This window comes from Convolutriloba macropyga, chromosome 14 (genome assembly GCF_964194025.1).
Source record: "Convolutriloba macropyga chromosome 14, txConMacr16.3, whole genome shotgun sequence".
Classification (NCBI taxonomy): domain Eukaryota; kingdom Metazoa; phylum Xenacoelomorpha; order Acoela; family Convolutidae; genus Convolutriloba; species Convolutriloba macropyga.
Window position 1 is genome coordinate 14,497,132 of NC_134481.1, and position 144,179 is coordinate 14,641,310.

Sequence of the window (144,179 nt, forward strand, 5' to 3'; positions counted from 1 at the left end):
GTGACAATAAGAGTGACCGAAAAAAGGCGGTTGACGACATCTGCCATCCATTCGCTGCTGCAATAATATCAAGGAATTGAGAAAAAAAATATTATATTCGCTTGAACAATTATTCAATTGTTGGATTGATTGGTTGCACAAGAATTGCAATGTTACTATAAATTTTAATTGAACCCTCTTTTTGAGTTTTGAAAAGCGAAATTGGGGTCTAAATAATTTAGAGTATAGTTCTGGGAAGCCTTCGGCAATTCGATCTAAGCCTTAGGTTCTAATTGCCTTAGGCTTCTCAGAACATACTCTAACATATACTTAATCTGATGCTATTTTGATTTTTTTTAAAAATTGAAAAAATGGCATTGAGTGTTTGTCTTAAGTAATGCTTGTTGTTTTTATTTGACTTTGATTACTTTCTTTTCTCTTACTCTCATTGATGGCAGTTATCATCGGCCCTCTATTGAGTTATTGTTTCATTTGTTTAGTCGTTAGAGTTTCAAGAGATTTATTAATGAATACACCAATTTTTTTTTCGAACAATAAGTGATTTTGCGAAAGTTTTCTATCTCTTCCTCATTTGGTGGAAAAATAAGTCAAACACTTTGTTGAGCGGGTTCTAAACATTATGTGCAAACGCACATTACCGAGCCTCTTTTGTTCATTTTCTTGTAAATTCACTCAATACGCTAGATAGCGGTTGCTTTTTTAAATACAACACTATAAAAAATTGCCTCTCTCCACACCTTTGCTTTCTGATGTTATTGAGATATCAAAAAAACAGGAACACTAAAAATGACATGCAAACAAAGTTATAGATGTGGTCGGTCTTCCCCTTACCTAATTCCAACCGTTATTTCGCAAAGTTCTCCAAAGACTCTTGCGAACTTAGTCTTTCTGGAAGGTAAGAGAGAAAAATGATGGGGTATTTTTTTCAAGATAAGCAATTGTCGGAGTGAAACAATTTTTATTTTGTTTTAAATCTTATTGAAACTAAATGCTACCTTTTCTCTGCTGGTGGAACCGAAAAGTTAATTAAACAATTCGATTTCTGATAGGACGTCGTCCTAAGGTTATGCAGTGCCAAATAATGGATGGTTGAGTAATTGGACAATTGGTTGCACGGCAAAATACCCAATGCCATTATACCCAATTTATTCTCTTTGATCTGTTCGTTCGTTAAACTGATTATAAATTAGCACTCGGTACTACAAGCACGTTTTCTCATTATTAAGACCGAAATCTAAAACTATATTTTGTTATGGTGAATTCCTATAAAGTCCCACGGGCCGCTGAGGCATGCTCATGGACCGCGAGGCATGGCCAAATGCACTAACTACATATTATGCTAGATAACCGTTCTTCAAATTTGGGATAAAATATTCGCTATTTTGTCACTTTTGGCATTGGGTATTTTGTCCTGACACCTGACAATTATAAAATAAGAAGCATTTGCCCCGTTGATCAAAATTGAAGAAATTGTTGAGAAATTTTTAAAAAGTCATCATAATTTATCGTTAATCAGAAAATATCTGATAGATTTCGAAAAACGTATGAATGTCAGAAAAGGGAAGAAATTGTAACAAGGCGGCTCGGTTATGTGCGATCGCACATAAAGTTCCCACCCTGCTCATCCACACCACAATTTTGGCATAATTGTCTACCAAATGAGGAACAAAGAAAAACCCAAAAATTCAAGTATTTTTTAAAAAATTGGTGTAGGAACGAAAAGAAAGTCGTCAAAGCAATTAACTGTGGTGGAGTAAAAATGGCGCATTAGATTGAGGAAATGTGCGAATATTAAGAAAGCGAGTCTTGACGAACAGCAAAATCAAACAACAGCAACAACAAAAATTAATTACATCAAAAACTTCATGTCCGTTTTAAAAAACAAAACTTAATAACAAAGTCAAAATACCGTCAGATAAAACTGAAAATAAACAAAATAACTTGTATTTCATCAGAAAAAAAATGGTTATTCACCAGTTCATAATAAAGCTTGGTAACAATTAGACAAAAAAGAAAAGAAACTTTTAAAGTTAGAAAATTCGCTGAACTTTTTAAAAAAAAAAAACAAGTAATTTCAAATTAATGAAAACTGAAAACCATTAGGAATCAACTAAAAAATCCCATAGGTTTACCATTACCAATGCTTCTATACAAGGGAATTAAGAACTCTTGGTATTCAATTTTTTATGCAGTTACAAAAAGAACAACAAGTAGACAACAAACTAAAAATCAATTAAAACTTGCAGGAAAATGCTTTGGAAGCCGTGAAGCCCTAATTTGCCCCCCAAAATATGTTTGATTGCACCTTCGTCGAACAACGATACTGCATTATGTGGCGGCTCATTAATTAAAATAAGCAACAATTAGACAAAAAAGAAAAAAAAATGCAAAATTATGTAAAACTTGTTTTCTTTCGAAAAAAAATTATTTCCAAAGACATGAAAGCCATCAATTACAAAAAGAAAAAGTTGAATAGGTTCGTGCATTCTTCCAAAAGAAGCCCTGGAGACCTGCAATTATCCAGAATATGTCTTACGTCTACAAAAAGAACGTCAAATATGACAAAAATCAAAAATTCATATACTTTGTGAAAAATCCGTGTGGAAGGCAGTAAAGTCATAACAAATTCTCTTAAAACATTAGATTTTCTGACACCAATCCCATTTGACACCTTCCCTTGAAATGTATTATGTGACCTCTCATTAATTAAACTAGGTAAAAATTAGACCAAAAAGAAAAAAGCAAGATTATAAAAATATTGTTTTTATCGAAAAAAAATTATTTCAAAAGACATGAAAGCCATTAATAACAAAATGAAAAAATTGAATAGGTTCGTTTATTCTTCCGAAAGAAGCCTTGGAGACTTGCAATTAACCAGAACATGTCTTACGTCTACAAAAAGACCGCCAAATATGACAAAAATCGAAAATTAATTTACTTTTTTTTGTGAAAAAACCAGTGTCGAAGCCAGTAAATTCATAACGAATTCATTAAAAACATTAGATTTTGCGACACCAGTCATTTTTGACACCTTCTCTTGACAAAAGAAAAGTCATCTTAAACCTTTAATTAACGAGATCAGGTAACAAACAGACAATAAAAGGAACAAAATTGCGAAGTTGAAGTGTTTTTTTTTTATTTTGGAAAATAATTGTTTTCAAAGTCATGAAAGCCATTATCTATTTTCTAATATCAGAACGTCGGCTCAATTACTGTTCCAGGAAAAGCAAATCAAACCTGGTCATTGTACAGGAAATTAAATACGATCAAAATGACCAATCAAAAACGACACTTAAAGACAAAATTAAAAAATTCATTTAAATTCTTCGAGAAAGTATTGTCAAAGCGTTAAAAAACCACAATCTATATTTTTCAGAATTTAAATATTATTACTTGTGCGTTATTTTGAACGCAAAAAATGTGATATATGAACTGACAATAACGTGATAATTTGACGAAATTAGAAAACATGAAAAATGGTCAAATACCAAAAAAATTTTAAAAAAATTTGTGAAATCTAGTAGTATCGAAGCCAGAACACCGTAACTTAAGGCGTAAAACCGGAATAAATACTAAATATGAATTCAGCAGAAAAAGAGGAGCAATCTTTGATTGCTGACACTAAGCTACAAGTTGACCAAAATAAGAGAAAAATGGAGGCAAATTTCAATAAGCCATTTTTTATTTAAAAACCAAATATTTTAAAAGTCAAAACGACCATAAGCTTTCAAGCAATCAATTAGATAAATTAATTTCAAGCTAATTGACCTATGCAAGGACCTATCACTAGTGAGCTTTGATTTGGAATGTTCTGTTATTTAATGAACATAAAAAATATAAATCGAATTTTTTAATAAAAAACCGACTGATGACAATCCGAATTTTTTTTGGATTGTAACGGTCCAAGATTAGTACAGAACTCGTCCTGCTAGTGTTCATTGTCTATTAGGAATATTTAATTTTTGGAATGTCATTGATATGGACATTTTGTTTGTTAAAAAATCAAAAGTAAATGCTGCGTTTTTGATAATCAACGAAAAAAAGTTAGCAAAAAACGGCAAAGTTTTATTTGCAGAGCACTCTCAACAGAAGTTGAAGTGGAATTAGCCCCCTTTTCAGTCTACAAAGATTGCGTTAGTGGTGTCTGTGTTTGCTATTCCTGCAAATTTAATCAGAGTGGACTAAAGAAACTTATTTCGTGGTGTTTTTGATGAAAAAGTCTGATTTTTGTGAAGTTTTTAGCCGGAATTTGTGACAAAAAAATTCAATGAAAACAGCCTACAATGTATTTTGTCTTTAAACCTAAAATCAACAACATTTTATTATAAAATTTTATTAAATTTTATCAAAATTGGCGAAATTTTAGTCAAAAATTCCGAAAAAAGGTGAATGAAATCAACGGAAATCACTCTATTTTCCCGAAAGTTTAAACCTCGATATCTCCCTGTCAAAAACTAAAATCAAAAAATCTTTTCAATTCCATATTCTACGCTGGACAAGTTTTCTATTGATACCAGTCTCAACTCTCTACGATGAATTTATCGATCGGCCAAAATTGACTGAACAAAAAAAAAACCCAGGTGAGTATATAGTTCCTCCCCCCTAAAGAGGGGTCGGAACAATAACTGAAAATATATGCAAAATGATTTCGAATCAATTCAATTGAGGTAAAAATTGCCAGTGAATCAAAACAAATCACACATGTTAAAGAGCGACCGCAAATATGTTCTGTTCTAACCAGAAAAAATAGACGAAATTTATTCTGGAATTTTGAGCTGTTTAATTAACGTGTGAAAATTTTCTCACGTCCAATTTCCTCCCCGATTTCATTTGTATACAAAATATCCAACAACAGGTCTTAGCATGAATTAAACATAATAAAAGCCATAAACGAAAATTCTTTAATTGGTAGTAAAAATCCTTACAAAAAATTACGGGGAAAAAGCACAAACAACTGCAGCTTCGATATCATAGCCGGTAATCAAATAAGGCAAATGACTGATTTCATTGAAATGACATCGTAGAGACGCCAATATATTTGTTTATTTTACAAATCTCCCAAAAAAAGTAAAGTTCCCAACAACACATACTTCCAGGCTTGCAACCTTTCGAATTTTATTTTGCATCACTTTGTCATTTGTTGTGTGACTGCTTATGATAGCAAACCGTTAAATAAATGAAGCAAAATAATTTAAAATTGACAACTGTCGGAAAAATGAGAGATAAATGGAAAAATCGCAGGTACAAGTCTTATTTCTCACTCATTGCACAAATACACTAACTAATTTTTCCATTCAGTTAAAAAAATCCCACTTTTGGAATCAAAAATACAGCAAATACTGCTTAAAAATCAGCTAAAACTCAGGATCAAATCAAAAAACCAAAAAGAGGGCTAGAAAGTGCAGTTTAGCTAAACGAAGCTCCACTTAGCGGTAACTTGGGAGCCTTAAAAGGGGTCTATAACTTTGGAAAAGAAAAAAAAGATGTTCTGATGATTTCTTGAATGTAATTGTACCTCATCTCATATTGAACTTTTCTGGGAAAATTACGATTTTTTTATGTGCTCATTTTTATTTTTGTTGCAAGCGTGCCCTAATTTTATTTCACTTGTTTCAAAAAATGAGAAAGGGGATTGCAGAATGAGTTCCGTTTAGTGTTAGCTACACTTTGAAAATGCTCCGTACATAGTAAAAAGACCCATTTTTAGAGTGTTCGATTATACACTAACCAGCTTTAACCTCCTCCTAAGAAAGCTTAATCCAGTTTAGCCAACTCCTCTGAAACATTTTGGCCAACCTCAGTGCAAGAGTTGGAGTAAATATCCCTTATAAGCAAAGAAGGAATTAAACTTGTCTACTTAAAAATAGAGTTAAGGTAAGTCGTTTTAAATATTGAGGCAACAACCACAACATATAGGGGATAATTGCCAAGAAATTTCGATCCAGGCGCATGATGAAACGTTTGGGGAATGTCAGTAACAAAGTGGGTTCAGGTGTACTGGTTTCTTACTAACCAACACCTCAAAGAATGCGAAAACAAGCAAAAACTCAAAATTAATGGCCACAACAGCAGCACATAACTGATTTTATTCAACCTATGATATACCCATTGGAGCATGATGCTCAAAGTTCTCAAAAAGAGACTGAAATGGATACAAATGAAATCAGAAGCAAATATAATATGAAAGCAAACCAAAAGTCGACAGTTACTCCAGCCGATGATGAACTTTTATCTATGAAAAAAGTACGAATAAGTAAAACTAGTTCCAACAATAGTAGAGAATGACTTGCTGTTCACTGAGACTGAACCGAACGATAAACGATGCGTTTAATGGTGTAAACGGACATCAGAGCAAATAAAAGCTCAAGTTAAACAATTCAGTCAGCAAATGTTAACTGAACTATTTTGGTTTTATTCAATTTGTATAAGAACTGTAAAACCAGTGATAACAAACAGCAATTCACTTGCGACATAATTTTTTGGCACGTTTTACTTGAACAACTTTTCGTCATTTTACTGACTTCTTATTTCGAACAATTTGCTAAAAATTAAAATTTTCCACGAGCTATTTCTCACCGGATAAACTACTGGAAGATTTAATGTTTTTTTTCTGAAAATCCAAAACGAAACTATCAAGGATATTTAAGTCTCAAAAAATTTAGTTATATCAAATAATGTCGCAAAAGGAGCAAAAGCTGGGATGTGAAATATTCAAATTTTAGTTATTAAATGTCAGAAATTTTTCAATTCGAACTTAAAACGTGCAAAACTTTTTTTGATCAATTTGACAAAGCTTTTGCATCCTTAAGTACCAAGTAATTAATATTTTTTAAAAAAATCCGATGACAGCAGTTGCTCCCTAATTAGGGTGTCTTGTCGAACCAATAATTTACTTTGAACTGTTAAGTTCTACAATTTTAGGTTATTCCATTTTTGAAGACGATGAACAGTAAACTTAAATCGCGCAAGTGAAAAGAATGTTCTGAAATTTTCTAGGCTAGCAGCCAAAGCTACCAAGAGGAGATTTTGCATAAAACAAAAAGACAGACTTTTACAAAAATTGCTTGAAAATCAGATCGAGAGCAGTCAAAAACTCAATTGCGCAAGAAAAAATTGTGCTTCAAAACTGCTTGAGAAACAGAATGTTTTAAATTGAACACATTGTAGGGCTAACAAATTCTTCTCCAATTTCTCTGGAGTGAGAAATTAGTTCAGAATGAAGCGCACATCTAGGAATTTAAGAAAATTTGGGCTTAAAGAGAACTTTAATTTTCATTGCCTACCGGTTGCTAAAGTCTGAAATTTGAGGATCCATCTTTTGTCCACAAAAACTCATGTACTCGAATATTTACTAGATACTGGAAAAGTCTAACTTGAAAACTGATCTTTTTTGTGTTCATAGACCCTAGGTTATGTCTGTGTAAACAGACCCCAATTACGGAATGATTTCATTCCAAGATTATAATTTCAATAAACTCCAAGAAATTTCTTTGCGAAATTTATCTCTTATTCATGAACCCTTTTCAGAAAATAACACAGTTTCCGGTACCATTTGTCAAGTCCCATGAACATCTGAACAAAACTGAAACATCTGAAACACAACAATTGGAAAAAATTTCTTTGTTGATTGTTGTTTTTGATATGCAAAAAGTTTTTCATACCTAGAAGCTCTAGTTTAATAGAAAAAAGACAACAAGGGGGTCATGTGAGCCTTCGTTTCCAATTTTCTAAAACTAAATAGAAAACAGTTTAACACAAAACTAAATTTCTTGAATGTTCAGTTAACATGAATGTTCTAGATAATTAATATCACACATATAGGACTTCATCATACGTCACAAATCACTCAAATAACCATGGACCAATTAAGTCAGTGTTTTAGTCAGAAAGGAGTTCACGACATTTTCACTTTCTATCTAGCACCTTTTGAGTTGAAATCTCAACATTTCAAACAAAATCAAATTCATTCACTTAGACGATACTTCCCGGATTTGACAATGTTTAGCAACCATATCTAAGAGTATGAACTTCTCCATCCGAGAAGACAACAACGATTGTATTAAGTACTTAATACTAGCATTTTTTATCGCTTTTCATCGATCTTATTAATCTTAATTCTCTTCATATGACGTCTTAGTAAGAGTACACGTGTAACTCTTATTAAGACGTCATATGAAGAGAAATAAATTTTAAGGTTGGAACAATTACACTAAGCAAGAAAACTAGTGTAAATTGTCCCATTCATGATAACCTATACACTCCCATAATTTCTTAGACACGGTTCAAGAAAGGCTTAAGATGGAAAACGTGTGATCAATTTTAGCATTCAAGACCACGTGTAAACACTTACACAAAAATAAATTAGGCAAAAATAGGGTCCAACAGAACTGCTCTAGGGATAATCGGGAGATTATCGAGTCTGCTTCGTAATACTAAGCAAGGATACATTAACTACAGCTGAGCATGCAAAAGTCCAAACATTTGACCTTGATATAAAGATTGTGGAAATTTTCTATTCCCCAAAAGGAGCCAGCAAAATTCCGTGATAAATCACGTATGAAATAAATTATTTTAGATATTAATATAATTATTAAATTAATCTCAAATGCATACCTTTTCTGTCAGAACGAAAAAAGTCATAAGACAGTGCTTCTGAAAGAGCGAATTCTGACTCGTAATTCTGAACTGAGTTTCAACGTTCTTATCCTTCAACAATCCATATCAAAGTAAAAAAAACACTTGATTATAAAAAGTTGGAATTCCTTTAAGGTTGTAATATCTTTGTTTACGCATAATAGATTATTGAACTGCTCCCTTTTCCTCTCTGTGAACTAAAACGACAACGTTTTCATGAGTTCGAAGTTATTATCTCATCTACTTGCTAATATCGGTCCTTCATTTTAAGTCTTGCCTGCCCAACTTGATGATGAGGTTATGCGGGGGGGGGGGGGGGGGGGTTGTTGTAAGTGATAAAAAACCCTCAGACACCAGAAGTAAAAACCAAAATTTCATGTACGGCTCGCAATAGTGTATGTACTAGATGATAGATTCTGAGAGGAAAACATCCACTCAATTGCAGAGACAGGATTGAAAAGGGAACAGGTCCTGAGACGACATGAGGAAAAGATAGAGGTTTATGCCGAGAATTTACAATATGGATTTAATTTCTATTCTACTCTACGTGACTACAAAGTTAATTAAATTACATCGAATTAAAATTACACCAAAAAAGTGTATTCTACTCACATTCCACAAGTTCAAAATACACCATAACACAAGAAAGTTGTCACATATCACCAAAACATCATCTATAAAATAATGAATATTACCACACAATTTCTATCGTCATCGAGGAGTTATCAAAGCACACTGCCGACTTGTTGAATAACTTTGAGAGGGCGTTAGCAACCGTGTGGTAATTTTTATATCAACTCTCGTTGTGATTACAGAATTTACAGAAGTCAAGCCCCCACTGAAGCAGATTAGACGACTATCTTTTCATATAGCAACAGTGGCCAGAAAAAAAAGTCGAGGAAACGTGAAATTCCAAAGAAGTGTTTCGCTCCTTTTTCAGGTTTTAGTAGTACTCATCAGGCACTAGCAATTTATTTCATCGATAAGCTCTGCCTCTGTTGTTATCGCAAGTTGAGTTGATTAAAAACTATAGAATGAATGCTCACTTCAGACACAGGATGATATACAAAATTAAAAGATCTTGCTCATTTCGTTAAGTTTTAATCTAAATTCTGTGACGTTGATCTTGTTCCTGTTCAATTGACATTGTCCGAGAACCTCTTAAGCATGCACCATAGGAGCCGAGTCGTATATGAGTCCCTCTCGTTCGAACTTGTCCATGGTTGATTTATTTTGACACATGACACAGTCATAGCAACAGAAGACACAGACTGCGTCTTCCAGATTTCCCATCATGCCTCTGTTGGGTCCAATGTTGAACTTGGATCTGATTTGGCTCCTCAAGTAGAGACCCATGCAGAACCGAGCAAGGGAGATCATTCCCAGGGCATAGCAAAGAACCTGAAAGAAGTACATGTTAGAGGACAAATCTAACAGTTCCTGCAACTAAGACGCATGGAATGATTCATTTCCATTGACACACAATTTTGTTGCACAAAAAATCAACAGAATGCACCATTGGTGGGTCTCGTAACACCGTGACAAAAAACGACAAAATAAATCTCGATTGACTACAATTTAGTCAAAAGTCCAGCGGTTGTGCCAATCAGGTCGCAATCAATGATTGATTGGAACGATTTAATTAAAGCACCAAAATCCAGAGCACAGAACCAGGAAAACAGTTGAACTTATAGTCTAGGCATTTTATTTTGAACGCACAAGATACGTCATTTGGTCGAGCATTTGAAAAAAATACCGCAATTGGTGGGCTAACATTTTAAGTTCACTATTCTGCTCAACTAATTCTTCTGCTCAGCTGGTTTTTCGTTTAGTCAATTTCGGCCGACTGATATATGTCACCCAAACATACATGAGCTGTATTATTAAAAAATACCGAGAGCACACTACTGAAGTGGGATTTATCCATTGGGAGACAATTTTGACTTTTTTCTCACGTTTTCAGCGTTTATTTTTTTATCTCTCAAATTTTGCTGAAACATTAAGTTGAAACAAAAGGAACTTAAATCTCACGCTTGTTTCAATAATTAGTCAATAACTGCTTACAATGTTATTCAAAAAACTACCGTCAAATTACGTTATAGAATGATACTATTTAGCACCAAGACATAAAATGAGAAAACTGAGCAAAGCTTTCCTTGCTTTTAATTGGACTTTTGGTAATAAACTGGCACAAATTGAGTTCAGCTGGTTAAAAATGTAAAAAATAATAACATTTAGATCACGCATATCAAAAAATCAAGGACGAAAGAGTCAATTGAAAAGTCAAAAATGGGCAACGACGTTTTGCATAAAAACGCATAAGACAAAAATTAATTAAGTTGCAACTATCTGGGAGAAAAAAATCAATTGTAATTACAGAACACAAAATACAACGTCAAACCAACAAATCCGAGCCCCTGTAGGTTACTGATGAACAAAAAATCTGACAATTATTTTTAAACCAAAACAATAATAGAAAAATTCGAAAGCTGTTTTTCTATCCAAAGTCTGCCGAAAAATAATTTCAATTTGTTGAATCGATAAACGATGTCACTAAACTATTCATTCTGTTGCATATCCTGAGCTCCACTAGGAGAAAGAAATGACCGATAATTCAAAAACAAACATAGCAGGCAGACTGCATGAGAATAGTCGCGATAGCTTTGTAGATCTGCATTCTCAAAAATAATTTAAAAAAAAACAGACCGAAACAGAGCAATTTCTATTTCTAGTTATGGTCCTGGAACGATAAGCGAGAAGACGCCTAATTTCTAAATAACAGCTATTTAGGTCAACCAAGAATCAAGAATGCAAGAGTGAAAATATCACTCGAAGTGAAATAATCAAAACAATGTTCTAGAACAGAAGTTCTCGAAAATTAGTTTGAGAGCAATTAACTACACCAAAAAAGGACTTTCAAGTCATAAAACAACTATTGGTATCTCCGTTAGGTAGAAAGGGGGCAAAAGAACAACAAATGAAGGCAAGATTCAAAAGTTTGCCAAACCTTCCAATAACAAACGGTATCTAACTCAGTTAACGGGATAGCTATAATTTCACGGAAATAAATTGCCGACGCCTGCGCCGCACTAGAAGGTCAATGAGAACTGTTTTTGGGACTATGCGAAAGGAGCACAAGAAAAGCAACAAAAACTGGCAAGACGAAAAATGACAAATACGAGAAGAAATAGTTTAAAAATTATAAAAATTACTGTAACGATCTCAAACCAAAAAATAAATTTATGTAAACCTCATTAGCACCCAATGTTTTGCGTATTTTATGAGACTAAGTTAATAGAAAACCTAAATGAACAATAAAAGTTGGACGAAAACTTTAAAGGCTATAACATTTTCTTAGAACAATTTTTGGTGAAAACATAGAAAGCGTTATATATGAGGTGCAACAAATAATTCGATTAACTTGAGCTGTAGATGAGACCTGCCATTAATTATTAATAAGACAAAAAAATCTATCAATTAAACGCAGAACAAAAATTTGCTTATAAAAACTGAAAAAGTAAAAAAATCTGTGAATTCCAATAAATTATTTAGAACTATTTATGCCTTATTGGCAATCGAGAAGAAATATCATTTCATAATTGAGACTAATAGAGCATGACTAAAAAAACCACTGATATTTTTGAAAATAAATTGTGACAAAGTAGATGAAACATTTAGATACCAATTGAGGCTATTACACTGCTTCTATTACGACTCATAATGTGACAGCGGAAGCAGTTATAAATGCGACTTAGAAACAAGACAACAAAATGAACTACAAAATTCGGCAAAACCAAAAATCGCTGATAATCTATGAAACCATATAGTGTCTTAGACATAAACAAATAACTGCCCTTCGATTAACTCAAAAAAAACTATGCATTATTAGAACACACGTATGCACTCTCAAACCATTAATTAAGTAAATAAAAAAAAGCGGAAAAAAGTAGCGGCACGTGAAAAAGAAATTGCGTTTAGAAACCAAAAATTTGTTCGAACAACAATTTCTCTCTCTACTTTAAAAGCAGCTTGAAATAATCACGCTTAAAACCTACTCCCTGTCTTGCTCCCTATACTACTACAGCGTGGCTAAAATCACTACCCAAATTGACTTCTCATTAATCTCAAAATGTCAAAAAAATTCAGTAATTTTAATTTATTTTAGAGCTAGAGCACAAAATGCAATATCAAAAATTAATCACTTAATTGTTTTGCACGATTTGGGTTCAGCTGCGAGAAAAAGTATAACATTTTAATAATAGGAGCAATGCAAATTTAAACATAGCTGGCAGATTGCCAGAAAATAGCCGCAATAGCTTGGTAGATCTGCAGTCTCAAAAAAAACATTAAAAAAAGACAGACAAAAAACTCGTCTTTTCATTGTAGGCTGATTTGTTATATTTTGATTAAAAATCTGTATAAGTTTTTGCTCCCTCTATTAGCTGCTCTCTAATAACCTTCATTTGACAAACACCCATTTGACCTTATCTCTTTGAATTAAAGTAAATAAAAGTCAATTTCAAAGTGAGGAAGTCATTTTTGTGAGTGAGGTAAGTCAAGTGTGACTAAAAATTTAATCACGCAAATGAACAGAAAAATTCGCTCCACTAAGAGCGAAAAATGACGTCATGCACATACTTCAGTTGAAATTGCATGAACGAATGAACAAAAAGCAGATTTGAAGTGGTTGTGACCTCATATGGTCGAAACAAAAATCGCGACGACGAAATAAAAAACCAAGAGAAAGCCAATAATAGCCCCAGTTATCGCTGTGCGGCTATTAAAAAGTTTTACAAGATGTTTTTTCCGTCCGAATATTGCACATTAGTAGAAAATTTAGATAAGATGTCACATTGTCCACTCAGGAGTTTTTGCACATTAAAGGTTCAATTAGGAGACACCTGTCACAATAACAGAAATTGAAACAATAATGGTAATAACGGAGAATTTAACCGACACAAACTCGCGAAAGGGAAAATTTTGATATTTATTCGTAAATTTCTTTTTAGACATGTGACACACTTGAGATTAAAAATGCATTTTGACCAAAAAAGACCGTAATTCAATTACCTGTAAGAGAAACCAGTCGTTGCCAGAGTGTCGTCGGCGAGGTTCATTCATGGTATTGATGGTCTCCACCTGCTGTTGCATCATATCAGTGTACATGCAATTGACCACTATAGACAACATAATGCACGTCACAGTCACAACTGCCAACCACATTCCCAATTTCTTCAAGTTTGCCTTCCTGGCTGTCAGGTACTGAAACATGAAAACATTAAAAATCAATTCAAAGTCACTGTAAAAAGTACACAGATTCGAAATATCTCATAACATGCAAAACATGTGCAAAACATGGCTAACTTAGACAATCGGCAATTGCCTATTTTAAGGAACATGAGTAACCAAAACTCTGGAAAACCCGTGTATGAGGGCAGCAATCAAACTTGCCAATAGAGACTTAAAAAAACTGTTCATTTTTAAAGTTTTTCAAAGACGCTGGGAAAATAAAGAACGTGTTTTATTCACAACGAAAATTGACCTCCAAGTCATGAAATTAAGACTCATGAGCGGTTTTGTTTTCGGTATATTTAGAGAAGAGTGGAGCTCTAAGAGCACTGAACAGACATAATTCCCTCAGGGTTTATCCCATTTTTGATGACGAAAAATCACATAAAAGTGATCAAAACTTTGTTCAAGAGAACTTAAACAATAAAATTAAACAACTCAAATATATTGGAGGTCAGCAGTAAAAACATTAGAACTTCACGCAAATTTTGGGCGTATTAAATGTATCATTTGATATAAAATAACCTCAACAACACAGGGGCAGAACATCTGTCCACAGCATGTCGGTAGATCCGAGAAGCAAAAGAACATCTCATATGCCCAATATCTCTCCCCAGCCGCCATAGCCGGGGGTGCACTGGGCAGGCAGTATCCGGGGGCCGGAACACATGGCACCGTGGGCCTCTCTGGAATTTTGTCATTCATGGAATTGTAAGCCGGAGGCTGCTGGTTCACAGGGTATCCGGGTGGCCCAGAGGTAGTCGCTGAGTCATAGCTGGGTGGAGCTTGGTGTGCTTCTGCGTGTTTTTCCATAACTTATCTGAAAACAGTTTCACAGATACAAATAGTCTAAAAAAACTTAACAACCGAAGCAACTGAAGAGAGCAGCATTTGTTGAGCTGGCGGGGCTGGTGCATCTGAAGTTGATTTTCAGGATGCTTTTCGTACTTCGGTTGTTTAATTTTTTTTGGGATTTCTAACCCGTTTGAGACTTTAAGGCCATCAGTATTAGGACTGTTCTATGCGGGAATAATTTTTAGGCATATTCTGGAACAAATAACTGTCGCATTTATTCACCAGGTGAAGCCAAAGTACTGCACCAAAAAAGATTACAACTATCCAAAAAAATTCCACCGGAGAAGGCAACCTTCATACAAATGTACACAAATGGTTACATCTTTCAGAAGTTTTGGCCGGAACGACAGAAACAACCACATCTTGTCCAGACGCATTATAAGTTTATTTGATAAACACCAAAGCTATTTGGGTATACAACCTACATGCTAAAAAACTGGTAGCACCTCAGTAATGCATGCACTATGGGTAGACCAGAAGCCGATCAAAAGTCAAACTCCTCGAAAAGCATCCAAGATCAGTCCAACTTCTACGTTCCAATTCGATGTGTAAAAAATAACTGTGCGCAAATTAACAACATCACGCATTAACACCAAATTAACTGTCAGAACCAGCCTGCTTCAGTTTTCGATGCAGCCGTTCTAAATTCGTTCCAACTGGTCATTAAAAAATACTCGATCGCGTTGGTAAATATCAAGAGTCGCTTTCTGCTGACAAATGGTGCAGTCGTAAAATAGACACACACTAACAGCATCGCCCAGGCATACATAACAACTCGAATTATCAGTACAACCGACTGTGTACGACGTTCTAATATACAATCTCAAATATAAAGCTAAAAAGAACCTGACCACTTTCAGAGAACACAGCACAATGATAACCATTTTGATTCCAAACTGTTCAAATTCTGCTAGATAAGTCGGCTTCTCCTTTTCATCGTCATTGTCGTAGTCATAGTCCAGGTCGTCTTGTAACACACCTGCTTCGATCAACACGAAGACTAGAAACCATAAACCGAGGACCATCAAGCCGATTGCACTCGTGATCGCAAAGCTGTCGGATAGTCTGGTCAACCCTGCTTGTTTCGCTACTCGATGCTAAAGCAAAATATAACAACAAGATTTCACAAAGAACCATTTCAGATATTCCTGCAAAATCAGTAAAATAAATTGTAGGACAAATTCTAGGAAATAAAAACAAAGTATAGAAAATTAAAACAGCATGAAATAGCAAAATCAAATCAAGGGAAACAAACGCAGAAAACTTTTTTCTTTTCTCCACTAGTAAAAACAGATTTTTTCTCAACCGGTTAAACCTAGAGAAATTTTCGCGTAATGCTCCCAAGCAACTTCAATTAATCAGCAGCTCAAGTTTTTAAATCAATATTACAGAGCGAAAAACCTCAATGGTCACAGCTAATGTAGAGTTATCAAATAACGGCGCTCTATTGTGTAATACGCAGTGTTCAAGAACAGACAAGAAGCTCAACGATCAAACTGAAAATGTTAAAGACCAATTCAGTTCTTCGCGTCTTCAAAACTTTCGCTGACTGAAAAGAAGGTCTTATAAATGTGAAGACCTCTAATTTGTATGATCAAGCACTGAAGCCGAAAATAAATTTGTAATATTGTATAAGATAACATGCAGAGCATGAGTTTCAACAAAAACAGCGACTCAGGTGAAAGTTACGACTGAAGGTCCAATAAAAAAGATAGCAGTAAAATATTGGAATGGTGAAAACCTGACCGAAAAGACCTGATTATCAACTTTATTACAAAACACAAAGGTTTAATTTGATGTTTAAGCCATCACCCAAAGGAAAAAAAGACGTTCAATAGATAAGCAAAAGAACCGAAAAGACCTAAGAAAAAATTATTTTATGAGAAATAATAAGGCGCAAAGTAACAAAATTCTGAAGAACTGGGAGCCAAAATCGAAATACCTCATTTTTTAAAAATAACACATGAACTCAAAGTTATTAAATAGGTAAAATGAAAATAAGGAAACACGCAAACCGATCAAATTATTCAAACTAAATATCATTAGAAAACATAATAGGTTTAAAAGACGAGCTTAACAAGCTAGCAAAACAAAACACAAAAAATATTACTAGAAAAATTACTAAAAAGCGATGAGACAAAAATAAATAACAAAAGCAGAAAAAATCGAGACCAATACAATCCAAATTTTCTATGATAAATTCTCAAAAGAAGCACCCAAAACATTCGGAAAAATTTCGAGGCTTTCAGCCAAGAGATTCAGTAAAGTAGATTCACCAGAACAGCAAGCAACAAACCAAATTTTAAAAAATATTTTCATATGAGCAGGAATCGGTGCAAAATTACTGAACTAGTTTCATATTCGACCTTTTATTTCAAACGTTAACTTACGGAAAAATAGCCATAAAAACATTGATGTTTGCATGAAAGAAAAACACTTGGGCGCAGAAATTGATGAAACCACATTGGAACAAGAATTCGACGTTTTTATTGTTCCGACCCCTCTTGAGGGGGGGGGGACTATATACTCAAATGGTTTTTTTTGTTCAGACAATTTTGGCCGATCGATATAATAATCGTAGAGAGTTGTGAGTGGTATCACTAGAAAGCCCGTCCAGCGTAGAATACGGAATTGAAAAGATTTTTTCAATTTTCGCTTTTTATAAGGAGTTATCGAAGTTTAAAATATGGTCCAAATTTTCCTCAATTTTGACCAAATTTTGGTCAATTTTGCTAAAAAGTGTTAAAATTGTAAAGTGTAGTGTTATATATTTTATCTCTAATGATAGAGGAAGGTTGTTCAACTTCGATCCGAGTTTTTCGGCTAGAATTTGTGCTAAATTTTTCAAAATTCAGACACCTTAAAACTGCAGCCAGATTCTTCTTAAGCTCAAAAAAGCTAGTTGTACTCCAGCTGGCTTTAAGCGTCTTCTGGAATTATAAACCTGCAATTTTTTTGCCAAATCAAACTCGATAATTATATATTTTGCCTATGTTTGTCTTTTTTTCGTTGTTGTGCGCCATATACCCGTTAGCGGTAGATCTTAATTGCTTCTCCAGGAGGTATAACTCAACCTAGTGAAAGATTTCAGTCTATAGCTGTTTGGTTTAATGACTTTCAAATTAATTTTTTAAGAATTTTTTTCATCTGTCTCCTTTTTGCTCTTATGTTCGTCACCATGTTACTCACTCATTAGAAGTCCCAATTATTTTTGTTGATTCAAACAATTTTTTGCCCTTGGTTATACGTTGTGACTGATTGCTTCGACCATTTAGTTTCATAAAACTTAGTTTCAATTTTTGGATTTCTTTTTGTTGTCATGTCTAAGTAGTCCTTCTATAAGGAAGGCTCGTTGATCATAACATTAAGGTAAAATGATGATTTACAGTTCTTTCAGGTAGCATCATATAATTACAGTGCCTTGAAAAGTGTCATGTCGTAAAATTGTTTGAAGTTTTGACTTCTTTATGTATGTTTTTTGTGGGCTCGTGAATTAGTCTAATTATTAACAGACTCATTTGGCTCGCTGAAATGTTGAACCTTAATCCATCGCTTTTTGTTGTAATTCTACGTCTGCTATGACTTTTGAAAATATTTGTTTTTTAATATATATTTGAATTTTTGAGTTTCGTCTTTTTTTAAATAGTTTTTTGGTCGATTTGTAGATCAGTCCCTGTAAAAACAGGTCACAACCCCTTTCCAGTGAGCTCTAATTTAATCTTTATAACAGTTTTAGCTTCAAACATTTGTTTCTCGGCTTTGTTACCACTGTTACTACAAGATTTCATAAAATGTCAGATTTTTATTTGTACATTTCAAAGTATTTTTGGTTTCTTTTTAATATTTAACAAAAATCGTTGATTTCATTGGCTTTGAAATCTTGCGCAATCAAATTTTGGATAATGACATATCTCAATTGTTCCTATGTAGATATAAATGAACATTTTAGTGGTTTCACTTGATATCTAATGACATCAATAACTGTGAAATTAATTGTTTTCAAAAATGGAAAAGTATTTTTGAGTTTCGCACCTATTTGCTAATTTTTCGACCCGTTAACCAGTAGCATTGGGGACAGGTCCCATATCTTTTCTAATGAATCATAGGTTAAATTGTTTTGTTTTGGTTTTTATCTGATGAGAGTTTGATTTTGTTATGATTTTCTCTTTTACAGACATCGAGTTTTGGTCGTAAATAATGTTTATTGTTTGATTTTTATTATTGTCCTTTCTAGTAGTCCTATTATCAACAACTTCCATCGGCCCTCTAGCGTGGAATTATCGTATTTCCTTTATTGTTCATTGAACGATGTGTTTTTGAAAGTTTTCTATCTCTTCATCATTTGGTAGCCAATTAGGTCAAGAATGTGGATGAGCGGGGTCGGAACATTATTTGCGTACGCACATTACCGAGCCTTCTTGTTACGTTAGAATATCAACAAGAACTAGAAAAATTGAAGATTTTTTTAATCCACCACAAAGATTTGTTCTCATAGCTTTAACATAGCCGACATATAACCGGAAAGCAGAAAATCAAAACACTTATCTGCAAAATAGAAGCCGAGTGCCACAACAAAAAGCGGATGTACGCTGCACACAGTTTCAGCAAATTACTTCCTCAAAATTGAAACAAAAATTGAAGTTCTCTAGATGATTTTTCGCTGACCTTCAAATAACACAACGAGTTATCGCAGGTCGTCATTGTCCATGAGTTACGCAGAGTATGATCGAAATCACGTCAAATAATTCAACTAAAAACATTCAAGTCAAAGAATATCAAATGAATTAGGCGTTGACTTGCTTATTTCGTCCACCGCATTCGAAAACGATACATCAATAATTTAGTTCTTAACTAATAAGTGTCAATGCTAAATTTGGTTTTAATTTCTATCTAGAACCTTGGCCCCTATTATCTTTATGTATATCCAAAATAAGTGGAAGACCATTATTGTACACGAAGCAACCTTAAAAGCTGCCATTTAAATAATAAAAGAGGTCCAAATCTACGGAAAAACTGATAATTAGAACACAAGAGAATCATACTGAGATTCAGTTTAAAACTATCCCCAGAAACTATAAAAGTTTTGATAATTGCGACATAAAAACTTCAGCCTTATTTAAATAACTTAAAGAAATCCAGCTTCTTTAAGTTAAAACCAGATAGATACTTTCTAAGTTAAAACAACTACTGCTAAGTAAAATAGTCGCTATAAAATGAATAGCGCGCATCCAAACCAACTCTAAAGAAGCCAACTGTTATAATTACAATACTATCCTCTTAGAACCGCAATGTGAAACAGCTAAATAGGTACAAGTTATTCGCCTAAAATGAAATGTATCTAAAATAACTAATTTATCAGCCATAATGAGCGTCTAAAAACAGTGCGTAACAGGTGCATTGAATCATCTGTTCAGGTGCATTAGTAATGGAACAAAATGACAGATCTGAGCTTTTGTCTCATTTATGAACAAAACTTCAAGCAGAAGTAAAATTTCAAATTCAAGATGTGGCCACTGACAGCCGAGCTATCATCGTTTTGTGGCTAAAAACAACTTTCTAAATAATTAACTTGCCTAATAGCTCTTAATCCCAAATTTAAGCCTTCAAACAGTCACAACTTCAGAACAAAAAACTTTAAAATTTAGTGAAATTGGTTATTTATAGGTTTGAAAATATTATTTACAACTATCGTAGATTAAAAACGGGGCATAAATTTGATTAAAATGAAAACAATCAACGAAACAAATCAGTGCACACCACAAAGGCCAAGCTAACAGTACCGAACAGCAATATAATTCAATTAGAGCTATTAAGATAAAATCTGGCAAACAATATCCCTTAGTAATATATGGGACACCTTTCTAATCCCTCAATTTTGGTAAGAACGCGAAGGAGGAAAATATTGAAACACTACATTCGTTTAAAAGCATCAATAAACGTGCGTGTGCATGGAATACCTCTTTATCAATCAACATTGAAAATTCACCCGAAACCTGACTGTAGCTACATTTTTCAGCATCCAAACGTAAAAAAACTTTTTAATAAAGCGCCAACTGTATATTATATCTTTAGAAAAGTTAGCCAAATGTAAGTTTTCGAAATGGTTCAGGAGCATTCAGAAATCTCAAATCGTATTAAGATGGAGCCTGAAACAAAACCAAAGCTACCGAAAATCGCTTGAGAAGCAAAAATGTCATGTTGCTCGAAATTCTCCAATTACCTTGCGTACGTACTTCATCGTTGCACCAAAAAATAGTAAACACGATCAAACTTCGCAAAATTTGAACAATTCTGATCACACCTACCTCTGTGTTGCATGGACAAAATAACTGCCTCCAAAATATTTCAGAATCAACTCGACACTCGAACAGTCCGTGCGCCCACTGGTTCCCTCCCTGAGTAGGAGGGCCACGTGAAGACGTCGTCGGTTCAGGAGGTACCTCAACCGCGAGAGAGGGCGGTAGTGGAGACGAGGACGGGTCATTAGGTCTAGATAGAGGTGTTATTGGCTGGAATGTGTCGTAATACGGAGGAGGGGACCTTCCATCTGAACGGTGGCTTTCTCCAATCAGACTAGATTTCAAGAACAAGAATTTTAATTTTTAGACAAAAATAGGAACATAATCGACTAAATAAATCTTACTTTTACACTTCAGAAAATCACATTTAGTTGTACTTCGCGAGATTTTTGTTTTCAGTTTTTTTTTCATTTGCTATGGATATCATATGGCCCATTAAAGTTACAAGCACAAGTCCTGAACTCAAAAACCAGCTCCCACTCACAGAGCAAATTATATTGATTTAAATGCTACTCGTTTGAATTCTACTCAAATCCTACTAGTAGTTGACCCAGAAAAAGCTCAATGTGTTTGACATTTCAAGTCATAGCGTTTTAATAACTAAGTAAAAACCTCTGTGGCGTTTACATTTTATATCACGTCTCGGCGTCAAAAATATCTTAAAAACCTCCCCTGATAATAATGAGACTCATTTTTTGCTATGATTTCGCGAAGAAAGCCACTTGGTTTAGGTACAGTCGTCAGCCCCGTAGCCTCTTCGTAACTCGGCGGCGCAAATTCACGTCCAGTTAAGTCCATCCTCAGCTCTCATCTCACCAACTAACACTAAATGCTTCACTTGCAGTCATCTAAGCTGTGATATCGTGTAACTTAATATGCACACGGAATTAATATTCCTTATCATTCAATCAAATAAAGCTCAACGAATCTGTCGCAACATTCATCTGAAATGCAATAGGTAACCGTAATTCAATATACGGTAACGCTGACAATCCAATTTAACTTCGAATCCAGCTACTCAACACATCCAGCTTTAATCACGTTTTCTCTTCGACGAGTCATCATTTCAGTGGAAAACAATTTTTGTGAAAAAAAACAGTCTATTGTCTGTCATTTTCCCAAACGGTAAAAATTAATAATTGCTACTAAAATGATTTCCGCATAAAAACAGTAGAATATTTGTTTAGGGTAGAACAACCTTAATAATTCCGTTAATTTTCGGTTTTATGCTTTCTGGTTACATGACAATTAATATCCTGTCAAATAAGAGGGGAAAATGTAAAAATAGGAACCTATAAAAAGATATGACTGTACGCTTGACTTATGCCTTCCGATGGAAAACGATAAGGGGCAATTACGTAAACGTATGTATATATCAAGCACATTTAAACAAAAGGCGCAAATGTAAGGACAGGAAACTAAATGCACTGGAATGTACTAAATGTCACAACGATGTTCTCAAAGTAAGACAGAACCAATAGATTGACGGAACAGTTGCTACCAACGTTACACTGACCGTAGTACATATAGATAGTAAGCTTAGAGAGCTTAAAATAATAACAAAAACACTTATTTACCTTATTAACTAGATTAAATGCTCTCCTTTTTTCTCTTTTTCTTGGATCCGTAATGGTGAAACAATTACCGTAATAGTAAACTATTTAAAAAGACGATTCAAGAAAGTCTGTGCGTGGCACAGAAAGTTCAACAACAGTGATTGTTCACAGTGAACGCGGGTTATACGAGGCAATAATTATCAGACAAAAGACTACCAAAATAGATTGTTATAGTTGTAAAAATGGATCTCAAAAAGCATACTCATTTGATAAACAACAAGGTGTCTCATTGATTAGTTGAATCAAGCAACTGTATAGGGTATAACTGTGTGAACATAGAGAAATTCTCCACAAAATTTGCCGATTTAACGCCCAGTCATCTTCTATTTGGAAAAAATGGTAATTATTTTAAACGAAGGGTCGATCTGAATAAGTATATCAATTTATGAACCAAAGCAAAATCGATTTAATTTTAAAGGCAAAAAAATATAAAACATAGCAGGACAAGTCCTGACGTATAATTCAAAGAATTTTCATTGACTAAACCAAATCACTAGACCTAGAACGGACTATGAGTGAATAGGTAAAACCACTTTAAAAAATCAGATGAAATTTTTTTTTAAAAAAAACAGAAAATCAATGTCAAAATGCAGCATGAGAACTGAAAACTACTAAAAGGAAATGGAAATTTAGTTCAAACAAAAAACTAGGCCCAGAATGAAATATGAATGGATTGGAAAAACCATTTAGAAAAAAATCCGATCCAAAAAATCGAAAAAACAGTAAACATACCCGGCAGATTGCCGGAAAATAGCCGCCGTTGATTCCCATAACTCTATTGGGATTGAAAGACAAGAAAACATCAACAAAAATTGGTTTTTGTATAAAAACATTTTTAAGTGCGATTTATTTTGATGTCATTTCGTAATTGAACATACTCCTGTCTCTCAGTGAGAGGCTACAGGGTCTAGTATCAATACCAATAAGCATTATAGATAGTAACTAAAACTTATGAGAACAAAGTTCAAGTACCGGGCATCTAAAAATGGGCTTTATGGGTTTATCCCGTTTCTATTTCTGACTTTGATTTTTATACTGACTCTTATTTTGAATTGGTTTGCTGAGCAGCTGATGTTTAAAAGGACTTTGAACAGAAGGACAGAAGAGTGAAACTAGCCTAGAGAAGTCAAAAAGATTTCACGCAATGTCGAAAAAGCGGCAAAATGGGTAGAGCGAAAAAAAGTTCGACGAAGTAAAAAAAACATAGCCAGTAGAATACCGGAAACGACTCAATTCGTCGTGCAAAATAATCTCTACCCCAACTTGGACAAAATCAGAGTATCCAAAAAACACTAGAAATAAAAATAGTAGACCAATATAACATAAAAAGCGTTAAAATTTTGTCAAATCAGGGGTGTGGGTAGGTGCTGGTGGGGGGTTGGTAGGTGCGTGGGGGGTAGGTAGGTACGAGAGGGTGGGGGGGGGGGGGTAGGTACGTTGGGATTGGGGGTAGGTACGTGGGGGGGGGAGGGTAGGTTTTGGGGGGGGGGGTAGGTAGTTAAATGGGATAAAATTTTCTCAAATTGACCTCTTCACCTTGAGTTACAGACTGTTACCAATTGCTATAAATTACAAACTAAGCATTTGTTAAAGTCCAAAACAGAAGTCGACAATCAAAAACGGAGGTAAAAGCTCGAATAGAAAGAAGTCAAAACAGAAGTCAACAATCAAAAACGGAGGTAAAAGCTCGAATAGAAAGAAGTCAAAAGTCAAGTCATGAACAAACTTGCTTTCTGCTAAGAAAAACATAGCCGGTAGAATACCGAAAACGACTCGAATCGTTGTGCAAAATAATCATAATCTCTACCCTAAATCAGAAAATCGAAAAAAAAACACTATAAATAACAAAAATAGTAGACCAAAATAACAAAAAGCGTTAAAATTTTTTTCAGTTCAGGGGTGTGGATAGGTGGTGGTGGTGGGGGTTGGTAGGTGGTGGTGTAGGTAGGTGGGGTGAGGGTAGGTACGTTGCCGAGGGGGGGGGGGGTGGGTAGGTAGGTACGAGGGGGGGGGGGGTAGGTACGCGGGGGGTAGTTTTTTTTTGGGGGGGGGTAGGTAATTAAATGGGATCAAATTTTTTCAACTCTTCACCTTGAATTAGTGCCCTTCCAAAAGTGCCCTTCTTAGCCCTTCTTTCGCAAAAGTGCCCTTCTTAGCTTTCCACAATGCAAAGAGTGCAATGACCTTTAAATATAAAAAGGGCTACTTGTTATGTATATTCCACCACAGAAAGAGGTCAATTAAAAGCAATTTTTGAGCAAATTTTTTCGAGAATGAGCTATAACTAACTATATTGAACAGATTTTGCATAAAAATAGCCTGTTCATAAAGGTCAGTTTTTTAGAATTGCATTCAGCGTCCTGTATTGAGTTGTTTGGTTATACCATCTCGCCATTTTCTACACCGACTTTTTTAATACATTTTCCACACTACACTAACTTTCCATTATACATTTTGTTCATATAGTGCAAAGGAAATCTAGTCAATTTTATACTGTTTAATATAGGTTCAATCGCAAACACTCGAGTAGATAATTTTAAAAACACACAAGAATTTCAGACTTTTGTGATCAAATCTGAATAATCAAAAATTGAAGATACTTGCCTAGTTAAAACATTTCGACTTTTAATTCTTTTACTATATAAATAACTAAACCACTTCCAGTTTCGGAAAATTTCATATAATACCACATGTTCTACGGTATAGCCAGCGTACAAAAAATTGCTCATCTACTTCAATCAGAAGATGAATCATCAAAACTAGAGAACTGCAAATTAAATGCTGGCTCAAAACTTTAAAAATAATTCAACACAAAACAGCTTAAGGTAGGATAAATTGCTTTCGAATGGCAGGTGGAGCAATTTAATTCGGGGGACTGTAACGAGATCATTTTTTATGGCTGCAAAAATTCCGACCAAGGAGGGGTTCGAACCCCAGACCTCCGACATAATAAACTAAAGCGTTATACACTCCGCTATCACGGCCTTCTGATCCTTTATCTTACAATCGTTTTTGTTTTAGCAACCGACTCACTTTCTGAATAAGAGCAATTTGGTTCCAGCAAAAAACCAAGTGAGAAAAAAACTCGAAAACTACCATCCAAAGAACGTTCTGGAACAAAAAACGGTCAAGCAGAAAAGTTTCCATGAAAAACATGCTAAATTTCTAGCAACACCAAACTTCGACAGTCAATGAAGCATAAAATCTTAAATGTGCTAACAAACAAAAAAAATCTGGAAACAATCAATTATAATTTAAAATAAGCATTAGCACTATACGTCCCTAGATTGCACATACTATGCAAAAACCAAGCAAAAAACTAAATAACAAAGTAAAAAGGAGTACAAATGAGAAATCTGGCCAAAATCAGAATCGTTGTAGAAACCAGTGGCGTAAGAGCATAACTATGTACTAAATGCTTTAACGACAGCATACAAAATAATTTTAGGAGCTTAAGCTTCTAAACTGACCAAAAATAGGCCGCACTTGACGGCCAATGAGATCTGTTAATAACACTAAGCAACAAGATCACAAGAAAAAAAAGAGAACAAATCAAAATATTTTGTAAAGCAATATAGTGTCAAAATTATAAAAAAAACCATGGCATTGTGCTCAAGGCATAGAGTAAACTCGATTATGCCTTATTCGCCAATGTCAACCGATGAGACCTGTCATCAAGGAAACGAAGTTACGAGTCAACAAAATGAACGAAAATTGAAAAGTTCGGTGCCATTTTGCAAAACAGTTAGTGACAAAGAAATAAACCTTCAGCGCTCAACTGGAACAAATTCAACTGACTTTGCTTCAGAAGCAACCGATAGGCCATATCATTAAGGAGACTTAAGTTCTAAGACAAAAGGAACAAGAATTACGGACAAAAGAACAGCTAATATTTTTTCTTGAAAAGAATTAGTCTCAAAGCCGTAACGACCATTAGCTAAGACCCAGAACCGTTCATTTTTCTCATTTATGCCTCACTAGCAATCAATAGAAGTTGTCCAAAAGCGTCTGTAAGGAGAGATAAAAAATGGTGATAAAAACAACAAAGGGAAAACTTAGAAGTTGGCTAATATTTTTTGAAAACAAATAGTCTCAAAGTCATTAAAACCACTAGCTATAAACTCAAAATATTGATAAGATACACCTATTCCCTTTAGTGAACATATGACAACTCTCATCAATGGAAGAGAATTTTGAGACATTAAAAAGACGGGCCAGAAACAAAATACAATTAATATTTTGTTACAACAAATAGTGCCAGTCATATAGTCATTTTGCAAAACAGTTAGTGACAAAGAAAAAGACCTTCAGCGTTGAACTGGAACACATACTTTGACTGACTTTTTCTTCACTAGCAACCGCTAGGCCGTGTGACAAATGAGACAAAGTGCTAAGACATGAACAAGAATTAAGTCATTAAAACCACTAGCTAAAAACTCAAAATATTGATAAGATACACCTATTCCCTTTAGTGAACATGACAACTCTCATCAATGGAAGTGAATTTTGAGATATTAAAAAAACAGGCCAGAAACAAAATATAATTAAAATTTTGTTACAACAAATAGTGCCAGTCATATAGTCATTTTGCAAAACAGTTAGTGACAAAGAAAAAGACCTTCAGCGTTGAACTGGAACATATACTTTGACTGACTTTTTCTTCGCTAGCAACCGCTAGGCCGTGTGACAAATGAGACAAAGTGCTAAGACAAAATGAACAAGAATTAAGGACAAAACAACAAACAGCTGATTTTTTTTTAAAACAATTAGTCTCAAAGGCGTAACAGCCATTAGCTAAGACCTAGAATTGTTCGATTTTGTCATTTATGCCTCACGAGCAATCAATGAAATCTGTCCAAAAGCGGCTGTGATGAGAGAAAAATTTGGATGAAACAACAAAAATATTAAAATAATAAAAGTGAAAACTTAGAAGTTGGCTAATATTTTTTGAAAACAAATAGTTTCAAAGTAAAATAACAAATAGCTATAAAATCAAACTATTAATTAGATAACCCTATTCCCCTTATTGAACAGATGACAACTGTCACCAATGGTAGTAAATTTTGAGACATTAAAAATACAGGCCAGAACCAAAATGCAATTAATATTTTGTTAGAACAAATAGTGCCAAAGTCATATAGTCATTCTGCAAAACAGTTAATGACAAAGAAATAGACCTTCAGCGATGAACTGGAACACAAACTTTGACTGACTTTTGCTTCACAAGCAACCGCTAAGCCGTGCGACAAATGAGACTAAGTGCTAAGACAAAATGAACAAGAATTACGGACAAAACAACAAACTAATATTTTTTAAAATCAAATAGTCTCAAAACCGGAACAACCATTAGCTAAGACGTAAAACCGTTTGTTTTTGTCATTTATGACTCAATAGCAATAAAAAAGCTGCCAAAAAGCAGCTGTAAGCAAATTTTAAGACATTAAAAAATACAGGCCAGAATCAAATGCAATTAATATTTTAATACAAAAAATAGTGCCAAAGTCATAACAAGATTTTACTGTCCACTGAGGGACTCAGTTCAATCAAGTACAAATGGAGAACATGGGAAAGTTTAGCATTCAAAAGAAAAACACTGAAAAGAGCCGTCAAATTACCGCTCGTGTAGAAATATTCATCTCAAAAATCGAACATTTAATCAACCAACAATTTCGAACTCCACCTCAAAGGCAGGTTGAAAGCAATCACGCTTCAAATCTACTCAATTTTTACTACTGCAGCGTGATTGAAGTCACCACTTTAGTTTGGCTTATCCATAATATGCAAAAGCTGAAAAAAAGTTAACAATCTTTAAAAAAAAATGACAGCGGACCAATAAAGTAAAAATCCTTTGGATTGTAAGAAAACCAAGAGATGGCCGAAAATAGCCACAGCTATCACTTTGCTGCTATAAACATCAGAAGCAATTTCTATCAAAACAGCGAGGGATATCGACTACCTGGGGATGATGAAACAAAGGGGACTAAAAATGGTGTTATTTTAGCTTAGTACACACCACCACAAAGACTACAAAGATTTAAAAACTAACTTCGGCGCCTTTTTGTAGTTTTTTTTGTAGTTTTGCTGTTTAAAACAGCAAAAGTTATACTAATCTAATTCGCTCAGCTAGTAATCTGTACTCGCAGTTCTAATACTAAAAGATCTAGGGCAAAATAACCAATCGAAAATTTGAAGATATAGCTTTTTAATTAACAAGGAAAACAGAGCAGCAGTCAATTATGGCAAACAGCGCATATCTTGTAATTCCAGCCAACAACGGCCACCCAGCATTACTTCAACAGTTAGAAACACATTACCACAGAAGCCATAAAACCCCTACACATTGTTCAAAATGTCAAACTCTATGAAAAACGTCCTTAGCTAATGATGGAAATATTGGAACAAACATTCAATACAGTAGAAACCTCATCTAGATGGCCACAGCAGTACCTGTTAGTGAAAAATAAAATTTGGAAAAATAAAATTTGAAATGCCGGTTCAAAATTGAACTGTTGACTGCAGGATGACGAGAAGAAAATTGCACATCCTCTTGAAGGAACTTGAGTCTAGCACATTTTTGGAACCGCAACAGTTCTAAGCCGCATACGTTTAACTAGGGAGCTGGATGTCTGTATCCTCGTTAAATTAAAAATTCGGGAACAAAACTACATCATACTTGCTATTTTCTGAATTTAGCCGAAGAAATGTCGTTAGTTGATGAAGGTCTCTCAGTTCAGGGTAATTGACGTTAAAATTCGGATATGAAGCAAGTCAAACTTCAGAAAGTATAATGCTCTGACAAAACCCGTAGAAAGATCTAAAGGCTATTAACACTTTTACACTTCATATAAACCTAACAATCTAGTTCAGAAATCAATGAGGAACTATTTTGAAATTTAATACGCATCTTCTGATTAGGAAATCTGTGAACATTCCTTAAAAATGCTTGGCTCTACTTTGATATCCTGTATCAAATTATCTCAGTTTTCTTCCAGTCTTAGCCAGAAACAAAGAGAAAAAAGCGAGTTGAGCTGCAATTTATTTGATGAACAGTTATTTTTAACAAAACACTTTGAAAACTAGTTACTATAGAATAAGCTGCCGCGATCGCTTCCCTCCTCACGTTTTTGTACGAAAAAGCTTAAATTATACAAAAATTGCAAAATTGATATAAAACTAAACAATTTGTGATCAAATTAAGAATCGTTTGTAAATCATATTCAATAAATTTCATCAAGCAGTTACAAAAAGGTTAAATAGAGTTTCTGGAACAAAAAAACTTGCTAATCTTGCTCCATAACTTGTGAGTAAAAAGCACGCTCTCTTTGTTGCTGGTCCATTGTTGACTTCTCTTGACAAATCGTGCAATCATAACACAACACAACACTGATGGCATCTTCAATCGCAGTCGATATTACCGAATCCTTCAGACCAATTCTGTGAACTTTTCTAATATGCTGTCGAAGATAGAATCCCAGAAACACTCTGATTATCTTCAGAACACAGAAAACTAATGATAGAATTACAAGTCCGAACATTTCGAAATGAGTTGTCATTTTTCTGAAGTTCACATCGGGATCAAATTCGTAATCATCGTAATCGTCTTCGCTTTCGCCATCTTTCCACCAATCGCGACTGTCATAGACATCATCAGAACTGCTGTTTTCTAAATTGGGCAAATTTGCCTCAATGATGACGAATACGAGAAACGCAACAGCGATCAAAGTTCCGCCCACGATGCTTGTAACTGCCAGCCCATCCGCTACACGTCGCACATTTGCCTGTTTTGCCACTCGGTACTAAAAGAGTCAGTCATTATTATAACTGTTCATCTTAGCAATAACTGAGCAATAACTTTTGAAACAAACCTCAATAAAAAGTTAGTTCGGGGTCATAATTTTGACGAATAAAGGATACAAAAGTTTTCCTAATTCAAGAACGCTTGGAAAAGAAAACAAAAAGAGTTAAGAACTTCTAGCATCCAATTTGTTAACTTTGTTTTTCATGTTTTGAGGATTTGCAACATTTACTTGACGATGTTTTAAATACATTTATAGTTTAGATACAAGCAACGGTTTTAAAAATGTTTATTATCGGAGTCAATTGGTTCATTTTCATAAAGTTTTTGATTTATAACAAGAATTAGCAAAAGATATAATTTATTATTGGTTTGAAAACGTTTAACCTCCTGTTAAAAAGTGCTCAACTCACCTCCATAATACAAGGACAGCAAAACTGGCCAAAACAGGCCTCGGATGGTCCACTAAAGCACTCTAACAGGCCATGTGACCATTGGTTGTCTTTATTTTGGCCACTCCGGATCAGTGCATCACTCTGGGCCAATGATACTGCAGTCGTGTTCTGAGGAGCACTGTAGGGCACGGCACTTGACGAAGCAGTTTCTTACGCAATCTTCCGATAGATCATGATTCTCAATATTTACCTATTTTATCCATCATGCATTTTAAAAATTTCAAAATAAAAACAAAACAGTGGAGAGAATAGATTGCTTTCTTAATTAAATGAAAAATTTTGTGTGACAAAGTACTGAGATCAGCATTTACTTGTTAGCAAATCCGCTTGCAAAATTATGTACCGAGAATTCTATTAAAATGAAAACGCAAAATTGCTCCCATTTTCTGTGTTTAGCTCAGACTTTTTGGGGTTAGCTTCGGACTGTCATTTTTATGAGACACATAAGCTCTATAAGGATAAAGCCCTAATAGGGCTTTTCAAAATTAGGATCTTTTCCCTTTTTCGCCCTCATCTTAGTGGGCGCATATTATTTGCACCCCCCTCAATGCACGTGCAATATTTTTTACATAATGACTTACTATATAATGGCACGTGCTCTGTAACTGGGGGGGGGGGGGGGGGGGCGCATAACGTACTGGGGGCACAAACGGAAAAGATCCCAAAATTAATATTCAGAATCAAAAACTCAAGACTCTAATGATCAAGAATTAGGGCATATATGTTTGGCACTACTTAGATGCACAATATTGACCTTCAATAAGTAAATGTTCATAAAAGTTCTATGAGTGAGTTCAGAAGTCATTTTTTGAGTGAGGTAAGTCATTGAAAGTCAATTCCAAGAAGTCAGGGTAAGACGATACAAAAATCGGTTAGACGAAGTAAAAAAAATAGCAGGACAAGTTCTGACGCACAATTCAAAAAGTTTTCATTGACTAAACAAAAAACTAGACCTAGAACGTACTATGAGTGACTTGGGAAAACTATTTCTAAAAAAATCAGATCAAAAAATTAAAAAAAAAAAACAGAAAATCAATGTAAAAATGCCGCATTTGAACAAAAAATCATTAGCGAGAAATGGAAATTTGGTTCAAACAAAAAACTAGGTCTAGAAATAACTACGAATGGATTGGGAAAATCACTTGGAAAAAAATCGAAAAAACAGTAAGAAATCAAAGTGAAATTGCCGCATCTGAACAAAAAACCACTACCGAGAAAGCGAATTTTTGTTCAAACACCGTTTTCCCACTCTACTATAAAATTAGAGCGAAAAACATTCACGCCGCAAAACCACTCGCTTTTTCGCTCCACTTCCTGTTTCGGCGTGACCAAAATCACTACTCCAATTTGACTTCAAAAATCATGAAAATGTGTGAACAGATCTTAAAAAAAATATAGCCGGAAGAATTCCGGAACCGACTCGAAGGAGAAAACTGCCCATACTTTTGACTACACAACTAAAACAACTATTGTGAACCCGGAACCTCCACAAACGCCATAAAGTATTTAAGGAAGAATAGAAACGGTATTCAAAATCAAACTGAGTAAAAAAACTAGAACTTAATGAGTTTTTTTGTACAAGGAATCATAAAGCCGAGTAAAATTCCTTTATAATTAGGGAAATGGAAAGCTCGCAAAACAATGGGCAAATCATAATAGGCTAAGAAACTTGTCTAAGACTAAGAAAATAGAGAAACCGCAAAAAAAAAAAGAAAAATGGTTTAAAATTTCTCAATTTTTCTGTCAATTTTCCGAAGAAAAGAATGATTTATACCAATAAAAATTTAGTCAATTAGCAGCTGAATATTCCTTGAGTAACAAGCTTCTATTCAAATCCCATTTAAAGCATTAATACAAAAAAAAACATGCAAAAAATCATTCAACTTCGTCTAAAAATCAGCAAAACTGATCAAAACCCTCCAAATTAGCATTAAACTCAGAATTAACTACTTGAAATCTTCAATTCCTATTAAAACAAGCCTAAAACTAATACAATATCATAATCAAACTTTATAACCATCAAAAGTTGCAAAAAACTGCTTTTAAAAGCCGCACGTGAACAAACAAATTTCGCTCGCTGAGAGAAAAATTTTTCACACATCAATTTCTCGCTCTCTCAAAAACAGCGGTATGAACAAAAACCACTCTCTTTTCGCTCCGCTCTTAACTTTTGTTCAGCCCCAAAATCACTCTAAATTTTTCCACGCGTTTCATTTCCCGCTTCAAAAATCACTCCAATAAAATTGATTTAAAAAAGGACTTCTCCAATACTCCTCTTCGAGTCGTAAAAAAGACCCAATACAAATCAAATTCTTTGAATTGTAAAAAAAAAATTAGGAGCGCTATAATAGCCGCCTGGAATTGAGGACGCGGCTATTAATTAATAATCATTAATGTACGCAAATTAGGCCTCGGACCATGATATGCGAATGCTATTGAGCATCCCAGTTATTCCTAGCAAGGCTATTGTAATAAATATCTTAAGCAACAGTTTAACGGGTATCCCTAGCTTGAAGCATCAAAATCAGATTTCAGCCGCGGAAAATTGCGATATACCTGGTACTCCGAAAGATATCGTAGGTGTTCGTTTGAAATCACTGAACTTGTACTGAGCAGTGTTATCTGTTTGCGTTGATATCTTTTTCGCTCCGTTTTCTTCATTCTCATCTGTTCTCGTGACTGGACAGTAACCCGTCGCTTCATCGTAACTTGGGGGAGCATAGCCTGTACTGTCTTCCACCATTGCCAACCAATTTAACGCTTTTTCTTTGTAAGCACAGAATTGCTCAAGATATGTCTCAAAAACAGAAAACTGCAAAAAAATTTACAAAAACTGAACGCCTAAGAAAGAACCTTTATCTTTAAAAAACAGGCAAACTATGAACAGAAGCATGGTATAAGAGGCAGTTGAACCCTATGAAACCTCAAATTTCAATTTGATTACAATTTAACGCTTCTTCAAATATTTAAATATTTTCTAAATAAGTCCATTTTCTAAATTAAAATAGTACAAAACAAAAATGAACACACCGCGCAGATCATCGGAAAATATCCGCCGTTGATTCACATGATCCCGATCATCATTGGAATAATTTAAAAAAATGGACTGTTTTCTTACAAACAAAATGAAAAAATACGTGTTATATTGACGAATTTTTCAATTTGGTACGCAGGGTTTACCACGATTCCTAATAATGAGAATACTAATTATTATTGCGGCTGGAAACCAAAACTAATTAAAACAAAGTTTAAGTAACTGGCATCTAAAAGTGGGCTTCGTGGGATTCAGTTTCTATTATTGATTTCGTTCTTCGAAATCAACTCCATTCAATTCAGATTAGTTTGTCAATTAACTGCACTTTAAATGCACATCAGGCAGAATGAGCGAATACTTTACCTAACGATGTTAGAGAAACATAGAAGGAGAAGTCTTGAAAAACTATCTAAAGGACTGCACAAAATATTTTAAAAAACTGATAATTAGCTGATAGTTAGCAAAACATATAACCGCAGATACACATAAACCAAAAACAGAAAACTGCAAAAAAATTTACAAAAACTGAACGCCTAAGAAAGAACCTTTATCTTTAAAAAACAGGCAAACTATGAACAGAAGCATGATATAAGAGGCAGTTGAACCCTATGACACCTCAAATTTCAATTTGATTACAATTTAACGCTTCTTTAAATATTTTCTAAATAAGTCCAATTTCTAAATTAAAATAGTACAAAACAAAAATGAACACACCGCACAGATCATCGGAAAAAATCCGCCGTTGATTCACATGATCCCGATCAGCATTGGAATAATTAAAAAAATGGACTGTTTTCTTAAAAACAAAATGAAAAAATACGTGTTATATTGACGGAATTTTTCAATTTGGTACGTAGGGTTTATCACGATTCCTAATAATGTGAATACTAATTAGTATTGCGGCTGAAAACCAAAACTAATTAAAACAAAGTTTACGTAACTGGCATCTAAAAGTGGGCTTCGTGGGATTCAGTTTATTATTGATTTAGTTCTTCGAAATTAACTCCATTCAATTCAGATTAGCTTGCCAATTAACTGCACTTTAAATGCACATCAGGCAGAATGAGCGAAGACTTTACCTAACGATGTTAGAGAAACATAGAAGGAGAAGTCTTGAAAAACTATCTAAAGAACTACATAAAATATTAAAAAAAACTGATAATTAGCTGATAGTTAGCAAAACATATAACCGCACATACAAATAAACTAAAAATTTAAATCAAAACCAGTAGTGTCCATACTGTTCATGAAGCATCCTGTTCATATTAAGTGTCCTTAGAAAAAGGCCATAAAGAACTTCAATAAGAAGGACGTTTAAAATTTTGTCACACTTCGAACGCATCAAAGTTATTATAACACGCCGATATATTTAAAAGCTCAAACATATCAAACTACTCACTATAAGAAAGCATATGCTAACTTTTATGTCAACAACTGAGGGACAAACTGAAAAAACAAAAAGCGCAAGTAAGATTTAAAAAACCCTTTTGTAACCTGCTAAATTAGGTGAGAGAAGAGTTTATAGCAGACCCTCACTCAATGACGTATTTAGTAATGTCAAATTTGTTAATACAGATTTGTTCCTTCTGTAGTGACAAAACTCAGAACAGTCAATCCTACGCTGATATATGAAATCCGATGAGGCTTGAGACTTGTAAATACAGTAACAAGGGCAAAAGACAAACAGTAAAAATCAAAGTAGCGAGAACCAATAATTTCTAACTCATTAAATATGCTTATTCTACAAAAATGAATAACTTTTCCAATTAAGCCTAAATATGAAGGTAATTAGGACTGTGGATAACAAGGTTAAAAGACAAGACAATAACAAGGGGGCAAACCCAAAACACCCAAGTGTGTCAGCTAAAAATGAAACCTATAAAAAGAGTCAATTATACATCGTTAGAAAGCCGGTGAGATGTGTTGTCAACTATACTAAATTCAAATATAAAATGCAACAAATACGCGGCAAATAAATTCACTGAAGATTCTTATAAAAATAGAGTCCAAGTTATCTATGTCTCATCAATGAGCCAAACAGTTCTGCTATTAATAGGAATAAGGTTCAAGACCGCAAAACCAACACCAAAAAGACAAAAAAAAAACGAAACAATTTGATGACGGTCATTGAAGCACAAAAGATCCAATTATGCATCATTAGGTAGACCAGCCATTATTTAAACTAAGCAACGAGGCATCCAAAACTCAAACACAAACTAAAAATTTTTTTTTAAAAAAATGTCAGTAATAAAAAGTATAAGCTCTCATCTAAAACACCTAAAAGATTAATTTATGCCTCATTACAAAGCCAATACGTCCTGTCATCAATAGAAAATTGTCTCTGAAGCGCAAAATTGCTTTAAAAAACATAGACGAATGCAAAAATTTGTGCCTTCACTTTAAATGAGTTTTCTGCCTTAAAATACTCTTTTCGCACTCTGTACTACTAAAAATAATTAGCAAATCAAAAAGAGGAGAAGTATTCCCTTTTAAGAAACAACTATGTACGAAACTGGCCACACTAACTGACGTCACTCAAACTTAAAAAAAAATGAAAAGAAATCCAACGGCATGCTAATAGAAAAAAAAATCCAAAATGAAATTACCAATTTTTTTGGGAAAAACATCAAACAAGCACTGTTCGAGAATCAACCTAGCGCACATTATTACAGCGAAAAGAGTACAGCGATAGACAAATCATTCAAGGGAGACATAAAATGTGACATTGTCATAGACTACCAGGCGTATATATGTCAACGTTATTGTACCAAAAATTAGAAATTTTTATGACAAAATGAAAATATTGGAAATATAGCTTGCATGCAAAAAACGCTTCCTCAAAACGTGCACAGAAAAAACGTTGATCACATAAGAAAAGAGTTGTTCAGAAAATTAAACACAACGAGAAACTGAAAATCTAGCGCATACGATTTTGCAAATCACTCACATTCCTCAAATCTGCTGCTGTAAGAGTCTAACTCCATGAAGGTATCAAGAAAATAAATTAGTTAAAATCAATTAAATAAAAGGAAACTAGCAAAAATTAGCAAAACTATTAACTAACTAAAAAGAACCACGAAGTTTTGAATTCAAGCATTAAAATTATGAATGTCGAAAGATTGCAATAAAGAGATAAATTTCTAAAATTGTAAAAATAAGAAAACTAGATAAATTCAGTAAATAAAATCGGTCTTTTTCTCATTTTTTCTGAAGTTAAAACCTTCAAAACTAATAAACCTGCATCAGAAATATCAGCTAGACGTATCCACTGCTTTTAAACATATTGAGACAGATAAAAAAGAAGTATTAGTCAAAAAACAATATAAAAGCGTCAAAATAGCACCTTGGATATCTATATTGTTGCTTAGTGGGACAAACTTGCTAAAACGAATTATTGAAATATGAAAACTGCTGAAAATTCGCGCCACTCACTTAAAAACATAATATGAACAGAAAACCGCTGTGCTTTCCTTTCTTTTCAAATTGTTTACTATTTTGAACACTTTTTCACGTAATGCGCTTGCTGTTTCAAATACACTCCCAGCAAAATTATTGATCAAAAAGACATTCCAGCAATACTCCTATTTTCGTCGTACGAAAAGAGCGCCACGTAACAATCCAAATCCTCTGGACTGTAGAAATGGCGCCGTGGAAGATGACGCGATTATTGTTCCGACCCTCTTGAGGGGGGAGGAACTATATACTCAACTGGGATTTTTTTTTGTTCCGTGAATTTTCGCCGCTCGATATATTCATCGTAGAGAGTTGAGACTGGTATCATTAGAAAGCTCATCCAGCGTAGAATATGGAATTAAAAAGATTTTTTTAATTTTCGATTTCTAGAGAGTTATCGAGGTTTAAAGTTCTGAGAAAAGAAGAGTGAATTCACGTTGTTTTTATTCACATTTTCCGGAATTTTTGCCTAAATTTTCGTCAATTTTGCTAAAATTTGTTATAATTTTTAAGAATAGTGTCGTTGATTTTAATTTTGAAGACGAACAAGAATTGTTGATTGTTTTGATTTAATTTTTTTGGTCAAAAAATCTGGATAAACATTTCAAAATTTAGACTTTTTCATCAAAAACAGCACGAAATAAGCTAATTTAGTCCACTTTGATTAAATTTGCCGACAGTACATCCCCAAACAACACTCGAAAAATCTTTCTAGACTCAAAGGGGGGCTATTTCTACTTCAGAGTCCGCTGAGAGTGCACTGTAGTTAAAACCTTGCCGTTTTTTGCCAACTTTACTCGTTGATTATCAAAAATGCAGAATTTATTTTGAGTTTTCAACTACCAAATTATCTATATCTACAACATTCGAAAAATCAGTTATTCCTAAGGGACAATAAGTATTATTAGGGCTTGTTTTTGGCCATTCTAGGACTGTTACAATCCAAAAAAAATCGGGTTTTAATCAGTCGGTCTTTTTTTTTAAATAAAAAAGACTTTTTTTTAATAATAAAAAACAGAACATATCAAATCAAAGCTCAGGAGTGATAGGTCCAACCGATTTGCTTGTTAAGAAGCTCCAAGCTAATGCATTAAGTTTTTTAATTGAAAAATTATGGTCGTTTCTTTTTTTAAAAATAATTGACCTTTCAATAAATAATGGCTTAATTAACTTTTTCTCTACTTTTTTTCTTAATTTGTACAACTTCCAGCTTAATGTCAGCAAAAAAACGACCGCTTCTTCTTTCTACTTATTAAACATTTATTCTCAGTTGCAGTTTTAAGCCTGAAATTATTGTTTTCTGGCTTTGATACCACAAGATTTCAGATTTTTTTTGTTTTGATATTTGCCAGTTTTTCACGTTTTCTAATTTTGTCACATTATCACATTTTTGACGGTTCTCATGTCACCTCATTAGCATTCAGAATAAGGCACAATTGAACATATTAAAATTCTGAAAGATATACATCGTTTTAACGGCCTCGACGCCTGTTTCTTGAAGAAATCAATTGAATTTTTTAATTTTGTCTCTAACTGTCATTTATACTTTGTCATTTCGGTCGTATGAATTTTCCTGTATAGTGATAGCTTTCATTGGCTTTTCATAGAAAAGTAGAAGAACCGATATTCTGATATTAGTAGATAGCTGATGGCTTTCATGACGATCAAAACAATCGTTTTCCAAAATTTAAAAAAACTTAACTTCGCAATTTTTTTCAACTTCGCAATTTTGTTCTTTTTATGTTTCTTTTTGTTACCTAATCTCGTTAGTTAACTACAGGTCAAATATAACATTATGGGTGTCAAAGGAATAAGAGGGATTGGTGTCCCAAAATCTTTTAAAGAATTTGTTATGACCTTACTGGCTTCGACACCGGTTTTTCACAAAAAAAAGTAAACTAATGTGATTTTTGTCATATTTGACGTTCTTTTTGTAGATGCAAGAAATATTCTGGATAATTACAGGTCTCGAGGGCTTTTTTTGAATAAACGACCCTATTTAAATAGCTCTTTTTGTTATTAATGCCTTTCATGACATTAAATGTAATTTTGTTTCGAAAAAAAAATTACATACTTTAGCACTTCGCTTTTTTGTCTGCTTGTTACCTAGTCTTACTAATGAATAGCCACGTACTAAATTATAGCTGTTTGAAGAAGGCGCAATCAAATGTATTTTGAGTGCCAAAAATTGGCTTGACGGTTTTGACAGCGTTTTCTGGCAAGTTTCAATTGAAATTTTGTTTGTTCTTTGTTGTTTTTTTTAGCCGCTTTAAAAAATGAATAAGGACAGGTCCTAATGCCCTTCTATAGAAGTAGTGGAATTCGTAAATTTGTGGTAATATTAATTGATTCCTAATGGTATTTATTACTTTGAAGTTAACTGTTTCAAAAAAATAAGTTAATTTTTTTACTTTACTGTTTTTGTTCTTTCTTGTATAATTGCTACCAAACCTTTTTATGGACTGGTCGCATATGTTTTCTGGGGATTTATAAGTTATTTTTGTTTAGTTTTGGGTTTATCTGACGGTATGTTGATTTTGTTATTAAATTTAGTTTTTAAGAGGGACATAAATTTTTTGATGTAATTAATGTTTGTTGTTGTTGTTGTTTGATTTTGCTTTTCGTCTAGACTCGCTTTCTTAATATTGACATATTACAGCAATCTAATGCATCAACTTTTACTCCACTGAGTTATTTGCTTCGGAGGCTATCTTATCGTTGATACAGAATTTTTTGAAAAAGACTTGGGCTTTTTTGGGAATCGCAAAAAATAATTTTTGGGTTCTTCTATCTGTTCCTCATTTGGTAGACAATTATGCCAAATTTGTGGATGGGCGGGGTCGGAACCTTATGTGCCATCGCACATTACCGAGCCGCCTTGTTAATTAATCAGTAATCAAAAATGGGTCAAACATAAATTACCAATGAGCAATTCGGTGTTTCAGTTTATCTTAAACAGGAAGCAGCTATGATTTCGAAAAGCAAGACGTAACTGAAACCTTTTCTGAAGTAAATACGAAAATTACAGAACACGGAATGAACAATTTAAACATAACAAAGATCAGAAACTATAACATTAATCTAAAGAACAACGCAAACACTCGAGGCAATCTTAACATAAATAACTTCAGTTAAAACGGTTTAAGACTGCTTAAACTTTGCGACTGTAAATACATGAAAACGCCGCGACAAACAAAATTGGCCCCGCAACTATTTATTCCAATTTGTCAGCCGAAATAACTCTGTTCACTTTCAATTTTACAATGGATAGGTGAAAATTCACCGACTACAATATCCTAAGCGAAGGCGGATAATTTAATCCTACTTGGCCAGACAATAAACCCGTTTCGTGACGTTTGCAATGAAACTTCTGTTTTTATATATCGCTACTTAATTGAATAAAGGAGTAGGTTTAAATTGGTATCAAAACCTATAAACTTTGATAGCTAGTGCGTTCATTTAAAAGCTATGTTAAAATCTCGTCTACTTCTAGTAGTATAAACATAGCCGACAAGTGCTCGGAACATTGCTTGAATAAAGACCTCTCAAAATTCAAATTCCAAAAAACGGAAAATGCACGGGAATCTGCGTAGAGACAAAAAGATTTTCACTTATCTTATTCCAGATTTGGAATCTGACTTAATCCGGGATTTCCCTTCAGCAAAAGGGCGCAACTATACCTGACGCATGCAATTAAGTCTGGTACAAGAGCCGTTTCATCTGTACATTATGTCTCAAAAAAGCTTAAGTTACTTTCAGAGACCTCAGACGTCACATTGAGATAAAGTAGGAAACAAATGAGCAAAGTACACAGCAATATCAATTAGCAGAAAATATAGTTATGCAAAAATCTTAACTTGATATTCTAAAAAGAACTAAACGCTGCGATTACATCAATTGCATAACTTAATCACACTGTTACCGCCGTGATTAGACTACGAATATTATAAACTCGTAGTCTGATGATGACGAAGCAGATTTCGTAGTGTTAATTGGACTTTAACGCGTTGCTCAACTGGTAAGTTTTTCAACTTTTGTTATCTCAACGAGAGTTGATTAAATAGGATGCCATTACCGCCATCGACAGGAGTAAGAAACCGGAAAACAGTAAAGGTGACGGTAGTCAATAGCGACAAAATTGGATCACTAATATTTGAGCCAGTTCAAAAAGCTTCCAGGAAAAAACTGACGGATACTTCTGACTTAAACAATCTTGAGCTACTTTTCATTGCTGTTACTGTTGTCCACACAAGCTTAAATCTCTCAATATTAAAAATGAGTTCTGAAAAATTCCGATTTTTTTCCTCTACAGTAAAAGACCAAAAGGACTAATATGACTGCTACAAGCGTCATTTGACAGTTTGCATCAAGAATCAAAATTCATCGAGTTTACAAGTAATTTTGCAGATACAAGTCATGAATGGTTCAAATGTACATTTAAAAGTGACGTAAGTAAACTGCCGAAGTAAAAAAAGACGCCCAAACACAATATCAGTTGCAGAGCAGTGCGAACATTTCTGCTCACATTTTAAAAAAAATACAAAAGGGCTCATTAAAAAAGGAAAAACCTCAAAAAAAAGATTGTTACGGTAAAGCGACCAATAATATTCAAGGCCAATAATTATAAAATAACTGGAACAATTAAATACCATATGCGTATTAAGTACTGCAAGAGAGAAATAAGCAGAGAGCAAAAACTTGCCAGACGCAAAGTTATCAAATACAAAACTTAAACCAACACCGAATTACTCCAAAATTTCAAAAATGCACTACATTAACTATTTCTTAAATAAGAGTCAATGCACCAAAAACAAAGTTCGGCGGGGTGAACAAAAAACATAACCCCGTATTGTCAGACGAATTGCTCGCGAACGACAGCTGAGAGGTTGACGTCGTCGCTAGCTAGCTACGGTTTAGTGAGGTTAGCTTTAGCTTAATTGAAGAGGTGTGAGTGGAAGATAACAGTGGGTGGTGTACCGTGGATAGAGGTAGGGTAGGTGGTGCACTGTGGGAGAAGGGGGTGGTGCACCGTGAGGGGGCGGTGGGAGGGTGTCGTAGGTCAACCTCTTAAAAATGCCCTCCACACAAAAAATATAAGTCTCCAAAACAGTTTCTGTGAATCGTATATTTTGAGATTAGTGAGCTGAAAGGATCTAGAGAACAAAATGCCAGCAGCGCGCTACCTTTTTTTCCCGTTTTTGAGGACGAAAAGTCAAACGGATCAGACGAAAAATCGCATAAAAGACTAATATGATTGCTACAATCGTCGTTTGCGAGTTTGAATCAAGAATAAAAAATCATCGAGTTTAGAAGTAATTTCGCAGAGACAAGTCATGAATGTACATTTAAAAATGACGTAAGTCAACTGCCGAAGTAGACACAAAATCAGTTGCAGATCAGAGCCAAACAAAATTTCTGTGCACATTTCTAAAAATTTATGAAAACAGCATATTAAAAAACCAGAAAACACTCAAAGATTGTTACGGTAAAGCGTCAAAATATTCAAGTCCAATAATTATAAAATACCTGTTGGCGGCGCAGTGAACATCAAAAATAATAACCGAATAATGTCAGGCGAATTGCTCTCGAATGACAAGCGAGAGGTTAGCGTCGTCAGTAGCTAGCTACGGTTTAGTGAGGTTAGCTTTAGCTCAATTGAAGGGGTGTGAGGTGGAGACAGCGGGGAGGGGGGTGTACCGAGGGGCAGGTGGTGGTGCAACGTGGAGGTGGGGGTGGGGTGCACTCTGGGGGAGCGGGTAGTGCACCGTGGGGGGTGGTGGGGTCAACCTATTACTCTTAGAAAGGCCTTAGACATCATAAATAAAAGTCTCCAAAACAGTTTCTGTGAATCGCATGTTTTGAGACGAGACAAGTGAGCTGAAAAGATCTAGAGAACTTAAAACCCCCAGTGTGCTACCTTCTTTTCCCATTTTCAGGGACGAAAAGTCAAACCGGTCAGACGAGAAATCGGTCAATTGAAAAATTGCATAAAACACTAAAAGGACTAATATGATTGCTGCAAGCGTCGTTTGAGTTTGCATCAAGAATCAAAAATCATTGAGTTTAGAAGTAATTTCACAGAGACCAGTCATGAACGGATCAATTGTTCCTTTAAAAATGACGTAAGTCAGCTGCCGAGGTAGAGAAAAGAAGTACAAACCAAATCAGTTGCAGAGCAATGCAAACAAAATTTCTGCACACATTTTAAAAAATTTACGAAAACGGCATATTCAAAAAAACCAGAGAATCCTCAAAAACTATTGTTATGGCAAAGCATCCAATAATATTCAAGGCCACTAATTATAAAATAACTGGAACAATTAAGTAACATATGCGTACTAAGATTTGAGATCTGTCAATGAACAAAAGACTGAAAGGAAAACAAACGCATTGGTTATTTCGAGAGCGGTTCACATGAATTTGTTGCTTTCAGTTGAGGAAAAATCAGTACTTCAGAAATTTTTGGATTCCACGAATTACAATTCCAGCTTTAAATAATCTCAGAAGATAAAGAACAACTTCTAAAAGCGAAAAAGCAGAGTAAATTTCGCAAGACGCAATATAATGAAAAACAAAACTTAAACCAACACCGAAATACTCGGAAATTTGAAAAGGCATGACAATTAACTATTTCTTAAATAAGGTTCAATGCACCAAAAACAAAGGACGGCGCGGTGAACAACAAAAAACATAACCGAGCAATGTCAGGCGAATTACACGCGAACAACCGGCGAGAAGTTGGCTTCTTCAGTAGCTAGCTACGGTTTAGTGAGGCTATCTTTAGCTTAATTGAAGGGGTGTGGGGTGAGCGCGGCGGCTGGGGGTGCACCGTGGGGCTGCTCTGTGGGGAGAGGGGTGGTGCACCGTGGGGGTAGGGGTCAACCTCTTAGAAATGCTTCACATTATAAATAGAAGTCTCCAAAACAGTTTCTGTGAATCGCATACTTTGGGACTAGTGACCTTAAAGGCTCTAGAGAATTCAAAGCTCCCAGGGCGCTTCCTATTTATCCCGTTTTTGAGGACGAAAAGTCAAAAGGCCCAGACAAAAAATCGCACAAAGTCCAAAAGGACTAATATGATTGCTACAAGCGTCGTTGGAGAGCAATTAAAAACGATCTGACAAGGTTGTAGGAAAAATTGCACAAAAATACGAATGGGACAAAAAAATGACACAAACTTTAAGAATTTTAGAATTATTTGAAGTGATTAGAAAACTGATCCATCAATTGAAGTAAGTGAACTTCAAATTTTCCAATAGTTTTTTTTTCAACAATTTTGGATTAATAACTCAACATTTTTCGTACAACTGATTCCAAAACTTTTTGATAATTGTTGATAAATAATTTAATGTTACGGGAGAAAACCTCTCGGCAATAATAGTGTTTACTTCATTGCTATTAGCAACATTTTTACAGAATTGATTGCAGCTCGCTGATGGTACTCATAACTACTAAGAGATGTCGTCAAAAACCGCTGCTCACAGCTAGATTACAGGCATTTATTACCAAATTCGCAAAATAACATTTAGCAGGAACTTCTTTCGAAAACGATACAGTCATGAGATCGCAAAAACGTTTGATAAAAACTACCACTCGGTTAGAACTAAGAGTTGATTTCTAAACAGCGAAAATAACCCTTGTGGTAATATTTATTATCGACCACTCAAATGAAATTGAGCACCACAGGTACAGCAGACGCACTTTAGCTTTTAGTTTTCGCAGTAAAAAAACAGCTGACAGCAGTGACAACCAATTAGCGACAAATTAATTTTAACTGCTTGAAGTTATGAATGAGCAGAAAACATCACAAAATTAGCTCACACAAAAAACAGCTAAACAAAAAAAGTTCGACGCTCGTTTTAGATCTATAGCTAAGCAAAGGTAAGTTTTTGTAACCAATAATTGTGAAGTAATCAGTTACTGCCCAACACAAACAAGTAGGACGGTTTTATAGTAAAAAAAAACAGCAAAAAATGGAAGGAAAAAATTGAACAACTATACCGAATACTTTAGTTTTAACAAGTTTTAATAAACAAACGGTTACAAACTGATAGCACTTTATGTCAGAGAAAACAGTAAAATCTTACAGAAATTCCTATTTTAACTTTTTGTTACACACTTTTAGTGGGGGATGAACTATATGCTCAACTGAGTTATTTCGTTCTGTCAACTTTGACCGATCAATATATTTATCATACAGAGTTGTGACTGGTATCACTAGAAAACTTCTCAAATGTAGAATATAGAATTAAAGACTTTTTCAAAATAAATCGTCTTTAGCTAGCAGTTATCTGGGTTTAGAATTTTTGAGAATATTTGAAGTTTCACACAAAAATTCTGCTAAAACTTGTTACTATTTTCTGAATTCAAGTGTTTTGGTAGCCGGGACTCGATAAACAACCTATTATTGGTCTCGTAGTAGTTCTACAAATTTTCGGTTCTTAGAGCAATTTTTTTTAAGTGCAGCCATCTGACTTGCGTTTTTGCGTTTTTCTCTCGCTACTGGTGGCTAATGATGCATAGGTACTGCTGTCCAAATTGGCTTGTGGGGAAACTATTTACCATTCACACTGTTGGTTTTATTAAAATTTTTATCTCAATTTTGAACATTTTTCGTTCTTTATGTTGTACTGTTACTGAGCCTGATGACTGACAGTTTCAATGAATTTCTAACAAGGTCAAAAATAACCTATATATTGTTTTCAGTTAATCGTTTCCACAGTTTATGGCAAAAATTACTTCTAATCAATTTCTTTTAACAAAATTTTGTGCATTTTTTTTTACTATAAATGTTGTTTTCTCTGTAATTTTTATCACCGCGTTGATGAAAAAAAATTGATTGACATAGAGTCAAAGAAGATTTCTAAATGTCCTGGTATTTAATTTCATTAACTAAAGTCTTAAAAAAGAAAAAATAAGAAATATCTAAATTTTGATTTTAGTTCAACTTAATCGACGCTATTGACATGTTGGTACGTTGACATACAACTGAAGTTATTCGATTTCATCACATTGTGAACACTTTTTGACAATAATTGCTGTTTTCCTGCTCTTTTATCACTTACGTTGATTTTATAAGGAGGCAAAAGTGAAACTTCTGAATATATCAAATTGATGGCTAATGTTTTACAAACGTTAATTAAAAAAAACGAAAAATTGTTCTCTCAATTTTGGTTTACTTTATCGAGTTTTAAACTATCCTGGTTAACAACAAATCCTAGTTGCGTCTTGCTAAAACACATCTGAATTATTTCAGAGGTTTAATTATTCTATTGGTTTGTTTGATTTCTGAATGAATAATGAATTTATGGTGCTTTGCCCATAAACTGTTGTTTTTGTTGAAATGTCACTTGATCTCAAAATTAACAAGTCTAATCAGCCTGCCGATGCAGTTTCATTCCAATTTTTGACAATAATTGCTTTTATCCTGCTCTTTTATCACTTACGTTGATTGATGGCAAGTCCAATAGATAATATATGGAGGCAAAAGTGAAACTTCTGAATATATGCATTTAATGGCTAATGTTTTACAAACGTTAATTTAAAAAACGAAAAATTAATCCCTCAATTTTGGTTTACTTTATCGAGTTTTAAACTATCCTAGTTAACAACAAATCTTAGTTACGTCTTGCTAAAATACATCAGAATTGTTCTAGAGGTTTTTTTATTCTATTGGTTTGTTTGATTTCTGAATAATGAATTTATGGTGCTTTGCCCATAAACTGTTGTTTTTGTTGACTTGTCACTTGATCTCAAAATTAACAAGTCTAATCAGCCTGCCGATGCAGTTTCTTTCAAATTATACAGTGACTCAAGCTGTTAGTTTATTTACTGACCGAAACGCAACATGTTTTTGAAGTTATATTTTAAAGAAACTCGCCTTAAATTTACGGTTATTCATACGGTGCATTGGTGTTTGTCTTGTCACTTTGCCGCTTCTTTGAAATTTGAATTGAGTTTTGCAGTTTTCAAATATAAACATTAATTGATAGGAAGTGACTTCCAATATAATTTCGTGTTTTTTAAATTTTAGACAAACTTACAAACTTGGATCAAAAGATCTTTTAATGGTCTTTCTTTATTGTCGTGTTTTTCGAAAAAGCACGCTTTGAATTTAAGTTCTGATTTGTTTTACAAACTTTGGCGACATTTGTTTCTTGCGCAAATTACTTGCCCCTTTTATTAGACAGCTAGCGTAGCCTATTAAAATTTGATCTGATTTAGCATTCTCAAGTTAGAATGATGAGTGAGTGCAGAGGTCAATTTATTGACTTTTGCATTCATTTATAGGTCTATATCGAACTTTAAATCTAATCGAAATTAAACAAGCCGCTCAAGTTGGATAGTAAATTTAAAAGACACTAATTAAGAGGCACTAATTAAAAGACAATCTAATTCCATTTTGTTTAACTTAGTTAAACGGGATAGAGTGATTTCTGTAGCTCAAACTCTGTTGTTTGGTGAAAACTAATCGGTTACTTGATAAAATCTTTTTCTTTCTGCGGGGTTGCAACATCATGTGCCAATGCGCGTTAGCGAGCCTCCTTCCAATATAAACATACCCGGCAGATACATTGCCGGAAAATAGCCGCCGTTGATTCCAATAAGCATGATTGGGATTGAAAGAATAGATATTGAAAAAAAAATTTGTACAAAAACATTTTTTAAATACGATTTATTTTGATGGCATTTCGTAGTTGAACATACTTCTGTTTCTTAGAGAGAGTCTACAGGGGCTACTATCAATACCAATAAGCATCAGAGATGGTACCTAAGACTTATAGGAACGACGTTCAAATAGCGGGCATCTAAAATTGGTCTTTATGGGTTTATCCCCTTTCTATTTCTGACTTCAATTTGTTATACTGACTCTGTTCATTTTGAATTGCTTTCCAGAGCAACTGATGTTCAAAATCACTTTTAGCAGAACGAGAGAAGAGAGAAACTAGCCTAGAGAAGTCAAAAAGATTTAATGCAAAATGTTGAAAAGCGGCAAAATGAGGTAAAGCGAAACATTTTTTTGTTCGACGAAGTAAAAAAACATAGCAGGACAAGTCCTGACGTACAATTCAAAGAATTTTCATTGACTAAACAGAAAACTCGACCTAAAACGGACTATGAATGGATTGGGAAAACCATTTAGAACAAAATCCAATCCAAAAAATGAAAAAACATAGCTGGCAGATTGTCGGAATAGCTGCGAAAGAATAGACCTGCGTGCCATATAATAGAGATAGAAACAGATAGATCTAAATTGAAAAAAAAAATTGACGCCGCTCAAAAAACTGTGGTAAAAAACATTCAGCGATAAATTAATAAAGCTTGTTAAAATTCATTCCACAGAAGCCTCTTATTAGGGACCTTTACTGCACAAATGAGTTCCTTTGACCTAAAACAAATTCAATTTAAACTTAAGTTTTAAAGTGCAAAAGTCATTTTATTGAGTGAGCTAAGTCACGTATGATCGAAATCTAATCACACAAATCACATAAAAACTTTTGCTAAAGCGAGTGAGAAATGACGTCACGCGCGCAAATGCCGTTAGTGAGAGGAAGTCATTCAGAAAATTTGACTTTTTCGGTTTTGCTGTGTGAACAAATGTAAAACGAAAAAAGAGCGTCAGACGACGAAACAAAAACATAGCCGGTAGAAAACCGGAAACGACTCGAATCGTCGTGAATTATAATCTCTACCCTAACTTGGACAAAATCAGAATATCGAAAAAAAACACTAGAAATAACAAAAACAGTAGACCAATCTAAAAAGCGTTAAAATATTTTCAGTTCAGGGGGATGGGTAGGTAGGTGGGGGGGGGGGGGGGGTAGGTACGAGGGGGGTAGGTAGATGGTGAAATGGGATCAAATTTTCTCGAAATGACCTCTTTACCTTGAATTACAGACTCTTACCAATTGCTATACATTACAAACCAAGCTATTGTGAAAGTCCAATGTTCGAAAACAGAAGTCAACAATCAAAAACGGAGGTAAAAGCTCGAATAGAAAGAAGTCAAAATTGATGTCATGAACAAACTTGCTTTCTGCTAAAAAAAAAACCTGTAGAATATCAATACTCCTCTTCGAGTCGTAAAAAAAACCAAGAGCACTGCAGTATAGCTTCGCTCAGCTTACAGCTTCGCAGCTATAAACAGTAAAATTTAAAGTGAAATTGCCGCATGTGAACAGAAAACTACTAGCAAGGAAGCAAATTTTTGTTCAAACACTTTTCTCACTCTACTTTAAAACTAGAGCAAAAAAATTCACGCCGCAAAACCACTCGCTTCTTCGCTCCACTTCCTGTTTCGGCGTGACCAAAATCACTACTCAAATTTGACTTCAAAAATCATGAAAATGTGTGAACAGATCTTAAAAAAAAGACAGCGCCCCAATACAATTCAAATACTTTGAATTGTAAAAAAAAATAGGAGCGCTATAATAGCCGGCTGAGAAGATGAGGGCGGCTATTAAACAGTGCAATTCAAAAATAAACTGAATTTCTCTGTCTACTTCAAACCAAGTTCACGCGTCTTTATAGGTCACGGCATGGTTCAAAATAGGTAGATAAAAACTAAGTGATATAAATAAATTCTTTGAAAGCGATGATTAACAGAATTCAAGATTATTAAATTACCAATGGCACTGTTCAAATTCGCACTCCGAAAATAAATTCAACTTCTAACATTCATCTTCAAAACTGGAATTGTTGATTGTTTTCATTACTCTTCATTTAACACATGAATGCAATCGCTTTCTTCGGAAATGAATCACACGAGAGATAAGAGAAAAAGAAAGAAGGCAATTAGTTTACTTTAAGGCAAGGTTGAGTGTCTGGTTTTAATTAGAATCAAAGACTTAAATGAACTGTTTTCCTCTTCCCCCAATTTCAATAAAACAACTATAATGAGTTGACTGACCTCTGAATTGGTTAAAAAGAACCATTATAAATGCTAAAGATGTGTTCGTTTGTTCACACAGGCTATGAAAACAGAAGGTTTATTCACGTGCGGGGGATTGAGAGAACAGAAATTATTGCCGGGATTCCGAAATTTGATCTTGAAAATTTAGCCGAAATAGTTAATTTCCTTTCTGCCAGAAAAAATAAAATAATCACCTAGCATTTACCTCATAAGATCAAACTTCAAATAAACAAATTTAAATAATTATAGATCATGTAATGCATTTACCAGTGCATTCAATGCACTAAAACATAGGATTAATTTATTTGCATTTTGAAAATTCTAACCAAGTCGTGACATAAAGGAATAAGAGTTAGCATGTCCAGAGATGATCTGATTCTTAGAAGAGATAAAGGCTAGCAATCCAGATCTATGACCATCTATGAATTGTCATATCGGCATAAACTGTTGCCATGCTCCCTATACAATTTGAAATGGTTCAAAGACTAAGTTTATGCGCGATTTCTTCCACACCATACCCCCGTCCATTACGTTATTCTTACGGGGATATAATGGGAATGGGAATGATGGGGGGGGGGGGGGGGGGTATAATGGGAATTTCCTACCCAAGATTTCTTGATGAAAGTGGGAATGATTCCCGAGAAAAAGTAATATTCACTGAAATTTTCACATCTTTTTTAGGCTTTTGTGTTAAATAGAACATTAATTGCATTTCTGAAGTATTCAACTAATGCTGCAGAAACTTGTCTGCCTCTTTGGCGTAGCGATAATTGCAACATCCGGATCTTTTCCGTTTGTGCCCCCCCCCCCAGCTTAGTGGGTGCATATTATAAAAACCCTGATCCAGAAAATGTTCTTTTAAGATACGAGATGAATAGTTGTTAACTTAGGGAACAAGGAAACGGGATATACCAATGTGTTGTACCAAATGAAATCGGAAGCAACTATTATGAACCGCTGTATTAGTAGCCGACACTATTAATTCAACTTCTAGATACGTTTAGGATGTTACTCTACTCGTCCACACTGAAATCGCCCGAGTTACTGGAAGAGGCTTTGGATTCAACCTCTGGAATTGATCCGGCGGAAGCATTGGAGTTGTACCTGAACACATCAAACATGAAACAACTCGAACTATCATGCACAATTTACTGCTGAGCCCGAGGGAGATGTAGCGCTCAAAATGCACAATGTTAATACTAGGGTATGTCAGAACAAAAAACCGATTACGCTAAAATTAAGTTCTTAATACTTATAAAAACTTGATGTGACGCGTCTAAAGTCACTCAATTTTGATTGGAAAAAAATATGGGATCTATAGTTTCGGCCGAACAAGCTTAGCGCGCATTTTTAATTTTTACGTCTCCCAAACGCACTTGCTATTTTTTACATAGCAACGTGCTATATAAAACAATTTGGATCTATTCTGTTCGCCTCTCCAGTGTTTTTGCCCCCCTCCAAGTTGCAAATTAGGTATTGCTATTGGATTAGCACATTAGGTATATATATTGCACGTGCGCCTTGCTGGGGGGAGGGGGGGGGGGGGCTAAAAGTTATATGTTCACCACACTGGGGGCCGAAAAAGAATAGAGTTCAATTAGTAATGAGTGGTGTAAAGAGCAAAGGGGGCATACTAGAAAAGATAACTGTGATGCAAAACTATTTGACTCGCTCCAGAACTAACAAGATGCCGATTCTTATGACGCCTTACTCAAGACAGTCAAGTTAATTATCCATCACTTATGATATGCTTCAAACTATTCACAAGAAACTTAACAGATCTATTAGATTAAATATGGCGAATCCTCCTTTTAAAAGGGAGAACGATAAGCTTAATGCTAATATTAATTAGCAGCATACTCAAGGAACTTAGATAATTTTATTTCAAGCAATCTCATTAGATTCAAGCAATATGGCGAGTTCAGCTTCTATATTGGAGGACAAGAAGCTTAATACAAAATCTAATTAGCAACAATCTAAGGAACTTTGATAGCTTAATGTACGTAGTCTTTAAACACATAACTGAGATTTATTAGATTAGATAAATATGGTGAATCCTCCTTTTAAATTTGAAAACAATAAGCTTAGTGCTAATATCAATTAGCAGCATACTCAAGGAACTTGGATAATCTTATTTCACGAGAAAGGTTGTATAATGCCTATTTTTTTCCAATTGTCAAAAAGTGTTCTACTTTGGTCCGCAATTTCATTAGATTCAAAGAATATGGCTAGTTCAGCTTCTATATTGGAGGACAAAAGGCTTAATACAAAGACCAGTTAACAATATACGGAACTTTGATAGCTTTATGTGCGTAGTCTTTAAACTTTAAGCTTTAGAGCACTGGTTTTATTGGTTTAATCAAGGTTTTGATTTCACCTTTTGACCTTGAAAGTATTTGAGTTAATTTGCAGAATCAATACTAAATTCCATTCATTTGAACCAGAGAGTGAGTTAACTCAGAAATCAAACGTGAAACATGTAAAACGAAAAAAAGTAAACAAAAAACGAATTTAAATAAAGGAGGGCGCCTAAATAATAGCCGTTGAGAGGCTTACGGAGGCTATCAATTCAATCGAGCGGAGAACATTCTAGAACGCTAGAATAAAGCCGTAGGTTAACATTGTTCAAATCAGAAATAAACATTCAATTTAGTGTTCTCAAGAATTAGTTGAGCGAAGAAAGCAACTGCTTTTCGCAAATCGGACAAGGTTTCAAAGTTATCAAATTTTGACTATCTAACCTCTGAGACTTGATTTTTGTTGCACAACAAGCGATCTAGAAACAAATGGTTAGGCAAAAATGCTGCATAAAGATACATACCCGACTACAATGATGCTTCAAACTTTGTTCGAGGTCAATTAATCAATAAAATGAAGTTCTCAACATACTATATAATTTTAAAGCTTTAGGTCCCAAAACGTCCAATTGTATTTAATTTGTTTCATAACTTTGACTTTTGTGAGCATTAACTAGAGAATCGAACAATGTTGCCTGTTGAGAGGGGTCCGAATTATATGTATCGACCCGCTATTCCTTTCAAGGGACGGGCTTTCAATTGCAATCCCGAAAAATTGTATATAATACAGAAAAAAAAAATTGGGGAACCTAAGAACTGCGATTTGCATCTATAATTAATAGAAAAATCGCATACTTAAAGACTAGGCTCCAACAGAATTGCTCAGCAACTTATTGACCTCATTTTAGCAGTTTATCCAGTTTCTTTACGCAAAAAGTGATGAAAAATCGTAGCTCGTACAAAAATCCGACAAAAGATAAACGAATAAAAAAATTGCTACAAACTTTGTATGTAACTTTGTAAATAATCACTCCAATTATAAACAAGCACATAGTCCGCAGACGAAGAGCAATCGTTTACGGGAAAAAACACCTGGGAAATTTTGGGTTATATTTTCAGTAGTCAGTGGGATACCTGCAATATAAGACTTTCAAAACTTAAAGTTATCTTTTCGCTTTCATAACTGATGGTCAGTCAGGTGAAACAACCTTAACATTGTTTAAATATGCAAATGTCAGATGCTGAATTCTCCAAGAAAGCGCCCTTGAAAGAAATTTTATTCCGCAATTTCTTGAATAAGGAATGTTACTGTACAAGAAAAAGCACGGACAGATAACGAGACCAATAAAACTACTTCACTTCAATGCTTATTTATTAATAGTCGATTCGGTTAAGATGTCACAAACCGAGAAGCACAACAAGTATAGCGTTAACGATGCTGTTTCATGTTGACGATATTTATTCCCTCTCTACAAATCTGATCCACTGAATGGCGAGGGGAAACTTGCCTGTTATTGGAGGAATCTGTGTTGTTGTTTGGGTTGTTGGATGAACTGCCGCTGCTGTGCGTCATGTAACTGGAGAAGTGTGGGAGAGATGAGATGGAGGAAGAGGGAGATGATGACATTTGGAAGGATGGAACGACTGCGATCGAAGATCTACTGCAACACACACAAACACAAAACATAACGATGATATTTAATAGCTTAATATACATTGCTTAAAACTTTTCATTCAATTTTTTTTCTTCAAATAAACTGTTTTAATATGAGACCGTTTTCCTGTCCTGATACTTGATTGAAAATAAAGAAAACAAAAAGATTCCATTTCATACCTCCAAAAATACGTTGTTCAGATGCGAAATTCAAACAAACAGAAGACGAGGTCTGTTCCGTACGTACCCCCTTATAATCGACTTTTAAAAAACGTTGTAAACATTTCAACTGCATTTAGGGTCCATTAAATGCAAAGTGCTGCACATTTCAATGCTCAAACTTACTGAGTTTAAATTTTGAAAAAAAGCGCACTTCAAACGAGTAAGTTGTTAGAGTACTACACAAATTTACCGCTTAGTTCAGATACAGTCCCCGGACAGAATTTGAGTTCGCACCCTGAATTAAAATTCAATACGTGAAGATAGAGGTCATTTTGTGAGTTGAGATTAAATAATTATGATCAGAATAAAACACACAACTGACCGAAAAAGCACATAACGTACAGAAAGCGCCCTTATACTCAACCTTAGAGCAACTTATACTCAACCTTAGAGCAATTGAAGTGGTATGAAATCGACTGAATACAAATGGATTGAGACGACGATAGGGCAACACTGGTACAAAGAACTACGTACACCTCAAGAATTGTTAAGAAGCACAACAAATCAAATAAAAAAATTTGAGTTCTTATAAGTTCTCTAGTTTTGCGGAAAATGATGGGACTAATTCAGAGACAACACGAAGAGTTGAAGAAACTGCGCCATGTCATGTTCAGAGCTATATCCGAGAACAAATTAACAACAACACAAACGTCATTCACAAAATAGATGAAGGAGTGGTTGGGCTTGAAAAATACTTCAGGAAACTATGCCTTATCTTCTCTAACCTGAACGACTGATCTTCTCTAACCATTGACAAGCATAATCTACCTATTCAACGAAATCTTTCAAATTAATTTCAACCCTTCTCGATTTGCAGCATGTCATCCTTTAAGGCAAAATCCTGGCGCTCCGGTGATAATAAAGTTCATCTATCATGCAGATCGAGACATAATTTGGAGATCTTGGCATAAAGGAGTCACTAATTTGCTTAATAAACCGGTACCGTTGAAGAATGTCAGGCGCCTCGAGATCGAGAACTGCGAAGCGAAGCTAAACAATTAGGTCTACTATCTTTTACGCAAAGACAAGATGTTTACGCATATAATCAATATCTGCCGAATAAAGATGCTGTAAAAGTGACATCCAGTTATGAGCTTAAAGAAGTTTTCCTTACAGAACCAATATCCTCCCATTCTCTTGCGAAGACCAGTTATTAACGAATCTATAAATGCGAAGACTATTGAAACACCTAAACAAATGCCACTGCTCTTCCGAAAGCCGACAACGGCCGTATCGCAGTATTAAACGGAAGCGACTACAATTGTCTCCTCTAGATGAAAATGACGATCCGGCCCCACTAGTTAAGAGTCTTATAACCGCTTTAGTTCCTGCTCTTGTAAAAGCCTTAAAAGACAATAATGGGGCTACTGAAATCAATGATGATGCTAATGATAAATATCAAAATGTTCGGAGTAACGAAACTGAATAAAATGTCTTGCCATTATGATGAAAAACTGATAATGAATATGAACGTTCGATAGCTGAAAAGAACCTGGACAGTCTAGAAGCACTTGTATTAGTTCTTGAGTCTCCTCCAGCTATAATTTGTATAACTGAAACTTGGTTAAATGAAAATGGCGACCCGAAAACTTTCCTAATACACGGTGATAAGAAATAACAAAAAGTCGTACTACTAGAGGCGGTGGCGTATTGATACCAATTCGTGATGACTACGACCTCATAAAAACTTTTCACACACCAATCGATGGACCATTATCCTCTGAAAATGGCAAAAAAGTGATATCTTTAAAATCTACAACCCCCCGAGAACTAATAAAACGGAGTTCATTGAATAAGTGATCATCTGAGCAAAAACAAATCCCTTATATTAGAGTGCGATGACACAGATGCAGCCTTTTATAATTTCGGTTATCCCTTTCTTGAGATAACTGATATCCAAGCCTGAAGTTATCCAAGCCCCGAAAAGGTACTGTAATGAGATCAAAAACCTTTGGCATGAAAAAATGCAGCTCAGTGTAATTTCAAACAAACACGGAAGAGGTACATCTGAAAGAGCTTCAAAGGTTAAGACAAAAAAAGTGAAAATCCGGCAAAGAGATCTAAATAAAGAGTTTTACGCCAATAACTTCAAAGCATGTATAGGACACTCAAGATGAACGTATAAGCTCTTAAATGATCTTTCTGGAAAAGTTGTTCCAGCAAAGTACTATTTTATCCTCTCCAGGTGAGAAGAACCCTTGTACTGAAAAAACAGCCGAAGCTTTCAACGATTACTTTGCAAACATTGGCAAAAACATCAAAATTACCCGTGGCCCCTATAAAACCTATTTCAACTATAAACCATTCCAAGGTGCTCACATAAAGCCAGTGATGATGAAGTTATGAAAGTAATAAAAGATATGGATAATAAATCATCACCAGGAGTGGACAGTACAGGTAATAGCCTTGTGAAGATAACTTCCGATGAAACAGTTCCCTATTTAACACAATTGATCAATCTCTCTTTTGATCATGGTGTGTTTCCCAAATTGTTGGCCAGAGGGAATATTATTCCTCTGCAAATGGAAAAAGGAAATAAAACCGATGAAAATAATTGTAGGCCCATTTCAATACTATCAATATAGAGTAAAATATTTGAACGTATTAAGTTTAACAGGGTCTATGTTTACTTCGAAGAGCTCTTATTATTTACCAGTCAGCAGTTCGGTTTCAGGCAAAACATAGTACCATTGATGCATTGGTAGTATCCACTGCAAAAATTCGGAAAAATAGAAATATTGCCCTTGTAACATTTTTCCTCGACCTTCTCAAAGCTTTTGATACGATAGATCAAGATACTGCATAAATATAAAAGCAATGGTGTCGTAGACAAATGCTACAGCTGGTTATAGTCATATTTAGTCCAGGGACATAACAAAATTATGTATACGACATACCAAAATAATGTACGATGGACATAAAATGATGTATACGGCTGTACATCATTTTCTATTTTACTAAAAATTTCATATGCTTCAGAAAATATTTTAAAATTCATTTCCGTAAACGTTTTGATCACTAAGACGACATATTCGTGAAGAAGAAAATACTAATTGTGTATGAACTACAAATTAATGAGCTCATGAAGTTTGTTTTAAGATGGTATGTTAATTAACAGGAAAATTTCCAGGAAAAAGCAATTCGACGAAAAATGGACATTCTTTTCTTCCTTTCGTATCTTACGATTAAATACAGTGACCCGCAAAAAAAGAGAAAGTTGGAGATTTGAAAGAATTATGTCATTCACAATGTTGAGCGCGCATGAAATGACGTCAAGCGAAAATAAACACTGCAAAAATTTCAGAAATTAAATGACAATGTCCAAAAAATAACAGTTCAAACTAATAAATTTGCATTAAAATTGACCTTTTGATCCACAACAAAGTCGGAATGAAAAAGCAGAAGCCTAAATAAGCCAAGGTTAAATAAAGGGCGAAATTAAGTGAGCTAAAGTCGGGGTAACGAAAATATTGAAAACACTAAGCAACGAATTGCCAGAAAACATTAAGTTGATTCAATGAAAGTGAGTTGAGTTTTATGTGGAAAAAAAATTTGCGGATGAACATAAAGCTCATTGAAATGAACATGAAACAGAACTCGATCAAACCACTTGCGTCTACAACATGCACGACATCAGCAAAATGTTGATTTAACGAAAGCTCTAAGAAAAGGCCGTAAAAAATGGACATAATAGAACCAGTCGAAAATGTTGGATTCTACCCAAAAAACTGCAGATAAGTTTTTGATCTGCAGATAGTTATCGAAAACAGATATGTTTGGGTCAGAGAAAATGAAAAGCAAAAAAAATTGAAATGGTTATCATATTGTGAAATATATCTCTAAATTGGATCTCCAAAGCAGTAAGCCTCAACAGACATGGTGAGATCTTTGCTTCCCAAAAACAAACCCCATGATAGAGAAGCCACAAAATTTGTTACCTGTTGAGAAAGGAAACAAACTATTAAAATCAAACTCACTTACTTCAAAAAATAATGACAAACTCCAGAAATGAATTGCAGTTGCGAAATATTCTGGATAATATCACTTAGCACAGGATATAGGCAGAAAACTCAATAGACAAAATATCAAAATTAGGTATTTTCTAAATAGAATAAGAGAAAACAACCAAGTTGATGTTAAAACAAAACCGACTAAAGTCAAAATTATTGCTCTCAATCTATTCAGAGGCTCGATTCTATTGCTTCGTACTTGAGTTTCGTGTCAAGAGGGCTGTGTACAGGTGGGGTTCAGAAGGCCGTCAAATGAGTTCAAGTTGCAAATGAGGGCAAATTACATCAAACAAAATACCAAACAGGCCACACAACAATTTTGCATGAAAAGACACGCACTTCGTTTGAGGAAAACTAAAACGATAAACTACAGATCATTCAGCAATAAGAAAAACGAACTGTAGTCAATAAAATTCCAATAAACTATAAAGTTAAACAATAATTAGAGAGATTGCTGATAAAAATATATAACCAGCAAATGAGTAAACATAGCCTGCTGCAGATTTCCAAAAACAGGTGCGAAACAGACTTACGTTATGTATAATATAAACAGCAATAGATACAGAAATGAGTTGATGCAGTTGCGCCCGTTTTAAAGACTCAAACACAACTGACTAGCGTCGGGCGAATTGCTCTCAAACGACTGGCGCGCCGTTGGCTTCGTCAGTAGCTAGCCATGGTTCAGTGAGGCTAGCTTTAGCTTAATTGAACCGTCGTGAGGTGAGTGCAGCGGGGGGGGGGGTGTTGGTGGGTGGTGCAAAAGTGGGGGGGGGGGCAACCCAAACGGTGGGAAGGGATCTTTGGCTGCATGAGGCCCTTGCAGCCTGAACGCTGTGAAGGGGTGGGGGAGCTGGTGGTATGGAGGCGTGGGTTCAATTTCTAAGAACCGCCCTTCACACCATAAGTATAAGTCTCCAAAACAGTTTCTGTGAAACTCATACTTTGAGATTAGTGAGGTAAAAGGCTCTAAGAACACCTATGCACACTGGGCGCTACAAGTTATCCCGTTTTTGAGGACGAAAAGTCAAATGGGTCAAACGAAAAATTGGTTATCCCGTTTTTGAGGACGAACATTCAAATGGGTCAGACAAAAAATTGGTCAGGCAGAAAAATTGCAAAAAAGACCAAAAGCACTAATATAATTGCTACAAACTGGGAAAAGAAGTAACTTATTGAAATATTGTTAAAATTCGTAATATAAATATCTTCAGAAACCTTTCATTGTCTCAAGAGAGTATCCAGTATCCCTATTTGAAGCCTTAAATAGTTTCACTGGCTCAAGGATTCATAAACAAAATAATTCTCCGAAAGTTTGAAAAAAAATGACCAAAAAATTGCTGAAAATTGAGTCATTAAAAGTATTGATAACCATTCCATTAACTCTAAACTATGCAGTAAACTATTATCAGACACTAGAGGAGGTTTCTTTTGAAACTGGAGAAACCTAAAAACTGACAAAAATTGTCAAAAATCTTGAAAAATTGCAAGTTTTATCAAAATTGGATAACCATTCCATTAACTCTAAAAACTCTTGGCCATTAATGATCGTTAAACTCATAATAGGTCAAAAAAATTTTAAAGAAAATTGCAAATTTTGAAATCTTGCAAAATATGATATTAATATCTTCAGAAACATTTCATTGTCTCAAGAGACTATCCAGTATCCCTATTTTAAGCTTTAAATAGTTTCAATGGCTCAAACATCCATAAACTTGGAACAAAAATATTCCGAAAATTTGGAAAAAAATTAAACTCTATCAAAACTTGCTAAAACTCGAGTCACTATAATATTGATAACCGCTCCATTATTTGTAAACTATGCAGCAGCTTATTATCAAACCTTGGAGAGGGTCTCTGACTCCCTGGAGCCAGAAATAAAAATAAAAAAAAATCAAAAATATTAAAGCAACTTGAAAAAATTGGAAAAAATCGCTGATATTCGTGATATTAAAATCTTGAAGAACAATCCATTAATTCTAGAAATTATGCAGTAACCTACAATCCAAACACTAGAGGAGATTCCCTGACAGTTGAGGTTGGAGAAACCTCAATGACAAAAAATTGCGAAACAAGAAAAAATTTGCTAAAATTTGTAAAATTAAAAAATTGGAAACAAATCCATGGCCTATAGAAATTTTCCAGTAACTTACTATCAAATCCTTACGGAGGTTTTCTTACCCCTAAGGCTGAAAATAACCTGAATAGTGACAAATGTCAAAACAATGGAAATAAATGCACTTTTGTAAAACAAAATGCAACAATTCGTGATTTTAAAATCTTAAAAAACATTTCATCACAAGAAACTATACAATAACCTAATGTCAAACACTAGAGGAGATTCCTTGGCTCTTGTGGGTGGAAACGCCTAAAAAAATGCTCAACATTTTCAAAACTTAAAAAAATTGCTAAAATTTGCGATATTAAGAAGTTCAAATTTATTCCATGGCCAATAAAAATTTTTCAGTAACTTATTATCAAACAATAAGGAGGTTTTCTGGCCCCAGGGTCTAAAAAGACTTGAATAATGGCAAAAAATGTAAAAAAAAACCGGCAAGTTTTGTTTTAAAAAATGCTGAAATTCTTGATGTTAAAACCATTCAATTACCACTAGAAACCATGCAGTGACCTATCAAACCCCAGAGGAGATTCCTTGCCACCTAGGGCTGAAAAAACTCAAACTGTCAAAAGATTTTCAAAAATTGAAAAAAATTGTTAAATCAGCACAAATTTGCATGTGTTTTTGTTTTGATTACAAAAACATGTAGCTCTTAAAGTGGTCATAAAAACTATGTATGTTTTGCAAAAGACCTTCGTCAACTTCAAGCAGCCTCAATTTTAGACTGATTGAACACAAAAGTCGAAAAATGACGAAAAAACATAAAATCGCAACATTTTCGGCTCAAAAACTCATAAAAAAGAGTTTTAACCTTAAACTACGGCCTTCCCAGTACCTTCACCACACTGAGCACTTGAAGGAATACTAAACGCAGCTAAGGGCCTCTGATGAAACTTAATGCCCGCTGGGCGCTACCTGTTTATCCCGTTCTTAAGGACGAAAAGTCAAATGGGTCAAACGAAAAATCGGTCAAGCAAAAAATCGCATAAAAAGACCAACAGGACTAATATAATTGCTACAGACTTCGTTTGAGAGCAATTAAACGTTTTCAAACTAAAAACATCTTTTCAAAGAAATCATATTCAATATTTTATATTGGTCACCATGCTTTATTTTTAACAATGAACATAACCGACTAAACGTCGGAAGAATTGCTCTTGAACGACTAGTGGGAGCTCTAATCAATTGCAGCCTGCTTCAGTCGGGGGGGGGGGGGGGGGGAGGAGGGGTAGCCTAAATGGGACTAAGAAGTTCTATAGTGGGCTTCAAATAACCATATTAGAGGTTAACATATACCACTATTAAGATTTAAAGTAAAAAAAATGACACCAGTTTCGGCGCACTTTTTATTTGACTTTTAGTATTAAATTGCCGCCAATTGAGTTCAGCTGCTTGAAATTGTGATTGAGAGAGAATTTTAGATCACGCGAAATGCAAAAAGTCAAGGGCACAAAAGTCACTCGAAAAGTCAAAACCGTCAAGCGAAAATTTTGCATAAAAAAAAGACACACACGTTTACAATAATTGCTATGAACTGCGTTCAAGAGCAATTAATCACTATATGGGAGTCCTATATTTACTTCAGAGGTGTTAGAAGGATCTCAAGTGACCTCAATAAAGTTAGAAGCCAGCCATTTAGAGAGCGGTGAACGTTATGATAAAAACTTCATACAGTTCATCTCAACGCCAATTAGTTTAATACATGATATCGCGAACACAAATGTAACCAAAGAGATGTGAAACGTGAAATAGCAGCATTAAAAGATCGACATTGCTCTTTTGAACTTTGCTGCCTAAAAAATGTAAAACGAAAAATAGCGTCAGGCGACAAAACAAAAACGAAGCTCACTGCAATCTAGCTACGCTCAGGTTCGCAGCTATAAAAAATTATATTAATCTTTATAATTAATGCAAAATGCCTAAATTTTCCAAGGCGCAGCACATGGATTCAAAGTAAACCAATTGGACTTGCACATGTTCACAATACAGTCATACGTTTAACAGTTGACGACGTTAACTTTTCCTCGGTTCGCAAAAAATCACCTCAGCTTTCCCTATCGAAGCTATTACCAAACAATTTAGAGATTGTTTATAACAAACTCTGTCAATAAAAATGTGCGAGGAATAAAAATAGCTTTGCGCGAGTTTTAATAAACGATTATATAACAGTACTTGAGTATTTTGGGCGGCAGAGACTTCAAATATGACAGACGTCGAAAATTGAAAGCAGTCGTGCGCGACCGGTATCGTAGATAGCTAATTTTTTTTCGGAACTCAACTGGGCGTTTTTCATTTAAAAAATCGAACTACATATAAACATACACTGACTGAGGCCAGATGAATTGCTCTCGAACGACAGGCGCGCGGCAATTAAATTTAGGAGTGTAGCTTAGAATTTTTATGGATGCATGAAATCGGACCTCATAGGGGTTCGCACCAGAGACATCCAGGACAGCAGTCAGACTTCTTAACCAGTCAGCTACAACGGCTTTGCGAAGTCCACCACTAGCAATCCCTTATATAGTAGCAAAAAACTTCATCTCCGAATGAAAGCAAATGAAATCACTCAAAATGAAGAATAGAAGCGTGAAAATGTCACACTAGAAGCCAAAGAATATTCTAGATCAAAAGCACAAAAACGTCTGGCGAAAACTTTGCATAAGAAACGTTTACAATATTTGCTTCAATTTTTGTTCGAAAGCAATTAACGAGGATTTACGAAGGTTTAACCAAACAGTTTATGGATGCGAAATAACGCAGACTGCAAAAATAACGAGTTATGTTACAGCTATATGAAATCAGACGTTAACCGATTACAGCTCCACATAAACCTCCCGCTATTAATAATTGCTTGAAACTTAACATTGTTAAAAATGTTAAGAATGAGTTGTAAAAATACTAACAAGGCAAATAAAAGATAGACAGACTTTATTTTAGGTCGCCAAAAAGTAAACCAAGTCAGCTGCAGCAAACGCCAGACACGGTTAAACAAGAGCGAGAGTGAAGCTCAATTGAAAATAAGCATATCTAAGATATTACTCACACGCGGTCACATTTTATTGAAATCTAAAATTTACCACAAATCCAACTGACTCTATATGGCATTTCCTATTATAGCCACTCGGTTTTATATTGGGGAAACAAAATCGTACCAACCTCAAATTTGGCATAAATGGACACTGAAATTCGTATGTTTACCAATTTGCTCAGGCAATAATATAAGCCGATTACCGTCGGAGGAATTGCACTTGAACGGCAGGCAAGGGGGTTAAATCCGCAGCTAGCTCAAGTTATCCATTGGTTTGGGGAGGAGTGGGGAGGGGAGTGGAGCTGAATGAATAGGAGGGAGGAGGGGGGGGGGGGGGGGGGGGGTTCAAGCCTACCAAATTTAGTGGACCGTACACTTAGCGATTACTAAGGCTCTCCAAAGCTGGATAGGAGACTCACTGACTTCGCGTTTTACCAGTTTATCCCTTCTCTATTTCTAGAGAGCGAAAGAAAATTCCAGACCAAAAATGGTCAAGCAAAAACTTTACAATAAATAAAGGCACATTTTTGTACGATAATAGCTGAAAAATTCGTTCAAGGGAAATTGAAACGGCAAATGTCCGACAACGCAACACTCAATCTATATAACATAAAGCTATTTGCATCACTTCGAAAACAGTTTGAAAGTGGCCAATTTATTAATGTTCCAACCTCGTAAAGTGAGGGAAGGAACTCTAATGGTAGCCTGGCTTTTTATTGACAGAAACATTCATTGCAGATACAAAAATGCTATCAATTGAAAGCCTTAGCAGCGTAGAAATTTTTGGCAAAAAAGGTTATTTGTATTTGTTTTTGCTAAAACTGATTTGAAGTATCTAATACAAAGTGTGGTCTTCAGCCGGAAATTAGGGAAAAACCCTAACGCAAATTAATTCAAACTCTGATCGAATCAAAACATAGGCCTCAAATTGCTGCGGAAAAGACTAGTACAGTCATTAAACATAGATGGCAACAGAAACAGATTTGAGTTAACGATGCAAATGAAAATGAACCAATTTCTTTTATACTTCCTTTCCCCAACCTACATCAATTTGCATATTTTGTTCGACCATTTTAACTCACTTGGCACAAATAAATTCGTATAAAAATTGATTAATTTGCTACTCTAGTTTGAAAATTGCAGAAAAATATAATGTTCAACTGAATTTGTCTTGGCATGCAAGACTTACGCCAAAGGCAGCATTCTACAGAACTGATTTTGAAAAAAAAATCGCTGAGATTTTCCACAAAATAAAAAACACATTGCATTTCAACGCGTGAACAATGTCTTAGCATTGTAAATTTTTATGTAAAGGTATTTTTATACATTATAGGGGTTATATAATAGGGTTAATGACTTAATGACCAGGCTTTATATTTTGATTTTGACAGTATTCACCACATTGCTTAATTGAATGCGTGAAAGAATTTAAAATCCATTCAGTTCAAACTGTGAGCGAAGTAAGTCAGAAGTCAACCTTAAAACGAAAAACGTTATAAAAAGGCAAAGAGAATTAAAAAAGGAGAGCGCCTAAATAATAGCCGTTGTGAGGCTGACGGCGGCTTCTAATGAGTAGCATTTTTTAAAAACTTTAAATAGAAGTTGAAATTTGCTCTCATTTTTCGCTTAACGTTTCTTGTAAAAAATCAAAAAGCAATATTATTCTGTTTAATTTACTGAAAATTTCACTGTTCAAAACCTTAGAAAAACGACTCCCCTGTTTCTATTTTTTGAAATGAATTTTTATTTTTCCTGCTTTTTTTGAATTCATGCTGTTAATAAAAAGTCAAAATTGCTTGAAAACACTAGCAACGCTGTGTTCAACACTGATTTTCAACAAATTTCTCTGTGAATTTTGCGGTTTTGCTGCTGGTTTACCTTGTCCTTAGTTGCTCTTAGCTTGTGTTTAGTATCAACGTTATCTTCAATTGAGTAGAGGTCGAAAGCAATGTATAACTGGAAATTTGGAACTAGCTGTTTGCAAGAACAGATGCATGAGCCTCCTCATTTCTCTATGGTTAAACTACACAGTAGTATCAGAATAGCTAAGCTATGCAAAAACAATTGCAGCAGAAAAAGCTTTTGATGAATTAAATTCAACTCTTCGATCTTTTCAATTCCTTGCCACCTACCATTTTTTAGACCTCAAAAACTTTCTCCACAATGATGAAACAAGTTCATGAAGGCAAAGAAAGTTCGTTACAAGAGAGCTTTTTATAATATCAACAGATTTTATAAATTTACTTGACAATTTCTAAAAGGGGCAAATTTTAAATTTTTACCTCATCATTGATGCACTATTGAGCGTTGCCTTCTTGTGGAAGGCGGCGCAGAACTTGTTCAGCTCTTTCATCCACTCCTGTTTGTCCACAGATCCAGTGGCTTTGATAAACATCACAACGTCATTAGCTTTGTTGGCCAAGGGACACTTGTGCATCTGAAGTTTCTCTTCGCTCCAGTTGTCTTTGTGGTACTTCTTGTTGCAATGTTTGCACTCGATCACAGCCACACTCGCAGATCGAAGAGTGAATGTCTGGCTCTTGAAGGGTTTCTGGCACGCATCGCACGTAAGGTTACCAATATTTCCAGTGAAATCACGCATCTGATGGTACGCCCATTCCAAGATAACATCCGGGTCCTTTTTCCTGACAATTCCCTCATTCTGGCTAAACACGATCTGGAATATTTTGGATTCAACGTCTTCCTTCTTTTCACGGAACAGTTCGCTAGCTTGCGCTTGTCGCACATAAATAAGGCGAGTCAAGTCTATAATTTGAGTAGCATTTTTACGCATGTTTCGGTCTTCGGCAGTTTTATAGAACAGCAACTGTTTTGCTTCCAAAACCGCCCACTGTTCCACAAATTTCTGAGTCTTCTTACTCGCTTGACTCTTTTTGTCTTGTAGTAAGTTCATAATATGACTTTGCTGGATTTCCAGTTTTCCCTCGCGGCGGATTTCCTCAATCAAGGAAACAGTATCGTTCACACCAGATTGTAGAATGTTCGATACCGAAATCACGGAACCCGATCGTTTACCTCCGGACTCCAATGTTCGAACCGTTTCTGTCAACTTATGAGCATTTGCCTTCAGCTCCTGGTTTTCACGGATCTGCGCTTCGTACGCATCTTTCAGCACGTCAATTTCGTGCCTTGTATGAGAAATCTCAGTTTCGTATTTCTTCACATTTCGTTTGTAGTTGTCCAGCTCCATTTCCAGTTTCTTTTTCTCGCGTATGACAACAGCGACGTTCTCTTTAGCTTTGTCTGAATGCGGGACGGCCGGGGTTAATTTATCGGGGTCCCCGTCACCTTTCGTTGGGTCCTTATTGACATAATTTGAGAAGTGCTCTATCAACCGTTTCCTTTCCTCCAACAACCTCCCGTTATCTCCCTGCAAAGTTTTGATTTTCTCATTTAGCTGTTGAATCTCTTCGTTGAGGGCTTTGATTTTACTGTTCAAATCAGTTTTCTCACTTTTTCCGTTTTCGACCAAGTTTCTCAATTCTGCCACCTCTTCCGTTTTCTTGTCAAGTTTGAACTTAGCTTTATTAAGCTCTTCCTCTTGCGAAATTTTCTCCAAGTGCAGTTTCTGTGTTAATTCCAGCAAATCGGCCTCTAATTTTGTATTGGCTTCTTGGCTCTCGGTCAATTTGGCTTCTAAACTCTTCACCAACTCTTCTTTCGCTTGTAGTTTCTCAAGAAGATCATCCTTTTCCTTCTCAACTTCGGCGTTATCGTCTTTAAGGTCTTCAATTTTGTTGCTCAAAAGCGTCATTTTCATATGCAATGATTCACATTCATCGTTCGTTTCCTTGACCGATTGTCGCGAGGAATCCAATTCCTGTTCCAATCTGATTTTTTCAGCTTCCCAGAATTTTTTGCTCTCTTTCAGGGCTAGAATTTCTTTACCCAAGTTTGTCTCTTTTGTTTTCAGGGTCTCAATTTCACCAATTTTGCGTTTGAGTTCCACGTTGATTTTACTCTTTTCTAACTTCATTTCGCTCAAAGTCGTGTTCAGATTGTCTATAGTTTGTTCGTTCTCAGAGGCTTTGGCTTTCAAGCCCGTGATCAGTTGAGCATTCGAATCTAAATCGTACTTCGCTTTGTACAGCTCTTGTTCTGTGATTCGTAGTTTTTCCGAAATCAACCGCTTTGATTCCAGATCTTGCGAAATCTGTTTCTTCAAACTGTTGATTTCGTCGTTTTCTTCCTGAATTGTCGTGTTTTTGGCGTTTTCATTCAATCCTTCGATTTCTACCGACAATTCGAGAATCTTCTCTTTAGACTGTTCATGCATGACTCGAAGTTGTTCATAAGTCCATTTGAGCTCGGAGAGTTCTGAAGTTTTTTCGGCTAAGTTAGTTTTCACATCTGATTCGGCTTTGGTCAGCGCGTCCAGTTGATCTTTCTGCAACTTGATTTTATCTTCCAATGAGTTCACTTTGGCTTGACAAGAACTCAACTCGATGTAGACAGTATCGAACTCCTTTTGCCTATTTTGCAAGTCGTTAATCAGGTTTTTGTTTTCGTCACATTCTCGTTCCCACCTAACTTGGACATCTTTCAATCGTTTCTCAGTTTCGCCCATTTTACGAGCTATCTCTCCATTTTTGTTTTTCTCAGCCATTAATGACTCGGACAATCCCTGCTTTTCCTCTTCAAGCTGTGTCAATTTATCACCCGTTGCGTTTTTCAGCTTTTTATTCTCATTTCTCAACGAATCCAGTTCAGTTTTGCTAGCTGCATTTTCAGCCGTAGCTTTGTGCAAATTTGTCGATACGTCTTCGAACTTCTTAATGTAGCTCGTATTCTCGACTTCAATCTTGGCCAGTTTGCGCTTGAGGTCATTGTTCTCAGTTTCGACCTTAGAGCGACTCATCTCTGCTTTGTTGTAGCTGTTCTGATACTTCTCCGAGTTCTTGGTGGCTTCGTCCAACTGTTTCTGCAAACTGATGACCGTTTCGGAGCTCCCACTTCCTATAATACATTCACAGACTATCTCGCAGATTGCAAAAACCCGACCACTCACATTAAATATAACTTAAGGGGCTAAAATTTTGGGGAGACGCAAGTTTTCGTCTTAACATGAGGCAAGAAATTTGTGAACTCAATCCAACAGTTCGTAAAGGCAACTCTTGCATTTTTTAAGTTACAGAAAGAGAGAACACCAGAGCGCTTGTTTAATTTGATCAACTATAAGTTTCATTCAAGGTGTTTCAAGATAGATTACAAAATTGAGAGAAAATTCGGCAAGTCTGTTGAGTGCCATTATGTGACCCATTTCGTTTAGTTTGTTGGCGTCGCAAAAACTATGTGCAAAAATATCAACGTGCACAAGGGGTAGATGTTTTGAATCACTTATTGATGAGAGAGGGCTTAATAGATCTAAATTCTTGGTTTAAATTGAGGTACATTACCTGAAGTGAGTCTGGCGTACACCTCTGGGCAGTATGAGAACCCTATGAATGGCAGCTGTTCCGCACTAAACTGATTCTTCTGATGAATGTCGATGGAACTGAATTTGTTACTGTTGTCATCCTGTCCCTCGTACTTGAAGTGCTTCGTGTCCGTTATAGAGTCTATTTTGGGGTCAAAAGGTGCCGGGTACGTGTGAATGTTCTCCCAGGTCCACAGTTTCTTGTTGAAGAAGGAGTGAGCCTTCAGCTCTCTAGCACCGTTGTGTCCTAACCTTTTGGTCCTGTCCGCTATTAGACACTTCTCAATGAGATCCATGATTTCGGGTGATGATGGCTCTGTAAAACATACGCAATTGGTTACAAAATTAGCACCACTTAACTAAACTTTTTCAACATCGCTCTTGTTAATTCTCTTCTTTCAACATTATCGAACTCTTTTAAAACTGGCTCCAATACAACGTCGTTCATATCAGTCCATTGGCATAATACTCTTCAGCCAATTTACACAGAGAAATTCAGATCACGAGAGAAATACAAATTGAGCTTGATTGAAACCCGGAAAGCAATATATAGCATTATGCAATGTTTGATACACTAAATATAAACCCGATGAGGTCTCGAGTAACAAAAAGCTTTCTCTCTACGTGACGTGAGAGTTCGGATTTCCTTGTTTAGTCCATAGAATTTAAACCATTGGGCATGGGGTCAAAACGCGAGTGGTTGTGTGTATGTGTCATGTTGAGGTGAAACAACGTTTGATAGACTACAATGCACAATGAACTCGAGCGTGCAAGGAAAACTACGTGATCATCAACGTAACAGCACACACACTCTGATATACGAATGGGATCGACCAAAATTAGCAAGCTGCCCTCACATGACAACAAACACATTACAAAAATGTTGCATAAGTTAAAGATACTTTGCCTAAATAACAAAAAAAATGGCAGAATTAAACTTCATATAGATTTTTAGCAAATTCAGAGAAGATGCCGTACACGTAGATGAAAACGATTGAAAAAGAATTAGAAGAACTAAAAAATTGCCATACGTTCCGCATCTTCAATCAGTACCGCTACACAAAAGCTTTGACTCTATAATGCGGCTAACATTTCATTTCCTTAAAAAGCACGAAAGGGATAAAAGATCAAAACTGGCAGACTGACAAAACGAACGAGCTCTTGACAAAACGAGTCCCAGACAAAACAGTCCCAAAAAAAGCAGACAAAAGAGTCCCAGACAAAATAGTCCAAACTAAACAGAGTTAAACATATGCACACCAATTAACACAGGAACCACTTAAGTTATTCATATAATTGCAATTCATTGAACAAATATTAAGCTGATTACAACATAGTTTTAGCCAAAATATGTTTTTTGAAACAACTTTTCGGTGTAATCCTCGTTCATATCAATTAAAAACAAAGCATTCAGAAAATTAACTCTATGGTTGTTAATTGTTTCTAGATTACTTTTTACAATTATTTCGATATTTATTCGGGACTATTTTGTCTGGGACTGTTTTGTCTGTTTTCGTGGACTATTTTGTCTGGGACTTTTTTGTCTGGGAATATTTTGCAATTTGGGACTACTTTGTTTGGGACTGTTTTGTCTGGGACTGTTTTGTCCGGACACGGATAATCTCACTTCAGTCAGAAAAGTACAAACGAGAAAAACTTCTACCGCGAAAAACCACCCGAAGTAAACCGTTTTCTATTGAATGAAGATAGTACTCAAAATAACTGCCCTGATGAACGAATAGTGAGTTAACAAAACAATCAGCAAACTGCTGGAATTGAAAACTGTCCCCTTAGAGTGACAATGCTCCTTCTGGGCGGTCTTGCCAGAACGATGCACATACAGAGAGGTTACCGCAACAGCAGCAACTTATGGAACATAACCGACTAACCTCAGGCGAATCGCTCTCAAACGACTGGTGAGCGGTTGGATTTGTCAGTAGCTATCTACGGTTTAGGAAGGCTAGCTTTAGCTTAACTTAAGGGGCGGAAGCGCACGCGGATAAGAGGGAGCAGGAGGAGGTTACTCCTCAGTTCACACAATTAGATTGTCTCTTAAACAGTTTTGGTTAATCGCATGCTTAGAGACCAGTGAGCCGTAAGGCTCTAATAGTACTCAATGCCCGCTGGTCGCTACCTGTGTATCCAGTTTTGAGGACGAAAAGTCAAATGGGTCAGACAAAAAATCGGTCAAGCGAAAAATTGCATGAAAGACCACGGGACTAATATAATTGCTACAAAATTTGTTTGAGAGCAATTAATCACCACTTAGAATTTTCTAGACAGGTGTCACACGTTTTGATCTCGCACGACGGGCGCTCAATATCATCTTAATTTTAAAATTAAATAAAATTTAAAATTAAGAACCACCCTTCACAACATAAAATTGTCTTTAAAAACAGTTAGGGTCAGTCGCATACTTAGAGTAGCAAGGTATAAGACTCTAAGAGAGCTGCTCGGCCGCTTAATGCCTTCCGGACTTTACCTGTATATCCAGTTTTCGAGGACGAAAAGTTGAAAGAGCCAGACCAAAAATAGTTCAAGCGAAAAGTCGCATAAAAAGAACAGAGGACTAATATAATTGCTACAATCTTTTGAGAGCAATTAATAAGATCAGACCGAATTATTACTCTATATTTAGATCTATTTAAAATCCCAATTGAAAATTTCCAACGAAAAGAAGAAACGTCAAAAATCTGTAGGTATATTCGAAAAATATTCCTGTCATGGATAGGAACAACAAAACATAGACAAGATAGTCAAAAATGGTCAAATCGAAGAAGCAGGAAAGTTAAAAATAGAAAGGATGGTATTTGAGTTTGGATTCAAATCCAAACGAGAACTGTGTATTAGATAGCGTCGACGTCTCGAATAGTCACTTCACTTAATCGATGCACACAAAATTTCTTGAACATGAAAGAAAGAGTGAAAAGGTTATAAGAATAGCCGAAATTTGAGAGCCCGAGATCAAGTGGTGTAAAAGTGTTTATCCAAGCAATTTCTGAGATAATAGACAGAATCTAGCACCGGTTTAATAGCAGTTATTGCACAAGCGAAGCAAATAAAAACGTTTCCAAAATATCTAAGATACTCAGGTACCTTTTGACTTAGAGTTACGGGGAGAAAACCTAGCCAGGAAAATAAAACAATTCAACTAATGGAATTCAACGCCAGCTCCCCCAGTAAATTTGAATACCCGCGCAATAGATCAACGTTAAACACTGTCATGAATAGACAAACATATACGACTAACGCCGGACGAATTGCTTTCAAACGACTGGCGAGGGATTGCCTTTGGCTGGATTGGGTTGCAAGCTTAGGCCTAAGGAACCTATCATTCCTGTGTGAGGTAGGCAGGAAAAATGGAGAGGTGACAGACCTATTAACTCCCTCCATACCATAAATATCTGCCTTCTCGGAAGCTTCAGTGAGCCATACCGTAAGAGCCTACTGAAGCTCTAAAAAATCTGTCGAGGGACTTAATTGCATAGGTCTTTACCATTGTCGCCCGTTTTTTACGACGAAATGGCAAATTGTCAGACGAAAATTCGATTAGCGAAAAGTCGTACAAAAATATCAACAGGAAACGATTAATTGCTACAAAATTCGGGAGTAATTAACTAACTAATTGCAAAAGAGGCACTCTAAATAAGATGTCCCTTTGCTCCAGTTTGAGCCAGCCTAAACTAGGGGACGACTGTTAATACTAATCAAACTTCACAACAGGTGTCAAGCACAAAGTAAAAGCCATCAGTATCCAAATGTGATTTTCCCGTCGTTGGCTTCGAAGAACAAAAAATAGCTCTTGTTCAAACCCACTTGAGTCGGGGAGCCACTTGAGAGTAAAAGGAGTTCAGTCAATTTTAGCCGATCGATATATTCATCGTAGCGGGTTGTGAGGTGTATCATTAGAAAGCCCGTTCAGCGTAGAATATATAATTTAATTTTTTTATATTGTATTTTTTCACGGAGCTATCGAGGTTTGGAGTTTTTCGAGGTTAGTTTCGAGGTTTTCGTTGTTTTTGTTCATATTTTCCGTATTTGAGCATTTTTTGCTGAAAAATATAAATTGGTGACAATAATGTTTGGTTTGCCTCTAAAGATAGTAGTGTTGGATTTTTTGAGCCCAATTTTGAGCCGAGCTAATTATTCTGCGAAAGTTTTCACAATTCAGCCTTCCTTTAACAGTGTTCTTCAATTAAAATTTTGCCCGTTTTTTGATAAATTGAATCGATAAATATGAAAAATGCGTAAATTATTTTAGATATATTGACATTTTTGTCTCATTACCCATATCCACAATATTCACAACAATTATGTGCTCCTAATGGACGAACAGCTATAGCAAGGCTGGTTTTGTAAATTTGACCTAGTTGTTGTTTTTATAGTCCAAAAATAATTTAGAAAATTCAGTCGTGGCTTTGCATTCTTTGCTTTATTTAAGTTGATTACAGAACAAAACAATTCAAATCAAGAGTTACTTATGACATGTCCCATTGGCTTCCTCTGGAGGTTCAAGAAAACTAATTTTTAGTCGAAAGCTTATGGTCGTTTGGACTTTTAAAAACACTTGTTTGAAAGAACAATGGATTATTGAGCTTTGCTACATTTTTAAATCTTTGTTTTTAGCTTAAACTTTTAGCTGACAGTCAGCAAAAACAGGTCGCATCGTCTTACAAAATTTAATGTTAATTGCGGTTTTACATTTTAAGTAATGTCTTTTCGGCTTCGATATTACGAGTTTTCACAAAAAATTTGAAATTTCTGGACATCTTCCAACCTTATTGACAGGTCAGATATCACAATGTTGGTGTTTAAAAAGAAGGCACAATTTAAAACATACCCGGCAGATTGCCGGAAAATAGCCGCCGTTGATTCAAATAAGCATGATTGGGATTGAACGAATAGAATATATTGAAAAAAAAAGATTTTTGTACAAAAATATTTTTTAAGTCCGATTTATTTTGATGGCATTTCGTAGTTGAACATACTTCTGTTTCTTAGAGAGAGGCTACAGGGGCTACTATCAACACCAAAAAGCATTAGAGGTGGTAACTAAAACTTATAGGAACGACGTTCAAATAGCGGGCATCTAAAATTGGGCTTTATGGGTTTATCCCGTTTCTATTTCTGACTTCAATTTTTTATACCAACTCTGTTCATTTTGAATTTCTTTGCTTAGCAACCGATGTTCAAATTCACTTTTAGCAGAATGAGAGAAGAGAGAAACTAGCCTAGAGAAGTCAAAAAGATTTCACGCAAAATGTTGAAAAAGCGGCAAAATGGTAAAGCGAAAAAAAGTTTGACGAAGTAAAAAAAAATACGAGCGCAATAATAGCCGGCTGGGAAGATGAGGGCGGCAATTAAATATCAATTTTTTCAATGAAAAGATTAAGGTTTCAACGGCTTTCATGCCGCTTTCTCAAAAACTAATTGAATTTTTATTTCTCGTCTGTACTCGGCTTTGTTTTGTGGACCTACGACATATTCTGGAAGATGACAGGTGCCAATGTCTTCATATGGAGTTTTGAAAATTTTTTTTAAAGATTTCAGGTGATATGCAAAGGTTTTTTTTATTTGTTTTTAAATATATAAACGTATAGTTTAAATTTGCAGTTTTTGTTCTTCTCTGCCCACTTGTCTCCGAGTACTTGTTGCTGGTCACATGTCTTTTCTTGAATTTTTGAAAGTTTTCTAACTATTCCTGATTTGGTAGACAATTAAGTCGAAATGTGGATGAGCGGGGTCGAAGAATAGGTGCAAACGCACATAACCGAGACTCCTTGTCTTTTGCCTTACTATATGCAGACGAGGGACTCATCCGGACCAGCTAAACCTCAACCAATTACGCTTTACATTTGGATTTGTTAAATTTAAAGTTTTAAAATTTTTCAAGAAAAGAATTTGATCTCTACGGTATCCTACCTACTGCTGTCCTCACATGCCATAATTTCCATTCTACACTAACAGTGGTGGAACTTATTTAGGTTAGTAAACGGGAAAACAAGTTAATTTCTGACAAGACGTGATTTTTTCACCTGCAAATCTTTTCTTCGCTGAACACAAAAATCAAGCCATTATCATTATCTCAATATTGCACCGTTTTGACAGAAACCTGTACACAAAACGGTTCCAAAAAGGATTAATTTGCACAGATTTCCTAAGAGGGAAACTGAGCTTATTTTATACAATTTTTTAAAATAGCCCCATATCAAAGTTTTGTAAAAATAAAAATATTCTCCTTGCTATGATAATACTGATACCCTTTTGGGGGATGTCCCTATCACAATTGATTAATTCATATGTTTAAGGAGGTGGTTCGACCAGAGGATACATGTCCAATTTCATAATTCAATTCCTACCATAGTCCTCCTCGTCAGATGGGAAGTCAATTTTGTCGACGTGGTTGTTGATCCTAGAGTATGTCTTGACCAAAGTGTCATCGTAGAATGGCGTGTCCTGGTACTTCATCTCGAATATCACCACTCCCAACGACCACCAGTCACACTCTTGTCCGTATACACTCCGACTGGAGGACTGACTTTTCAATACCTGGAGAAAAAGGAATAGCAACATTAATAACCAATTTTGTGATTCGTCAAATCATTTCAAGGTTATTATTATTATTGTTGCTAAAAAAGCGTTAATCTTTTTGAAGGCTATCATTGCCCAGAAGCGATAACCAAAAAAACTGACATTTGAAAAGCTAATGATTCTTTTTAGGATATTTGTGGAACCAAAAAGGGCAACCACATAAGTGAAAATGACCAGTAGAAGGAATTGACCATTCAAACTTCTAGCAAACTAGATGCCTTCACCAAACACGTACCGTCCCAAACCCTAGTCTTCGAAACAACCTATACTAAATCAACGAAACTTACTAGCTCTCAAGATTATGAAAAAATTCTCGAGGCCACACAGAATTCAACTTACAAGTTAAATTTAACCTTCTTTAACTTTTTAGGCCCTGCCTCCTGTGCCGAATTAGGCGATTACCCGAGCATCCCTCTAACCCCTCGAAGGTTAATCAGGATGCTCATCGTTATTATATCTGAATGGACCCCCTTTTTGGTTTTCGAAAGTATCGGGACATGTAAAAAGTCGGAACACGTATGAAGTTCCTATTTTTCGCTACTATTGCAATTCTCTTCTAAAGTATACCAAAATAAATTGAACAGACACCTGGATTGCAACATCGAGATGAGTTAGCGTGGGTGAGCGACGCGTGCAAATCATACAAGCGACAAATCACAAAAACGACCACAGGACTAATATAATTGCTACAAATTTCGTTTGAGAGCAATTAAACATACCCGACAGATTGCGGAAAAAGCAACCATTCCCTCCCATAATCCCGATTAGGATTGAACGAAAAAATATATATTGATTGTAGTACAAAAATGTTTCTAAAATGTGAACTATTTCGATTTAATTTTGCAATTGGAAACTCCTGTTTCTTAATAAGATGCATTGACTAGTATCAATAGCAAAAGGATTCGAGATGGTAACTAAGACTTATAAGAACGAAGTAAAAGTATTGGGCATCTAAAATGGTGCTTTATTGTGTTATCCCGTCCCTGAAAGATACGGACTCAGTAGACTCTACATGTTTCTAAAATGTGAACTATTTCGATTTAATTTTGCAATTGGAAAACTCCTGTTTCTTAATAAGATGCATTGACTAGTATCAATAGCAAAAGGATTCGAGATGGTAACTAAGACATATAAGAACGAAGTAAAAGTATTGGGCATCTAAAATGGTGCTTTATTGTGTTATCCCGTCCCTGAAAGATACGGACTCAGTAGACTCTACACTGTCTTGCTGAGCAACTGCTCTTTAAAAACACTTAGGGCACAAAGAAGTGAAACTAGCACAAAAGCCGGAAAAATTTCAGGCTTAATGTTGAAGAAGCTGAACTAAGGCAAAGCAGAACGAAACTTTGTTCGATGAACTAAAACAAAACAAGAAAAAATAAAAAAAGTTAAAAAGCTATCATATCCAGCTGAAAAGATGAGGCCATCAAAGAAGACCGAAATTTCTCCTTTTTTATTAATTGCTGAGATTTTATATTTTGATTGAGAATCGGTACAACTTATTGCTGCTTCTATTAGCTTCCCAAATAACCTTCAATTAGAGTGACACACTCAGTTGACCTTATTTCCTTGAAAGCTTGAACTAAAGTAAAGAAAAGTAATTCTAATAAAAGTGAGGGTGACGTGTGACCAAAATCGTAATTACGCGAATGAACAAAACAAAAACAAACTCGATCCGCGAAGAGTGGTCACGGACGCGATTCAGTCTAAATTGCAGAAATGGATAAACTAAAAGCAGATTTAAAGAGATAGTGACGTCATATGGTCGTAACAGAAATTTTGACGGCAAAAACAGCAGGACAAATCCTGAATTACAACTCAAATATTTTTCATTGACTAAACAAAAAAGCTAGACCCAGAAATGGCTATGATTGTATTTGGAAAACCATTTAGAAAAAAACCATCAGAAACCTCGATAATAGTTTTAAAAATACAAGACAAATTGTATGGGAATAAAACCACTGTCGAGAAAAACAATCAATATTTTTAAAGTAAATTCCTGCTTCAGCGTGACTGAATTGGATTTCTCAAACTCCGAAACTACTCAAATTTGACTTCAGACATCATAAAAATGTGTGAATAGATCTTGAAAAAGAGCGCCCCAATACAATTCAAATTCTAGGAATTGTAAACAAAAACAAAGAGAAGGCATTATTAGGCCTAGCTATCGCTTTGCGGACATTTCACATAACCGACTAACGTCGAACTAATTCCTTTCAAACCACTGCCAATGAGTTGGCTTTCATATCCGTCAGCTTGAGCACAGGGATGAAAGCCTATCTGCGTGCGGGGACATGAAAAAGCGCGAGAGAAAATCGTACCTCTGGTGAAATGTAGTCAGGAGTTCCGACAGCTGTGCTGCATCGAATGAGTCCATCAGGGTCCAATCTGATCGCAGTTCCAAAGTCAGTCACTTTCAGATGACCTATCAACAACATTACTCTATTATACCAGTATCTCTCATAACGACTAATTCGATCTACAAAAATGCTGTTCATATTAATATTCTGAGATCAAACCAAACCATCAACTAATCGTGAATTTTTTCTCGTTAATTAATAACTATAGTAAAAAAGGAACTGTAATAAAACTAAAATTCAATTCAAAGGGATTAGCTGAAAGAAACATTTGCCCAAATAATCAGCATATTTGTGATTGCAGCTATATGCACCCAAAAAAAGATCAATTTCTGAAAACATCACTCAATGTTTCCTTTTCTCAGTGAACAAAACATTTTGATAACTTCAGGTTGATACATAATTCTTGTTTTCGCATTGATAATGGTTTTTTACGGCCAAATAAGAGGTGGGGCTATCCATTAGCCATTTTAATATGCGCTTCTAATGGTGCAAAAATACCATCTTAGAGGTTCAGATTCCAACTGGTAACAGTCCCAAATGGAAACGGTTTTAATTTCTTTTTCTAGTTATTAGCTGTATACCTTTGGAATTAATGAGACAATTGTCTGGCTTGATGTCTCTATGGGCGAAACCCATGTTGTGTAATGCCTCAATGGCCAGAATCATCTCAGCAGTGTAGAATCGGATCAGGTTCTCGTCAATTGACAGTTCCTCGTTATCCAGGATACCACTGAGCAGATTGCCTCCTGGCATGTAGTCCATCACCATGTACAGGTACTTTGTATCCTACAGACAAAAACATTGACTTTCAAACCGGGATTTTGATATCGTTAGTTGACATGAGAGTCACTAATTATCACAGAAACATCCCAGACATAGGTTGAAAAAAGGGTTATCTATACTCATTCTATGTTCATGGAAAAAAACTTATCAAGTACCTGGTGTTGATTACTTAATTTCATACCTTGAACAAAATTGGTACGTCCAAGACTCCTCTGATTTGATTTGAATTAAAAAAAACGATTCGTGCAAATTCAAAACCATTGGCAGCTTATAAACACTATCATACGCGAACAATGCATCGCCTATAAACCGTATATGGTGCACCTAAAATATCGACATCAATGAAATTATCGCAGTATTTTCTGATGCCTGGGTTCGAACCCACTCTTGTCACATGTGCTAGGTTCTATAATCGTGGTGTAGAATTTTTCGGAAATAGAACCATTCGGTCGAATGCCTTTTTGTATTCACATTTTTGGAGGTTTTATAAACAGCCGATAAAAACAATACAAGTATGGCATCTAAGAAACCATATCCGGTGCTTTTTTGCTTGAAGTTGTCAGCGACTTTATCATCGATGATTAGAAGTTTGGTGATATGGTACCTGAAATGCCCAGTGACACTTGACGATCCAGTCACTTCTGGCAAATGCCATGATGAACCTCTCCTCCCAGAAACTACTCATGCCCTCTGGTCTAGTCAACATTTCACTCTTCAAGATACATTTCATCGCATACACGTTCTCACTTGCATTATGCCTCACCAACTTCACCTACAAATAAAAAAAGAAGTATTAGGAAGTTTCAACTTGAAGCAGTGTTAAACTTTGTAGATGAAAACTTAAGCGCACTCAAAAACTAGATAACGTTTTATAATGCCTATGCGATTGGTAGAAATGCAAAGTGCAGCAACTCCTTGACTAAGTTTTATTCAAGAATTGAGAAATCTTCGTCAATGCCGCTTTTGGAACTCAGAGAGATCGATAAATCCCGTATGAAGCTGTACATCCATCATAAGATTCAATATCTCAAATACTCGAATAAGTAACAAAAAACGATTGCTTTTGCTATTTTAATTTTAGCTTTTCTTCTAACTCTACAATTATTTCTGATTTTACAGCAATTGTTACGTAATAAGGATTGCGGGTCGACGAGTATGAAAATCAAAACCAGCGGAGGAACTTGAGATCTTTCTCAAACGCGAGTTAGAACAGCGGATTGAAGATCAAACAACATCCGACTTTTTCACTTTCAATGACATCAATTGTTTGGTTATGCAACTTTTCTGATCACAGAACAACAGGCGGGTCTGTTCACATCAACGCATAGCAACGACTTTTTGTTAGAGGAAGAGGATGCGAGCTCGGAATATCCATATTTCCCATAACAACCTAATCTGGTTTCAGCTACGCTCGAAAGTTCTCAAATTTTAACCATTAGTTCGGAAAGCATGCACTTAGTTAACTAGCAGATTGCCAGAGGTTAGCCGCAACAGCTTCCTATATCTGCAGTCTAAAAAGATAAAAGAAACAGACCAAATAGAAACTTTATTAAATGACGAGATGTTAAATTTTGATAAATGAATCTGTCTTTATTATTGCTTCTTTTAACTGCTTTCAGATAACCTTCAATTAGAGTGACATACACTCAATTGACTTTATCACTTTGAATTAGAGAAAAGGAAAGTCAATTTCAGAGCGAGGAAGTCATTTTTGTGAGTGTGGTAAGTCACTTGTGATCAAAAACTTCATCACGCGAGTGAACAAAAAAACTCGCTCCATTAAGAGTGAGAAATGACATCACGCACGCAATTCAGTTGAAATTGCATGAACGAATGAACAAAAAGCATATTTGAAGTGGTTGTGACGTCATATGGTCGTAACAAAAATCTTCACGACGAAAGAAAAACCAAGAGAAGGCCAATGACAGCCTCGGCTATCGCTTTGCGGCTATTAAAAACAAACTTAAATAGAGGAGAACGCCTAATAACCGTTGAGAGGCTTACGGCAATTAACTCAATCGAGCGATGAACATTTTAGAACGATGCAATATATCCTTACGATTACATACACCATTCTAGTCATAAATAAACATTCAACTATCAAGTTGTGTTTTCAAGAAACAGTTGCTGGAAGAAAGCAACTGTTTTTCGCAAGAAATCGGACAAGGAATTAACTCTAACAAATTTTTTCTATCTAACTTTTGAGACTTGATTGTTGCTGCACAACAAACGGTCTAGAGACAAATGGTCACGAAAAAATATTACATAAGATAAATACAGGACTTCAATAATTCCCTAAAATTTTGTTCGGGGACATCTAATCAATAAAATGAAGTTCTCAACATACCGTATAATTACAATGATTTCTTCAAATTATGCTTCATTCAAATTCTTGAATAATGCTTCAAACTATCTTTATTCTGTTTCATAACTTTGCCTTTTGTGCGCATTATTAGCTAGAGAAACGAACAAAGCTGGCTGTTGAGAGGGGTCCAAATTTTAAGTTTCAAACCCATCCTCCTCTCGTTGGACGGATTTTCTTGCATTACGAATATCTTTTGTTTGCCCGCAAAAATGCTTGAAATTATTGAGGAACAGAAATATGACGAGCGAAATGGTTGACAATTGCGATCCCAACACAAAATACAGAACAAAAAATTGCAAACCTAAAAACTGCACTTTGCATCATGAGTAAACAGAAAAATCCCAAAAGACCCAGCGACCACTTCGCGGCTATTTAAAAGAAAAACATTTCAATTCCTAGATCAGTTCTGACTGCGATATATTTATAAATATAACCAGCTAGCGTCGGGTGAATTGCTCTCAAACGGCCGGCGAGCGGTTGGCATCGGTAATCACCATCTCCAGCTGGGGCTTAGGGATTTTTAGCTATGGGGAGGGGCGCACATACTTAGAGGCTAGTAAGTCTTAAGGCTCTAAGAGAGCTGCTTAGCCACTTAATGCCCTCCGGTTTAAACCTGTTTATCTAGTTTTTGTGGACGAAAAGCCAAAAGGGTGATAAAAATTGGTCGAGCAAAAAATTGCATGAAAAGACCACAGGACTGATTTAATTGCTACAAACTTCTTTTGAGAGCAATTGATTGCGCAAGTGGCAATTGTGGACAAGCAACATCAGATACGCCAGCAATCATGTTAATTCAATTTAAAATATGAAACAATTTGAAAAAAAAAACGTATTACTACAAATTAACCTTTAATCAATATTTAGGGAATAATGTCGGTTTTATTCAAAACTTCTTTTTCGAGATCTTTCAGTAACTATGGTACATTATTCCGATCACTGATTGCAACCTTGAAAATCAATTGTTCAAAAAGTCTGCAAATAAAGAATATCTGAGCGCTCTTCTTACTGTCATTGATGCACGACATGGGAAAAAAGCCAGATATTGCAGGTGGAAAAGTATGTAAATTTAGATTTAAGTCTCTTACTGATTCTATCTTTCTTTTCAAAACATTCTCGGATAGGCCAATTGAGTAGTTTTTGAATTTTAGCAGGCCTTTTTAATAGGTGAGTCGAGCAGAATAATTCACACGGCTAAGTAACAAAGCGGTTAATAAAGTTTTCACAAGGCACATTGGAAAGTAATATTGAAGCTCGTAATTAGTTTCTTTTTAACATGTCATTTTACTAAGAACATTTTCTGTCTCCTATAAGGTGAGGTGCATTTCCCACGAGTAGGGCATCTACAAAACCATATACGATTAGTAGATAAAACAGGGAAACCAGCCACCAGCAAAATTTGTTCCTTTTCTCCTAACGCTAATCGCGCACGTCGAATGGAACAAATTTTACTGCTGGCTGGTTTCCCTGTTTTATCTACTACTGTATATTCACTCTATATTCACTTCTTATACAATTAAAAACTATCCTTTCTTGTCTCACTTAGTGCAAACCACTAGTACAGAGTTAAGCTGGTAATTAACCATTATCAGACGGATAGTTCGGGTTCTATCCCCACCGACTCCGGTGGACGTATCCCAGTACTAGTATAAAACTAACAAGCACGTAAAACCAACTTGCGAAAATGAACTTGAATAAAAAAGAAAACTTGAACAAAAAATGAAAATATTAAAATAATTAAAATTTTCTTATATTCCCTTAATCAATATTTAACCAATCTAAAACTAAAACTTCCTGTCTCACTTGGCGTAGTGGTTAAATCATCGAGTCTAGTTAAGTTGCTTTAGCAAACGGAAGGTTTGGGGTTCCTTCCTCACTGACTCCAGTGAACGTCCCCCGATAGGCGATGCCGCCTTTCAGGATTTTGATGAAAAAAAAACTATGAAACTAAGTGAGATAAAAAAACAAAAAAAGAAAACCAAATTCACAGTTCTTAAAAAGGATGATCCCTGCTGTGAGATTGTATATGGGACACACTGTGATGGATATACAGTCAAAAACACTGAGATCGGTGGAAACACAGTGATAAGTGTTTTTTTTCCAATGTAACTTGCGAAAATTGGTGACGCCTCTGCGGGGATCGGTGTAAGGACCTTCAATCTTGGTCCCCCAACCGCTTCACGGATAACTTGTACACAAAACCGGCTTAACTCTAAACTTTAATGTTAAATCTTTCAGCATATTCCTTGAATCTATCTTTGGTGAGTGTATATCTATATCTATGTAAATAAATACATAATCTACACTTAAAATTTTTAAATCTAAATCCACTGATGTGTTGATTTTCTTTACACATAATACAAGTTATATATAGAATAGGATCATTATAATGTATATTCATATGATTAATATAATCTCTATTCTTAAAGTAACCTTTACAGATATAACATCCAAATAAACTATCTAAACATTTATCACAACATTTTCTCCATGATTTATATTTACAATCACTACATTTTACTGATGTAGACATTTTCAATTTGTATGTTTTCAAAAATGAAATTTTTGTCTATAAAAATAAAGATGTCTAAAGTAGAAAACGTAAACTTTTGTTATATTTGTGATTTGGCCTTTGAAACAAGGAAACAATTTGCCAAACATAATTTAAGTGATGAACACTTAAATATGGCAAGAAAAGAGTATGAGGATGAAGTGGAAGATCCGCAAAGCGGCTTCTCCGATGAAATCTTGGAGAGGGTGTATAATCCGGATGAAGATGACTATGTTCACAAACCCAAAGATAATACTAAGGATATTATTAGAACTGAATCTAAAACTAAAACTAAACCTAAAACCGTAGACAACATCTACACCAGAATTAAGTATGAATGTAAAGAATGTCATGAAGAATTTAGGAATAAAATAGCTCTAACTACTCATTCATATAGTCATAATCGCAAGTATTTAGAAAACACTGAATACTTTGATATAAATTCTAGCCAGAACATGAAAGAATTTTATATTACTGATAAAGCTGGAAATTACATTGAAGATATAGATGAAGCCATTAATAACTCATTAGAAGGAATTAAAAACTGTTACCAGTATAGAAAAGTTAAGAGTTTTAAATATAAGATTACAGTCGAGTGTGATTATAAGAAGAGAACCAAAGTAGAAGTTAAAATTACAAAAATATTCTTCAATACTGACTATATTAATAATAACGCAATTTATGAAAATGGACACTTCACTCAATGGCTAAACTTCGAAAAGGAAATATATGAAGGTTATGGTTATGATTTCGAGTTTCTTGGAATAAGAAGTATTCAGTTGAACATTGAACCAACTAAAGCATCTATTGGTACCCATATAGATTTACCAGCTGATCTCAAAAACTCTAAATCGATATTGAATAAACGAAGTTATAAATACAATTGCTTGCAACTAACTATTACTGCTTGGCTATATCCTGCCACGCACCATACAACTCGAGAAAGTAAATATGTAGATAAACTTATTGAGCCAAGACAAAAACATGAAGATGACTTCGGATATATATTAAGAATACAGAAATTATATAATATTAATATTTGGTTATACACACCTTGTGGTGGGGGTTAAGTAGAATTGTTTAAACCAGTGGATGACTTTAATAAAGATAGAAAAGATGTAAGAATACTAGTTTGGAGTAATGGACAAATAGAACACTGTGCTCTAATTAAAAACATAGAAACCTTGTTAGATCGACCAAATAGAATGAATCACAAATTCTATTACTGTGATAGATGTACATATTGGTTTGATTCAAAAATTAAATATGACAAACATGAATGCAGCAACTCATTCAAACCAGAGATTGTTTGTCCTAAGAAAAAACATATTACTTTTATAAATGAACACAAACGTCAGAATATAAAAAATACTATAACTGCCGATATAGAATGTTGCATTGTTGAAGTCTCAACTAATGATTGTAAATATGTAATAGCTGAACATATTCCAATAGCTGTGGGTTACACCTGGCAAAGTAGCTTCAAGCACTACTTTGGTCTTGATTGTATCAAAAGATTTGCTAGAGATCTATTAGAGATAGAAACAGAAAATAATTTCAAACACAATGAAAAGATGATATTCACAGAAGAAGATAAATTATACCATGAAACTAATAACACTTGTCATATCTGCAGCAAAACATGTATTAATCCGCGAAGCGGTTACACCGATAAAGTAAGAGATCATTGTCATGAAACTGGTAAATATAGAGGACCAGCATGTAAGATATGTAATCTGAGGTATAAACAACAAAACTTCATTCCTGTAATATTCCATAATGGCTCTGGCTATGACTTCAACTTACTATACAGTGAACTCTTCAAACAGAATAATGATAAAAGAAAAGTAGATAACATACCACTAGCTGCTGGTAAGTCTAAGATGTTTAGCATTGGTTGTCTCAAATTCTTAGATAGTTATAACTTCTTAGCTATGCCTCTAGATCAAATGGCAAAGATATACGGATGTAAAACTAAAACATTATATCCATATGAATACTTTGGTTTAGATCACTTGGGCACCATGACGAAGTCGTATGACAGCGAAGCTGCCAATGGTAGCAAAGCTACCTACCAAGAAGTTATAGGTAATTTGAAAATAGAAGACTTCAAATCCTCACTACATAATAAATTACCAACACAAGAAGAAGTAGATAACTTTAATAATGAAAACAGTCATAAAACTGGTAAAGATCTAACTATAGAGTATTTACAGAATGATGTTGAAATATTAGACTATTGCATGAATGAATATGTTAAATTAACCATGAAAGAATTCAAGCTCAATCCACTACATTACGTTAGTCTCCCAGGTTATAGTTTTGATTGTTGGTTAATGTCAAGTGGTGTTACACTAGATACATTGCAAGATAAACAAATGTTAGATGATTTTGTTGGAGCAAAGAGAGGTGGTATATGTGGAATAATGGGTGATAGATATATTAATAATCGGCGAAGGTCCATATGGTACATAGACGCAAACAACCTATATGGTTATGCAATGATGCAAAAGTTACCTTATAAGGATTTTGAGTTTATTACTACTACTACTCTAGATCCGCCAAGCGGGTTCCTCGATGTAATATTGAATACTCCAAATGATAGTGATCATGGTTATTATATAGTTTGTGATATTGATTATACTAATGAATGTAAAGAGAGAACAGAGCAACTAGCACTAATGCCTAATAAGAGAAAGATAAATGATAATGAATTAGGTTACAAGGAAAGAGATGGGAGCGAAGCAAGATCCGCGAAGCAGTTACACCGATCAGAGAAATTAATCTTAGACCAAAACAACAAAACAGAATATATGGTTCATTATAGGATGTTAAAGTTCTATGTTAAGATGGGAGTAAAAGTAACAAAAATACATAGAGTAATTAAATTTAAACAAGACTACATATGTAGAGATTATATACAAAACAATACTAACAAAAGAGCAACAGCTAAAACTGAAGCAGAAAAGGATGTAAGGAAATTAATGAATAACTCACTATATGGAAGAATGTGTATGAATCCTCTGCATTTCTTTCAAAGCAAGTTCTTGCATGATGAAGAAAAAATAATGAAAAGTGTAAGTAAACCAACATTTAAGAATATAACTAGATATAGAGATTATAGCCAAATAGAATATATAAAGAAAAAATAGAATATAGCTCACCTGTATATGTGGGAGTAACAATACTCGAACTAAGCAAATTACACATGTATGATGTATTCTATAATATTCTACAACCATCCCTCAAAGATCTAACACCTCACTATATGGATACAGACAGTTTTGTATTAAGTTATAGTGAAGGTAAAGTTAGTGATGAGCATATGGATCTATCCAATCTCGAAAAACCAATCAAGACAAATAATAAAGTCCCCGGCAAGTTTAAGCACGAGCTTGGGAGTCGGATTATTGAGGAATTTATAGTCTTAACACCTAAGACTTATAGTTTGGTTACCCACGGGCAGAGCCCGTTTAAAGATAGCCCAAAGAATACTAAAGAAAAAGGAATAAAGAAGCATGATAATGCTAAACATGAAGAGTATTATGATGCATTAATGAATAATATACAGAGAACAGTAGATGAATGTAGAATACAAAAAGTTGGTAATAACATGACAACAACAAAAACAACTAAGATTAGTTTAAATATATTTGATGATAAAAGATTTTATGTAAATAACATTAAAAACTATCCTCACGATGAGAATCTATATCTATTCAAAAGAGATCTAGTAAAAAAAATCTGTGCAGCAGATTTAAATTTAAACAAAGACCTACTTATCTGTGAAACAGCTTCGCTGATAAATAATATTAAAGAGCTAACCATTAATGATGATAGAAAGTTAATCCTCGCTGCAATTACACTATATAATGATTTATTATAATTATAAAAAATGACTAAACTAGATAAACTTATAGAATTGAACAATCTAGAAAAACAAAACAGAAGAATTAGATTAGACGATAAATTAAAACAACAAGAGTATTATGGTGAAATAGAAGAGTTATTTGATCCTTTAACTAAAACACTAAATGCAAACAGTAAAACGTGGCTAGCCCACAATGAACAGAATCTAGCATTAAGTGAACAAACATTAAGAGCAATAGATTGGCAAAATCAAGAGTTGGATAAACAAACTAAGATGATTAGTGAAACTGCTTCGCAGATTGGTGAAACTGCTTCGCAGATCGAGCAAGTTGGTTCCCAGTTTAATGAAGCTTTAATGAAGTCCAATGGCAAAGCTGTAGAGGAAGCTCGAGAACTTTAAAGTTTAAAGTTAACGTTAAAGTTTAAAGTTAAAGTTCGGAAATTTAGATATTGGTGAATTTGAAATGAATGGTGTTAAACTAATTTACCAAGAAAATTCATTTATAGTTAAGGATAATATATATGAGTTGTCAGATGAATTTATAAACTTTCTTACTAACCCTAATATAAAACATGGTGAAATCGAGGAAGATGAAAACAAAATAAAAAGGTTTTTAAAGGATATTAGATATGATTTAGGAAAAGGGGATAAGAAAAGTGCTAGATATGGAACAATAAAACGTATAATGGGGGCAAAAGATGATGTATATGGTAGGGGACTAAATAGCAACCCAAATAATTTAATAGAAAGACTAGAATTATTAATACTAGAAACAAAAGCTGGTCATGATGGATTATATGACGAAATGCTAGATATATCTAAGCAACTATTATCTATGAATATTATTAATCAAGAACAACTAGATAATTTTGTTTTTAACTATGGTAAATGAATAATGATGGAACAACAACAACTCCTAGCTAAAGAAGTATTTAGTCTTCAAATAACAAAGTTTAGAAGAGAAAGAATAATACCATTATATAAAGATGAAACATGGTCAGCTGATTTAATTGATAAGTCATCTTTAAGTAAATACAATAATAATTATAAGCTTATATTAACAGTTATAGATATATTCACAAAATATGCATGGGCTATTCCATTAAAGAATAAATCTGGTTTATCTATAACTAATGGCTTTAAATTAGTATTAGGCGGAAATCCACAAGGAGGCTCTCAACCTAGAAAACCAGAAAAGTTATGGGTAGATAGAGGTAGTGAGTTTTACAATAAAACATTTAAATCTTTACTTAAAGAATATGGAACCGGCAAAGCCGCTTCAGGGATAGAACTATATTCTACTTATAGTGATTTAAAAGCTGTGTTTATAGAGAGATTCAATAGAACATTATTACACATAATAAATAAACCTATGTTCATCAATGGTGATGGTAATTGGGTAAATATATTAAATGATGCAGTCTTAACATATAACAATAACATTCATTCAACAATTAATATGACACCAGTTGATGCTTCTAATAATCCTGATAAGGTTAAATACACTTTTAATTTTAAGAATATTAAGCCAAAATTTAAAGTTGGTGATTATGTTAGAAACGCAGATAAACGTAATATCTTCTCTAAGGGTTACACTTCTAATTGGAATAGAGAACTGTTTAAAGTTAATGAAGTTCTAAAAACACAACCACCAACATATAAGATAGAAGATATTAATGGAGAGATAATAGAAGGTAAATATTATGAACAGGAACTATTGAAATCTGAGTTTGATTTTGAATCTAATAATAAAGTTTTGGAATCATTAAATATATTTCTTAAAATAAATAATGACAAGAAACAGATTCAATCAGGCTAAAAATCAATCAGGGAACTCACTTCTCGGATTAACATCAACAAACAACCTAACACTAAGTAAGGCTCGTGGGTTATTCCTAGAAGATAATGATAATATTGACATGAAGTATACCTATAAAATTACAAATGTACAACCTCCGTTAGATGAAAAGGATGTGGTTAATAAAGAGTATTGTGACAATAACTTATTATCCTCTTCTAATAAAATAGAAATTTTAAGTAGAAACATAACTGAACTAAGAAAAGGTGATTTTGATAAAGTTACAACTAAAACATTACAACTAAATGAAACACAAGTTAATGAAAATCTAATTAAAGAATTCATTAAATCAGCAAATGAAGTCACAAATGTTGTTAACTTTTGTAATAAAGTTGCTGCTGATACTATCTCTAAATATAATCAATTAAAACAAGAGATTGATAATAATAAGTTTAATCAGAATGTTACCAACATACATTTAGATGATATGTTTACTAATGGTCTAAGGGAAATGAAAGAATACAATAAATCTCTTAGAGGTGTTATAGTAATATATATAATTTCTATACTTTTACGAAGTAAGTTACTTGATAATAAAGAGAAAGACAGACTTGAGATGCATTATGGATTTAAACAAGATATAACGAAAAAAATAGAAAGTTTTTTCACTAATGAAAATGACCAATCTACGAAGTAGTTTCACTGATCCAACAGCACCGAGTGAGAGCTTACTGTATCCAGATTTATCATCAGTATCGGAACGGTTGATGCGGGAAGCTGCTGCTGTCAATGAACAGCAGATAAATGAAAAGATTCAAGCTAATAATAAATTTAACAATAATATTAACATTATAAAAGATATTAGAAATTATTATGAAACTGAAACTAATAATTATAAAAAGAAGTTAAGCAGATATAAAAATTATATTAACGTAGCTGAGATAACAGAAATACTATTATCATCAATTGCAACAACAGCAACAACAACATCAGTTGCATTAACAGGTATAGGATTACCTTATTCTATACCCACAGCTTTTGCTACAGCAACTGTTTGTGGTTCATTATCAAAAACAATTAATACTAAAATAAGAAATAAAATTATAAAGTATTCACAAATGTATATTCTAGCTAAACAGTTTAGTGATAAATTTAATAAACTATATACTAAATCAATGAATGATAATAAAATAGATAATGATGAATATAATGAATTAGTCAAGGTAAATGAGGATTATAAGAAGAACAAGAAAAATAAATTAAGTGTTTTTTTAAACTAAAGTTATTAGTTTTTAGTAATAACAATGTCTTTAGTAATAATAATATTAGTATAAATATATACCGATAATCATAATCATAAACATAAACATAAATATAATCATAATCAAATAATTATCTTTTCTTTGTACCTAAGTATAAACCTCTTCCTTTTTGTACTACCTTTATACCTTCACCAGTAGTTGCAAATTTAATTAAATCAGGTGTGGCTGATAAAGCAGCTCTAGGGTTTCTAGATGCCGCTGCAGTTCCTATTTTACTTGCAATCTCTAATGCTCTTATTGGATTATTAGCAACTTTCTTTCCAAAGTTAACTGTAGCTCTACCAACACTTTTAAAGAAATCTTTCAATCCCTCTGCTTCTATTGTTGCATCAGATACTGTCATTGATTTATTCCTTCCACATTTAGTGCAGGATCCTCTTAACATTTTAGTACCTTTTGGTGTAATAGCTCCTCTTATGTTATTAGTGCCACTATAATGTCTGCCACCAACACAATATGAATTGGTTTTGAACTTATTTAAAAGACTCATTTCTATATATAAAAAATAATGGAAGTTAAAAAGTATAATCCTTTTGTTGTTATGAATAAGTCTACGGGTTTCACCCGCGAGCGAAGCTCGAAGACTAAGCCTAGGACAAAGCCTAAGACTGAGTCTAAGCCTACGGGCTCTGCCCGCGAGCGAAGCTCGAAGACTAAACTTGAAGCCAGAGGTTTGTCTCTAGAGAATAAAAAGAAACTAGATACTATTTATGCTAAAGGTTTTGTTAAGACTAGTAGGAAATAATGATAAGGACTTTAATTATAATTATATCTATGATATGATAAGCCTCTGGCTATCTGCGAAGCAGTTTCACTGATTAGTCTCTACGAGACTATATCAACCATCTTATTACCATCACTACTAACACTAATAACCTTTCTAGTTAATACTAATGCATGACATATAACATCGGCAACTGCAGCACTAAATTTAAAATTAAGTTGTATTGGTTGTGGACCTTAATGATCAGTTTGATATCTAGTATCAAATACATATATTCTATAACTACTTTTGAATGTTCTATGATTTATATACGGTTTTATATTATATGGTAGCCCATTATAATTTTTATTAAAGCTAACAATCTCTTTAAAAGCCTCATTATAATTATTGGTACCATAATTAATATTCATTCTATCTTCAGGATCAAACTCACTACCAATCTTACAATAACATTCAGTAACATTCATTATATGAAATGTACTTGCATCATGAGTTTGTTCATTAACATTATTATTTTCAAAACCAACTATTATATATTGTGGTCTTTCCATACCACTTTCCATACCTAAATCAAACAAGAAGTTAGTAGCATTAGGTACGTTCTTATAAAATGTCTTTCTTTCATAATAACTGAAGTCTATATTATTCTTTTTATTTAATCCTTTCTGTACAATAATTCTATTGTCATTACTAGGATCAATACTAGGCACACACCATGATATATCTCTAATTTCTATATTACCATCATTAGCTACTGCATCAGCACCAGCATTAATTCTATATAGAGCTCTATCATTATTATTTCTTTTTAATATTAGTTTAAATCCTAAACCATATATAATCTTTTTTAAATCATTCACAAAACCTAATAGATCACTCATCTTAACCATCATATACATATGACCTCGTTCGGCAGCAGCATGATCACCTTTAAGTTGACTATCTCTATTACCTTGATTTCTAACAAAACCACTCTCATATTCATCATCAGTACTAGTTAATAACTTATACATCAATAGATTAGGATGACAATGATCTATATATTCAATGGTCCTACCACCACTAGTTTCAAGTTTAACTGAACTAAACAATGCCATCATACCATAATTAACTAATCTAATATTAGCATTATTAGCAAATACACCCCCAGCATCATCTGATACAACAAACTCTATCTCTAGATATGAATCGTGTATATTTAAATGATTCTCTTCTCTATTGAGTATAATATTAATGTTAGTATTGATTGTATTCATTGTTGCCAGATTATTTGGTTTATACTTTATAATCTTACTTTTGTGTATATCATTATTATAACCATAAGTTGCATCCAAATTAAAATCCATTTTTATTAGATAAAAAATGACTGATCCACGAAGCGGCTTCTCCGATAACTTAATCTTATGGGAACTACAAAAGATACATGATGCTTTAACTAAAACTAAAGAAGAACACACACTTAACTTTAGAATGATAAAGCCAACAGAAAAGTTTAACTTTAGTGAACCTATACTTAATAAAACAAAATTAGGTTTAATTAGATTATCAGTTTATAACTCAGTGTTTAATGTGAATAGAATAAACAATCAACTCATATATGATACCCAAGGTGAAACTTGGTCAAATACCCGTCTTTTAGGTATTACACCAGGTGCATATGAATTATATGAAATAGCAGAATTAATAAAAGAAGAAACTAATGGTAATGTTATAATAGAAATTGATAAGAATACAATGAAAAGTTTAATGGAAGTAAAACAAGGTGCAATTAACTTTGACATAGAAAATTCAATAGCCCTATTACTAGGATTTAGAAAAATAGTTTATAATAAAGGTAAATATACATCTCAGAAAATTGTTGATATTATGGGTTTTAGTAATATTAACATTCATTGTAATGTGATATCTGGTGTTAAAGATAATGGTAAGGATACAGACATATTATATACTTTTAATCTAACTGAACCACCAGGTTACTTGATAAATATTATACCAACTAATATCTTATATCAAAATGTAACTAAAGATAGAATAGAATATATAGAGTTTCATATTAAAGATGAGCATGGAAGACCTATAGACTTTAATGGTGATGTATTAAGTTTTACTTTACATCTGGTGTAACCAGCAACAACTTCGTTGATCTAATATAGTTAGCAGACCGAAGGTCTGTTTGATTTAGTTACAGACTTAGACTTAGACTTTACTTAGACTTAGGCTTAGACATAGTCATAGATTTAGACTTAGACTTAGACTTATCTGCGAAGCAGGTTCCCTGATACTTAAACTAAACTACAAAACTCTCCGATCCCAATTAATTCTTAGTTTACCATTAATATTTTTATTTTTAGTTATATCAATGACAATGTAATTATAAGGCTCTTTCCATACCTTATTACATATATTAGCAAAATCATTATAATTAAGTTCCACATTATTAAAGAAATCTTGATATATAGATATGAGGGCTTTACCTCTCTGTTCAAATAAAATAAATAGATTACAGTTCTCTCTAACACTCTTCTGCCTATCCAGAGAGAACAGGTTTTGATTAAGATATATCATATTACAATTATTATGTCTACCCCTACAAAAGTATTCATTAATAACTGGTTCTTTGGCTCTAACATCATCGAATATCATTAGTTTCTTTAAGTCTTTGGGTAGTTTATCAGGAGATGGTATATCTTTTATATCTTTAATAAATTCAACATCTGCTTTTGGGTTTATTCTTTCTATACCATGGTACTGATCACCAGTAGGTCCAATGATATATAGCTTATCAAAGTATATACTAGCTAGAATTAGTTTTTTCAATAAGAATGTCTTACCACATTCACTAGGACCAGATATTATACATCTAAAGTTATCTGGGAATGCGGCTTCAGTAATTATATCATCATCATTTAACCATGAATATAGATCATCATTTATATTAATGGCAATAGGACTTGTTTGGATTATATTACTTCTTGGTGGTGATATATCCAGATTAGGACTACTTCGCGGATTATAACTACCCCCTTGATTATAACTACTTCTCTGATAGATAGTCTCATCATTATAATTATCATAAACATTGACATTATCATTATCATTAGCATTAACATTATTAGCAAAGCTACTTCGTAGATCATTATCATTATCATTATCATTAAACTTAACATTATCATTATCATTAACTTTATCGTTATCATTAATTTTATCGTTATCATTAACTTTATCATCTGTGAAGCAGGTTGGCATGCCACGGACGGAGTCCGTTCCCTGATTATCATTAACTTTATCATTATCATTAACTTTATCATTACAACCCAAACAGAAACACTCATTATACATTCCTGGATATTTACATTGATTAACTAGAATATTCAAAGCATTGTTAATTCTAAATCCTCTATCAATAAGATAGATCATGTATAAGCAATAAGCCCCACAATAAGATTCATCATATTGTTGTATTCTTTCATTAGAGCCTAGATTGACATACTCTTCCAAGAATAATGGAGGAGTTTCTATACCAAAACTATCAAAGTAATACACTGGACCACCTTCTCTTCTTATAACTAAAACCCAATGTGTACCTTCAGTTGGATGTAAATTTACAATAATGTTGGAGTTGGGTTCACTTACGTTATTTGGAGTCTGATCTCTCATTACAATTTCAATTGGTGTTAGACTTATATCTTTACCTATATCTTTTATTCTGATATCACTCATAGCACTATTATCAATATTAAATTTATTATTGAATTCCTCAAAAGTTAGGATAAGCATTTTCTTATAAATATTATTAATGTTTAATTATAACTCTAATTATAAGTCTAAATATAACTCCAATTATAGTCTAATTATAAGTCTAATTATGGCTAAGCATCGGTGGAACCGTTACACGGATGGTCGAAGACCCATAAGTCTAATTATGTCTATATTTATCTATGTTTTCATTTATAGAAATGGAGACAGGTAGTGTGGTTATAATTTTTATTTTCTTAATTATATTTTGTTTTATACTATATGATTCAATACCGAGTAAATATGCAAAACTAGAAGAAAGCTTTGGTGGATTTATGAATAGGAGTCTAGTTAGATTTGAATATGAAAAGTCACCATTACACACTATTGTCTATGGTGGAACTGGTACAGGTAAAACATATTTTGTTAGACAATACTTAAAATTATACTCAGTCCAAAATCAAGATCCGCGAAGTGGTTACACCGATCAGGATCAAAATGAAAATCAAGATCAAAATCAAGATCAAGATCAAAATCAAGATCAAAATCAAGATCAAAAACAAAATCAAAATCTGCGAAGCAGTTTCACTGATCAAGATCAAAATATAGTTATAGTGTGTAAAGATGACAGAGACTGGATAAATCCCGAGACTAATAAGTTTTATACTGGATTTAATAAATGTGATATGAATATGATCACAAAAAACAATATGCAAAAATTTCGAAATTGTGTAATAGTACTTGATGATATGGGTGATAAGTTAAATAAGGATATAGACTATTATTTTACTGAAGGTAGACATTATAATATTCAAATGATTGTAATGTGTCATAAACCAGCTCAAATAAATAATACAGCAAGAATGAGTTGTGATACTATTTATTTAACAACTTATAATGGATCTGATCTATTTAAAAACCTTAATATGATATATAAATGTGAACATGACTTTAGTAAAATAATTAATGAGTTAAATAGTAACCATTATAATCGTACAGATGGAATGTCAGATGAACTTCGTTATGGTATAATTAAATATAATAAGAAAGAAAATACTTTTATTATTATTAATAGCAATAGAACAATGATATATGATTCAAGAGTTGGTTTCCTTGATTTAAAAGCTCTCAGTTTAAAAGATGAGTTAGGAAGAGAAGATATAAATAAACTTATAGCATATATGAAACCACTCATGATAAATGCAACAGATAGAAATACTATTAGTCATGATAATTATCAGCTTTATTTTAATAAACTTCTTACATTAAAAGGTATTAAAATACAGAATGATGTTTTAACTCAGGAAGTTGTTAAAGCAAATGGTCTTAGATTATTTTCAACTATTTTAGGTATTATAAGTTCAGGTTTAATGATATATAATTTTATGAGTCCTGATATATCAGTAAGAAATGCCGGACATGTGGCAACTGCAGCGAGTACTATGTTGAATAGAACAAGTACATTATTGAACTATGGATTTGGCAGAAATCAAGATCAAGATCTGGAACATGAAAGGGAATATACAGATGGAGAAACATGGTCGAAGACCCATCAGCGAAGCTGTTACACAGATCAGCGAAGCTGTTACACAGATAGTGAAACATGGTCGAAGACCCATCAGCGAAGCAGTTACACTCATAAATATACTGGGATTTTAAATAAAGAGGGACGAGAGAATTTAAACAGTCTATATGTAAATAATGAAGAATTTAGAAATGAAATTATAAATTATGTTAAAAATAAAATGCAATTAAACCTTGAAGCAATTTTAGATAAGAGATGTAAAACTAATATACTCAATACGTTAGGAAATAAATATTTAGCAGAGTGTATCAAATCTAAAGATAATACTAAAGATGTAATTGAGATATTGGCTAAATATATATGTTGAGTATAATTGAAATCAGTGAACGAGCTTTGCTCGTGGTTCTCCAACAAACTTTGTTCGTGGTTTACCAAACTGTTCAACGGAGTTGTTTGGATAACCACGAGTGAAACTCGTTTGCAAATTCGCATATTTGACCAATTATAAATGGTTATAAAATGTTTAGAGTGTAACTATAAATGTGGAAAAATTGCTTGTTTAAAATATCATTACGAATCATGTCATAAAGATAAAATTGATAAATGTATATGTGGTAATATAACAATAAGTGCTATTTGTGCTAATGATTTTTCTCCATGGGGTTGTTCTTTAAAAAATGAATCTAGCTCTAGTTCTGGTTCTGGTTCTAGCTCAAGTTCTAGCTCTAGCTCTAACTCTAGTTCTGATTCTGGTTCTAGCTCTAGTTCTGGTTCTGGTTCTGATTCTAGTTATAACACCAGTTCTAACTCAGACCCTAACCCTAACTATAACTCAGTCCCTAACCTTAACCCTAACCCTAATCCTAACCCTAACTATAACTCAGAAGTATTAATCAGTGAAAGGGACGAAGTCCTTGGTACCCCAACTGCCCCGCAGATCCACGAAGTGGTTACACCAATCAGAAATTGTAATAAATGTAATTATATAAAACCACTAACTGATTTTGATGAGAGTAAGTATACATGTAGAAGTTGTACTTCAGCTAAAATTAATTGTCCATATTGTGCTTCTATTGTGAGATATGATGGGATACGAGCCCATGTAAAGAAACAGCATCCAGGTGTAGAATTAACTAAAGGATTTAGTAGAAATCTAACTGAAAAACAAAGTTCTAGAACTGAAAGTACTTTAGCCATTAGACAAAATGAAGAAGATTGCTCATGTAAATATTATGATTTTGTATTATTTCTTATTAATAATGGAATAAATATAGAAAAAGTAAAAGAAAATATAAATTTATTAAAAAGATTAGATAATTTGAAATAAAAGTATAAAAAATATAAAAATTTATAAAAATTTATAAAAAGAGGGAATCACTCCTTAAGAGTGAAAAAGAGCGATATTTTCTACTGGGGGATCACTCCGAATAAGAGTGAATCGCTCTTAAAGAGTGAAATGTAAATTTTGCTTTGATTTTTTAATTTTTTTATCTTATTTTTGATTTAAATTAATTTCTGATTAATTATTGATTCAATATAGAGAGAATATAGAGAGAATATTCAAGAAGACATTGAAAAAAAAACACTTATCACTGTGTTTCCACCGATCTCAGTGTTTTTGACTGTATATCCATCACAGTGTGTCCCATATACAGTCTCACAGCAGGGATCATCGTTTTTAAGAACTGTGAATTTGGTTTTCTTTTTTTGTTTTTTTATCTCACTTAGTTTCATAGTTTTTTTTTCATCAAAATCCTGAAAGGCGGCATCGCCTATCGGGGGACGTTCACTGGAGTCAGTGAGGAAGGAACCCCAAACCTTCCGTTTGCTAAAGCAACTTAACTAGACTCGATGATTTAACCACTACGCCAAGTGAGACAGGAAGTTTTAGTTTTAGATTGGTTAAATATTGATTAAGGGAATATAAGAAAATTTTAATTATTTTAATATTTTCATTTTTTGTTCAAGTTTTCTTTTTTATTCAAGTTCATTTTCGCAAGTTGGTTTTACGTGCTTGTTAGTTTTATACTAGTACTGGGATACGTCCACCGGAGTCGGTGGGGATAGAACCCGAACTATCCGTCTGATAATGGTTAATTACCAGCTTAACTCTGTACTAGTGGTTTGCACTAAGTGAGACAAGAAAGGATAGTTTTTAATTGTATAAGAAGTGAATATAGAGTGAATATACAGTAGTAGATAAAACAGGGAAACCAGCCAGCAGTAAAATTTGTTCCATTCGACGTGCGCGATTAGCGTTAGGAGAAAAGGAACAAATTTTGCTGGTGGCTGGTTTCCCTGTTTTATCTACTACTTATACGGCATTTTCTTCTTGATAAGGTCCCTGGAAGTTGTAACTGGTATGTACGTCCTCTAGCCGAGATCAGAAGGGTATCTAGTAAGATCTTGCAAGATTCTTGAACAATAAGGTTGTTTTTAAGATCTTGCAAGATTCTTGTACAATAAGGTTGTTTTTAAGATCTTTCGAAACAAAAACTAAAGTATACAAGATTTTGCTTTAAAAAAGTTATCTTGCAAGATATGGCTAGAGGGAAAGTATCCTGCCCGATCTTACAAGACGGCAAGCTGAGTTTATTCCAAGTTTGTTCCGATTCTTGCAAATTTGTTCCGGTCGAGCTGAGTTTTACAATTGTAGCTATTAGTCCATCATTTCTCGCAGATCTATGAAGAAGTGAGTTTCCGAAATTGAATAACATATAAATTGTTCAATTTACAAAATAACAAAAACAGCTTTAATTCAACAACCTTATACAAATTGAACAGTAAATTCCAGAACGGATTCTGCTCCATTATCTACGATTCAGGGAAGATGTCCTATTGCAGACCTTTTCGAACCCGATTCAATTTTTTTTGCTAGAATTTTGGAAAAAATATAACCCTGGAATGTCTTTTACTACTATTTTCTTAACCCATAATTTTAGAATTTCGATTTAACTATTTTATATTTTGAGGATTTTGTGTTAATTCATGTTTATTTCATAGTATTATTTGGTATATTTTTTCAGCATCCAGTTTTAGTCAAAGACACTTCCTCGATTCAAAAAGTTATTGAACCCATTATAGACTTCATATGCTGCTCGTGTCAAACGCGTTCATTTTTATACCATAGTTTACCTATTTTGAAGAAAAAGTTTACCTTGCAAGAGAAATAATTTATCGTAAAAGAATTTTGAAGCAAAGTTTGCAAGACGAATCTTGCAAGATCTCACAAGACAAACTTTTTTGTCGACTAAGATCTAAATGTTTAACTCAACTCAATTGTCTGAAGGTATTCTCTCCGAATTAAATAGTCGATCCAACTTCTTGTTTATATATATTAAGAGTGTTCCCAGCGAAGCTTCCTTTTATTTTCGAAATAATATTCATCATCATAATTTTCATAATATTATTGCATTATTGCGTTATATCAGAGAGAATACCAATTAGTGTCGCCAGCGTGTCTGAGGCTCGCTCAACTTGCCTGAAATGCCCCTTTAAATCGAGATTAAATCAAACGGCGCCGGTCTAGGACTGTCCCTTGATAAAAGTTTCGTTCTAAAAAGATTTCATTCGATACAAGGTTATTTACTAAAAACTCTTCGTGTTCAGTTTGAAATAAGATCCGATCAATGTTAAAGAATTGTAATACTATAATAGCATTTACGAATCAATATCATTTCTACAATAGAATCAGTTGACTTTGCCAAGTTAAAAAAGCAGAGGAAACCAAATTATTTCTTTCCGAACTGTACATAGTTTAGGATCTATATACAGATAAAAAACACTCATGTTTAGCTCCGATAGATAATACGCCGGGTGGTCAAAAATGGCGGAACAACAAATCAAGGAAGCATAGAGTTCTTTCCCTCATTACCACAACAATTTACTACCGATTCCTAGCAAAATCATAACTTCGTGCAAAATCAGATTTTCTCACCTGTCCGAATGCTCCTTTCCCCAACATGCTCACAACAGTGAAGTCACTAGTGCTGACTCTGTATCTCTCCAGTGCGTCGTAATCTTTCCGGTATCTCTTCATGAAGGCATCAACACACTTATTGCTTTTGAAGGCAGGGATCGAGACCTCTTTTATAAGTGCATTCATGCAGTCCATGAAGGTGTCCGCGTTAAGCAAGCTCTGCGGCGAACAGAGACTATCTGATACTGTATTAGCTCTATTGCTATCCATGATTGATATTCGATTGATAAACAACAATAACGGTAAAATAAACAAAAAATAGACTTAAAGTGGAAAATATTTCAAAACTGATTGTGTAATTTTGAGTATAAAAGTTATCTCTTTAGCACAAAAATACCAAACTTAACTTAGAAAAAAGCAGCAAAATAACAGATTCATGGCAAGACTTGGATTGATGGAAGAATGTCGAAAAACATGACAAACATTGGTCACTAGAGATAATAAAACGAGACACTAAGGATGAACAATTCTCAATAAAGGATTAGGTAGAAAAATAAAGCCTCATGATCGGGCTACATTTGCCCGATAATCATGACGTATCTGAAACACAGCCCGATTAGACGCATCGATTATATCCAGTAAACATCCACCAAAACATCCTTATTTCACATTTCTTGACCAGCCCTTTTGACAAACTAGGCGATGAGATCAACTCTCATTAGCACATCAAGCAGATTGAAACATTCAAGTTCTAAAATGCGCTCTAAGACACTCAACATCTAAAACATCTCCGCAATGACACATTTTCACGCACAAATTTTTACTCATTTTTACAAAAAAAAAACTAAAAGCCACCCTGTACAAAAATTCTGCAAAAAAAAACAAAATTCTCGAAAAATCTGAAGACGCCTTAAGCAAGGGCCCAAATGAAAATTTTTGCTAAATTTCTCTTTTTCCTCAAGTACGTAAAATTACTGCTCACGAACAATTGCCCATACAATCAAATTGTATGATTATATCAAGCATTTAGATAACACAATTTTTCAACGAGAAAGAAAATAAGAAAGAATTAATTTCGTTATTGTGATACGAATCAACAATAAGCGAGGACAGATAACGAGATCAAGCGGATCTGCTATTTCAATCTGCCACTATTTACAAATTAACATAATCACGTAACAATCATAATGTATTAAAAACCTAGTAGCACCATTTAAATTCAGTGCATCTCGAACTAAAAAACAATTCGAGTAGTATTAATGATATGTATTTCTAAAGAGATTATTTCAAAGTCAAGCGGAGAAAGGAAATTGTTACTATAAAAGATGATCCAGGCCTTTTATTCGAATATGAACCTGGTTAGTTCATAATTATTGACTAAATAGGAGTTTTTTACTTGGTGGCAAAAATTGGATAATTTCTTTCCAGAAGACAAATCCAAGTCTGATGAAATAACTCCAATTTTAATCAGTCTGTTAGTATTAAAGAACAAGTTTAGCACCTCGAAACCGAATGGAATTTTTATCGATCTTTCGTTTACAAAAGGGCTCTTCTAACAATTTCAAATTGGAACTTCTGGTCACCCTTACGCAGGATTGTTTAAAAGTGAAAAGATTATTGCAAAAATCTTGTGTGTGTTGACTGTTTATAGCTTTTAGAACAAACTTGAGAAGTTCGTAAATGTGTAATTCATAAACTGTTAAGATTGAATCCTTGGCAAATAAGTCGTCGCAGTAATCGCGGTTTTTTCTGAAGTGAATAAGCTTAAGTATCTTCTTTTGGGTTTTAGAGACGAGTAGTTGCAGCAACAATAAACTAAAGCACCATACTGCAAAATAGGAGCAACATTAGTAATATAATATTCTAACAGCTTTTTTGTTGTATATAATGTCTGAGCTTAGAGACGATTCCACATTGCTTACTGAGTCTTTCCTTCACATAGTCAATATGGGACTGATATGAGAGTTTTCTGTCTATATTTTTCCTAAGTATTTGCACACAGGTTTCACTGGTATATTATCGGAGTTCATGTAAAATGTCGTGTCAATGGATATTGCTTTCAGATTCATCTGAACTGTTTTTTCTAAATTTAGTTATAATTTGTTCCTTTCGAGCCAATCATTGATTGCTTCAAGATCTGATTCAATTTCTTTCGTAGTACATCCTATGGTTTCAATCTTTGTATCATCGGCGAAAAGAATAATGTTAACACTTTTACAGACGTTTGGCATGTCATTGATATAAATGAGAAACAAGAACGGTCCTAAAATTGATCCTTGAGGAACTCATTGGTTAATATCTCTCCAAATTGATGATACTCCATTTACTTCAACTCTTTGATATCTGTTTTCCAAATATGATTTTAACCAACTCAAACAATTACCTCTTAGTCCGTATCTTTCAAGTTTATAAAGTAAGATATCGCGGTTAATTGTGTCAAAAGCTTTCTTTAGGTCTAGAAAAAAACAAAACGTTTGATATTATTTATGTTCAACAACAACGATTACTATTTATGTTCCATTATTCCCAGAACATAATTCTGGGAATCTTTCGGCAATTTGAGCTCAGCCCTGGTTCTGAGCTCTAATTGTTTTAAATCTTCCCAGAGTTATATTCTTAAATATTTAAGTGACTCAAATGAAGTCAGTGAGACAATCTGGCATTCGTCGAGAACAGTTGTTTACGTACGTTCGAAATTTACGTCAGAATTTTGATGCGACCTCATCAGAGTCATGTACCCATGCTTGAAACACGCAACTTGCAAGTATTGAAATCTGGCAATGTACATAAGACAATCCGTCACTGCGTAAGACTGGCATTTTGAAAGTTGCACATGCGTGTTTCGAAATTTTGACATATAGAACCACAGCACACTTACCGACAAAATCCAAACTTGCTACTGGCTTCACTAGAGTCATGTAGAGCTATTTTTTTTAAATATCTTAGTGAGTATTTTGCGGTGATATGATTTTGCAAGATAAAACTTTGCGGTGGAAGGGAGAGCAAACTTGAGACGGATTTATTTGAGCTTGTTCAATCTAATGTAAAAAACGACAAATCCTGAGCTGCCAAGTGAAGAATTTTCACTGACGAAACAAAAATTAGATACAGAAAGGACTAGGATTTCAAAAACGATTGAGAAACAGTTATGAAAAGTCATATGGCCGCATCTGAACAGAAAAATCTACTATCGAGGAAACAAAAATTTGATCAAATATTTTTTCTCACTATACTTGAAAACTGAGCGCAAAAATTGTACATCTAACAGCTAATTGGTTTTGCGTTCCACTTTCTGTTGCGGCGTGCCCAAAATTACAATTCATATTTGCCTTCTAAAATCATCAAAATGTGTCCACAGACCTATCAAATATAACCACGAGAATTCCAAATCTAGAAAATAAATTTCCACTCAAAACCAGGATGCATAATAACGGAGCATGTCAAACTTAATGTTGCTCAATTTTTGGAAACTACACATACGGAAATGACACGGAAAGGGAAAAGAAATGAAGACTAAATATTCGACATGTTTAATCAATTTGACAATATTTTCTTCAAGTTGGGATGTAAAATCATTTGTTCTCCTGAGATCTCGTAACACTTAATTAGTTCAACCAGTGACTGGACGCAAACATTAAAGCACCGAAAACCAAAAACAAGCAAACAGAAATTATTGTTTCAAAAAACCGTTTCATGAATTTAAGTAAAGATTGGCCTAACAAACAATCAGATTTCTCCAGGTAATGACAGCATTCATAGCGATGCTCTGAATAAGCATTTGCATGTTAAAAAGCGATTCTGAGAGAAGGCAGATAATTTGAACAAAAGTAGACCAAAAAAGCTCAAAATCTTATTTTATTAAATCCGTTTTTTGAACGGCAATAAAATATTAGCGAGGGAATAAAATCGTCGAGTGAACCAAAATAGTATTCAAATACAACTAGAAAAGCCGATCATGTTCACGATTTGAAAGAAAATCGTAAGGTTTTGCTTTTATCGACTTATTATTCTTGGTTTGCTTTGTCAAATTGAGTATTCGAGTTCCATAAAAGTTTTGTAGGTAGTTGGCCGTGGCTTACGGCATCATATTTAAATTAAGGTCGATTCCGGAGTCAGCCTGCTTTGTCTGTTTTTTAAAAGATCTGTTCACATTTCCACGATTTAAGTTCAGCAGTTAGGCAAAAAAGCGAATTGTTTTGTGATATGAAAAAATTTCACTCTAATATCTAAGTAGAGTGAGGAAGATGGTTGAGCAAAGATTCACTTTCTGGATAGTAGATTTCTGCTGAATTGCGTTGACCAGTTTTCAGAGTTTTGGTCAAAATTTCAGATTGAGTTATTTTTCGTTGAATTGAAGCTAAAGATTTGCAACTGCAAATGCAACTCTCCATTTTTTCCCTTCCTCAGCTTTGCGGAAAACGAAGTTCATGCACATCATTTCCTGATTATCGAACACTAAGTCAACACTCTAAAACCAGATAAAAGTACCGATGTTAGAGTCAAGAACGTTGTAAGTCAATAGTAATTATTGAAGCAAAAAAACACTTTGCCAGGCTTCGTGAGCGGGCGGAGATAATTAAGAAAAAACAAGAACAGGCTCCAAAGATGCGCAACTAAGAACTCCAAAACTGAGAAAATTGTTCTTCAGACTATGAAAACAAGCCTCCCCCCTAAGCTTGCAACAAAAACTTTTCAAAATTTGTTCAAAAACTTTTTCGAAACGCAAAGACACAAAATGAATAGCTTTCTGGATCTGCAGTCTCAAGAAGTAAAAGAAAGACCAGAGGAAGACAAGCTTTTTTTTAACTATTTGACTAGTTTTCTTATTTTGATTTAGAATTAATGCGTGACGTCATGTGGCCATAAAAAACGTTGACGAAAAAAAGCAGCAGGAGAAGACCTAAGCAACAATTCAAAATTTTTTCATTAAATAAACAAACAACTTGACCACGAAATGACTAGGAGTGAATTTGAAAAGCTAATTAGAAAAACAATCAAAAAGTTCGGTAAACAGTAAAAATTGAAGTTAAGTTGCCACACGTGCACAAAACAACAGTCAAAGTAAATTTTTGTCAAATACCGTTTTCTCAATTAGAGTGAAAAAATTGACAATTTAAAGCCACTCGCATCATTTCTCCACCTCCTCTTTTGGCGTGAACATTATCATTGCTCCAACTTCACATCAAAGATCAAGAAAATGCGTGAATAGCTCATAAAGAACATAGATAGAGAACTTCGGAACAAACTCGAAGTGAAAAATTACTTTGATCTCAGCAAACTACTCTTGATTAATCTATTTTTACAAAATAGAAAATCAAATAGAAATAACCATACACATTGAGATGAAAAGAAAAGAAACTAAGAAAAAATTCAAACTCTGATAACCCTTTTTTTTTACAAAATTCTATACAAGCTGCGACAACTAAAAAACTGCTGTCAAAAAATCTTATGACGCCGGCGCTCATATCAAGACGTCCCGAGAGACAACTAAACATTCAAAAGTAGAAGAAAGACTGATCAAATAATCATGTGTCTCCCTTGAGTACGATTCAGAAGATCAGATATAAATAAACAAAAACATTTTTATTTCTGAATAGCACAAACCATAACATAAGTAAACGCCAAAAACAGGCGAACAGTCCAAAATTAAACGATTAAATTAATTTTCCTAAGCAAAAAGAGCAAAAACTGATCACCGTTAAAATGGTTGTAAAATTACTTGCTAACTTTCGTGAAAATGTCACGCAGGATGAAACGTAGAGTTAAAACTTGAAAAACGCTTAAAATGCCGCACCGTGCTCCAAAAAATTCTCTCGCTTAGCTAAAAATTTTCACGCGTTTTCTCGCTCTCGCAAAATTGCGACATGAACAGAGGAATGCGACTCTTCGTTCTGCTCTTCAATTTTGAGCACAATTCGACCTAAACACGTAGTTTTCACGCGCGGTATTGACTTTTACATCCTGTTTTAAATATAAATTATCGATCAAATAGGAAAAGACGCTCCATAAATACTCGTCTTCAAGTCGTAAAGAAAGAGCAGCAATACAACCCGAATTTTTCGGAATGTTCTAAGTTTAAGGAAAGGAAAGGGGGAAATGAGTGATTTATTACAAACTTCTAAACAGACAGTTTGCCTATACAATTCTAGATCTTGCATGCTAAACAGTTTTGGTGCGCCTTATACTAAGACCAGTAAAACACTAAAAAACTGCACCTTGTCCCAACAAAAGTCATATTAGTCAGAAGAAAAATTGCCTGTAAGACCAACAGCTCGTTTGAGAGCAATATAAATAATAACCTCACATTGCTATAAGACTTCAAAACAAATTTTGATTGAATTCAAATTTGCTAAATAATATATACTTTATACATTAAATCAAAACTTTCAGCCATGAAAAGTTTGTTGGTCATCATGGTTACCAACATTACACGTTTCAACTCCAGGCTCCACGATCAGAGCAAACAAAGGTCTGAAAATGTATAAAGGTAATTTCTCGAACATATCAAACAGCTTTTCATAGCTGAAAGTTCTGATCCTGAGTTCTTTTTTCGTGGCTCGTTTAGTCGCGTACTTCGTGTCAGGATTCTGATCCCAAGAGAACCCCCCGACTTTGTCGAGAATTGGGCATCAACCCACCAAATCATAACGGAAATACTCGCATTACAACATAACTGTTGCATCATAAACTGCGATAACGGAGAAGTAACAAATAAGAACCGAGTTATGCTTGCATATATACATCGTCAGTTTCACTAGTCATATATCAGAGAAGTAAGATCGAATTTTATAAACTTTCTAAATGTATAGACGCAAGCCTAACTCCGTTCATTGCAAACAATAGCGAATCAGTCAGTAACAGATATCTCGCAAGAGTAAGATAATTTAGCGGCATTTCGTAACATTTGGCCTAATTTGTTCAAAAAAATCGAAAAACTTCAACTCAAGCCAAGAGCAAAAAGGGCTCCTGCGGCCGCGTCCACTTTCGCTTGCCGTTTACTCCCGCTTCCTGAATGAGGAATGTAATCAACATTGTTAACTCGGACTTTGAAATGGAAAATCTTTTTGTGCGGAGGACCAGCTTCCAAGACCAATTCGTAATATGGGGTTCCCCAGCCTCGATTTCGACATTCTTCTTCCAAAACGACAACTGGATGTCGGCCTTGGAGTCCAGTTAAAGCACCGTAAACTGGACCAGCTCCAATCATTTCATCCCTTCCGCATAAACCTTTCCGGTCTAAATTAAAGTTCAAGTCAATGGGTTCAGTTGCCCCACGTTGCGTTTTACCCAACGACATACCTGGACGCCAACCCATTTGTTCCAGAAGCCTCTTTCCAGGACCTGCCGTTGAGTCATTAAGTTTGTTCAGACGCTTGAACATGTCTTTTCGAACCCACGCATTCCCTGGATCGTCCCCTTCCAGTTGTTTCTGGGTTAAGCACTGAACCTTGGTTGTTCCTGTAAATTTGCCTGGCTCTTTTATAGGTTGACTCCATTCAAAGATGCTTTTCTCTAACTTATGTAACTTGATCAATGCTCCTGCATCGTATGGATTGGCTTCTAGTTGTTTGGTTAGCGATGCCTTCTCTCTCATTAGTTTATGAATGTCTGGTTTCTTCACTGGTTCTGATTTCTTGAAAGCATCTCTATAAACAATTTCTGATTCCGGATCAGCTTTCGATATTTTCCCACATTCAACTTTCATATTATGCTCCCTGTGATCCTCGCCCGATCCGACCGGAAATTGCACCCTGAGCTCGTTACCAGTCTTGTAAACCGGGGTTTGTAATTGTGTAGCATTCGGGATGTTCATTTGGATGATTCGATTGGCTGGTTTGACAGTAAAATCTTGTTTTCGCCACTCACCTGTTGCAGCGTCAGGACCTGCCTCGTCGTCTGAAACCCAGGGAACATTGACTGGTTCCTCTTTCGATTCCACCCCTTCTGGGACTGTTTCATCTTTGGCTATCTGTCGACACATTTTAACATAGCTTTCAATACTCTGCTCTGCTTTCTCCGCGGGTTTAGAATTGTACTCAACTTTTTTCGTGGTCGTATTTCCGTTAACTATTGAATGAACCGCTTTAGAACCATGTGTAACTGAAGGCGCTGGCGCTGAATTAAACTTGGCCGAAAAAGCATTTGTGTTAAATTGTGGTAGAATATACGTTTTAACTTCAGATCGATCGTCTTTTTTCTGTTTTCTGGGTTTTTCGAAGTCCGAGTCCGAAGAATCAGTACGGCGTGATTTTTTACTTTTGTCGTACCTCCGACTTCTATCGTGTGATCTAGATCGTGACCGATTCCGACTACTTGTAGTACCTGACCGCCTATAGTTGTCTTCAAGGTTTCTTCTACTAATATATGCATCAGTTCTGACTGGTAATTCGTCTTTAATAAAACCATTATTACCATTTTCTAATATATCTTTAACTTGCTCGTAATCTTCGTAAAAACCGCTTTTCGATTTGCTTTTGGCTTTACTTGAAGATTCGGTTCGGTGTGAGCTTGATTTACGCTTGCGACTCTGTTTCGAGGAGCGGCGATCTTTATTATCTTCGCTGTCTGATGAACTTGATCTGGATCTGCCTTTCTTGCGCTCTTTTTTCTTTCTTTTCTTGCTTTTCTTCGACTTCTTGCTGGCTTCATTGTCGCTACTGTCTCCGCTATCTGTAATAACAACAGGTTCCGGAGTTCTCTGGGGTACCGCGTCTTCGACCTTTGAGAGTTCTCTCATTTTGTCTTTGACAAAGGATCTCAACAGTACGTCCATTTTAATCTAAAATCGAAAAACGGATATTATTCATGGGTTCTCAAAAACATACTAAATTCAAACGCTATCAACGAGTGCAAGTTCCGATCCGGAATCTTAAAAGATTATCAATAGGAAGATACCCGCATGACACTTTTCCTGAAGTTAAAATACGGGTTGGTCCGCTATATTGACTGCAGCATCAATGCTTTATTATTATGTAGCAGTTTGATTAATTTGAACAATTTAAGCGGGCTTGAAATGGAAAATTTAGCCACAAGATTTCAGTGAACTTTCCTTTTAAAACAATCAAAATTCTCGTCAGCCATATCCAGTCCTTAAGGAGTCTAGGGAAACCTGCAACCAAAAAACATTGAAATTCAGTCGCGCTTGAAACAATGCAAAGTGAGAGCTTTAAAATCTCAGAAGAGCTCTCCAATGCCATTTCGAGTTCCAATTATGCCGTGATACTTTATGACTTTTCTCGGCATTCGACTTACAGCGGCACATCAGTCAATCCACTCATGAAAAGGCGCTATATTAGTTCTGATTATTGATAACTGAGATTGGAAGGTAACTGAAGTTCTTTAGGCCGAGGTCTGTTTGAGGGACCAAGGCTCAATTACGTGTGTCGTGGAATCCCTTTCAATCGCCTCTACAAAGAAACTTAACTTGTTTAGATGTAACTCCGTTAATTCCTGGAAAATTTTGAGCTCACACCTAGAAGAAAATCTGATTCTTAATAACAACTCAGGCGACGCCCAAAGGCAGGCCAAAACTTCTCATTGAACAACTCCAGCTCCTCATTAGCCATCATGCACAGCTGAAATCAAAACCAATTAACTTTATTGGTTTTATGATGTACATTTGCGCAAATTTAAGCGTTCGAGGCGTCGGACCAAAAGATTTTTCGAATGAATCCAAAACTTATCAATCATCTTACTTATTGAAAAAACTGCTGACTACAAAATTTCGCTAGCGAGAAAAAAATCTGCACTTGTCTTTTATCAAGAAAATTTGAGCAAAACTGATCAGAATGCGCCCAAACACTCGGCCCTATGAACTCTTCTAGAATTTAAAGGGAAAGTTTTACCAAAACATTATCCTGTAGAAAGCTTTCAACAACTTTTTTTTACTGAAAACGCCGAAAATTTAACCTTATGACATATCAGTTCATCTTTTCCTGGGCATCACTTTTCTTAAATACTACACCAAGGGAGGACATACCCAAGTGCAGTTTCCGTGAGGTGTCAAGCTCGGATGTCAATGAAGCAGTAGCGTAAGTCTCTGATTCCACATTACCTGATGCTGCTTTCAAAACGGAATACCTAACAAAAAAACAGGCAGCGGGGGTAATTACCTCAAGATCTCATGAATATGAGTTTCTATGACAGTGTTTTTTCTTAATATAGTTAAAAAATCCATAGTTTTTCTGCTACTAAAAGAACAAGAATTGGATCCTGAAAAGCTAGCTTCTATCACCCCGTCGCTAACAATTCCAATTTTTCCAAGTTTTGTATAGGTTAATGTGTCTTCATCTAAAAGAGCACCTTGAGAACCACATTCCCAATGACAGTTGACAGTCTGCATATAGACAAAACCATTACACTGGAACAGCACTGATACCAACATGGGATGTTTTTCTTCCATCTATTGACTCTGGAAAAGTTATCTCAGCGTTTCTCCTTGATCTTACCGCGGCTTTCGACATTCCCAACTAAAATCTTTTACTAGAAGTTTTGGAGAAACATGAACGTTTGAAAGCTGTAGCAATTAACTTAATGAAAAGCTTTCTAGTTAATTAGGAAGCAGAGTCGGCTGTTCCAGGAGTTAATAAATTAGAAATTGCAAGCGGGGTTTCACAGGTATCCCTGCTACTGGGGCCAGTTTTGTTCTCCATAATCCTGACCCCGTTATCGTTTATCTTTTCAAAAACAAATTTGAGCTACCAAATTAATTCTGACGAAAACTTTCTCTAAGTACGAATTAGCGCCATGAGCCCAAATTCATCTTCGGACATCCAGTACGTCGTCAATTAGTTTAAACGTTTCGGATTATCACTCAACGCTGGCAAAACTGGTATCTGTCTTTTCAAAGGCATCAACAAAAAGTGATGTACTTTCAAATAAAAACAGTGGAGCTCAGATCACACTCAGTAGCCAAATGAAAATTCTGTGTGTTACTTTAGATCGTTATTTGTGTTTAGAGCAGAAAACAATATTGTTTGTGATTCACGATTAGACTACCGCATTAGTCTCTGTCAATTGCCTCATGCGAAATCTTAAAAAAGAGAAATTATCTTCATGTCTGTCGATTCATTTACTGAATAAAAACAAGAAAATATTACACAGGTTCCACACTATCTTCACTGATTACCAACAAAGAAACGCATTCCTTTTTTGCGCTTGTCAAACCAGTTTTCACAGTGGATTATCTGCGAACCACTTTTGTCCTCAATATAAGCTCTAGACAGCGAACCTAATTACTCCAAAAAAAAAAAATAATTGAAAGCCAAAATAAAGCGACGCCTGGGCACACGCATCGGAAAGCCCGACAATTTGCAACTATATGTACTGCGCACCACTTTACTTTCCACAAAAAGCAGAAAACATGTTCAGAAGTTACTTTGAAAATGTTACATAAAGGAGTGCTACACGCCAAGAAGGCGTATTTGAAGAACAAATCTGACAGATTGTCAGAAAAAGCCGCAATAGCTTCAAGGATCTCGTCTCAAAAGGACAGTAAAAGAAGCTTTATATTGAACAAAAATCGTTATTACCTATTGCTATTTCTATTAGCTGCTCTCAAATAACCCACAATGAGGGTGACACATTCACTTGACCTTAACTCTTTTAATTAAAGTGAAGAAAAGTAAATTCCAGAGTGATAAAGTCATCATTGAAAGCGGAAATCATGCGAAAGAACAAAATTTTCGTTCCTCCAACAAAACTTCTCTCAACTAAGACTGCAAAATGATGTCAAGTACGCATTTGAGTTGAAATTGCATGAACGATTTGAAGTGACTAATGTCGTATGGTCGTAACAAAAATCTTGATGAATAAAACACAGCAGGACAATTCCTGAGAAACAATTCTAAGAATTGAATAAAAATAGATCTACTTTACATAACCAACAGATCAATTGAACAATGCCAGCCAAAAAAAACAACAGCAAGGCGGAGAAACTAAAATAATCAAACAAAATAAACAAAAATATAATTATTGCTAAAGTCTTGGCCTTTTTACCCAAAGGCCAAATTTGATTCTTTTAGATATACCCATGAACACATTGCACAAAACTTGAAAGAAGAGTATTGGTCAATGGTCATAAAAAAACCTTGACAAAACAAAACCACTGTGCGGCCATTAAAAATGAAATCAGATCCCTGCATCGTTTTCTTGGAATCTCACTGGTTTTTGAATTACTCTTCAATAATGAAGTTACTCTCTCTCTCTCTCTCTCTCTGTTGTTCTAATGGCCAACTTACAGTTCCGTGCTTCGCTGAATTCAATAAATAAATCAAATAATGTAACCCTGTGAAAATTATCGTTATGGGTGAAACTAACAATTTATTTGATCGCGATGATCCACTAATGCATCCAGTACAACTTGCTAGTGATACGAGAAAGAAACACCTTTCTAACGCAGTAACGGAGTTCAGGATGCGATAATGGGGCTCATAAATTGAGAAGTTGAGGTGAATATGAGCAAATCACCCAAGAAAATCCTCTCTGTCAAAGTGGTGCAAGAACTAGGGATATTTTTTCGAACCAAGAAATTCAAGCACAAGATAGTGATGGCCTGAGTCCGTCGCCAAATGAGATCAGAGTGTTAGCTAAGAACTTTTATGAGGTCCTGAGAACATTCCAATCGTTCTTCATTTTCGCCAATTGTAATCTTTTAATTTTAAACCCAACGGCAGCTTCCTTTTTTTCTCAATTATCAAACTTAAGCGTTCGAGGCGCCATGCCGAAACAGATAATCTGAAAAGTTTGAAACCGAGCTGGCAGATTGCCAGAAAATAGCCGCAATAGATTCGTAGATCGGCAGTCTAAAAAAAACAGTGAAAAAGACAGACCAAAATAATTCGTCTTTTCATTGAAGGCTGATCTGTTATATTTTGATTAAAAATCTGTATAAGTTATTGCTGCCTCTATTAACTGATCTCAAATAAGCTTCATTTAGAGTGACACACACCCATTTGACCTTATCTCTTTGAAATAAAGTAAATAAAAGTCAATTTCAAATTGAGGAAGTCATTTTTGAGAGTGAGGTAAGTCAATTGTGACCAGAAATTTAATCACGCGCATGAACAAAAAAACTCGCTCCACTAAGAGCGAAAAATGACGTCACACATGCAATTCAGTTGAAATTGCATGAACGAATGAACAAAAAGTGGCTGTGACGTCACATGGTTGTAAAAATCATGACCACGAAATAAAAAACCAAGAGAAGGCCAATAATAGCCCCAGCTATCGCTGTGCGGCTATTAAAAAATATCGATCATTCTGCTTATCGAAAAAATTGCTGACTACAAAACATCAAAGATTTAAGTCAAGGACATCACTTCATGTTTTCCTAGGCATCAATTTCTTAATTATTGCAAGAAGTAAGATCATGCCCAAGTTCAGTTTCCGTGAGGTGTCAATTTCAGATGTCAAGGAAGCAGTAGCGAAAGTCTCTGACTCCACATTACCTGATGCTGCTTTCAAAAAAGAATACATATTAAAATTTTAGGCAGATGGGATAATAACATCAAAAAACTCATAAACCTGAATTTCAATGAAGGTGTTTTTCCTAAAATTTCCAAAACAGCCCAAATTTTTTCGCTAATAAAACAAGATTCGGATCCTGAAAAGCTAGCTTCCTATCGCCCCTTGTCTAACTAAACTATTTCATATAAAGCATCGTATAGGTCTTCAGTTAAAACAGCACCTTGAGAATCAAATTCTCATTGACAGTCAGCATATAGAAGAAACAATTCCAATGGAGCAGCCCTGATATCAACATGGGATGACTTTGTTCCCGCCATTGACTCTGGAAACGTTATTTCAGCGTTTAATCTTGATCTCACGGCTACCTTCGACATTCCCAACTACAAACTTTTATTAGAAATTTTGCAGAAACATGAACCTTTGAAAGCTGTACCAATTAATTTAATGAAAAGCTTTCTAGTTAAAATAGGCAGAGTATTCTGCTCGCCAAACGAGATGTACGAACTTAATAATTGCAAGCGAGGTTCCACATTAAATCCCTCCTGTTCGGTCCAATTTTGTTCTCCATATTCCTGACCCCGTTATCGTTCATATTTTCAAGAACAAATTTGAGCTACCAAATTAACTCAGATGTTATTCCTCTAAGTACCAATTAGCGCCAATAATGTCATGCAACCAACTCTATCTTTTGATGTACAGTCCGTCGTCAATTGATTTTAATACATCCAGTACAAGTTGCTAATGGTATGAGAGTTAACCCTTTCTAACGCAGTAACGGATTTCAAGTTGCTATAATTGGGCTCAACGTTTGGGAAGTTAAGGTGAATACGAGCAAAACATCCATCTGAATCCTCTCCATCTTCCTCTCCCAATTGTGTAAAAAAAACTAGGGATAATATTTTTTCGAACCAAGAAACAAAAGATAATGATGGCCTCCATCCTTCACCAAATGAGATCAGAGATTCCTGAAAAAGTTCCAATCGTTCGTCATTTTTGCCCATTATAATCTCTTAATTCCGAGATTAACTAATTTAATAATTGCAAGCGAGGTTCCACATAGATCCCTCCTGTTCGGCCCAATTTTGTTCTCCATATTACTGACCCCGTTAACTCAGATGGCATTCCTCTACGTACCAATTAGCGGCATTAACGTCATGCGCCAAATTTTATCTTCTGATGTCCAGTCCGTCCTCAATTGATTCAAATGTTTTCGCAGATCAATCAACGCTGGCAAAATTGAAATCTGTCCTTTCAAGGGTAGCCGATAAACTGGTGTACTTTCATATAAAATCAGTGGGGGCTGAGATCGCACTCATTAGCTAAAAGAAAACTCTGGATGTTACTTTAGATCGTTACTTGTGTTTAGAGCAAAAAATCAATGCTGTTTCAGTCACGATTAGAGAACTGCAATAGTCTCTGTCAATTTACTTTATCGCCCTATCAAGCTTGCCTGTGGATTTGTTTACGGATTAAAAAGCAAGGAAAAAGAATAACCATGTTTTTACAATATATTAATTGGTTACCCATGAAAAGAATCTCTTTCAAAATACTTTGTTTTGTGCACAGGTCCAACCCTCTGCGAACCCTTTTTGTCTTCAATAAAAGCTCTGAAAAGCAGAACCTTATTGCTTCAAAAACGAACGCAAATCAGAGCAGCGAAGTGTAAGCTACGCCAGGGTACACGCTTGGAAAGCCCTACATTTTACATTTAAATGAACAGAGCACCACTTTACGTTCCACAAAACATATTGCGCAAAAAGCATTAGGTCAAAAAACAATTACCATTAGATTTTTTTAGTTTGCGCAAAGAACAAACGCAGAAATGAAAAAAAAGCGAATTAAAAAGTCGTATATCAGTTTATTCAACTTTAAATCAGCATACCGGCGCATTTTAATCAGCATGCCTGGCAAATTGCGAGAAAGCCGCCATAGCTTTGTAAATCAGCAGTCTCAAAAAGATAGTTGACAAAAGAGACCCAAAAAGAAACTTTAAATGCTGAGATGTTATATTTTGATACAGCACCTGTCAGACTTATTGCAGCTTGTAATAGCTGTTCTCAAATAACCTTCAATTTAAAAGACACACTCACTTGAACTTATCTCTTTAAATTAAAGTAAAGAAAAGCCCATTTCAGAGTGGGGAGGTAATTTCTGGGTGTAGCATGTTACGCGTAATTTAAAACAATCACAAACAAAAACGACGCTCCACTAATGGTGAAAAATGACATCACACGCAATTTAGTTGAAAATGCATAAACAAAAAACAGATTTTGAGATTGTGACGCTATTTGGTCGTAGAAAGATTTCGACGAAATAAAACACAGAGGACAATTCCAGGAAGACAATTCTAAGAATTGAATAAAAAATAGATCTACTTCACCTAACCAACGGATCAATTGAACAATGCCAGTAAAAAAAACAATAGCAAGGCGGAGAAACTAAAAAAATAAAATAAAATTAAAATATAATCATTACTAAAGTCTTGGCCTTTTTACCCAAAGGCCAAATTTGATTTCTTTAGACATACCCATGGACATATTGCGCAAGCCTTGAAAAAAGAGTATTGGTCAATGGTCATAAAAAAAATTTTGACAAAACAAAACCACTGCGGCTATTAAAAATGAAATCAGATCCCTGAATCGTTTTCTCGGAATCTCACTGGTTTTTGAACTACTTTTTGATAATGACGTTACTCTCTCTTGTTCTAATGGCCAACTTACAGTTCCGTGCTTCGCTGAACTCAATAATTAAATCAAATAATGTAACTAACAATTTATTTGATCGCGATGATCCACTAATGCATCCAGTACAACTTGCTAGTGATATGAGAAAGTAACACCTTTCTAACGCAGTTGCGATAATGAGGCTGATAAATTGAGAAGTTGAGGTGAATATGAGCAAATCACCCATCAAAATCCTCTCTATCAAAGTGGCGCAAGAACTAGGGATATTTTTCGAACCAAGAAACTCAAGCACAATATAGTGATGGCCTGATTCCTTCTCCAAATGAGATCAGAGGGTTAGCTAAGGACTTTTACGAGGTCCTGAAAACATTCCCATCATTCTTCATTTTCGCCCATTATAATATTTTAATTTTAAAAGCAACAGCAGCTCACGTTTCTCAAATATCATTTTTATCTAGCAGTCAGATAAATTTTGTCCGATTCGTACTCTGCGTCTAGTTAACTTAACTCACTTCAAAGTCAGCGTTTTCTCTCTGCCTTCAATTTTAGCGTCAAGATATTCAGCTTATATCAGAGTCGGCGTTCATTTTACCCTTCAATCAATTTTTAATCGGCATCAAAATGCAGAGCTCGTTTCAGAGCCGGCGTTATCTTCTTGCCGCTTTCCCTCTAATACTCGCTTCTTCATACCGAGCTCACTTTAAAGTCAGCGGATTACATGAATAATCTCTAAGTATTTTGGGTTACCAATTTTCTATTTGGGCATTTGAGAAGCACCTGTGTCGAATTCACTTCAGAAAATAAGGACAATTGTCAAAAGAAACGGCAATGATGATAATGATGGCTTCCAAATAGGTTTAGAGCTAATTGGAGGACAAACGATTGAACAAACGGAAAAAAAATTGTTAATATGCTAAAAAATACTGGTTATATAATTCGTTCTTTAGCCAATAACACATCATCAAAGCTGAATATTATTGTTCCAAGATTGGTGGGATCTTTGTACGAGAGGCATTTCTTTATTCAAGAGTTCACTTTCTGTCTGTACGCCATAGAGAAAAAAATTATGCCTCCTAGCGATTTACATTTTTGATTCAATAATTTTATTTCAACAATTTCACGAAAAATTTTATTCCAAATCACTAGAGTTTATTTTGACTACAAAAACAGCAGTGTGCATTCCATAAAGGAAAAAAACCAAGTTGCTAAACAATATGGAAAAAATTGAGCTTTATCATTTTGTGTAGTTCCATTGAAATCAACTTTAACAATCCAATTTTCGTCTAAAATCTTAGTTTTAATTTAACAAGTCTAGATTTCAAGCATCTTGGGACTAACTAAAAAGGAAAAAGCATGTTCAAAATCTTTATTTGGAAAATCAATCTTGGAGTCTATCGTCTTTTACTTGAGTTGATTTCAAATACGCTTTCAAGATTTAAAGAAAATGCATCAAATGAAAACATCCCAGGTGTCGGCGAAAAGCAAACCAGAGCAAAAAATCCTCTAACGCGACAAAAGAGAACTGCTTCATTTTTTTAACTATTGCCAAACTATTCTGCAAACAATTATTCATCATTGGGTGAAAATTGATTCAGGGTCCACGGAGAACAAGAATCAGAAAAAAAAGGTACAAAATATTTTCAAAAAAATCGAAAAGATATAAAACTTCAAATTATTTCATTTGTCCTAAATTCCTTGAGTCTAAATTACAAAGAACACTTTCCAATCTCTCTATATTTCATCAATGATTTCACTTTAACTAATTAAAAAGAGAAAAAAACGGTCAATTTTTATTAAAACGACAGTATGGATTACTTCTTGAAACGATTTTCAAACGGTATTCCCCATACTTTTAATTCAGTTTGAGAAATCTTTTCTGAGAATTTAGCGTCTTGTGAAACGTAAAAGACTTCAGCACGCACCGAATAGATTACCTTAGTTTTTATTCGAACGCTAAAATAACAGTATTGGATGAATCTTTAATTAAATCGTCAGTAAATTCGAAAAATAACGTAGAGTCTAAAAAAGGCTTCAGAGTTTTTGCAAAGGCATCAAAGAGAATAGAACTCAAGTCCGTTAAGAGGGCAGTAGGAGGCGACAAAGGATTTGCCGAATATTAAGAATTCAAAAAATAGAAATATCCAGTTGTTATGAAGACATTTGCATAATTTCTACTTTCTGCATCTTTAACCTTGAAAAATGGTTGCTAAGTTTGTGGTTGTCTCAAAACGAAACATTTTCGATGGTGAGATGATTATCCAAAAAATTCTTGGAGATAACACGCGGTAACGCAGATAAATTTACATGGGGCTTCAAATGAATAGTTAGGATGTCCGACACATCAAATTGAGAATTTTCTATCCATCGAGTGTGACCCACGAAAGTACTTTAATGATACCTAGCGTTTCTGTCAACAAGAAAAACGTCAATTAGGGGCGAGATTGCTTAATGGCAACTGAATAAACAAACGGAGCTTATTTAACTACAAATTTTATTTCTTTTAAGATCTTGAACAATCCTATCAAATACTTCCTCACTCCACTTTCATCGTATATTTTAAACTAAATGTCAGTTCAAAACGAAAACAGCTGCTGCGCAAATTAGCTAGTTGTTCAAAAATAAGAGGTTGAGTTGCACCTCAGATTTTTAAAACTCTATTTTCGGTCTGATTAGATTGCGTAGATATTATTTGTAGATCAAGGGAGCCGCTGATGTTCTTCTCGTCACTTTTTTGAAACATTTTTTGCAGAACCGATAATTGCACAAAATATTTGTTGATGATAGCTTTTTGTGTTTCTTTCAAGTGCTGAATCAATCTTAGGAACAACTGACGTCGGTTCCTCCCATCACCCCGGTAATAACTAATACAGGATCTGAACAAATCTAAATCTGAAAAACCTTTCAGAGAAAAATTTAAACGTGCAAAATTGCTTCAAAAAACAGAGGTTATGACACATGAGGGAACAAAATACCCGATTTTTCTTCAACTTGAGCGGATCGATGTATTTGACATAGAAAGAAATAAGTGCCATCATTAGAAACGTTGTTGAGCTAAGAATTTTAGCTTTAAGGTTTCGTGAACTGTAAGCCAAAAGAAACTTAGCTGGCAGATTGCCAGAAAATAGCCACAATAGCATCATAGATCTACAGCATAAAAAAGATCTTCTTATACACGAGAAATATTTTCGTTTCATTGAATGCTGAAATGATATATTTTGATTGAGAATCTGTATAACTTATTGCTGCTTATATAAGCTGCGCTTAAACAAACTTAAAGTGGAGCGGCACCCAGTTCCTTGAATTAAACTTGAATTTTTGAGAGTGAGGTGAGTCGCGCGTGACGAAATACTTAATCACGCAAATGAACAAAAAAACTCGCTCCACTAAGAGCAAAAAATGGCATCACGCACGCAACTCAGTTGAAATTGTATTATGAATGATTAAACAAAAAGTAAATTTAAGTGATTGTGACGTCATATTGTTGGAACAAAAATCATGACGACGAAACAAAAAGACCAAGAGAGTCAAAAATAGTCGCTTCGCGGCCATTAAAAACGTCATTTAGAAAAAATTGAAATCAGAGAAAAAGATGGTTCTGTCGAAACAATTTTTTCTCAGCTCAACCGATTTTTTTGGTTGTCAACTTTAGTGCATTGATTTGACAACGAAAGAAATGTTGGCAACATTAGAAAACGAAGAAAAATGTAATCTAACTTTCTTAATTTCGTATTTGAAGGAGTCGCTAAGGTTTAAAACTTTATGGACAATAGTCTGATTTTCACATTTTTTATATGCCTCTACTTTTCTCTATTTTTTCTAATTAATAAATGTTGACAACTTTCCCCATAGAGTAATAATACTTATTCTCAAAAGTGTTTACAGGTTTCAGAACTGTTTTCGCCCGACTTTGCTACTGATTTGAACTGCTTTTCTCTTTAAGAGAAAAGCAGTGAAAACAACTAATACAACCTTATTGGTCTAAAAGCGGCCAGTTCGCGAAGGGATTTGTGCTCTATTCAAAATAATCTAAGCCGGAATTACTACCTGTTTTTTCGAACTTAAATTTATCCCTATTTCTTTTTCGGCAATTTTCTCTTTTTATTATTCTTTCAAATTCTGACCTTCCGCCAGTTGTTTAAATTGACCAACGCTGAATTGTACTGCTTATATGAGTAACCCTTGAAAAGCGGGTTGAGACCTATCAATATTAGCAATAAGATTAAAAATCAAAATCAAACCGAAATCATTATTCTCATTTAGTAAATTATATCTATTTTGTTGGTATTATCAAATAATAAAAATACCAAATAGATAACGGCAATCCTCCCCGGCGTCCATAGGATAAACGGGTCTCAAAAAACGACTAGAGTTTTTTTCTAATTAGAAGAACAACCAAAAGTACTTCGATCAACATCACAAATTCGGGAAACAAACAGTCTGAAGGTTTTCATTTGAAGAGTTAATTGTCAAAATTTACTTTATAATAATAAATGTTCAAAAAAACGTTCAAATAAAATTCTCTAAATACGAACTTGAGATATAAAACAAAACTGATTTGACAAATGAATGGTTAAAAGAGTTAAAACTTTTGATTTCCATCTATCCAATTTACTACAGTTCTTAGGAGACTTTTAAACATTTCGTGAGCTTACTAAGCATCATACAATGGAATTTACCTGAAGCTTTGAGTTTCTAAATAAATTCAAAAGTCACTAAGCAGGCAAAAGCTATCTAGAACTGTTAAAAAATATACCAATACTCGTAAATTCTTTTTTGCAGTTATCCATATTGTGGCACTTCTACCATATTAGGTGCCTTGGAAAACATTTTGGAGAAAACAGAAATTACACTTCAGAGACTTTATCATTTTGTGGGAACAATTATCCAACTACAAGGATCAATTAACTTTTATATCTTTTTAAATCTTTCAAATCGAAAAAACTGAAAAACGTTCTGGTATTACATATCTTTTCGTTCAGCTGTTCCTATCAATTTTCCATATTATGAAAGACAAATTTTCATCTCTTTGCTTCTGTTTAAATATCTTGATGCACTTGAAAATGAATTAATTAGTATCAATATATAGTCGAAATTTTGCTTGTGCTTTTCGTTATTTACCAAGATATTGATTATTATCTACAACTGAGAAATCCCTCGTCAGCATATCTTAAGCGTCCTTGTCAAAAATTTACATGATTATAGTTTGTTAATTGTTGATGCCAATACCCAAAAAGAACAATTTTTTCTGTATTGGCATTGAGGATTGTTCAGATTCGAGTTTCGAAGACAATAGAATACTTGAGAGGCTTTTTCGTTTATTTCTTCTTTTTTTTCTACAGGAATGTCAAATGTATCTATAACACTACAACTTTAGTGGAGCTTCGAGTAATGACGTACGTCCATTATCTGAAAGTTTTCAACAGAGCCATGAATTTGAAGATTGAGTAAAATCTCACTGAAAAACAGATCAATACGATACGAGTTCAATTGTTGAAGCACCGGTGACACTATCATTATGAAATATTACTCAATTTTCGGTATTCCTATGTCCCATCTAATGCTATTTGGTTGCAAAGTTTGTGGCTGAGAGGGACTGAAACATTGCGCGCATACGCATAAAATTCGGAATTTTTATTTGCGCAGCAAAACGAGCCATAACTAGATAGATACTTGCATCTCACAAAAGTTAACTGAAAAATTGAATCACAAAAAAATTGCAATTTTTTTAGATCTAACGGAAATGTCCAGAGAAAGAAGATCTTCGAATTCGACAATTTCTTGAGGCGAAATGGCAGAAAAACTAGTTTTTTCGCGAGAGAAGGAATATAATTGCGAGAGTATATCAAAATCCTTGCGAGATATTCTCAAGAAAATCCTACAATATAAGTAAACAAATGGGAGTGAGCTAACGACCCCAAAAACTATGCCCACAAATGAGAGAATAAAGTTCTGCGTAATTTAGTTGTAAAATTTCTTGAAGAAACAAAAGCTGATTTGAACGGAGCATAAGCAAAAATGGCGGCCACAATTATTTAATGACGAAACTTAAAAACAAGACTTCAGAAGTACTTCATATTAAACCTGACTTCATATTAAACCGCAATCTATTTACGTAAAAAAAACAAATTTATTTATTCTGCTGAAGAAATTGAAGCATTACATTACATTATAAACTCTTATAGAAGCCAGAAAAGTGTAACACAGCATGGCGAAACGATTAAATTTTAACACATTTTTATAATAAAACGATACAAAAGAGCATAAAAAACCACAGACTAGCAACAAGTAATAACCCTCTCAGAATAGAAACAGTTTCAAGAAACAAATTTTAAAAAACAAAAACATAACTCGACTACCGTCGGTCGAAAAGCACTCGTTTTCAATTGTAGCAATCTTAAACATAGCGTTTCTCTTGACGAAAAGTCGAATCACTCAAGAGAGCAAAAGAAAATTCTGAAAGAAAATCGTCTAGCTTTAATTTTTGTATAAAAAACATGCTTGAGAAAGTGCATCAGAGTAATTAATATGAATAACACAGCCTCTCCACCCTCCTCCTGACTTGAGTCCAGCAACTTCAGGAATACCTGATTGTTTATGTGTGTTACAATCAGCTTCGTTAGTAAATATAATTTGCAAAGTAAAAATGCAAGTTCAATAACACACCAGGAATTGCTATGTAAAACCAAAACCGCTCATTTTTCAAATTATTAGCTCCACTCAGCCACAACTTCGTAAGACTTTAGCCTCAAAAAACATCAAGATACAAAAGCTATGAAAAAAATGAGAAGAGAAAATGAAAAGAAAATTGTGTTCCACTACTTGTACTGAAGTCTTGATAAACATTATTAACTTCCTCTAATACATAAGCAAAATGGAAATGGATAAGATCGTAAATCGCAAGATTAAGAACTATCAAATAAGTTATTCAAAGAACTTGAACTCCTATTAGTAAAACCTTAAAATTTTATGCGCAATTTTCTATCCAAGCATGAACATTCACAATTTAATCATTAAAATCAAATGCTTTCAATGACATCGTGCATCTCATTTACTTCGGGTGGTTTTGCAAATATCATTTCAAATTAAAAATTGGAACGAATTGTGCAACAAAAGAATCAGCTCAACAATTATCCTTCTCTTTTTATATCAAACGTAAGTTTTGTGGACCTGTGATGTTTTATTCTCATCAAATAGAAATTCAATTTTAAAAGATGGAAGATCGTTACCGAGAAAGTGTCAGAAAATATTTGCACAACGATTCTTTAAGAGAAAAGAAACTGGCCAGTTTTTATCACGAAGCAGGAGATCAGTGGACCACTCACATTTTCTCTGGTTTTAATAACCCAAACTAATGGTTTCTCGAAAGTTTTCACTAACCTTTTTAGCAACCCCATCAAAATAAAAACTGATTTCTGTACGTGACATATTACAATTGCCTTGAGTAAAATAAGTTTTCTCCGATCCTGTAAGATTTATCTTGTATTCAAAACATTCATTCCACAAGCCACTCTCTGAAGGATCTTTTCACTTTCAAAAAATTTAGTTTGCTATCAATAACCACGCCTAAATTCTTGACACTAGTTGATTCTGCAATTAGTTGCCGAAATTCAAAACGGAATTTGTCAACTCTTCCCTGTGCTCAACTCATACTGGACGACCGCACCATCTTCAACAATGTAAATCCTTCACGTAAAAACAGATTACCTAAAATTGTACCTTTTGGAACTGCTGCTTCAATTCCATTAAGAACAAATCTACGTTCTTCTTCTCAAATAATTGTCCATCAATTGGTAGCGTGTGCGTCAAAAACTAGATTTCCGATTTTCCTTAAAGCTATTTTGTAGTTTAGAAGGCAATAGCCGTTGATCTCCACCTGTCATTTTTCTCTTGCTAAGTTCTTATGTAATTTGTTCTGTAGGTTTTAGGATGCAATCATTTGTTGAAGATTGATTGTTAAATTTTGTGCCCTATCTCTTTAATTGATTTAGACTAATCTACTGTGAAGCTGCTTTCAATAAACATTCACCTAAAGCAAAAATCAAACTGAGAAGGGTATTCATTTTGAGATTAAAGCAAATCACATGTGGTCAAAAAAGTGAAAAAAACTTTCTCCAATAAAAGTAAGAAAGCGCCACGCACAGAGCTCAGTATGCTCGAAGATGGCATGAAAGAGTGCACAAAATGTGCTTTGAAGTGAGCTTCAGTTCATATGGCGTAACAAAAATCTGCAAGACGAAATAAAAAAACTGAAGAGAAGGCCAATAATAGCTCCTCGCTATCGCAGCTGAAAACAAAACAAATAAGAGAACACACATAACACAGCCGGTAAAGACAAAAAGATTAAAAAATGGAAATTAAATCAATCTCTACGCTTCTTTAGGAAAAATCCTGATCCCAGAGGATTTCGAACCCACAACCTCCCGCATAACATCGTAGCATCTGACATCGTAACCACTGAGCTACAATAGCTTTGACTCTATTTCGCTCTTCATCGCTTTTATATTAACAACAAACTTTTTTTCAGAATGAGTGCAACTTAGATCACTCAAATATGGAGAACTCAAGCTTGAAAAACTCACTACGAAAATCGAAGAATGTTCTAGGACAAAAGCGTAAAAATAGTCAAACAAAAATTTTGCATATAAGAAGGGTTTACAATCATTAATTGCCTCAGACTTCGTTGGAGTGTTCATTAACTTCACAAATTGCGACTCTAAGATATTTATTTGTCCACAACCCACAGCACGTCATTCATTACAACTCATATTCGGTCGCTGATCGCCACCAACATAGATGGAACAAAAGTGTTGCTTAGTTAAAATCGAGGAAAGGAAACAATAATGAAGAACATCACCAAAATGACCCATTAATGAAGATTACCGCACAGTTTTGTTACCATCGAGAAGTTATCAACTCTCACTGCAATAACAACATTCGCATAACTTCCACCATGCTATAATCCATTAGACCATCTTTTTCCATCTCATTTTAAATGGAAAGAGGCTGAAAAAAAGTAATAGGAATAAATTGTTCGCCACGGTTAGAGATTTTTGTAGTAATTATTGTACGCTAGCGAGTTATTGCATCAGTAAGTAAGGCAACTTATCAGAACTGATTGAAAATCCAGCAACAAATTAAAAATCTTCACAGAATGATTTGCCCTAACCTAAAAACAATTTTTCAGAACGATCCTTTAAAAAGTTTGTTAAATCACACCCAAACCCCCCAAACAGCCGACAGACAATTAAAATATAAATTTGATTTTAAATATTTTTTGAAAACTACCCTTCACCTCATAGTATCAACTTCCCATTAAATGCTCCAAATAAACTATTAAGTACAAAAAATATTAATTAAGTACAAAAACAGACGAAACAAAAACTTTTAAAATGTAAAGATGTAAAGTCTGTAACAAAAAACGACTCCAATCAAAGCAAAGGGTTGCTATAAAAAAACTGGGACAAATCAATTCTTAAAACTATAAAAATTGACAATGGAAACAAAATGCGTCCACAAAAGTCAAAATTTCAAGAACAACGCATTCCAAATTTAGTTTTTGATTCAGATGATGAAACTTCTGTATTGGCACTTTCTAGTTAATATACTTGAGGAAAAAACACTTTAACTGTGTGTATGAACATAACCACACTTTCATTTTGCGTTCCTTATGATTGGTGTTCAGTTAACTCTTCGCGTACGGTATTGACCTTTACATCCTGCATCACTGATACTTAACCGATTAAAACAAAAGATGGAAGAATCCGGAAATAACTCACAGAGTCGTCACCAAATCAAGCCCTAATAGGCTCCAAGACCTTTTAATTCTGAAAATGGAAAGCTGAAAAAAATAGAAAAAATAGCTACATTATTCTCAATTACATTATATTCTCAACGAAAGACAACTTTACGGCAACAAAACTGCATCCTATTGTTTAAAAACATGACTGTGATACAGCCATCCATTAAATTCCCAATAAATACAATAAAACAAAACAGTTGGCCAATCCATTCAATAGCCATAAAATCGACAAAAAAAATAAAGAAGCTCCAAATTAGCGTTATATTTATCGAAAACTTAAAAACACTTTTAGAACAACCTTACAATTAACAAAGTTTTCAGCAAAAAAACTTACGAAAGTAAACGAAAGAATACTGCTTGAAAGACCTCACGTGAACAAAAATTTTGCTCCCTTAGAGAATTTTTGCACAACTTAAATTCTCGCTCTATCAAAAACACTGGTACGAGCAAACAACCACTCGTTTTTCTCTGCTCTTCGAATTTGTTCAGTAGTCAAACACCTGCAAAAATCAGAAGTTTATTGACATAAATCTGAGATAAACTCCTATTAAACAAAACATCTGATTCTTCAAACTTTTTTGGGCAAGCGAGATTTTGGCTATAATGTCTGGAATAAAATTGCTATGAACGCATGCTATGAAACCACTTATTGTAATTAAGGTTCGGAACATTTAGGGTTCGTCATGAATTGAATCAAAGAAAAAAAACGCGCAAAATTCAAATCATCTGTAAATACGTTACCAAGAAGAACGGTACTTCGTAGATAAACCCATTGAATAAATCCACGATTTTTTATTTTCAATATTTTTTCGATCTGCCTCAACCATTCAAATGAAGATTGCTTGTTAATAATTAAAATGAAGGTTGCTTGCTTATCTAACTTTAAAACAGTAAAAATTTTGTGAAAATGATAATTTAATTCGCTATCGTAATTTTGGGCAAAAAGAACAATCTGTTTAGCTACTAGTAACTATGAGCTATCCTTGTCTCCGCTGATAGTTACTAGTTATGAACAAAGCTCTTTTCCGCTGTCAAATTTAAGATACCGCCACAATACAATTAAAACGCGAAAAGTTCTACCATTTCGATGAACATTACGTTTGAATTTGAAGTTCGAAATAGAATTATCTAGTAACCATTGCTTGTCCGGGTTTGTCAAATGGTTACTAGTTAAGGTTAATGTGCATTAAATATAAATTGGATGTTGATAAATTAAAAATTCAATCTAGAAGTCCTTCAGAAAACACCGATTTAAAGGAACATAATTTGTAAGTACAATGTAGTTAGATACGTTCGTTAGATTATGATGATGATTCCCAAGAAGGAATGAGATCAACTTTGTCCACTTAATTGATTGTCTGGCGATGCCCAGTTTAAAATTACCGATGGCCAAAGATTCCGAAATCTAACTGCTCACTTCACGCACCAGGACCAACATGAGATGCAGACTTAATTAGTTTTTAAATGTTAATCCGGGTAGGGTAGAAAAGCCATCCAAAAAACAACTAAATATTCCTGGTATATATTATTTAGTTTGGAATCTACGGATCAATATTTTTGAAAATTTTCAACCTAGGGTGGTACCCCATGCAACAGCGATTTGGCCATCAAGTATGTCGCGATTATGACCAAACTGGGCATCACCATTCCTTGAAGTGTTTGCATCAGTTCATCAGAATGTGGCTTGTGCAGTTTTACGCTGAACCCGCAGCCGGAGTCTGGTTGTCCGGTTTCAGCAGTCCCAGAGCATAAAGAGCACCCAATGCCGCGTCCGCTTTAGCTTGCTTCTTCGAGCTGCTCCCGGCATGCGGCACGTAATCCACATTGTTCACTCTGACTTTGTAGAGAAACGACTTTCTATGCAAAGGTCCACCATCATTGAGAAGCATATAAACTGGGAACCCCCAGCTGTTAGATCTACAGTGCTCTGACAGGGTCAAAACTGCAGTTGCAGAACATGCACTCAATCTGTTGATTCCACGGAAGGCGGAGTCATTATCAATGCCATTTGAAATATCATCAGTGGAATCATTAGATCCTCCTGCGCCGTTGCCTGGTCTTTCGACCTTGCAACCAAGTCCAAATTTACCTAAACTAAACTTAATATCAACAGGATTTACATGTAATTTACAGGAATGGCATTGATCGGGCGAGCACAGTACCGATAGTTGGCATCTTTTCTTTCCTAAAGGTCGACCTGGAACCCAGCCTGAATCTCGGATAATACGAAAGGCAAGTTGGTTATAGTCATGAACAAAATTGGCGGAATACTCAAACATATCGTGGCTAGGATATAAAAGCTTTTCAATCTCGCTATCATAGACACAAAATGCTTTGTATGGAATGGGTTTTACGTAAGTGCTGCCTCTGAATAAGCCAGGATAGTCCGGTTTTGAGGACTTTCCATCTTTGGAATCCGAGATCGGTTTCTTCTTGAAAACTGATTCTTCTTTCTCTTTTCTGTCTCTTTTCCGCTCACGCTCACGATCACGCGAGCTTCTGTGAGCTTCACGTTGCAGCTGCGCCAAATTCTGATTGAAGGCATAATGCTCTTTGCCAGAACACACGGGGTACTTATTACTTAACTTTTCGACACTTAAGTTCATCTCTTTCCTTGATTTCTCATCATCACCTGGGAGATTTAGAAGCATGTCCAGTTGAAGATTTCTGGGAAAAATTGTGAACAAAACTCTCCTCTTGCAATATGCATCCTCCCGATTTTGACTGGAATCCTCCAATGGTCGCTTTTTCCGCGATTCCTTGAGATACTGATCCATAATAAAAATGATAACGCTAGTTGCCCAAATACAATCTCGTCAACATTCTCGCGTTCTGAAAAGGATTCATTCTTATCGCTCCGACATCAGTTAGTTGCTGGGGTGGGGGCTTATACAAACAAAATCGACTCATGTCGGACCAATTGCTCTCGGGATGAAAAACAAGGACTTGTTTCTATTGTAATCTTCTACGGACTGGGGAGAGGCATATCAACGGCAATAGGTATACTGAGGAGCTACAAATGTATACACGAGTAAGATTCAGTGTGAAAAAAGAATTACAGCTTTCCTTTCAACTGATAATATAAAAAGACGACAACTGCGTTCACGCTCTTCTCAAAGAGATAAGTCAAGAACCCAAAAAATCAAGAACTCAAGTCCAATAAAAAGTCACGCAATAAGTTAAAAAAAAACGCTCAAGCGCAACTTGAATAAAAATGACACACATGGATAAAGCTTCCAACCTCGTTCAAGGGCAAATAAAAAGGACATTTCACTGTTCACTCAGTTTTAATCGATCGTCATATTATGGGTAGAAAACTATCCAAGTTGTGTGGTATCAGTGCCAACAGCAATATATAGCCCAATTTCGCTAAATTTTTGCAAACATTTTGGGCTACATGAAACCCTAATTATCCCCTTCGATGCTTTCGTTCAAAAATCCTTTTACAGTTTAGCAATTGGTATTGGTCAATCAAAAAATTTTCATAAAAACAAACCGACTACCGTCGGATGAATTGCTTTTGAACGACCGGCTGGAGGAAATTAAGTTTAGGAGTGTAACAAAGAATTATTTTGGGGTTGCAAAATCTCGTACCTCACAGGGGTTCGAATCCGAGACCTCAAGGATAGCAGTCAGACATCTTACACAACGCTACAACTCCATTGAGCGTCAACCGCTAACAATCGCTTTTGTATTAGAAACAAACTTCACTTCAGAATGAGAGCACATGAAATCACTCAAAATGAAGAAGTGAAGCGTGAAAAAAACTCCCACGAAGTAAAAGAATATTTTGTAATGCACTTTTACAAAAATTGTTTCAAACTTCGTTCGAGAATAAAAAAAACCAACACGTTTACAATAATTGCTCCAAATTTCGTTCGAGAGCAACTAAAAAACAAACCGAATAATGTCGGAAGAATTGCTCTCGAACGACAGGCGATTCAATTTAATTCAGGGGTTGTAGCCTAGTTAATTTTTCCTTATGGCTGCATAAAATAGTTGACGACGTCGTGACTCGAACCATTGACCTCCGGATCCCTCACCAGAAGCACTGTCCACTCGGCTATCAGGCCCTTCTTTTGCTATGCTGCATTTGATTTAATTTTAGCAACAAGCTTTACTGCGGAGTGAGAGCAATAGAGATCACTCATAATGAAGAACGAAAGCGTGAAAAAGTCACTTGAGACGTCAAAGAAGGGTCTAAAAGAAAAGCGTAAAAACGGTCAAGCAAAAAATTTGCATTAAAAAGACCAACATCTTTACAATAATTGCTACGAACTTCGAAAGCAATTAAACAAAAATTCCGACAACAACGTCAGAGCGATGTACATTTACTCAGTATACAAAAAAAAACACATTTCGACCTCACCTAAACCATTCCTCAGCACAAAAATAAAAACAAAGCTGAATAAAAACAAATTGCCAATATTCAATTCTCTTAGTTTTCTTTCGGATGATCATGAAAACACCATTTGCATGGTGAATTTTTTCTATCAATTTGGGTGTAGAGCGTATTTCGTTGACTATTAAAAGTTACAGTAATTTAAACATACCCGGCAGATTGCCCGAAAATAGCCACCGTTGATTCCGATAAGCATGATTGGGATTGAACGAAAAGAATATATTGAAAAAAAAAAGATTTTTGTACAAAAATATTTTTTAAGTCTGATTTATTTTGATGGCATTTCGTAGTTGAACATACTTCTGTTTCTTAGAGAGAGGCTACAGGGGCTACTATCAACACCAATAAGCATTAGAGGTGGTAACTAAGACTTAAAGGAACGACGTTCAAATAGCGCGCATCTAAAATTGGGCTTTATGGGTTTATCCCGTTTCTATTTCTGACTTCAATTTTTTATACCGATTCTGTTCATTTTGAATTGCTTTGCTTAGCAACTGATGTTCAAATTCACTTTTAGCAGAATGAGAGAAGAGAGAAACTAGCCTAGAGAAGTCAAAAAGATTTCACGCAAAATGTCGAAAAAGCGGTAAAATGGTAAAGCGAAAAAAAGTTTGACGAAGTAAAAAAAAAAAAAAAAATACGAGCGCAATAATAGCCGGCTGAGAAGATGAGGGCGGCTATTAATAAAACTTCATTCGAGAGCAATTAATGGCATTTTTAATAGAAAAATGAGGCTCCTTCTCAGCTAAGAACAAGGCTGACTAGTTTTGTCTTTCAACATTTGATAGAAATCATTCTTTCAGTATAAGTTCAGCATGAAGCACTTCAACGGCAACAAATCCAAGAAATTTCAGCAGTTCCAATTGCTATCATCTGAGTTGGGCGTCTAGGCTTTGTCCAACTACTTTGGATTGTCGAAAACTTTAAAACTTACATTAATTTTCCCGCATTTTTTGTTTAATTTTTAGCAGGATAATACCTCAAAATGAGCTCAGCTGCTTTTTATTATTGATAAATATAGACGACGTATAAATCAAGCGACGAAAGTCACCAGTAGAGTCAAATCGGCAGACGAAAAACAAGCACAGAAAAATTGCATATAAAAGACCAAAAGACCCGAAATAAACGCCACAAACTTGATTGAGAGCAAATGAAAATCTGTCGTCAATGCAAAAATTCGTAGCAATCACAAATTCTATGTTTAGGACATGTTCTATCATCTGAGAAAATAGCTGACCAATGTCGGTCAAACTGCTCTCGAACAATTTTTGTTGAGGTGTTAAGAATGCGATGGGGGGGGAGTGCGCTTAAAGGAGGGCGGAGGTGAATAAGAGGGGTACCAAAACTACATTTGCGTACACATCTGTGTATGCGGGGGGGGGGTCCCAGTACTTCTAAGAATTTCTCTTCAGACCAATGAGTCTATGTCTCCTCGGCAGTTACGTTGAAACGTATACTTAGAGCAGCATCTCTGATAACAGACCAACAACACAATTTAGAAAACATTAACTCAAAGAGGGTATCAGAAAAAACTTTTAACGCATAATTTCCAATTTCCATCTTAAGTTGAATGAGATGAGAAAAGCAATCAGGAAAAGCAAACGTTGCAATTCGCACGCATTGTTTTTAAATTGAAAGAAAAACCTTAAAATATTAAAATAGCAAAACAATTATCAAAACTCAAAGCCAATAATCATATAGCATTCCATGTCAATTTCACAACATGTTCCGACTTTCGTCTCTTTGTGACCTTCAAATATCCTACATACTGCATATTTGATAAAGCTTGTAAGAATCTCACATACATTGATTCGTCGATTAAATCACTTTTCTGTTTTTTCTTTTGTCGGCTAGATTTCTGCTCCGACGTCAGAATGTACAGAAACGAGGCGAGAAAGTCAAACATATTCAAATACATTCCGCCAATTTCCGAGTAGAGATAGTATACTAGGGAGGAATCGGGCAGTGATTCTTGTGCACCGCCTGCCTTTTCACAGCACTTGCATTTTAGGTACAAATCAGGTTCCTGTAATGCTTTTGAAATTAGCAATCGATGTGATTTTTCAAAGTAACTGATCAGCGTTTCATCTTTTGTAAATACACGATCTTCGCTTGAACTCAAACCATTTTTCAAAGAAGACAAAAATTCCTCCATAAACGCCAGAAATCGATTTCGCGGTCGCTGTTCTTTCAGCTTGTCTTTCTCATATCTTCCGGATTGCACTTCGGCTTTGAGGTGGTGTAATCTGAATTTTCCAGGCCTTGGAACGGTGGGAACATTGGTTTTATCAGTAAGTGGATCCGTTTCCATGTCTTCCGATACTGCTCCACTTGCTATCTGAATTATGTTGTCCAATTTTTCAACTTCAGCCGACAAATTGAGTTCAGAGCACTTTTCTCTGTACATTTTCATGCAATCAAGTAATTTTTCATTTTCTGAATATGTGATGAGTGAATATGTAAAATATGTGAATATGTAAAATCTCGTACCTCACAGGGGTTCGAATCCGAGACCTCAAGGATAGCAGTCAGACATCTTACACAACGCTACAACTCCATTGAGCGTCAACCGCTAACAATCGCTTTTGTATTAGAAACAAACTTCACTTCAGAATGAGAGCACATGAAATCACTCAAAATGAAGAAGTGAAGCGTGAAAAAAACTCCCACGAAGTAAAAGAATATTTTGTAATGCACTTTTACAAAAATTGTTTCAAACTTCGTTCGAGAATAAAAAAAACCAACACGTTTACAATAATTGCTCCAAATTTCGTTCGAGAGCAACTAAAAAACAAACCGAATAATGTCGGAAGAATTGCTCTCGAACGACAGGCGATTCAATTTAATTCAGGGGTTGTAGCCTAGTTAATTTTTCCTTATGGCTGCATAAAATAGTTGACGACGTCGTGACTCGAACCATTGACCTCCGGATCCCTCACCAGAAGCACTGTCCACTCGGCTATCAGGCCCTTCTTTTGCTATGCTGCAATTGATTTTATTTTAGCAACAAGCTATACTGCGGAGTGAGAGCAATAGAGATCACTCATAATGAAGAACGAAAGCGTGAAAAAGTCACTTGAGACGTCAAAGAAGGGTCTAAAAGAAAAGCGTAAAAACGGTCAAGCAAAAAATTTGCATTAAAAAGACCAACATCTTTACAATAATTGCTACGAACTTCGAAAGCAATTAAACAAAAATTCCGACAACAACGTCAGAGCGATGTACATTTACTCAGTATACAAAAAAAAAACACATTTCGACCTCACCTAAACCATTCCTCAGCACAAAAATAAAAACAAAGCTGAATAAAAACAAATTGCCAATATTCAATTCTCTTAGTTTTCTTTCGGATGATCATGAAAACACCATTTGCATGGTGAATTTTTTCTATCAATTTGGGTGTAGAGCGTATTTCGTTGACTATTAAAAGTTACAGTAATTTAAACATACCCGGCAGATTGCCGGAAAATAGCCACCGTTGATTCCGATAAGCATGATTGGGATTGAACGAAAAGAATATATTGAAAAAAAAAAGATTTTTGTACAAAAATATTTTTTAAGTCTGATTTATTTTGATGGCATTTCGTAGTTGAACATACTTCTGTTTCTTAGAGAGAGGCTACAGGGGCTACTATCAACACCAATAAGCATTAGAGGTGGTAACTAAGACTTAAAGGAACGACGTTCAAATAGCGCGCATCTAAAATTGGGCTTTATGGGTTTATCCCGTTTCTATTTCTGACTTCAATTTTTTATACCGACTCTGTTCATTTTGAATTGCTTTGCTTAGCAACTGATGTTCAAATTCACTTTTAGCAGAATGAGAGAAGAGAGAAACTAGCCTAGAGAAGTCAAAAAGATTTCACGCAAAATGTCGAAAAAGCGGTAAAATGGTAAAGCGAAAAAAAGTTTGACGAAGTAAAAAAAAAAATACGAGCGCAATAATAGCCGGCTGAGAAGATGAGGGCGGCTATTAATAAAACTTCATTCGAGAGCAATTAATGGCATTTTTAATAGAAAAATGAGGCTCCTTCTCAGCTAAGAACAAGGCTGACTAGTTTTGTCTTTCAACATTTGATAGAAATCATTCTTTCAGTATAAGTTCAGCATGAAGCACTTCAACGGCAACAAATCCAAGAAATTTCAGCAGTTCCAATTGCTATCATCTGAGTTGGGCGTCTAGGCTTTGTCCAACTACTTTGGATTGTCGAAAACTTTAAAACTTACATTAATTTTCCCGCATTTTTTGTTTAATTTTTAGCAGGATAATACCTCAAAATGAGCTCAGCTGCTTTTTATTATTGATAAATATAGACGACGTATAAATCAAGCGACGAAAGTCACCAGTAGAGTCAAATCGGCAGACGAAAAACAAGCACAGAAAAATTGCATATAAAAGACCAAAAGACCCGAAATAAACGCCACAAACTTGATTGAGAGCAAATGAAAATCTGTCGTCAATGCAAAAATTCGTAGCAATCACAAATTCTATGTTTAGGACATGTTCTATCATCTGAGAAAATAGCTGACCAATGTCGGTCAAACTGCTCTCGAACAATTTTTGTTGAGGTGTTAAGAATGCGATGGGGGGGGGGAGTGCGCTTAAAGGAGGGCGGAGGTGAATAAGAGGGGTACCAAAACTACATTTGCGTACACATCTGTGTATGCGGGGGGGGGGGGGGGGTCCCAGTACTTCTAAGAATTTCTCTTCAGACCAATGAGTTTATGTCTCCTCGGCAGTTACGTTGAAACGTATACTTAGAGCAGCATCTCTGATAACAGACCAACAACACAATTTAGAAAACATTAACTCAAAGAGGGTATCAGAAAAAACTTTTAACGCATAATTTCCAATTTCCATCTTAAGTTGAATGAGATGAGAAAAGCAATCAGGAAAAGCAAACGTTGCAATTCGCACGCATTGTTTTTAAATTGAAAGAAAAACCTTAAAATATTAAAATAGCAAAACAATTATCAAAACTCAAAGCCAATAATCATATAGCATTCCATGTCAATTTCACAACATGTTCCGACTTTCGTCTCTTTGTGACCTTCAAATATCCTACATACTGCATATTTGATAAAGCTTGTAAGAATCTCACATACATTGATTCGTCGATTAAATCACTTTTCTGTTTTTTCTTTTGTCGGCTAGATTTCTGCTCCGACGTCAGAATGTACAGAAACGAGGCGAGAAAGTCAAACATATTCAAATACATTCCGCCAATTTCCGAGTAGAGATAGTATACTAGGGAGGAATCGGGCAGTGATTCTTGTGCACCGCCTGCCTTTTCACAGCACTTGCATTTTAGGTACAAATCAGGTTCCTGTAATGCTTTTGAAATTAGCAATCGATGTGATTTTTCAAAGTAACTGATCAGCGTTTCATCTTTTGTAAATACACGATCTTCGCTTGAACTCAAACCATTTTTCAAAGAAGACAAAAATTCCTCCATAAACGCCAGAAATCGATTTCGCGGTCGCTGTTCTTTCAGCTTGTCTTTCTCATATCTTCCGGATTGCACTTCGGCTTTGAGGTGGTGTAATCTGAATTTTCCAGGCCTTGGAACGGTGGGAACATTGGTTTTATCAGTAAGTGGATCCGTTTCCATGTCTTCCGATACTGCTCCACTTGCTATCTGAATTATGTTGTCCAATTTTTCAACTTCAGCCGACAAATTGAGTTCAGAGCACTTTTCTCTGTACATTTTCATGCAATCAAGTAATTTTTCATTTTCTGAATATGTGATGAACTCATTCAGTTGTTGCCATGAGGTACTTTTATAAACATTAGAACTGACCAACTGTTCGTAAATGCAAAGCGAAGTGACGTTCTTCATGTAGTTCGCATTCGCATCATCATTTGCAAGCTCCATTAATATGTCTATGAAAATCTTGATCCTTTTATGTTGATCGGAAATACCATCGGGGCTGTTAAAATCGTAATCCACTTCTAGAGAATCATTCATGGAGAGACCATCTTCAATTACGCATAACTTAATGGCCTTTACAAAACTATCAACCGATAAATCAGTATCGAAGAAACGAGAGGCTAAAAAATCAATCGTCTTAGATCCAAGTTTCCAGTTTGGTTCGCACGCGTCCTGATTGAAAAATATCTCCTTAAAAAGTTCAGAAACTTGTTTGCGTGCCGAGGGAACATCCAGGGGCTTGATTGCCAGAAAATTCAAAACATCAGATGATATTTGTTCAAAAATCTCGAGAGAGGAGGTAACGCCAACAAAAATGGATAGATTATCTATTCGGTCTTGATTAACAAAAGCTCGAATTAGTGTTTCGAACAATTTGACATTATTCGAATTCAATTCTCGAATGAGGATAGCTTGTCGTTTTTCGTTGCTCTCAGCATTACTAGTACTTTTTCGCAAATAATGCATTAACTGATTTCCATTACTGTGGCCAAAAGCAAAAAACTGGGATACATCGGACACCTTGTACGAGTTTTGAGTAAGGAAAGAAGAAAATCTTTCCCAGAAGTTGTCAGCCTTGTGTACTGAACTAGAATGTGGAATGACCACACAAGGAACTTCGAACTTGAAGTCTTCGCTAAGAAACTCAATAAGTTGGTTGAGGCTCTCATCTGTAAACTTGCTCGCGATGGCCGTCGCTTTACTATCAATCCGAGCAATTCGATGCGAAATGAAATCTACAGAATCATTCTCTAAGTCGATAACATCTGCCAAGCAGGTCTTTTTCTTGGGTTTTATACTCAAACAGGGTGCCGATATTGAGTAGTAAAAATCCATAGATCTGAAACAAACGACAAATGCCGGGTTTTCCCCATCATAGCACCTCCCCCCCCCCCTCCTCCCGCGCTTATTGGTCATATAACGTATACACCCCTCAAAAAAATCCATAATGGGAAGCTATAATACTACTACAAGATTTGAATTACTATCTTTCAAGTATTACAAACATAATCTATGAAACATGGTCATTTTACGATCCGTTTACATGAATAACGCTTATAATCAGTTTCAAAGAAACTGAAGAAAATGCTATTTAGTGTTTTCCTGTCTGTGTATCATGGTGGCCACCGTATTGGCCGACAACCAAATATGAAAAATTTAGCCGACTATTTGAGTAAAATTAGCAATAAAACATTCTGAAGCTGTGATTGGCCAATTTAAAACTTTCTTAAGCGGACAAATATACCGCAGTTTTATCATCAACTAGTGTAACAAAGGTCTATCCGCGGTCGGACCGTATTTAACCGCATCTGGGCACCCCTGGCGGTCCATGGTCATGCCTCAGCGGCCCGTTCGACTTGATGTGAATTTATCACAACCGAACTACTGATCTATGGACCAATGCGACTTTTATGTCCAGTTATGATAAAACTGTCGGCTAAATTTCACATTTATTCCTTGTCGGCTAAACACGCTGTCGGCCAATTTTCTTAGCACCGTGTATCGTATATCGATATCGTAGGTTTCCATGATTAAGTTTGCAACCCGACAAACTCTGTTTTGCAGCCCGACAAAGAATGACTGACCTTTTCTTTTCAAGTTAGTGGTAGTGCTTTGCAGTTGAATATTGTGTTCTTGAAGACTCCAGAGGCTCTTTTACATAAGCATAACACCCCAAATCGAATTTTCTTGAATAGTTCATTAAGTAGTACATCCAGATATTGTAAGTATAAAGAAATGGGACGAATATTTCCAGTGATTAGTCTGTATGGGTTGGCAAAAATTCACAAAGAAAACAAGCCAATGCGCCCTGTTTTATCTATTCCTGGAAGATCCTATCAAGATTTAACCAATTTTTACATGCACTTTTTGAACAGGTGCCGGGAGCTAACATCGAGACTTCGAGCCTTATAGCTTGACAAAACTTGAAATTCTGGAGATTGAGGTGAATTGTCAAATTGTATCACTAGATGTCAAAAGTTTATACACCAGTGTCCCCGTCCCGGAAGCCATCGAAGTTGCTCTACAATGTCTTTACTCGTAAAACCCCAAACGATATTCAGAGATCGACATTTAAGCTCCTAATCAAACTAGCAGTCACAAATGTTTATTTTAAAAGTAATGCGATATATATATATATATATATATATATATATATATATATATATATACCAAAGAGTGAAACAATTTTTAGCATCAATCATTAGAATTGATGCTGGCTCGCTGGTCCACTTGTTACGCAGATGCTTGCCTACGCTATCAACTCACCAGGTTGTCTTGTTTGTTTACGCTTGCTATCTTTTATTCACTAAAAACGCTCTCCAAATTCACATTTTCAATCCCCCTGTTGCTTCTGGTTTGGTTAGATGTGGAAAAGCTAAAGATTCTCACCACAAGAACCACAAGAGACGCGCTCGAACTTGGCAACAGGCACATTCAGAATCAAGTACAGCTTGGAAGAAACGGCAGAAGCAGCAGTTCATGCATAAAGAAGAGCTAGGCTGTTGAACTTTGCAATTTTTTGAACTCCTATACAAACTAAAACTTGACACCATCGTAGTAATCAGTAATCGCCGGCTTTAATGATCATCGCCTTTCCCCCTCTTCTTTCCTTTAGTATTTTTGTTATTTATTTCAAATATTTCTCGTACAGTTTAATTTTTCACACTTGATCATACCTAAGACCTCTCACACAGGTAATAACAACTTCATTAACAAAATATATATCTTGAAATTTGAGCTCTATAAATAAACTGACTCCAGCCTCTTATTCAATTTCGTAGTTTCACTAGAATCCAAAAATGATCTCATTTCTCTTCTATTCTGTAAATTTTCTGAGCATTTTACTTTTTATAGTAATCAATTGCTCTCCCATAATCTAAGTTTTTAGTTCTTGCAATTTGAATCTCATTTCTACAAACCTGCCAGAAATGATCGGCTCGGACTTAATTTCTAGCACTCCATAGCCCCCTTTTCCCTTGTCGACCCAGTGCAAACATCATCTTAGATAAGATTGTATATGGTGCGTCTCTTGTGGTTATATCCACATTAGTTGCAGCAGTTTGGCTTCAGACCGTGAGTATTTTGATGGTTTCAAATGCCCACACTGCACCACCAAAGACGCGGCTGCTATCATATCATCAATTACATCCTCATCATCCACTGACTCTGCAAAGCCTGACATCCTCATAACTATTGAATCGTTTCCCCTCAAACTGAAATTTAAATGCAAAGTTCTACTAACGTTTTCGAAGACAAAGCCAAAAAAAACACTACAACACCAAAGGCCACTGGAAAACATTTTTTCCGTTTTGCACAAGAGCAACTCAGGTTATAACATTGTGGATAACCTGATTGAGCTACTGCGACCAATAGCCAAACATTAGCAATATGCAGAATCTGCCCTCTATGCTGCCATGCTCATTCCACATCTTATACTGCCACGCACCAAGAAGAGCAACAAGGGTTCTGTCAAAAACACAATCAGCAGACACAGGACATGTGAAGCCAAGGACAAGTAGATGTGTAGAAAGCAAAACCTTTCAGCTTTGACTAGGGTTAGGGTTAGGCAATCTTCAGAAAACAATTAGAATGAAGTTCGCTACGTCAAATGCCTCATGCACCAAGTTAAAGTCTCAGGCACTATCCGGCATGTATCACCAGATCATAAAGGCCGAGTTCTATCCCTCAGTCACTAAATAGGATTGTCCACTGTTCTATATGTTCTCAAGGAAAAGCCCCAGCTGCAAGCGAAGTCGATCCCACACTGATATTTGTTGTGGAAAGTCCCGATCTTTCTAGTTATTCTTTAGTAAATGAGAATAAAATCACAAAAAAAACCTGCAATAAAAACCCATGGTAGCCATAGATCAACAGGCTTTGATAATGACGAATTGGGTAGTATACTTATTGAATTTTACAAATCCTCCACCGCCTTTTGCAAAACTGGCATAGGAAACTGCCACCAAATTTTTACCCCCACATGATTTAGCCGCTTTCGTTGCCTGTTGTCTAATCCTGCTTGGAAAGAACCTTGGTGACAGACCTATAGCAATAGAATTTTTGCGGAGAATAATTGTCGATGTATTGTGCGGTGTCTCAAAGGATCTGCGAAACCTAGGAGGCAATACACAGCTTTATCTTGGGCAAAAATTTGGCAGTAAATGCCATTCACCTGCTGAGATCTTGTTTTAATGAAGTCAATAACGAAGCAATACGTTTGAGTGATGCTAAAAATGCTTTCAAACAACTGCATAGAAATCTCCTACTTCAGATCATCTCCAAGCAGTGTCATTCAATCAAAAACGCTCTGAATACTTCGTACCAAGCACCATCTAATCTCTTTGTTGAGAAGGGCACAACTTTGCCTCAAAAGGACAAACTCAGGACGATCCCTTTGCTATGGCAATGATCGGCATATCCACCTTACAGCTGATTAGTTTTCTTCAATTTGGTAACATAGTGCAAAATTAGTATGCAGATGACGGCTCAGCTGCAGGGAAACTAACAGAAACTTGAGTTTTTTTGATCACCTTGGTCTCATTTTCAATCCATTTGGATATTTGCTGAACGTTCCAAAATATCAGTTAGTGGTTAAAGTGTCAAAAAAGAAGAAGAGAGAATAGTCTCTGTCAACACTGATGACGAAAACAATGAAAGCACACATGATTTAGGATCCGTGATTGGTGATAGCTTATGGTGCTCTGATTTGCCTGTGCTTCCTCGAGTAAACAAACGTCTACACTTGAAAATCTCTCAACCTTTGCGCAAAAATTGCCAGCGAATACTAACAGCTGCTAAACCAATAGCATCAAACAGAAATTTGCCTACCTCAACCGAACAGCGATCGCTTTAACCAACGCCTTTACAGCCGTGGAAACAACTTTGAATGAGAAATTTATGCCAACGATAACAGGTTGCGAATTCCCGGATGAAATCTTTCGAAATATTTGCGCTCTACCTTTGCGCATGTGCGAGTTGAATATAGCTAGCAGGACTGCAAGTACAATTGATTATTTTGACCCCATTGACCTCTCCAAATCCAAAAACAACCATGACCTTAATCAGGCTTAGCTCGTTAAAAAATTGTTTTCCACAACTAATAGAAATAGCGAGATGTGGTTTGAAAGAACCAATGAAGCAACGGACAAAATACTCGTAGGAACTCGGTTTACAAAAGTTTGCTTCTAGCTGGCTAAATGCTCTGCAGCTCAAAAAATACACCTACTTCTTACCCAATATAAAAATTCAAGATGGACCAAACTTACGATAAGACCACGAGTTAACGGAATTGCCAAGCACATGTCAATGTGGTTAAAAAATCAACAGCACTCGTTCTCTCCAATGTGCAAAACGCGGGTACACTAACACTCGCCATAAAGAAAACTGAGACAATTTCATGGGTTTGATGAATGTGGTTTGTTATGATGTCGAAATAGAAACCATCAAAGATGCCTTTTCATATCACGGGCAGCTTAGAAAACTAAATGTTGGGACTAGCATTTTTGAAGTTGAAAACAGTTCTTACTTCCCTCTTATTTTTGCCGGCACTGGTGGTTCTACCCTCCGCTACCAAAGTATTAAAAAATTCAGCCAAAAATCAGCCGATGAAAAAAACGAACGATACTAAGACACAATCAGCCTAATCCGAACCATGATAAGTTTTACACTCCTGCAAAGCTGTTTCTTATGTCTCATGTTATGTTGAGCCCTCAAGAATTCATACACATCCACCGACTTTTCTGTGTCTGCAATTGTTGAAGAACTAAGGCCGCATGATTCACAACTCGCTCGCCTCTAGTTTTTGTTTTCTTTTTAAACTTGACTAACTACAATTTGACTAAATAAATTCATTTGTCAATGTTAACAGCAGCTAATTGAGTCAGTTTAGGTCAATGATCTTTGCTCAAAGTAAATTTTGTTTATCTTTTGTTTGACAATGCGATGAGCAAATACTTGATTTCATAAACCTTCTGATGCTTCATTGTTTCTTAATTTAGTTTTCGTTATAGTCCAAAAAACCGGCTTGTAAGTAAGTAACCCTTTAAAAAACTCACTTTTTGCTACAAATGTTAGTCAAAACTAATTGTTCAAGTATATACAAAACTGCATCAGTGTTCATCACTTGTAAAGAAACCTGGGAAATACGGTTGCGTGCTGACTTTTTGTGCAATAAATATAATGGAAGATCACGTTCAGAAGCTAAAGTCGCGAACATCAAACGGAAATATAATTTCTGATCACTCAATCTGAATACTGTATTTTTTCAATTCAAATTGCTCAGTTTTAAAAGTAATGGTAACTGGCACTGTCAAAAAACGGTTTGGCAATGAGAGCTTTGGCCATTATTAGGATGAAAACTTTTGAAGAAAAACTTATTGCCGACAATAGGATGAAATAGTGACAAACAAACAAGCCTAAAAATTGCCCCATCTGTCATATAAAAAATTGTTCAGAAGAACAGGGCTGTCAATTGTGAAAACTGGTATCTCATAAGACGTCAAAAATATGGAAGCAAAAGGTTTTTTTGTAAAAGGTACCAAAAACCAACAGACACTGAAACACTTCTGGTAGCATAGTGTAGAAGTGGTATGCAATTGGTGGCTCTGCTGCAGAAAAACTAACAGAAATTCGGATTTTTTTGGAGCGCATTGGTCTCATTTTTAAGCCTTTTGTATTTTTGCTGAACGTTTCTAAAAATCAGATAGTGGTTATAGTGTCAAAAAAGAAGAAAAGAGAATAGTCTTTGCCAACACTGATGACGAAAACACTGAAAGCACACATGGTTTAGGATCCATGATTGGCAATAGCTCCTCGTGCTCTTATTTGCCTGTGCTTCCTCGAGTAAACAAACGTCTACAATTGAAAAACTCTCAACCTTTGCGCAAAAATTGCCACAGAATATTAACAGCTGCTAAACCAATAGCATCAAACAGAAATTTGCCTACCTGAACCGAACAACAATCTCTTTAACCAACGCTTTGATAGCCTTGGAAACAACTTTGAATGAGAAATTTATGCCAACGATAACAGGTTGCGAAGTCCCGGATGAAATCTTTCGAAGTATTTGCGCTCTACCTTTGCGCAAGTGCGAGTTGAATATAGCTAGCAGGACTGCAAGTACAATTGATTCTTTTGACCCCATTGACCTCTCCAAATCCCAAAAGAACCATGACCTTATTCAGGCTTAGCTCGTTAAAAAAATTGTTTTCCGCAATTTATAGAAATAGCCAGATGTGATTTGAAAGAAC

General features: G+C 34.9%; 6 protein-coding genes across 9 annotated transcripts; all 6 read right to left on the minus strand.

The window, feature by feature from the left end:
* Window positions 1–7,748: 7,748 nt before the first annotated feature.
* LOC142353657 (uncharacterized) lies at window positions 7,749–14,763 on the minus strand. The gene is made up of 3 exons (XM_075405955.1): window positions 14,449–14,763; window positions 13,705–13,896; window positions 7,749–10,035 (listed from the first exon to the last, which is right to left on the minus strand). The coding sequence occupies exons 1-3, from the start codon at window positions 14,734–14,736 to the stop codon at window positions 9,796–9,798; spliced, it is 720 nt and encodes a 239-aa protein (XP_075262070.1). The 5' UTR covers window positions 14,737–14,763; the 3' UTR covers window positions 7,749–9,795.
* Window positions 14,764–15,015: 252 nt separating this feature from the next.
* LOC142353656 (uncharacterized) lies at window positions 15,016–22,026 on the minus strand. Its single transcript, XM_075405954.1, has 3 exons — window positions 21,800–22,026; window positions 21,084–21,325; window positions 15,016–15,875 (listed from the first exon to the last, which is right to left on the minus strand). Exons 1-3 carry the CDS (start codon window positions 21,873–21,875, stop codon window positions 15,420–15,422), a joined length of 774 nt encoding a protein of 257 aa, XP_075262069.1. The 5' UTR covers window positions 21,876–22,026; the 3' UTR covers window positions 15,016–15,419.
* A 7,685-nt stretch (window positions 22,027–29,711) lies between these two features.
* Window positions 29,712–40,563, minus strand: LOC142353580 (uncharacterized). 3 transcript variants are annotated; one of them, XM_075405861.1, is made up of 4 exons: window positions 40,353–40,563; window positions 33,500–33,709; window positions 30,902–31,092; window positions 29,712–30,489 (listed from the first exon to the last, which is right to left on the minus strand). In XM_075405861.1, exons 2-4 carry the CDS (start codon window positions 33,684–33,686, stop codon window positions 29,974–29,976), a joined length of 894 nt encoding a protein of 297 aa, XP_075261976.1. In that variant the 5' UTR covers window positions 33,687–33,709; window positions 40,353–40,563; the 3' UTR covers window positions 29,712–29,973. The 3 variants fall into 3 exon arrangements, with proteins under 3 accessions (XP_075261976.1, XP_075261975.1, XP_075261974.1); XM_075405860.1 differs by having other exon boundaries at window positions 33,500–33,755; window positions 40,353–40,369; XM_075405859.1 differs by lacking the exon at window positions 40,353–40,563 and having other exon boundaries at window positions 33,500–34,323.
* Window positions 40,564–51,212: 10,649 nt separating this feature from the next.
* Window positions 51,213–101,259, minus strand: LOC142353285 (rho-associated protein kinase 1-like). 2 transcript variants are annotated; one of them, XM_075405516.1, is made up of 9 exons: window positions 100,666–101,259; window positions 79,445–79,612; window positions 78,639–78,843; window positions 78,019–78,122; window positions 75,466–75,655; window positions 69,087–69,422; window positions 65,952–68,646; window positions 54,148–54,300; window positions 51,213–51,446 (listed from the first exon to the last, which is right to left on the minus strand). In XM_075405516.1, the coding sequence occupies exons 1-9, from the start codon at window positions 100,915–100,917 to the stop codon at window positions 51,356–51,358; spliced, it is 4,194 nt and encodes a 1,397-aa protein (XP_075261631.1). In that variant the 5' UTR covers window positions 100,918–101,259; the 3' UTR covers window positions 51,213–51,355. The 2 variants fall into 2 exon arrangements, with proteins under 2 accessions (XP_075261631.1, XP_075261632.1); XM_075405517.1 differs by lacking the exon at window positions 51,213–51,446 and adding an exon at window positions 63,685–63,707 and having other exon boundaries at window positions 54,178–54,300.
* Window positions 101,260–106,935: 5,676 nt separating this feature from the next.
* LOC142353034 (uncharacterized) lies at window positions 106,936–109,455 on the minus strand. The gene is made up of 2 exons (XM_075405225.1): window positions 107,470–109,455; window positions 106,936–107,335 (listed from the first exon to the last, which is right to left on the minus strand). The coding sequence occupies exon 1, from the start codon at window positions 109,418–109,420 to the stop codon at window positions 107,585–107,587; it is 1,836 nt and encodes a 611-aa protein (XP_075261340.1). The 5' UTR covers window positions 109,421–109,455; the 3' UTR covers window positions 106,936–107,335; window positions 107,470–107,584.
* An 18,322-nt stretch (window positions 109,456–127,777) lies between these two features.
* Window positions 127,778–129,425, minus strand: LOC142353705 (uncharacterized). The gene is made up of 2 exons (XM_075406027.1): window positions 128,242–129,425; window positions 127,778–127,955 (listed from the first exon to the last, which is right to left on the minus strand). The coding sequence occupies exon 1, from the start codon at window positions 129,372–129,374 to the stop codon at window positions 128,292–128,294; it is 1,083 nt and encodes a 360-aa protein (XP_075262142.1). The 5' UTR covers window positions 129,375–129,425; the 3' UTR covers window positions 127,778–127,955; window positions 128,242–128,291.
* Between the last annotated feature and the right edge of the window lie 14,754 nt (window positions 129,426–144,179).

What these genes read in the sequence shown, in the direction of transcription:
- LOC142353285 (XM_075405516.1), bottom strand. Translation starts at nt 100,917, where the DNA reads ATGGATAGCAATAGAGCTAATACAGTATCAGATAGTCTCTGTTCGCCG. An exon ending in CTGACTACATTTCACCAGAG is followed by an intron (nt 75,656 to 78,018) that starts GTACGATTTTCT and finishes CTTTTTCTCCAG; the next exon opens with GTATTGAAAAGTCAGTCCTC. An exon ending in ACAGATTCCTCCAATAACAG is followed by an intron (nt 51,447 to 54,147) that starts GCAAGTTTCCCC and finishes TGATGTGTTCAG; the next exon opens with GTACAACTCCAATGCTTCCG.
- LOC142353705 (XM_075406027.1), bottom strand. Translation starts at nt 129,374, where the DNA reads ATGGATCAGTATCTCAAGGAATCGCGGAAAAAGCGACCATTGGAGGAT.
- LOC142353034 (XM_075405225.1), bottom strand. Translation starts at nt 109,420, where the DNA reads ATGGACGTACTGTTGAGATCCTTTGTCAAAGACAAAATGAGAGAACTC.
- LOC142353656 (XM_075405954.1), bottom strand. Translation starts at nt 21,875, where the DNA reads ATGGACTTAACTGGACGTGAATTTGCGCCGCCGAGTTACGAAGAGGCT. An exon ending in GACGACTGTACCTAAACCAA is followed by an intron (nt 21,326 to 21,799) that starts GTGGCTTTCTTC and finishes GCCACCGTTCAG; the next exon opens with ATGGAAGGTCCCCTCCTCCG. An exon ending in TTTGTCCATGCAACACAGAG is followed by an intron (nt 15,876 to 21,083) that starts GTAGGTGTGATC and finishes ATTTTGCTTTAG; the next exon opens with CATCGAGTAGCGAAACAAGC.
- LOC142353580 (XM_075405861.1), bottom strand. Translation starts at nt 33,686, where the DNA reads ATGGTGGAAGACAGTACAGGCTATGCTCCCCCAAGTTACGATGAAGCG. An exon ending in GATATCTTTCGGAGTACCAG is followed by an intron (nt 31,093 to 33,499) that starts GTATATCGCAAT and finishes AGATTGCGTAAG; the next exon opens with AAACTGCTTCGTCAAGTGCC. An exon ending in GCTGTCCTTGTATTATGGAG is followed by an intron (nt 30,490 to 30,901) that starts GTGAGTTGAGCA and finishes TGACTCTTTTAG; the next exon opens with TACCGAGTGGCAAAACAGGC.
- LOC142353657 (XM_075405955.1), bottom strand. Translation starts at nt 14,736, where the DNA reads ATGGAAAAACACGCAGAAGCACACCAAGCTCCACCCAGCTATGACTCA. An exon ending in TCTGCCCCTGTGTTGTTGAG is followed by an intron (nt 13,897 to 14,448) that starts GTTATTTTATAT and finishes TTCATGTTTCAG; the next exon opens with TACCTGACAGCCAGGAAGGC. An exon ending in ACGACTGGTTTCTCTTACAG is followed by an intron (nt 10,036 to 13,704) that starts GTAATTGAATTA and finishes TACTTCTTTCAG; the next exon opens with GTTCTTTGCTATGCCCTGGG.